This window comes from Neomonachus schauinslandi, chromosome 15 (genome assembly GCF_002201575.2).
Source record: "Neomonachus schauinslandi chromosome 15, ASM220157v2, whole genome shotgun sequence".
NCBI lineage: Eukaryota > Metazoa > Chordata > Mammalia > Carnivora > Phocidae > Neomonachus > Neomonachus schauinslandi.
In genome coordinates this window covers 24,198,211-24,314,589 of record NC_058417.1, presented here as the reverse complement: position 1 = coordinate 24,314,589, position 116,379 = coordinate 24,198,211, and the positions used below count along the sequence as shown (strand labels likewise).

Here is a 116,379-nt window from a genome sequence, read left to right as displayed (position 1 = left end):
ATCTATCTATCTATCTATCTATCTATCTATCTATCTATCTATCTATCACAGACACAGCGAAGGAGGGAACACAAGCAGGGGGAGTGGGAGAGGGAGAAGCAGGCTTCCCGCTAAGCAGGGAGCCCGATGTGGGGCTCAATCCCAGGACCCTGGGATCATGACCTGAGCTGAAGGCAGACGCTTAATGACTGAGCCACCCAGGCGCCCCTGTTTGTTTTTAAATACCTTTTGAGGGGCACCTGGGTGGTTCAGTTGGTTAAGCATTGGATTTGATCACAGCTCAGGTAAAAAATAAGAATAAAAAAAATACCTTTTGCTGTTTGTGCTCAGTATAGAATATAACCTTTATGAAAAAGCATAACACAACCTTCATAGAAAAGAATATTATGTTACTTCAGTGGCTGGCTTATCTGGTGGTGTATGTTTAACATTTTAAGAAACTGTGGGACTCTTTTCCAGAGTGGTTGTACCATTTTACATTCCCACCAACAGCGAATGAGGGTTCCATCTCCTTGTGTGAGGATGTGTGACTTATACTTTTGTATTTTCTGCACTTTGTTTTTAAGTCAAAATGAGAAAATGCTGTTGATATTACTTAAGACTCAGTATGTTGGCATTTGTAGATGAAACTAAAAACCACCTATAACCTCACCACCCCCCATGCTTTTGCTGTATTTTCCTGCAGGATTTTTTCTGATCACCCACAAGCCCAATGAAGGGTGTACCATGATTGAGTCATTCCTCTGCTATTAGATATTTGGATTGTTTCTGATTTCTTTAGTTTTTAAAATAATATTGCTATGAGCATGATGCTATATAAAGTCAATTTGGTTATTTCATTAGGAGTGGAATTAGTTCATTCTTAGAAGTAGAATTATTGGGGGCAAAGGCATGAAGATTAAGCTTCTTGGTGAACACTGTCGCAGAACCAGGAAGGTATATATGCACATATACATGTACATACGTGTGTGTGTGTATCCCGGTCAAGGTGACATATGAAATTCGCCATCACAGGAGTGAATTACTGATGCATTGCTACAGCATGCATAAAACTTGAAAACACGATGCTAAGTGAAAGAAGGCAGTAACAAAGGACCACGTATTCCATGATTCTATTTATACGAGAGGTCCAGATTAGGCAAATCTATAGACGCAGAAAGATTAGTGGTTGCCTAGGGGATGGGAGGATTTGGAGGTGATGACTAAGGGGTGCAGGGTTTCTTTTTGGTGTAATGGAAATGTTCTAAATTTGCCATGGTGGTGGTTGCACCACTCTGTGAATATAATTTAAAGCCACTGAACTGTACACTTTATTTTTTTAAATTTTTTTTTTAAGATTTTATTTATTTATTTGACAGAGAGAGACACAGCGAGAGAGGGAACACAAGCAGGGGGAGTGGGAAAGAGAGAAGCAGGCTTCCCGCCGAGCAGGGAGCCCGATGCGGGGCTCGATCCCAGGACCCTGAGATCATGACCTGAGCTGAAGGCAGTCGCCTAACAAACTGAGCCACCCAGGCGCCCCTATTTTTTTAAATTTTTAATGTAAGCTCTATGCCCAGCATGGGGCTTAAACTCACAACCCCGAGATCAAGAGTTGCATACTTTACCAACTGAGCCAGCCAGGTGCCCTGAATTGTACACTTTAAGTGGATGAATTATATAGTATGTGAGTTATATCTCAATAAAGCTGCTAAAAGGGATGCCTGGGTGGCTCAGTCGGTTAAGCATCTGCCTTCAGCTCAGGTCATGATCCCGGGGTCCTGGGATCGAGTCCCATACCCGGCTCCCTGCTCAGCGGGGAGCCTGCTTCTCCCTCTGCCTGCCGCTCCCCCTGCTTGTGCGCTGTCTCTCTCTTTCTCTGACAAATAAAATATTTAAAAAAAATAAAGTTGCTAAAAATATATCAGTCAGTCATCGTAGCCAATAGAGTGGTATGTTTGGTATTTGGTGGGTGTCAGCTCAGTGACCTTATTTTTGTCTGTGTTTAAAAATTATGAAGTGGCTTATTTTGTCTCATTTTATCATGGTCTCAGAGTAACCTTCTCTGAGGTTAGTATTGTTGATTGCTTATGCCCAACAAGAGAAGAAAATGACTTGGCTGTAAGTGTTAGACCAGTCCATAGCAACGCTGAGGTCTAACCTTGAATGTCAAATCAGTTATGAATGTCAGGGGCTGTGTTTTTTCTTCCTCAGCAGACACTGGGAACCTCAGTGGGGGCCTCAGGGACCCTTGGGAATGCAAGTTAACACACTTGGGAAAGCCACAGAAGCTCTGGTCCCAGCCTCCTGCTGGTGTGAGCTTGGGCTTGTGTGCGTGGGACCTTGGGAGGTGGGGCCACTAGGCTGGAGGAGGATGTATGCCATCTGTGTTGTAGGGACTTTTTGTACTTCTTATGTCTGCTGCTATTTCAAAGTATTTAAAGGCAAAATGTTCCTTCACTCGCTTTGCCAAGGGGGCCCCGTCATACTCCAGCGACCACCTCTAGCCTTCTGCTTTGTTCACTCTCCTAGGATTCCCTCAGTAGCCCGGGGAGGACTTGTAGGGTTGAGGTGAAGGGGAAGGGAGGGGAGCAACAGCTTTTTCAGGCCTGGCAAGAAGAGAACTTTTGCTGTCTTTGCTCTCCGTTGCTGTTGATTAAGCCTTGTTTTATGTTGGGTTTAATCCCGACAGACACCTAGGGGCACCCAGAGTCCCTGCAGACTCTTCCCGGTATCACTGCCTATCAGAGGACGCAGAGGGGAGGGTCCAGTGGAGGTTGGGGGTCCCAGTGAGCAGAAGGCAGGGGGATGGCATAGAGGGAGCACTGGGAGGGGGCTTCAAATTCCAGCTCTGGTTCACTAGGCCTGAGAGCCTAGCATGTGTGGGAGGCAATCAAATCCAGAAAACATCTGTGCTTCCTCCAGGCCCCCCACCCTTCCCCATGGTCCGCCCAGCATCATCATTTCTTCTTTGGATGCTGTTTGAGTCCTTGCCTTGGCTGTGGGGACAGCCAAGGGGTGACACATGGCCCTCAGGCCACATGTGCCCTCCTCCTGTCCCCCTAGGATTATGTTGTTGAGAGCCTAGAGTGGTTGTTTTTTAATTACTATGGTAGCCAGAGCTGTTAGGATCTGACTGAGGGGGACCTCCATTAGCATCAACTCCTTGATGGATGAAGTGGAAAGCAGAGGACAGGAAGGAGGGTGTTATGGTGAGCTGAACACCAGAAGTTGGTCTTCAGGCTTTCTCTGGGGCTTTGGTGACTGTCCCATGCCTTCTCTTGCCCCTCTGTCTTCCCATCTGCCTAATGGGTTTGCTAATATCCACTTTGTCTGCCTCTTGGGGTCATTATGATGCCCAGGGTGACATTAGTTACTATCCATTGCCATGGAGGCTACAGTATGGAGCCCATGTGTTGGGGGGTGGTGGGATTAGAACTTCTCATCTCTTAGTTGACTGTCCACTCCATCCCACACAGGTGTGTGCCTTCAACGGGCTGAGCAGTACTGCCCATCTTTCGACACTCATCCAGGGTGCACCAGCAAGCACCCTGCATAAGGAGATGGGCAGGTTCCAAGAGTCAAGCAACATTCACTATGCAGCACAATAATTTTAAGAATCCTCATTCTTGGATGGTTCAACAATCCTGAGGCCACTGCCTGCCCTTCCCCCTGGTGTGAATTCATCCCTACAGTAGTACATGGTCCCCTGGGGCTCTGCAAGCTATGTCCAGCCAGAATGCTCTCTATACCCTGGAGAGCCTCAAACTGGAGTGGTTGGTATTTGTAGGTGCCGGACCTGGGTCCTTTCATAAATCTCTGAAGAGCAGGATGTGACATTTACTTCTGCCAAATGAGTGCTGACCACATGCTCAGCTCCTCTGGAGTGCTCTCTCAAAACCCTTTTGCCTCAGCTGGTACCTCAGCTCTCTTCTAGCCTGAACTGAGGCCAGCTGATGCTAAGGAGGTATGACTGGGCCCTGGACTGCCATGAGGGTCGCCATGGGATCCTGGGTCAAGCCAGGACATATGTGGGTTTGGCCATGAGCACCGGTGCAGTCATCTGGCTGCCCCTTCTGGTGTCCTATCAGCCCTCTTCTCTGGACTAGTTTCTGGCCCAGGAGCTATATGAAGCTTCTTCCTGCTGCCCACCATTACTGCCGTCATGATTATGCTGGGCAACTGTGCCATTTACTCCTCCCGAACAAGATTCTAGACTCTAAGTTGCAGAGCCCTTCACTGGGAACATCTGGTCTCCTCTGCCTGCCTGGACATTGGGTGGGGGGGGGGCATCCACAAAAGTTGGGGGTCATCCAGAGTGGAGGGAGAAGCATCTCCACTGCAGGGAATGTGTACAGGAAGAATTCCAGGGATTGTCTCACCTCATCCTCTTCAGGTAGCAGGGCCTACTGGGTTTGGATGCAGGTGGGAAGAATCAAGTTCCTGGAAAGTGAGGCGACCCTCCCCTGGGCCCAGTCTCCCCGCACAACTCATAGGACAAGTTGGGAGAGGGCAGTGGAGATGCCCATGATGTGTGAATGCCTACTCATTCCAGAATGGAGCATAGGAATTGAGTACTGTCCACTTTCCTGTGCTGAGTGGCCCCTGGAAAACATTGGCCCTCCCTTGGCCCCCTCTGGGAAGCTCGGACCTCCAAGGCGATTCCCTTTAAACCTGCTGAGGCAGACAAGCATCCTTGTGGATTATTAGGCCAGCGTGAACAAGGCCTGGAGTCTGAGGGTTGGGAACGGTGGCTGTAGGCAGAGACTATTCTCTGTTCTCTGGCTGCCGGGCCCAGCACGCTTCAGCACTGCGGGCTGGACAGCGCCTTTCAGGGCGAGCGGGTGGCGCCCGGCAAGGACGACTGTCCTCTTAACCAGACCTTCTCACGGAAGGAACAGGACGGAGTTTCAGGGGTGGACCCTGAGCCGGGTTTGGGGTGAGGGGCAGCGTGTCCTTGTCGCAGCGCGGTGAGGCAGGTGTCACGTGACCTAGCGCCACCAATCCGCATTAGCCAATGCCTGGACTTACGGCATTATGCAAGTGCAAGGAGGAGTGGCTCCGCGGGGATGCTGGATCCCTGCCTAGGAAGCCACCCTTTCTGGCAAACGCTACAACCAGCGACTGGCCCAGAGAGGGCCTAAGAATCGTCCCAAGCCACACAGTGAGGCAGGGGAGGGCCAGCAGTAGGTAGGACCTGAAACATCGGGAAAACCTCATCCTAGCTCAAACGTATGAGAAAAATCACCGAATAAGCAGCCCTGAATTTACCCTCCTGCTATGGGCATGTGGACCCTCAGTCTGTGTCATCTCTCCACTAACCGCATTTGTCACAGCATCATGCAGCTGCGCCAGAACGTCCAAACATGCTCTCAAGGTCCTGGCAGCCTCTATACCTTTTTGGACACTGTTCTGGGGTTTGCTATTCCCAGAAAGCTAGCCACGAGGCAGCAAGACTGGTTCTCAGGCCACATAAGTGGAGAATGTGACTTGAGAGAGTGGTCATTTGTCAGCTACCAGGAGAACCAGAGTTGTTTGGATCTGCTTGGGAGGAAGAAGTGCACATATCAGCTGTCTGCAAGTGTTCCTTCACGGAGTAGCAGAGGAATCAGGTGGAGGCGGATGGGCAACACACTCCAGCCTGTTTGTGTGATGGGAAATGTCCAGAGGAGACCCTGATGCAGGAAAGGGCACTCTTTAAAAGCTATGCTAACTTTTAAACTTCTTATTTTGAAATACTTTGAAGCTTACTGGAGAAGGTGGTTCTTTGTACCAGTAAACCCATCACTCACATTTTCCCAAGTTTCTACTATTCTCTGCCTTCATTTTCTCCCTCCCTCTCTGTTTCTCAAGTACACGCACACACATGCAATTGTTATTATCACTGTTGTTTTGAATCACTTTCCAGTGAATTGTACAGGTCTTACCTACTCGTAGTCTGTGAAAGAGCCAGGTCATTGGGCCCCGCTGGGAGCCACAGCCCAGGGGGGAATCAGCCTGTGGGAGATGGGGTAGGTGGGGGTCTGAGTAGAGTGATCAATTTAGTGGGGACACTGAGGGAGCCTGGATCTCATGGTTTCCATCTCCTCAATGAGCCTGTGGGGCAGGTTGTTTGCACCCCCCCACCCCAGACTCTGTCAGGGGAGGTACCCAACCCAGGGGAGGAAGTCAGCTCTAGTTCCTACCTCAGTGAACAGGCTGGAGTTGGGGAGGGGCCGAATTATCCCCCTGCCACTTCCTGACCGCCACTGACCGTTTTCACCCATGTGATCTCTCTTCAGGGGGACCAGATTCTTGGCATGGGGCTTGGAAGTAGGAAGTGAGTCCTGTCTACACATAGCATGACACCCACACAAGCCCTATTGAGACAATCTGCTTAGTTTTTCTCCCGTCTTGGGTGCAGTTTTGTTACTTTCATTCTCTCTCCCACCTCCCTTTTCTCCGTGGCTTACTTTCCTCTTCTGTGCCTCTTGCCTCTGGCTTCTGGTTGTAATGGATTTTTTTTTTAAAGATTTTATTTATTTATTTGACAGAGAGAGAGATAGCGAGAGCAGGAACACAAGCAGGGGGAGTGGGAGAGGGAGAAGCAGGCTTCCTGCTGAGCAGGGAGCCTGATGTGGGACTCGATCCCAGGACCCTGGGATCATGACCTGAGCTGAAGGCAGACGCTTAACGACTGAGCCACCCAGGCGCCCTTCCTCTATGACATTTTATGGTAGCATTTTTACAGATTCCCCCTGAGCTTTTTGGAAGAGAAGAGTGCAATCACCCAGGGAAGGCCAGAGTGAAATGTGACTTGAAATTTTGGCTGGGGAGGAAGTAGGGATTTGGCACAGAGTTCCTTTTGAAAGGGAACCAAACCTTAGTTTTTAATAAAGAAAACTTTGCCCAATGTTACAATCTTTTATGTGGTCTACCTTCACTATACCAAAAACTCAAAGGTTTAAAAACAACCATTTGGCAGTAAGCAAATGTCATGTCAAGTTGTCTTTCCATAGGGAATTTGCCACCTTGAGTGCCTCCATATTTCTGTGGAGATGAGCCTGAAGGCTTGAATGACTAGAACATTTAAGGAGCGCTGGTCTCTAGTAAACTTCAACAGGTTCTTGCCTCGGAACCTATTCCCTTTTTTTCCAGGCCCTTTGAGAGATACACACCCTTTTCTCCTTAGTTCCTCTGACCCCTATTCATTTATTGGACTGATATTTCTTAGAAAGTATCATGCCAGAATTTCTCCCAAAAGGAGGAAATAATTCTAGAATTTGATGATAGTGATCAAAAGAGCCAACCTGGGGAATTAAATGGCCCTTTGCCATCTCTTATTTGCTCCATCTCTGATAGCACTATACCTGAGTCTGGGGACACTGATCATTTATTCCTATGGATCAGCTACCCTCCTCTTTACGGGCAAAACCCTCAACTGATATTGCAGAATCCGCAGTGCACCTCCCATCAAGATTCAAATAGATTCCTTCAAACCTTTCTCCAGAATTAATCAATACCCTATAAATAACAAAGACCTTTAAGGTATCAAGCCCGTAATAGAAGAGTAGAAGCCTCAAGGCCTCATTATCCCCAACACTAGTCCCTAGAATACCCTTATTTTACCTGTGAGAAAACCCAGTGGCTGAGGATGGAGGTTTGTTCAGAACCTCCGAGTAATAAGTAACATTACTATCTCTTGCCGCCCTGTTGTTCCCAAACCCCATGTGCTACTCACATCCATTCCCACGGAAAGCAAACCTTTTCATTGTGATTGATATATGCAGTGCATTTTTAGTATGCCAGTTGATAAGGAGAGGCAATATCTTTCTGCTTTCATTTGGGAAGAATGGAAATGCACCTGGACAGTAACGCCCCAGGGTTTCACAGAGTCCTTTTTACCTTTCACAAATCTTAAAAGCTGATTTGGATGATGGAAGGGTTTCTGCAGCTTCCCCTTGGTCACAGTGAGTAGATGATTTGCTTCTCTGTTCCCCTTCTCAATCCTCTTCAAAAGGAAGATGGCATCCACCTGTTAAAACTTTTGATCTTAAAGGGACATAAAGTCTCCAAAGAAAACTATGCAGTTTGCTCAAAGTTGTGTTCAGTACTTAGGGCATCTGATCTGGGAACGAGGATGACATTCGGACTCAGATGAAACCCTCACAACTTCTTAACAATGACAGATTACCTTTTCACCCCCATGGAAATTTGCAGAAAACTCTAACAAATGCAGATTATTCGTAGTTTACCAATGGTTCTTACTTATTTTTTTTTTAAGATTTTATTTATTTATTTGACAGAGAGAGACACAGCGAGAGAGGGAACACAAGCAGGGAAAGTGGGAGAGGGAGAAGCAGGCTTCCTGCCGAGCAGGGAGCCCGATGCGGGGCTCGATCCCTGGACCCTGGGACCATGACCTGAGCCGAAGGCAGACGCTTAACGACTGAGCCATCCAGGCGCCCCCAATGGTTCTTATTGAAAGTATGAAAATGGGGGCGCCTGGGTGGCTCAGTTGGTTAAGCGACTGCCTTCGGCTCAGGTCATGATCCTGGAGTCCCGGGATCGAGTCCCACATTGGGCTCCCTGCTCAGCGGGGGGTCTGCTTCCCCCTCTGCCCTCTTCCCTCTCGTGCTCTCTGTCTCTCATTCTCTCTCTCTTAAATAAATAAATAAAATCTTAGAAAAAAAAAAAGAAAGTATGAAAATGGTGCATTTCTTGCTGAGTCTGCTATTGTAACTCCTTTTGAAGTCACTGAGGCAGCACCTTAACCCTTCCCTTCTTCTGCCCAACAGGCCAAATTATCTGCCCTTACTCAAGCTTGTACCCTAGCTAAGGGTAAAAGCGCCAACATTTACACTGATCATTGGTATGCCTTTGGGGTAGCTCATGACTTTGGAATATTATGGCAACAACGAGATATCCTTACCTCCAATGGGAATAGAATTAAAAAATGGCTCTTATGTCCAAAAATTTATTAGATTCCATCCTTTTGCTGGCTGCTCCAGCTATTAGGAAGGTTTCTGGGCATTCCAGACGTGACTCCCTGGGAGCCAAAGTAATCTACCTTGCTGATATTTCCACCGAAAATCCTGCTTTCAAGGAAGCCAATAGCCAAACCTCAGTCATGGTTCAAAGGGATGTTCTCCCAAATGATAATTTGTAAAAGTTGACAAGAGATACCCAACAACTGTCCCAGAGAGGGAAAAATTTAATTGGAAATTTAGTAATTATTGGCTCAATAACAGATAATTCGGTTTGGACCAAATAACAATCTGGGCCTACCAGAAATTCTAAATTCCCACTACTTGCCACTGTACATGCATTGCACCATTGGTCTCCTAGCAAAATGATAGAATTCATAAATGGGTATTTGTGGGGAAAATTAATAAGGCCACAAAAAGTGCCCACTTCTCTTGTCCCAGTTGTCCAAAGTAGAACCTGGCAAAACCTGTTCACACAAATGGATTTCATACAACTTCTCCTCTCATTATGTTTCATGATATGTTGAATAAATCTGTTTTAGTCATGGTTTGTATATGTTCTCACTGGACCAAAGCTTCCTGTTGTAGACAGGCCAACGCTTTTTCTATTGGAGATTATCCCTGCCTGGGGAACCCCTCTCAAACTTTATGGTGATTAGGGAACCTATTTTACCGGTCAGGTGCTTTGACGAGTCTGTGCTATTTGGCTAGTTTTACAACATATTTTTGTCTTGTTTTGTTTTAAGTAGGCTCCACGCCCAACCTGGGGCTTGAACTCACGACCCTGAGATTAAGAGTCACACGCTCTACTGACCAGCCAGCCAGGCGTCCCTACAACATTTTCATTGTGCACACCATCCTCAGTCCTCAGGGTTAGTTGAGCACGCTAAAGGCACCACTAAGACTCAGTAGGCAAAATTTGTCAAGCCCCTCCAAAAACCTTAGCCAAAAGCCTTGCCATTGGTCCTTCTAAACCCTTAGAACAGGATATCCAATATACTTGGCCCCTGCCTCCTTTGACCCACTGTTGATCAAGGAGATAGACTTCAATATTGTAAAGTCCTAATTGCTTCTATTAAAAGTAATCATGCGGGGCGCCTGGGTGGCTCGGTCGTTAGGCGTCTGCCTTCGGCTCAGGTCATGATCCCGGGGTCCTGGGATCGAGCCCCGCATCGGGCTCCCTGCTCGGTGGGAAGCCTGCTTCTCCCTCTCCCATTCCCCCTGCTTGTGTTCCCTCTCTCGCTGTGTCTCTCTCTGTCAAATAAATAAATAAAATCTTTAAAAAAAAAAAAAAAAAAAAAAAAATAAAAGTAATCATGCTTTGGGGCACCTGGCTGGCTCAGTCGGTAGAGCATGCAACTCTTGATCTCAGGGTTGTGAGTTTGAGCCCCACATTGCGTGTAGGATTACTTTAAAAAAAGTTTCTGTTTAAAAAAATTAAAGGAAAAAAAAGACCAGAAAGACTCTTCCGCCTCGATGGAAAGGTCCTTTTCAGGAACTGCTCACCAACTCTTGTGTCACCAAAGTCCAGGAAACAGACTCATGGAGTCACATGACACGAAACTTTGGACCAGCACATCATCTGATGACCCGAAAGTAAAGATTTCCAGGAATTGGAGCCGACGACACAGCTTTGCCAAGATGTCCAGACTAGGCCTGTACACCTTTTTCTTACTGTTGCTTCTTCTGTCTCTTTTGTGGCAAGAAAATGCCCTTGTCCATGTTTCCCAAACTCTTATGAAAGGGGGTAACCTCTTCTGTGACTATGGCCTTTCGGAAACAGTCTCATCATGATCCTGTGACAAAGGAATTTTTCACTTGCTTTTTCTGAAGGGTTAGAGGGTTCCGAATTCACGAAATTCTTCTTTCATCTGAACTATTGTCTGACTCTGGATTCTTTTTCATGTTCATGGTTTCTGAATTTACATCTTTACAAACTATTACTGTATTACTCTCTGGTTCTAAACAGTTATTTTGAGATAACATTAGTGTTTTAAAACGTCTTTGAAGTTGTGCTGTTTTGCAAAAAGTTCGTTAGCTGTTGCTCTATGTTTATACCTGCCCTGAATCTTCCCAAATGCACCGGGTTCATTCTTTCAGAGCGTTCCTGCACGTTTGCTAATTACTGCTCTCCAGTTGCTTTAAGTGGAGATGGCAGGAGGCATACGGGTCGCCAGGTCTGCTCTCACAGGATGGACCTGTCCCCCTCAGTCTCAGTAAGTGCCAGTTACTTTCAGACCTAGAGTCCTGGTTCAGAACCATGATTCCATTTGGAACTGTTATGATACCTCTTTTGTTACGTATAATTGTTTTAAGTTTTGTATTTTGTTGCCGGTCACACTGTAAAAAAAAAACAAAAAACAATGCACCCAATAAGGGGATGCTGGCTCAGTGCTTCAAGATGACCTCTGACACCTATGACCTTGAGAAGATACGGAGTTTAGATGGGAAGTACCTGAGACTTCTCCCTCCTAGTCTTCCCTATTACTCAAATGTGACCTTAAGTGGTTTCCAAGTGTTAAGCGCTTTCCCTCTGATGTAGGGCGTGACGAAAGATCTTGATCAAAAGGGGAAAACGTGGAGATTAATAAAAGGAAACCTTGTTTAGAACGGAGTGGGGAGGGGCGCTTCCGTGGCTCAGTCGGTTTAGTGTCTGTATTGGACATCCTGTTCCAAGGAGTAGATCTGAGATTTAGAAGGACCAATGGCAATGCTTTTGGCCAAGGTATTTGCAGGGGCTTGAGAAATTTTGCCAACTGAATCTTAATAGTGCCTTTAGCGTGTTCAACTAACCCTGAGGACTGAGGATGGTATGCACAATGAAAATGTTGTAAGGGCGCCTGGCTGGCTCAGTCAGTAGAGCATGTGACTCTTAATCTCAGGGTCGTGAGTTCAAGTCCCAGGGTTCTGGGACCGAGCCAGGCATCAGGCTCCCTGCTCAGTGAAGAGCCTGCTTCTCCCTCTCCCTCTGCCTGCAGCTCCCCCTGCTTGTGCTCTCTCTTTGTCAAATAAATAAATAAAATCTTAAAAAAAAAAAAAAAAAAAGCAGCAGCAGCAGCTGAGATTTGGCAAGGCAGCAGAGAGCCCAACCTTATGAACCTCCCACCTCTGATAACCGGAATATGTAGCTCAGGTTGGGTGATCAGATCCCTCTGCCCACCCCATCATGGCACCGAGGAAGGTGCAAGGAAGAGGCTCAGGCCCTAGTTAGTAACCTCGCACTCCCGAGAAGTACGGTTAAACTTCCATCAGCTAATGTGGGTGGCCACCTTGCAGCTGGATCTCCACCCCTTGGGAATGCCAGGAAGCGTTGGACGATAAGCATCGGTGAGTTGGCCCTGGAGGGCCAGCTGCAGTTGGAGCCCTCTGCTGATACAGGTCTCACTTTCGTGGAGGAGACACTCCTGCCCATCCGGTCGTCGGCTTCAGCACCGCGCCCTCCACGCTCTTTCCTGCCACTTGGCGATGGTCGAGGTACCGGCCAACGCCTGGATTTACCCTCCCCTGCGCCCTGAGACAGCCTTGGCTCGGACACGGAGTGGGGTGGAGTTTACTCCTATCCCGCTCGAGCTCCGCTACACCAGGCCAATCTGGACCTGGAGCGCCCTCTGGCGGTGCTGGGCGGCGGGCCTGGACCTCCATGCGCAGTGCGAGGCTTTGGGCTTGGTCCCCGGAAGGCGCTCCCGGGTGGTGGAGCTCTGAAAATCATTCGGCCTTGATTATTACCTCACCCCACTCCAGGTCCGGCTCGGGGAGGCGCGATGCAGCCTTACACAGCTGCTCGGATGGGTTTGGACGGGGGTCAGGGAGGACCAGGGTACTGCTAAGGGTGGGTACGTCACTGTGGACATGCCGTTGCTGGGCCTGGAGTCATACGTGTTGTTTCTCTCTGAACTGGCCACTGCCAAGAAAATCTATACTGGCCTTGCTTGGCCTTTTGATGTTCCCCAACCTCATCACCACCGCTGTCCTTTCCTGGACATTGGAGCAGGAGGGGGGCAGCTGTTTTGGGACGCTGGGGGTCTCCCAGAGTAGAGGGAAGGCTGTCTTTACCAAGTATAATGTGCATGGGAGGAATTCCAGAAACTTTCTTTTCGCTGATGTCACCATCTCTGGACCCAAAGGTAGAGGAATCAACATGGTTTGGATGTGGGTGAGATGGGGTTGAGCCCTGAAAATTGTGGAGACTCTCCATGGCCTCAGCCTCCAAAGACAGCTCACGGTAAAAATCTGGAGTGGGTAGTGGTGATTCCACGGTCAGCAAATTTCTACCAGGTGCCAGAGAGGGCACAGGATTCAGACGTGGCCTGGACAAATCGCTGACCTTCTCTGGCCTTCCCAGGTAAGTGTGGACCTTCTGGGATGGTTCTGGGGTGGTCACGACTATTGAATACAGGGAATGCTGCTGATCATTGGGTCAGTGTGGACATGTCTTAGATTTCAGGTGGGTCCTGGTATACCCAGGGGTAGCTGCATGCGGGGCAGGTCGGTGTCTATGCCACCTCAGCACTAAGGACTGGACAGCACCCTCAGGACAGTTTTGCAAAGCCAAAGCAGGGACGCCTGGTGGCTTACGCCCACCGAGGGTGGCCCATAGAGGCTGCCGGCAGAACCCTTTTGGAGGGGCCTGAGCTTCGGGACCCCGGCCTTGAGGGACTTGGGGCCTGACATCTGTACTCATAGGGTTGGGATCTGAGTTCCAGGAGTTCCAGACTCTGGGTGTCAAAGAACCCTTTGTAGTGCTTCGAATTACAAACTTTTAAAAAATTCAATCCATTTCTTTACATATATATTCTACATAAGTTACAAATCCTCACTTCTGCCACTCTGCTAGAACTTTTCCAGAAAAGCCTCCATTTCTTCCTTGATCTTGTTTTCTACCAGTAATGCGAAGTTACTGTGTTTTGAAGGTTATAGTTGTTTGTAAACACCTGTTTGTTGGTGTTCCTGGCTAAGTGCTGGGCAAGGCCAGTGGAGGTTGCTATGTCAGAATTGTCTCCAAGAAGGGAGGTAGACACAGGGATGGAATCGTAGCTTTGCACATGGCCATCTCGAGGCTGTGCAGGTGTGGCGTGGCCCCCACCCACGGGAAGAGCGAGTCCATCAGCTGCATGATATGGAAATGGGTGAGCTGCTCCCACAGCCTTGTGCTGAGAGACGTCCTCGACCTTGGCAGCCTGCGGCCCCTTCATGCCACCCAGCGAGCCTGTGGCCCTCAATCATCGAGACTCTGGCTCCACTCAGATTACATACACTTTTACACATGGTCTTTTCTGTGCTTCTCAACAGCTCAGGAGAGCAGCCCTGCACATCCACACTAATAGGTGAGGGGCCTCAGGGAGGGTAGAAGTCACATAGCCAGGGAGGGGTTTGAGCCAAGACTGGAACAATTGCCTTGGTCCTTGCAGATTTATCCACAAAAACAATGACAATCGTGTGGAGCCCTTATAGTAGTGGGATCCTGAGGGCTGATGGGCTCAACACAAGGGAGGAGGGACTTGGGAGTGAGAATGACTTATGGCCCTAGGTGGGCACTGCGCATGTGGGGTGGGAGCCCTGGTTTGGCTGGGCAGTGCTTAGGGCTTTAAGGAGGCCCAGGTTGCTAATGAAACATGACTGTTCCTAAAGCCTGAGGTGCCACTCAAGGCCCATCACAGTTCATCTATCCAGACTCGTTAGGCCAGGACCCCCTCCTTTGGGCCAGAGCTCACTCATCTATTGCCTGACCAAGCCATCCCAGCCAGGGCTGGGACTAGGGTGAGTCAAGTAAGGAGCCTAGGGTGCAAGATTTGAAGAGGCATTCACTGTCAGGACCGTGCAAGTGCAGGCTAGCACCCGCAGGACCCTAAGACCGAGTCTCTTCTACCTCCCCTCTCCCTCCTGCCTTCACTCTAAGCTTTGAGCTCCTAGAGGACAGAGACTGTGCCTGCTACTCCCTTGGGGCCCCCGGTCCAGCATGTGGGCCGTGCAGTGCTGTTCTGAGAACTCAATAAACATTTGTCCGTGGTCAAGCCTCAGCTTTCGTTCCTGAAAGAAAAAGAGTTTAAGCAGGGAAGAGCATGTGTGTGTCACTCAATCTAACCGATTCTGGTTTGGCCAGGGTCTGGACTTCTCATTTGCTAAATATAAGCAAATGGAATGTCGAGGGGGAGAACCCAGTGCCCTTGCAAGATTCAGAAAGTCCAAGTCAGGGGCGCCTGGGTGGCTCAGTGGGTTAAGTGGCTGCCTTCGCCTCAGGTCATGATCCCAGGGTCCTGGGATGGAGCTCCGCATGGGGCTCCCTGCTCAGCGGGGAGCCTGCTTCTCCCTCTCCCACTCCCTCTGCCTGCCACTCCCCCTAGGGACGACAGCGAGATCTAATCCGGGAAGTCAAAGCCCCTACTGGATGTGCATCGAGTGTATCGACTTTCTACTTATCAGGACTGGAGCAATGAGCAGGATCGATCCATTGCTTCTGACTGCCAGTGAGTGCTGCGCGCCGATTGGTCCGGGTTAAGGAAACGAGGAAAAAAAGGCGTGCACGTGGGAGCCTCGGTCAGAGACTGGCACGTCGGGTGGGAACGAGGCCGGCGAGGGACCATGGCGTCGCTCAATTGCAGCGCCGTCGTCTGCGTGATTTGCTTGGAAAAACCCAAATACCGTTGCCCCGCCTGCCGCGTGCCTTAGTGAGCGCGGGGGTTGTGGGGAAGGGGACCGGGCGGGGGCGGCGGGGGACCGGGCGGGGGCCCCGGGAGGGTCCGCACGACCTTCCGGGCTGACGCGGCTCGTGGCCTCTCTTGTTACAGCTGCTCGGTGACCTGCTTCCGGAAGCACAAAGGTAAGGCCCCGGCGTGCCGCCGCTCTCCTCGTGCGGGCAGCCCCCACGTCCCGCCGCGCTCCCTCCCGGCCTTGCCTCGCCGGATCCTGTCGGAGCCCCAGGGGGAGCCTCTGCCTGTGAATGCCTCCCCGGATTTTGAAGTCGGAAACTTCTGCTCTGCCTTTTCTCCTACAGACTGTCCTTCCCCCCCCCCCCCCCCGGCGCCCCCCTTAAAAATCGGCGACTGCTTTGGCCATCGAAGTCAGCCCTAGCAGTTTCTTCATCTTAGTATTCTGACTCAGAAGCAGCGCTGGCTGTAGTTAAGACCATTTTAAGTGCCTGGCTAGAAACAACGAGGTAGATCTGTTTGCCTTAAGGAGTGATTAGTGCTGTTAAATCTATATTTTAATTACAATCGGGAGCCTCTTAGTCCTCAGAGACCGTTCCCCACGACCTCATGCCGAGTTGACTCTGGTTAAAGTCCTATTGGTTTTTTGCGTCTAGTGTGATTCTACCCGCCCCGCCCCCCGCCCAGTCTCTGGCTTAGAGGTATGTTTCAAGCTGCATTGCTCCGCCTGCTATTTTTGTTTTTTACCCTAGTATCTCTGGAGCATTTTTAAAGGAAATTTGTCAGTTCAAGATAGAGAGGAAAGAAGTAGAACTGTTTTGCTGGAAATAGGGTTGGGGAGCCAGGTAGGTTAGCTTTGCTCTGGCTGTGCAGCCCTGGGTGGCCCCTCTAAGAACCCCTAGGGCAACCCGGGGCAATCTGGAGCTCTTCACAGTGTGGCCCTGCTGCTGTCAGGGTTTCTCCTAAAATGCACATTTGAGTAATTCACTCCCTTGTTGAAAACTCCAGCCTCTCTAGCAAAGGGAGGCGGTGGTTCTTAGCCTAGGTATTGCTCTCCCTAGGGAGACACATTGTGACAATGTGTCTCAGGAGCTGAGGAGGGTTGGGGCCACTTCTGGCAATCGGTATTTGTGCAGATAAACATCCTTTGGTGTGTGAAACCATCTCACACCGGTAAAGACCCTTCCACCCTGAACATCACAGTGCCTTTGATGAGAGACACTGGTCTTGGGAAGAAAGGCCATCCTCCCGTGTGGCATTCTTCTCCTGCTTCCTCCACTTGCAACCCAGCCACCTACCAGGCCTGCCCCGTCAATCAGCCGCTAGTCACGCATCACTGTGTCCTTGCACGTGACCCTATTTTTCAGGGGTCTGGTCCAGCTGTAGACCTTTCCCTCTGCCGGGAATGCTCTTTCCACCTGGCAGCACCTCCTCTTTGTCTCCCAGTCCTCTCAGGTGACATCAATCAGACTCTTATCCCAGGCTCTAGCTGCCAGCCATAAGGCTCAACTCCTTGAGGTGGGCCTGATGACTTTCATCTGTGTCATCCCAGTGGCACGTAGTACATGCAAATTTGGTATCTGCTACTGCTGAGAAAATAATTCGCTAATTGAAGTCAGTGTGCCACTTAATCTTGGGGAGAGCCCTGTGAGGTTAGGCGGGGTGAGAAGGATGGGGACAGACCTCAGGGTGCATGAGGCCTGCTTCCTCCACCCTCTGCCAGGCTCAGGATTGCTTGTTTTCTGGGTGCTGCCCTTTGATTGGATCCCTCAGTTCCTCTGCGTCCATCTCCATCCCCACCCACATCCCTTACCACGTACATGTTTCCCACCTAGATGCTGGCTCGGTGGGGAGGTGCATCTGATTTGTGTCTCTTTCAGAACAGTGCAACCCTGAAACTCGTCCTACTGAGAAAAAAGTAAGGTCAGCTGTTACGGCAAAAACTATAAAGCCTGTGGAAAACAAAGGTGGGTTGCTTGACTTCAAAAAAACCACCTCGGAAGGGGTTTCAAATAGAAGCTGAAGGAGGAGACGTGGGTTGGGACAGGGAGTCAGGAACGAAGGCTTCATCTTAGCTCAGAGCACCAGGAGGGGGGGCACCTGTTGTGTATTTTAGAGCAGCCTGAGGGCATTGTTAAGGACAAGAAATAAGGGGGTGAGAGGCAGCTGGCTGTGGTGTGGGGGTGAGGGGTGGACCCTGCTGGCAGGAACCTTCTCCAGTCATAGCTTCAGGTCTCCCTCCCTGGGCCTGGATGGAGTGGTCCGTTCACCTGAGCTAGGCTTAGGTGGGAGGCTGCCTTTGACCTAGCTCACCTCCCTGCTGCTGGGGGCTCCTCATGGCTTATTGTGGGAGTGGGCTGTCAGCCCATCCATCTCTACAGACTTCAGTATCTCCTGGGTGTCAGGCACCATGCCAGTGTCCGAAGGCAGCCCCTCCTGGTGCCAGCAAAGAGGTATTGAACATTCACAGCATGGGATAGCCTATTTCTGCCCTTTGAGAAACTTCCTTGTTGGGTTTAGGCAGTGTCAGAAATTTTTGGCCATGCTGAAAGCACAAGGTATTCATGGTAGGAGGTTTTTACAGAGCACCTAGTTTTTTGGCCCCTGACAGGGCTGGAGCCATAGTGAGGAGAGCTGGGGGGATAAGAACTGGAAAGTCAGGCTCCTGGCCCAAAGACCACAGAGAAACAAGTAGAACAAGCATGTGAACACGGTAGGATGCATTTGTTAAACTCCCCAATTCTTAGCTTCACCCTCCTTCCCCAAAAAGAGGAATGTTGGTAAAGTTACAAATTCCAGAAAAGGTCATTTTTGTTTTGTCAGTACCTGCTTACCCCTGCTGCTGTCAGTCACTGGCGTGCACATTTATCTGTTGGAGTAGTTCGTCTGGCAGCTAGGTTTCTAGTCGTAATTAGTTGTGTTCTGTATTCCTCAGATGATGATGAGGACTCTGTAGCTGACTTTCTCAATAGTGATGAGGAAGAGGACAGAGTTTCTTTGCAGAATTTAAAGAATTTAGGTAAGTGTGCTGTGCTTGCTTATCAACCACTGATACATTTAATCCAATGTTAGAATGTGATTTTTTTTTTAAGTTACTAAATACAGGTGACCTTTGAACTGCACAGGAGTACAGCTCCCTTCCGTCCACCCTGCAGTTGAAAATTTGTGTATAACTTCGGACTCCCCCAGAACTTAACTACTAATAGCCTACTGTCGACCGGAAACCTTACTGGTAACGTAGTCGATTAACACAGTCTGTATGTTGCATGTATCATATGCTGTATTCTTATGATAAAGTAAATGAGAGAAAAGAAAACGTCAAAAAAATCATGAGAAAATACATTTACACCACTGTATTTATGGGGAAAACTCCCATGTATAAGCAGACCTGTGCAGTTCAAACCTGCGTTGTTCAAGGGTCCCTGTACTTGAGTGTGGCACGCAGAGCCCTTCAGCCACATGACCCTGTAAACACTCAGGGCTTCCACACTTCCCTGCCTTCTTACAACTCCCTAGGCCTGGAATCCTACTGGTTCTGTGAGTTGGCAAAATTCTCCTCCCTCAAGCTTGGTTCAGGTTACCCTTCCTCAGCTCAGTTTTTCTTGATCTTTTGTCTTTCTCAGAAGCAAGCACTTTTCACCTTCCCATGGCGCCTTGCAATATACTACTCATATTTTATGGTACCTTCTCTCCCCCACACCGGTCTGTAGGGCAGGGGCCTGCATTTACCCCACCTCCCCAGTGCTCTGTACGTGGTCTAGCCATTCAAGCAGACGGTAACCCCAGGAGTTGGGAGTTTTAGAGGGATGAGGATGTTCGTAACGCCCGGTGTTTCTGTAGGCCCGCGCGGTCTGGCCTTGGGGCCATTCTGTGGCCCGAGTGATGAACAGGCCAGGGTAGTTCCTACACGTGGGAGGTTTCACTTCCGTCTCACCGTCAGGCCTACCCTGCTGCGCACCCAGTCCCACAGCAGGGAGGAGACCGAGGGCAGGTGTGAACGGTTTTGTAAACTAAGGCACCACGCAGATGTTGGCGTCTGGTCATTGCTACTGAGCCTGCAGTGAGGGTCATGTGCTGGTTTCTGCAGCGTTCAGAGTTTTTGGTGTAACTCTCCTCATCAGGGAGAACCTTTAGGCCTGTGAAGAATAACGTGCCAACAACTTCATGTTGTTTGTTGTATTTGTGCTGGTATTTTTCTTAACTTGAAATGGCGTAAATTTATAGAGATGCCAAGAACAAGAATGTGTGATGGCACTTAACTGGAAATCATGCTATGCTGACCTCCTCTTGTTTATGTGGAGCACTGGTTCCATTCTTGGGTTTAAAGGTGGAGGGGATGCGGCACCCTTGATCTGTACTACATCGGACGCATTTAGCTTTTAGCTGTCTCCATCTCTTCCCACTTGAACTCACACTGGCTTTCTTGTTCATTTTAAGGAGAATCTGCAGCATTAAAAAGCCTGCTGCTCAACCCTCACCTTCGACAGCTGATGGTCAGCCTCGATCAGGGCGACAACAAGGCGAAGCTCATGAGAGCCTGCATGCAGGAGCCCTTGTTTGTGGAGTTTGCGGACTGCTGTTTAAGGATTGTGGAGCCATCCCAGGATGAGGATTCCTAAGATGGATCATTGTGCTGCTCCCTGGAACGTGTGCGTGACTCTTAGAACCTGCCCACGCCCGCCAGGGAAGAGCTAGCGTGGGGCCCTCAGCAAGGATGCTGACTTCCAGGCCGGCTGGCGTAGGGTGGGCCCTACAAAGGCTTTATCTCCAGCACTGTAGGCGTGGGTTTCAGGCAAGAGGAGGATACTCGAGGTGACAAACCCTTTATGGAGGGAGAATTGACATTCCAATGGTGGTGGTTAAATGTTTTAATTTTGGTAGCGTTTAGACATCACACATGATTTGTCAAGTTTCATACCCATTTGAGTTAAAACTTGCTCACTGTTGCTAAATAAAATCAGGATATGGTGATTCTATGGTAAATGGCATTGTTCATCCTTAGTTCATAATTGCTTGAAATTACATTAAATAAATCAACACATTAAATAGGTTTTGTTCCTTTCAAAGGAACTAAATGCAAATATCCCAGTCGAAATTTGGGGCTACTTTCAAGCTAACTCGGCCTGTTCTGTTTGCAGGGAATCGGGGGTGCCCCACTCTAGTGATGGACTACACAGCTGAGTCGGATCTCTGAAGGTAGTAAAATGGGGGAAATCCTTTGTGGCCCTGAGGTTTCTTAGCCCTGGTTTGCTAACCAACCCCTGACGTCTGTCAGGGCCTGAGATGTCCACAGAAGCCCCAGGCGAGTGCAGGGGCTGCGGCAGCCGTCGCTCGCTCACAGGAGCTTGGAGTCGTTGTGGGAGTAGTGCGGTGGCGTGTGGATTAAATGTCTTTGGCAAAGCAGCTGGCAGGAAAAGGCCTTGTAGACACAAAGGCACCAAGGGGATGCCCAGCCAGGTGAAGCTAGAAGGTGAGAAGACCTCACCTGTGGCCCAGGCTGTCTCTCTCCAGCAGAATCTGATTAAAGCCAGTAACACTGTAGGGTAAGGGTTCAGGGCAGATGTCTGCGTATGGCAGGGGAGACTTTCTGCAGTGGAACTTGATCGAGCCCTGGGTGGGGGGGAGGGGAGAGAGAGAGACCGCTGAACCCCAGCTCCCGGGGGTGCCAGCCCCCCGGGGGCCCCCCCCCCCCCCCCCGCCTTGCCGAGCCAATGCTAGAAATGCGGAGATGTGGATGAGCACTGGTAGGAGACCAACAGCAGGATTGGGTTCCTGCTCTTTGCTCATTCTAAACCAGTGGCAAATTAAAATACAACATTTCACATCCATTCGGTGTGATGGATGAGGGAGCTCTCCCCTAATAAGAGTATTACCTGCCACAGTCTTAAGACTGCTTAAAACTGGAAGAGAAAACAATCCCACTTTTGTTTATACTCTGGCTGGCCTGTGTGTTGTCACGGGAGATCTTCTCCAGGTTACATCCTATCGTAATTCCTCTGGTATGAAAACTCACTGTTTTCTTTTGACTTGTGTCACTTAATCCTGGCCGGGACCCCTTGTGGTAGGTTGAGCATTAGCCCACTATGTGTTGGCTGACTCTTTCCTCTGGCGGCCCGTAATATAAAAACAGAGCTGTTGAACCGCTGACTACCTGCTTGTCATTTGCGCAGCTGGAGCAGGGGATAAACCAAGTAATAATGTGAGGAAAATAGGATGCTAACTTCAGAATAAGCTGTCATCACAACCCAAATTTTAAAAAGTGGGACTAATTAAATGGAGGTTCAGAGAAGAAGCCAGAACACTCAGAAGCAGTTTTTAAAAAGTGAAAGGGCTCTGGAAAATTCCTACTTGTAATGATGGATACCACCCAAACCAGCCAGTTGGGAGGCTCAGGCTTCTGGCTTCCCGAGCAGGGTCAGGACGGCTCTTGTCCTAGTCTCAGTCCTGCTCCTGCCGTGGACTCATGGGCTTTAGCTCCTGCCTTCTACAAGGAGGTGTGAGGGACCCAGAGCCATGCTTACCTGAGGCAGCGCTCGGATGGATGTGACACCAGCTTGTCCTTGGGCCGTCTGGACTGTGTAGCTACTGGGGCTCCCTGTGGGGAGCTGGAGGCAGGCCCAGACCACCAGCTTCCTCTGAAAGCCGCGGACACCCACAGCTGCGTTGGCCAGGACCAGTCCCAGGGGCCACAGGCGGATTACCGCCGCCAGGAGGCTGGTCTGTGTCTGTGGCAGCAGGAGGGAACCCGTGGGAAGGGGAACTTGAGACAAGTGGTTTTCTTCCACACCATCCAGTTCTTTCAAAGCAAGGAAGGCCATTCCAATCTAAAAAAAAAGAGTGCCACTTTATAGCTTTTAATGTATTAGTTCTTAATGGAAACCAAAACTGTCTTTAACAAGGTAGCTTAACAAGGTGACCTGAAGGGCACCGGGCTGTTGAACAGCTGGATGCCTTCAACTAGATGGGCGCCATGTGGCCAAACTTCTTTATGCCCAGGGCACCTGTGCTTAGGCCTTATGTATGCTACTGTAAGAACAGCCTTGAGATCTAATTGATACACCATAAAATTCACCCCTTTAAAGTGTATAATTCCATGGTTTTTAGTATATGCCCAGAGGGGCTGATGCCGCCCTGTGTCCCAGGAACCCCACCCCAGGGCCGTCGGGTACCGGCTGGCCGCTGCCCATCCTGCCCGCGGGGTCAGATACTCACTCGCCACCTCCGCCACGCGCGCCCGATGACCGTGGCAGCTGCATGCAGCCTCCGCACGTGTTTCCGAACTAGCCAGGACCGGATGGCTGAGGGGTTTGCCCAGAAACAAGAAGTGAACTGTTCTTAGAACTATGGGTAGCCTGGCCCTGCAGCCACACCCGAGCTGCTGAAGAAGCTTGGAATCGGCGCCTCTTCAGGGGACGGCTAGCCCACGCCGCCCCAGGAGGGAGGGAACGGAAGTCGGTACTGAAGTGAACTTGGCTCTGAAAGACGCCCCTCAGACTGTCAGCCTGGGACAGACGTCGTGTGGAAGGGCCACAGGGAGCAGGCTGAAGTCGCCTACCAGCCTTACGAATTCATAAACTGGGACCCCACTGGGCACCCACGTGTTGGTAAAGGTGACACTACTGGATGGCAGACTGGCAATTTTCATTTCCTTCTGCAATTTCAGCATTTTCTGGTTCTTTTACACTCAGAACAGGGGCTATTCCATTCAATATTAATATGTTTGGATTCTAGAAAACTTTAAAAAGCTTAAAGACCGATCCAAATCCTGCTATCTCACCAATGCAGACAGTTCTTTAGTTTCCTTACTCTGTTTTTTTAGGCCCATACACAAACACACCTGAGGAAGGTGGCATCACCCTTGACGTGCAGTTTGGCATCCTGGTTTGAACATCACATTGCAAGTAGTTTTCCATTAAATTTAAAATATTCTTCTAAAACACTTCCTAGCTGCATCATAAGGATGGTCCGTAATAGCCATGACTTTACCACTGCCAGCTATGTGGGCGGTTTCTAGTATTTTCAAAGTAAGACTGCAGGGAACATGGTTCCTATAGCTCTTCCTTTGATGATCAAATCTGGTCAGTTTTTACCTTCTCAAACTCATTACAAGCCCTGGACCCAACACATAACGATTTGGCATAGAGGCAAAGGAAGGCGGCATCAGCCACTCTCTAAGGTCTGGGAAAGGGGCATTAAAGGCAGATTTTCAGCCTCTGCTGCCTCCAGAGCACCCTTATTTGTGGTGTCACCTGGTTTCCACTGAACTGGGGAGACACTGATGAGAATTCGAACCCCAGTGTACCATAGGGTCGTACCGTCAGTGTCTTGAGGCTGGGACACAGCCTTGGCATAGGGCGTCTCCAGGGAACCCGGACCACGCGGGGTGTGCCCCGAGCCCATGCACCTCGTACCTGCCTGGATGAGCACGGCTGCCCGCCTCCGCCTCCCCTGCTTGCGGTACCAGTGTCGCCTCCAGCTGCCCTGGATGCGGCGGGCACACTGCTCCAGCACCTGGGCACGTCCGTGTTCCAGAAGCTCCAGCTGGGAGAAGGGGCATCCGCTGAGGGCCTCAGCCTCTCCTTCCCCTGCCCTGAAGTGGTCCCAGACCCGGTCCTGCTGAGGAGAGCACGCGGCTGGCTTCGGGGAACTCCCCGCCTCCTCACAAACCAGCTTACCGTGGAGTCCGTCATGAACACCTTGGTCCTGCCACAGTGAACTGGGGCTGCTGAGGCCTCAGCTGGGTCACCAGGTGCGGTGGCTGCCTGAGTCAGAGCTGGAAGAGTGTGGAGGATGTCCTGGAGGAGAGGTTGCAGTGTGGCCGCCTCGGTGCATGGAGACCATTCTGTGGGATGGGAAACGGAGGTCCCATCAGCTCTTGGTCATCCACACGCTTCTGTGGACTGGAGAAACCGGTTCTGGTCTCCCCAGTACTCCACAGGCTTCTCTGCTGCTGTTCCTGCCTCTAACCACTTCCCCATCCTTTTTTGGGGGAGGCCAGAGGTGACCCCTCTAGTGTTCCTCAGGCCCTGGCTGTTCGGAGGAATACAGGAGTCCCCACTTGTGGCTGTGCCCTGGGCTGGCCTGCAGCCTCCATCCCCACCGGTCCCCTGGGCAAGCCGGCAAAGGGCGCTCGGTGCCTGCCCCCAACCTGGAAACCCAGGCTACTCAGCTGGTGTTTGTTCCAAGGCCCCAAACGTGCGGGGGACCAAGCAGGGCAGCTGGGCTGCTCCCTCTGCCCTGGACCCCTTAACTCCCTGCCACATATGAGAAAAGGGAGAACAATCCCCATCCGACAGAGGCCCAGCAGGTGCCCCTGCCTGCCCTCCCGCGGTGTGCAGGGCTGGCTCCTGTAGAGGATTTACCTGAGGGCTCTGACCACCTTTTGCTGCCCAGTGCCTCTCTGGAGAAGAGGCTGCCAAAGAGGACGCCGCAGACGAGAAACCGCAACATCGACCGGGGGCAAAGGGGGCTTTGGGCACGAGACAAAGAGCAGTAGAGCAGATCATGAAGAGGGGAAGAAAGAAGTGGGGGAAAAGAATGAAAGGCAAGTGACAAAACTGTGCCTGAGAGAGGTGGGAAAGCAGAAGTGTCCCAGGTGGGAGCCGTGGCTGCTGGGCTGGGGTCCGGCTGGGCAGGGGCCTCGCACTCAGTCCTTGGCCCCTTCTTCCTCCACCTGTGCGGGGGGGGGGGGGGGCTTACCCTACATGCTGACAACCCCAAACCGGGGCCACACGCCAGACCTTTCCCTTGATGTTAGAGCTTGCCAATGGGATGACTCCAGGGACCTGGAGCTCAGGTCAGCCCTGCGGGGCTCAGCACCTCTCCCAAACCTCTCTTCCCCACTGGCCGGGGGGGGGGGGGGGGGGGCACAGTCTGACCAGTTTCTTCCCAACATTGCCCACTGTGCCCACATCTCTAGCTTGACTCTGGCCAACGTAATAGCCTCACTCCTATGGCCTCCAGAAAGCACAAGGCTGACGTCACTCCCTTCCTCCTCCGAGGTGCCTCCATCTGCCCAGAGAATAAAGCTCGGCTTCTGTGACATGGCCTATCACCCCAGTCTCACTTCCAACTGTTCTTTGCCTGTATGGGCAAGCAACACTGGCCCGGAGTTCCTCACACACAGGGTTATCTCCTGCATGCAGCCCTCCGTTCAACTACCTGTTAGGTGGAATGCTCTTCACCTGGCCAATACCATCTGTCCTCAGACACCACTTCCTCCAGGAAGCTTTCCCTGATTCATATTCCGCAGCACTACCCACGGCACTCTGTTCCCACCTCTGCCTTTCCACTTTTCCCACTGTTTGTCGTCTTTTAGTCTGTTTTCCCGACTGAACCAAGAACCACGAGGGCAGGGCTGTGTTTTACTTTGCTCTGAATGCCCAGCCCCTAGCCCCAAGATGGCTCAGGATAGGCGCTCAGTCCACTGTGGCTGAACACATGACCAGCAAATGGGCCCCACTCACCTGAGCGCCCTTCAGCAGGAAGTGGGCTGTGGGGGCCAGGGGATGTGCGAGCACGGAGCCTTCTCAGCAATTCATATCGTTCCACGAAGTTCCAGTGAGGGATTCTGGAAGCCAAGGGCGGCGGAAGAAATGAAGTGTCTTCATCTGTGAGCCTGGAATAGCGCTTGGGGCCAACGGGAGCTCCTCTATTTAATCTACTCAGCAGCTGCCTGACTGTGCCCACAATGAATGGATGAGGTGGTGGTTCTGAAGGGACGACTACGGTCACTCACGGAAGCCCGTGGAGACCATTTTAAACTGGGTCTGCTCTTCCTGCCGTCTTGGTCTACCCAAACAAAGCTGCTCACTCTTCTTGTAGGGGATTTGCGACCTGCCTCCTTCTAAAGGGGCTTGCAGGCTTCTCCCCAGTTGGATGGCTCCTGCCGCCTACGTGGTCAGCCACATCTGTGCCTTCTGACCCCACAGCCTCCCTTGCTTCCTCCTGATTTCTCTGCTCCCCTTCACTGCAACACTTAAACAGCTGGTGACACCTTGTATCTATCTATTCCTCCTCCTCCTGAGTCTGGCTTCTGTCCCCAACACTGTTCCCGTGTGGCTCTTGCTGCAGCCATCAGCAGACACCATGCCACCAAATCCAGTGGCCAGTGCTCTGACTGGCTGACGGGAGGTGCCCGGCTGACCCCCGTGACCCCTGTGAGCCTGGCTTCCTCCTTCACCCACGACTCCTGCCAAGTTGCCGTTGTTGGTTTCTCGTCCCCTACCCTAAGTGCGAATGCTCCTCAGGGAACGGCTTCAGAGCGCTTCTTTCTCCCCACCGTGATTTCCTCCTTGCTCCTGATGTTACAACCCACTGAGGACAGATCCTCATGAGCCCTCCAGTTCCCAAAGCTCTGGGCCCCGAGCTTGTCTTACAGCCACTGCAAACCTGACGAGGTCACGTTCCTGACTCTCCTCCCATCCCACCTCCAGCCTGTGTCTTCCCCAGACATCCTATCTCAGGGAACTGTCCCCTGATGCATCCATTAGCCTCCGATGGAAGCCTGAAGTTTCCTGTGTGAGCTGGAAGCTGACTGCTCCCCTGCCCACACCCCATGGTCATCCAACCCCCAGTCCTGTCTCTATCGCAAGCCATACTCCAATTTCACCCATTTCGCTCCATTTTTCACGGCTGCCCCCCTCATCTGGGTCACCATCTTGCCTGTGTACCGGCAACAGCCTTCTCACACATCTTCCTTCTCTCCTGCCCCTACGTCCAGCCTCCACACAGCCACCACAGAACATGAATGGGAGCACAGCACTCTCTCCTCACAACGTCCAGTGGCTTCCAGGCCCTATGGACAGCTTGCCAAGCCCTCGTGGGACCCATGCGGCCCCTCTCCCCCAGGTCTCTACGCTCCCATCACTTGGGCCTCTTAGTTCCTAAGCTGGGAGCTTTGTGCTTGCTGTTTCCTCCGTTCCCAGAGGCCTGAGCTGCTTAGAGGGCCCCTCCCTGACCAGCCCCGAGATCCTCTTCCCCCATTAGTCTCCCAGCAGCATTTTTTGTTTCCTTCCTACACTGATCAACTTTATACTTCTTGTACGTGTACCCATAGGAACGTATGCCCCAAGAGGCAGAGGCTCACCTTCCTTATTCACTGATACTAGAAACTGCTTGGTACAAAACAGTACACAGAAAGTGCATGGATAAACAAACGAGTGAAGCCTCTCGAGTTGCAGGTTGACCTCCGCAGACCTGCTTCTTTCTCTTCACCTCCACCTCCTACTCTGGGCTCTTGTCACGCCTGAGTCCCAAGCTCCACCCCAGCACCGGCCCTGCCCTGTGCAGCGCTTGGCCCACTCACCGGACAGGGAAGCCAGCAGCACTGATGTGGATGGTCTCCACGAGGCCACAGGCCTCCAGCTGACTCAGGACCTGCAAGGATGGGAGACAGGCTGGGCACCTGCGGCCAGAAATACCACTCCTGCCCTCTCTCTGAGGCTTTACTGTGGCCTTGGTCCGTATGAACCTGCAGGCTGTCTAGAGGCGTGGCTGATGGGGGTCTACTCCTTGGGACCTCAAGAAAATCTCCCTGCTAAAAAGGGTCCTGGTGGCCCCAGGTCCCCTTATCTGATGCCTGGCTTCTGATGCAGCTGAGGCAGGTGCTGGTCCTGCTTTTCTCTCGCTCCTCCAGGCAGTGCAGAGGTCCTGCCTCACCATGCAGCCCAACCCCATTTGTTTCCTATTTATTTTCTATTTTGTGGGCAACAGAGTAAATCATAGCTGAGAGGGAGGAGAGGTTATATTGTAAAGATTCTTCGGGACCTGAGTGGAGAGATCCTGGCCTTAAACCCCCAGGCCAGTTGACTGTGGGATACTCTCCAGCACTGTGCAGCACTCAGACCTCATTCCCATCTCAGAGCCCCGTACCCTGAACAAAGGGCAGCTGCTGGCCACCGACTGCTTTTGTGCGAATCAGAAAACACTCGACCTCCGGTCAGAAATGGCTGCAGTGTGCAGGACTGTAAGGCGACGCAGGCTTTCAGCGAATCACAAAAGCCACCCGTCCCTTGGGGCAACTTCAGTCTCATCAGGGCACGTGATGGGCGAACAGAGTGTCTGATGCAGTGCAGCCTTCCTGGCTAGCTCACTGTGCTGTGCACAGACCACAAAACCGTATGTGACCGTGCTGCCAAAGCAGGGGACACAAGACGCCCTCGTGTGAGACTCAGCCCGAGAGACGCGCTCTGGGCACTCCATTTGGAGCCTAAGTTCTGCCTTTTGGCCCTTCAGGGCCTTGGCCAGATGGAGCTCCCCGCAAAGCAGCTCTGGCCCTGTGAATTACCTCCTCCTGGAGAAAGGTGTGCGCCTGGCCCTGGCTGTTGGGCTTGATGCAGCGAATGTAGTGGGGCGTAGTGCTATGCAGAACCTGCAGAAGCTGCTCCAGGGAGGCCTGCGGGGGGGGGAGACTGCGGGGTCAGGCAGACTGGGGCTGCCTGCATGCATCAGCTGGGCCGTGGTTAGTGACTGCCTCAAACACCTGAGGCAGTCCTCACAGCCCTGGGGCGGGGATGCTCCTGGGCCCTGGGATGATTATGGGAGGTGCTCACTGAGTCCAAGCACCCTCCTGGCCTGACCTCCCACTGCTCCTCACCCCTGCCTCCTGGGGCCTTCCTGACCTGCGATCCTGCACCTGGTTGGTCTCTGTTGCCCTCCCCCCACCCTCACTGGTGCAATCTTTCTGGAAGAGCACAATCTCGGAAGCCAAAGCCATTCATTCAGGCAACAGCTGTTCTCACTAAGCCCATCCTGTGTGCCAGGGGAGCTGTGCTGGGGCAATGACAAGGTCAGTCTGTGGCTCAGAGCCCAGGGTCTGACAGGCTACATAGACATGGGGTGGGCCCCCTCAGTGGCGTGTCTGAGGCTAGGCAGGAAAGTGCCAACAAAATCTGGGCTCCACAAGGTGCTTCCTCTAGGAGGTGATCAGGCTGAGGTTTGAAGGAGAAGGAATCAACTTAGGACAAAGGGTATAGAGGGTGGGAGTGTGGGGGGAGGGGCAGGGGCATCCCAGGAAGATGGAGCAGAATGTGCAAGGGCTCAGAGGTGGCAGAAAGCAAAAAGTGCTAGAGAAGGTGACAAATCTGCTAGCCAAGGACAGCTGGAGCAGGAAGCTGGAGAACTGGGAAGGGATGGGGGCACAGAGATTCGCGTTAACTATTGCTCTTCCATGACCGCCCTATCGGCAGTGGGTGAGAGGCCCTCACTGTGCCACCCACAAGCCCCTAGGCTTCCAATCATGTCAATTATACGTCTCTTTGTCAGTTTCCTGTCTCGGTCTTCCCCATGAGACTACCAACTCCGCGTGAACTGGGACCATGTCTACTTGACTTGTCAACACTCCCTGGCACACAGTACCAATCCTGGAAGGTGCTGGGTAAATATCTGAGATTGGTGAATGAACCAAGCACATCATATCAACACCCCCCCAACCCACCTTGAACTTGGACACCACAGTCAACACAGGGGCTCTGCTCTGGCCAGAGGGCTCCTCCTGGGCCTTCTCTTCAGGGTCAGCAGGAAACAGCACCTTGAGTAGGGGGTCCTGGGATTGCTGTAGGAGCCTGGTCAGCTCAGGTGGGACAGGGTCCTATTGGAAAAGGACAAGGGCAGCAGGTAAGGGCACGCGGAGTGCTACCCAGGGCTGTCTACAGGTGTGCCAGTCCTGCTCTCCAGGGCCCCAGAAGATGGCTTCTATGGGAGCCCCACTGTGACAGGAGTCATTTCTGGGCAGCTCATGCCTGATTATCAGGGACCTCAGGCAGGCCCAAGAGATGACTTTGGACTCTGGGAGGATGTTCAGGAGAGAGAGAGCGCATGATTGCAAACTTCCATGTATGTGCAGCAATGACTCAACCACCTCATTTCACACCGGCCCCCACAAGCCACGGCCCAGCCCTCACCTTGTTCTTCTCCACCAGACCTGCAGTGTGGTACTGCACAGGACCCGCGTAATGTACCACGATGAAGCTGGGCTCCCGGCTGAGTTTGTTGTGGCCCAGGCAGGGGCTGCCCGCCAGCGCACTCTCGATGCGTGTCTGGAGCTGGGCTGCACTGCTTGGCCGATTAAGGCGGCATTCCTGCATGGGATGGGATGGGCAGTCAGCCAAACACGAGACGGGCTCACCACAACCCTCATGGTCCCCACGCCCTATGGCCCCCCAACAGCAGAGTTGTCACACAGTGGCTCTCAGAGGGAAGGAACGTAGGGATTAGCAAGCCCATTTGGCAGATGGGAAGACAGAGGCACAGGGTGGGTACAGTATAGTCTCCAAGGCCCCAAAAAGGCCCCAGAAAGGCCCAACTCTGGTGCTCAGCATACTAGTTGACCCCACCTCATTTATGAGGGAGCAGATGCTGATGGGGCTCCCCTCGAGGAGATCCAAGCAGGGCTGGTTGTCCTGGTAGTTGACAAATGACCACTCCAGACCCTCGACTGCATATTCCTCCTAGGGGACAAAGGTGGGGGTTGGGTGGCAGGAGAAGGCAACTGTGATCTGAGGCCCAGATGGCTCATCCACGGCTGGCCTCAATACCACAGCATATTCAAGAATGACATCAAAGAAGGAACTAAAGGCTCCTGGTAAGATCCTGGAAGAAGCATTCCACCCCTCACCTGTTGAGCCCTTAGGTAGTGAGCCACAAAGTGCTGTTGCAGCTTCTCATTGGCGTAGTTGATGCACAACTGTTCCAGGCTGTTGTTGGGAAAGGACTCAAATCCGTACACATCCAGCAGGCCTGAGAGGATGGGGAAGAGCCCATGGGACCGCTGCAGGGGCGGGGGGCAGTTGGGGGGACTACAGGAGCCCGGGGCGAAACCTCACGCTTGGCAGCCTAGAGATGAAGTTAAATGAGCATGACACCCAGCAGTGGGCACAGCATACACCCCGCCTTGGGGAGGGGCCCATCTCCACTTCATGGCCCCTCAGAATTCAGAGCAGGAAAGAAGGCTGAATGAGGTTTGAGGGGCGGCCTAGAGAACATTTTCTATGTCCAATCCAGTTTGGAGGGCCTCGATCTCACCAGCCCAGCTGGTATCTAGAATTCCACTGTCTCTTGAGCAAACTTCACATCTTTGAGCTTGACTTCCTCCCCTGACTATCCCACCCCAGTTCCAACCATGTTAGCGTGTCCCCCAAGCCCCCTCTAATCTAGCTATTTTGCCTCTCCCCCGACTGCTCTCCTGAGGCCGGACCTGGGTCTCAGGAGAGAGGAGGGGCCCTCACAGACAAGGCACCATCTGAGTCTGCCTAGAGAGCTACAGACGGGTCAGACATGGGCACCGAGGGCACAGAGCTGTCTTGCCCAGACGTTGATGGATGAGGAGACGGGGGTGCAGAGAAGGGAAAAGAGAGAGCTGTGTGGAGTCGCACAGTGGACTCTACTGTTCTTTTTCTGAAGGAGTGCTCCCAGAAAGGTGAGCCCCTGCTACCTATGAAAGTGGTCCAGGAGTCAGGGTCTGCACAGATGCTGCTATTGATCACGGATACCAGCCAGTCAAACAGCCTGTTGGGGTGGGGGTGGAGGGAGAGAGGACTCTGGTGAGAGGTCAGGTGAGCCTGAGGGGTGGCAAGACTGCTCCTCTAGCTAGGGTGCCACACTCTGAAGGGCCTGTATCCCAAGCCTGACAGGCCAGAGGGTCAAACCCTCTCCTCCAGTTCTCTGGCCCATCCTGTCTTGCCCTACCACGAATGCAGTCTATGGTCATGCCTGTTCCTAGGTACACATAAACCTGGCCTGTTCTGCCAGTACGCTGAACACAGGACAATGAGACCTTGGGGCTAGACAGGGAGTGGGTCTCCATCAGTCACTTGGCCAGACACCCAGCTGGTGTCTTGACTAGAAAGGAAGGGGCTGATGGGTAGGCCTGTGTGAGGCTTGCAAAGAACCAAGTTCATTAGACTCCCCTGCAAAACTAGACCTGTGGTGCCTAGAGCTCAAGATCCTGCCACATCCCCCCAACTCGATCCTGCACAAGTGGGCCCCGAGTCACCTGAGGTCAAGTGGCATCCTGCACTCTGGACCATCCCCCACCCCACGCCCAGAAGATGAGGCGGTCACGGTCCTGGGGACATGTTCAGCACGATGTACGGTACTATTAAGGAGTCTCTTTCTTACAGTTTTTCTTAAAGTGACTGCTCTGCAGCTTACTGCAATCCAGTCACTGGTTTCTATTTTTGCCACAGGGGCTTCAAGTACCCATCTGAGGTACTAAACACAAGTGACCTGGTGATACAGTGACCCGACATTTATCCTGTATGAAATGTTCTATTTCACAAGAATGAAGTCTCTTGCTGAACTGGGGTCAGTCTGAGCCCAGCTGCCTTGGGCCATCTTCATCTTAGTGGTGCATCTCAGGCTCTTAGACTCTTCAGGAAGTTCATGAAAGCAGAGGACCCTCTCTCCCCAGTGCCCAAGTTCCCATAAGCACGTGCATACGCACATGTATGTGTTCTGTCCCATAGCTGTGCAGGATTCCGGGCCCCTTGATACCTTTACTTGGTACCCTGAAGGTTCTCAGAACCCAGGGTGAGAAATCACCCTTAACCACATGGCCAGAGTCCACGTGGAGATGCCCAAATAACCGACCAGGGAAAGGCCAGGACCCCCACCTTCACCATGTTCTGGGCTTGCACTTGCTGCACACTATGTCATGCGAGACTGTGGGCCACACTGCTGGCTCTACCGTCTATCAGTCTCCCCAGATAACATGAAAACATGAAGTGCGAGGGCACATGGAGACAGAGGAGCCGATTCACCCATAGGTCTAAACCTGGAACTGAGTGGGCCCCAGATCGCCTTGGCAGCCTGCTCTGCCAGTGAAGAGCCAGGCAGGCTTTCCTCACCCACTGCCAAGGGCAAGGCAGGCTCCTGTGCTTTAATAATGAGCTGAATCTAGCCCAGACTGTGGCAACTTCCCCACGCAGAGGACTCTGGAATTAAGGTCAAAGGCCTTGCTCAGGAAAAATCCAGGAGCTACTCCCTGCTGTCCCCGAGGGTCTGGGAAGGGTCTGGGAAGCAGGGAGAAGAATGTGTCTGCTTTATCTGGAAGCCTCCACTGTGGCCCTGGGCCTACTGCCTGATGGTGTCTGGTCCAACTCCAGACAGGGGAGAACCTGGAAGGAGGGCAGGGCCCCGAGTGCTCACCGTGCGTAAACTAGTTTGGCCACACAGTCTCTGCGGATGTCGCACTCGGCTCGGGAACAGGGCTTCCGGAACACCTGCTGCCTGCCTGCCCTGATGGTTCTGATCTGCAGTGTCTCCAGCAGTGGGTCTTCTGGAAGCTGTAGCAGCGAGGCTGATGTCCTGATAGAGCCTGAGAAGGACAAATCCCCTCCATGCAGACGGCCCTCTTCACAAGACAATGTGATGTCATCACAGTGGAACCATGGTGCCCCACGTGGACGGAATAAACCCTGGTTCAGGTGCAGGAGGCTTGCCCGAGGCAGAGGCAGGACTTGAACTCAGGCCTTCTCTGTCCCAGTCCACACTGCCCCACGTGGGACAGATCACGTCATAAACCCTCTGACTTTTTTCTCATCTGTAGAACAGGGCCGCTGCTGTCTGCCTCCCCAGAGATGGGGGTGAGCAGGAACATCATGGTTTCACCGAGGGCATCGCCTTCCACATTCCAACCTCCCCGCCCCCCCCATCCCACCCTGGTTGGCCCTTTTGCAGACAGGGCGGGCCCTGCTCCCTGGCGGTGTGACCGAAGCCTGAGCCCCAGGCCCCCGCCCTGTCCTCACACTTGGCATCGCCCATCAGCTGGCAGGGCTGAGCTTCGTCCTCAGAGTCGGCAAAGCGGATGTTGCCGAGGTGCAGCAGTCCGGCCAGGACCTGAGTGGGCAAGGGGACATGGTGTGAGCTCTTTCTCCAGGGCTGGAGCCTCGCCCGGGAAGGGCCCGTCTCCTGCTCACAGAGTCCCGGTACCAGGATCATTAAGACAAGCTCCTAACTGATGCCCCCTGACTACGAGACCCTGCCAGGCACAATTGTGTTCGAGTTACATGCATCACCTTGTTTAATCTTTTCAACGATCGCTAAGGAATGTGCTGTGATGATGCCCATGACAGACAGGGGTGACAAAGGGAGAAGTTCAGTCGTAAGTCTACAGGGCACCTGGCTGGCTCAGTGGAGTGTGTGACTCTCAATCTCAGGGTTGTGAGTTCGAGTCGCACGCCGGGTGTAGAGATTACTTAAAATAAATAAATAAAATCTTCAAATCACAAGCCTGCAGGCCACAGACTTGGTAAAAGACAAAGGCAGGATGAGAACCCAGGCAGTCTGACTTGAGATGCCTCCCAGGGCAGCCAGTGGGGCTCCCACGTCACCCGTCTGTCCCTGTGCCTTCCCTTCTCTAGAAGCAGACTATGAGACCACTCCTATTACCTGTGGGCCAGGCTCACTTCTGCGTGGCCAGTGGGGCTCTGGCCCTGGCTCCCTCTGGCCTTCTCTCAGCACTGGGGCTCTGACAGCTCAGCCTGGGGTAGAATCTGGGATTTTGGTCTCTGCACATTGGGCTCGATGTCCCAGGCCACACTGTACAGTGGATCCACATGGATGGGTCCCCATAGGCTACAGAGAAGAGACTCAAGTCCAGCAACTTGGAAACCCTCAGACCCTTATTGGGAGAGCAAGGCCTCTCCCACCATCCCCGTCTGGTCCCAGGCCGGAGGTCTCCACATGCTACCAGTGTTCAGGCCACAACCTACCTTGGGAGAAGACTGCCATACCCAATGGGCAGAGGGTCATGATACTGCAAGGCCAGAACCCTGGGGTTGTCCACTTGCCCTGGCTTTGTCCCCATGTCCTGTCCCTCTGGCCAAGCTCTGGCCTGATGTGCCTATGCTGGCCATGATCCCCTCCCTGCCTGAGTAGCCCCCATCTAGAGGTAGAGGTCACCTTCCACTGCACTGCCACCTCCCTGCAGAGGCTTCCCTGTGGCTGCTGCCAGCCTATCCTGTATCCCCGCCCCCTGCTCTGGTGGGTGTGGGGGTGATGGGGAGGGCGGCAGTCAGCTCCGTCAGCAGACACAGAAGGGAGAAGGGAGGCCACTAGTGGGATGATGGGGGCCCAGCACTCCATCTGAGAGGAGGGAAAAGTGGGAAGTTGGAATTACTACGTCTGGTACAAACTGTCACTTAGTGATGTCCGACCCGGGGAGGTCACTTTACCTCTCTAGTTTTCTCAAGCATAAAAATGGGAAAAATCTCCACACACACAGGACTGTTGAAAAAACCAAGTGGACTAAGAAGTATGAATGTGATTTTAAAGTCTGAATATACTAGATGAACCTGTGATAGCATTACTTCTCTATTCTGTACTCTGATCACTGCAGTAATAACTGACCTGGGCCCCGCGCCCCCCCCCCCCCCCCCCCAGCCCACTGTTAGGTTTTACAGCACAGCACTGCACACTCAATCACTGTCCTTTATGCCCTGTCCTCCCCGATGCCCTGTCCGGGCTCAGCGGCTCAGAGGGTAGGTGACTCCTTAGAGACTGCACAGTGGGGCTTAAAGTCCTAGATCTTCAGAGTTCAGAGAAGGGACGTATGAAAGGGGCTCCCCATCCATCACCTCTGCCAAACACAAGAGCTGTGCCTTTTCCTCTAACCTGAAAGATGTTGTTCTGAGTGGGGGTGTCGATACCCAAATGAAGCATGGCCTCTCTGGTCACCTCGAAACAATCCTCTGAAAAGGAATCCAAGTCACAGCCCAGGGTCAGGACCAGAGGTCAGCAGGGACATCGAGGGGTGAAGAAGGCAGGCCCTGCGCAGAGGGTGAATGGGTACTGACGGGCCAGCCCAGGGTGCTGGACAAGACTCCCCCTACCTTCCAAGGTCCTGTCCGGGTTGGGCAGCCAGGAGAAGGCTGCTCCCTCAGGGAGGTGCCACTGAAGCCTCTCGTCCGTGCCGGCTCCTTTACAGATCTGTGGGAAGGGGTGGGCAGGTGGCCGAGGTGAGGGTGTGAGGAAGCCCAGGCCTGCATAAGCCTGGGGTTGCCATGAGAGGAGAAATGCTTTGATATCACAAGGTTGAGAAGTCCCTGCACAGAGCCCAGGGCAGGCCCAGAGGCAAAAGCCTTAGCAACAGTTCTGAATGTCTCTAACCTGATGCAAGAAAAGCCTGCTGAGGGGGCCTGTGGTCTGATGAGGAAAGCACAACTCCTGTCTGGGGAGCCCCAGGTCCCATCCGAGCAGGCAGACATACTATCCAGGCTCTGGGGGACCCCAAGTCTGATTTATAGGAGACACATCAGACACAGCTCTAGGGAAGCCCTCACTCTGTTGGAGACAGTTGCCATTGTAAGAGTCCTCGGTCTGATGAGGGGGACCCAGTGCCAGTCCCAAGGACCTTTTGGTCTGATAGAGAAAGCAAATGCATCTCCATGTCAAAACCATCCTGGGAGCTAAGGTCCAGCATGAGGCAGAGGAGTTGCACAAAGTCTGCAGGAGTAAGTGGCCGCCTCACGGAAAGCGGTGGGCGGGGCAGGCCTGGAGCATGGGGGTGGGGCGGAGAGGAGGGTTTGGAGGCTCAGACCCATCTCCACCCTACATCTGGGCAGCTGTGGGCCCAGCTTGACACAAACCTGGTAGAAGATGTGGAAGTTCCTCTCACTGGATGCCTGACAGGCCACTCGAGTTTTCTCCAGGAGGTACGTCTGGACTGCAGCTCCGGTCATCTGCTGGGCCCTGGGCACAAGCAGGTAGCCATTTATTAAGGACTTACCATCTGCCAGAATGCAACCTAGCCACTCCCCCCAAAGCTCTTCCACTTAGTCAAAGTGGGTCTTGAGGACTAGGGACCACTCAGCAGGTCCTCGGGTGGTCTGGAACATTCCCCTGTGACCAGCTCAGGTAGACAGGGCCAAGCCCTCTATATACCACTTTGTCCCATCTCAAGGCAGGAACGGAAGCCCCAGCTTCAAGCTCAGGAGTGCAGTCCAGAGAGGTGGTAGTTTAACTAGAAGCCGCGAACCAGGGTAGAAGCCAGGAGGAACTCACAGGCCGTAACATGCACACCCCCTCAGGGTCTCTAAGGCTGGAGTAGCTAGAATTCTCCAGGTTCAAAGATCACCCCCAGGTTCATTTATTCCACAAACATTACATGCCAGGAGGAGCAGGGTTCTGCCCATAGGAGTAGCCCAGGCTGGAAACCGCCCCAGCCACATTCGGCCTCCGCATCCCCATCCTCCCATCAGCCAGAGTGGCAGTGGCTATTACCTGTTCAGCTGGAGCTGGATGAACTTCCCAAAGCGACTGCTGTTGTTATTCCTCAGGGTGCACGCATTCCCTAGAGATCACACCGAGGTTTATAACACTCCCCCATGCTGACCAGGTCCTCATGGGCCAAGGTGGGGGCACGTCTCGATCCTCAAGTCACCTAACAGCCCCTTCGTGGGTTTCCATGAAACAGGGGACAGGACTAGGGAATGGGCACTCGCGCTTTAGGAAATGTTTCCAGAGAGTTAGAACTTCTTGGCAATGAATTGGAATAAGCAAGTCTAGGTGGTCAGGGACTGTCTTCTTTGAAGGGAAAGGACCAAAACCAACAAGCTGTCACTATTGAGTTAGACAACATCTAGGTACAACAGACCTATCTCCACCCCACATCTGGGCAGCTGTGGGCCCAGCCGGACACATCTAGGCTCGAATCCCAACATGGGACACTCACTGGTGAGCATTCTTAGACAAGTCCCTTTCTTCTCTGAACCCTCAGGAAACCATATGTAAGAACAGGATTTGAACTAGGTGAGCCATGAGGTCCTCTCCAGCACACTGTTACATCTGCCTAGGCCAGAGGATGGGGTGACTCTAATGGAAGGAGCCCAAGGGCACCTGGGAGGTTGAGGGTCCAAGGCAGTGAGGCTCTCATCCTCCAACTCCCAGAGACGGGCTCAAAGCACTACCCCTCTCCCTGGGTGGTGGCAAATCCCAGAGGAAACAGAATTGAGGTACTGTGCAGAGGACACCGAGCTCACCAAAAGCTTCCATGACAGGGTTGGAGTTCAAGATTCGCTGCTCAATCCTCTCTGCAATCCTGTGGCTCTCCCAGGATGTGGGTGAGGCGGCCACCACAGCATAGAACTTCATCAGGCAGCGGGACGTCCAAGTCTGCGGCAGAAACAGCCCTGTGGGAGCTGTGTTCACATTCCCTCCCTCCGTACCTCAGGATGTGGGGCCCACCAGAGTCCTCTTCTCCACCAGGCACATTGTTGACCGAATGGGGGAATGTTGAATTCAACTGTGTCCTTTACAGTGAAATGGGGGGTTGCTCCCTTCTGCTGCTCCTAGTTCCAGAGGACACCTTTAAGAAATGAAGGAAGGAGGGATAGAGAAGGGACAACCCACCTTGACCTAGGCAGGCTACTCAGTGTCTCTGAGGGCTCACAGCTAATACTGACTACTCTGTGGCAGGCGCTGAGCTAAAAAGGATGCTTTCTGTGCATCTTCTTACTAAACCTATTGATGCACGTGCTAGGACATACCTGTTTTTAAAATGAAACTGAGGCAAATAAAGATACTTAATTTTATTGAAGATCACACATATAGTAAATGACAGAGTTCTGATTTACACCCAGGCAATCTATTAGAAAATTCCCAACTTGTTTTTAATCAGCTGAAATGAGGCACATTTTCACTTCCAACTGTTTGTTGCTAGGACATGGAAATACAATAGATTTTTATTTATTTTGTTTTTTAAAGATTTATTTATTTATTTGACAGAGAGAGACATAGTGAGAGAGGGAACACAAGCAGGGGGAGTGGGAGAGGGAGAAGCAGGCTCCCCACGGAGCAGAGAGCCCGATGCGGGACTCAATCCCAGGACCCCAGGATCATGACCTGAGCTGAAGGTAGACGCTTAACGAATGAGTCACCTAGGCGCCCCAGATTTTTATTTATTTACTTTGTAACCTGTTACTTTGCTCAACTCTCTACACACCTCACTACAACTTCTTAGTTGTAGTAAATTTCTGTAAATTCTTTTAGGTCTTTCTATGAGGTGGGAGTTGTTCCCTTCTATTTTCTGAAAGACTGTGTAGAACTGGTTAACATTACCTCCTTAAATACTTGATAGAATTCACAAGTAAAGCCATCTGGGCCTGGAGCTGTCTTTGTGGCCAGGTTTTTTTTTTTTTTAAAGATTTTTTATTTATTTATTTGAGAGAGAGAGAATGAGAGAGAGCACATGAGAGGGGGGAGGGTCAGAGGGAGAAGCAGACTCCCCGCTGAGCAGGGAGCCCGATGCGGGACTCGATCCAGGGACTCCAGGATCATGACCTGAGCCAAAGGCAGTCGCCCAACCAACTGAGCTACCCAGGCGCCCCTGTGGCCAGGTTTATTACTATGACTTCGGCATCTTTCATTGATAAAGGCCTGTATATTTCTTGTGTGAGCTCCAGCAGTTTGGGTCTTCCAAAAGATTTCTCCATTTCATCTAAATTGTAGAATTTATTGGAATAAAGTTGTTCATAATAATCTCTTACCAATCTGTAGGATCTATAGTGACATCTATTCTTTAATTCTGATACTGGTAACTTGTGAATTTTTCTCTCTTTTTAAAGTTTGACTAGAATGTTATCAATTTTATTAATCTTTTAAAAGATATGGCCTTTGACTTCATTTATTTTGATATTTTTGTTTCCTATTTTATTGATTTTTCACTTTATTTCCTTCTTTTTATTATTATTTAATTTAAACTCTAGTTAGGTGACAGTTCAATATTGATTTCAGGGGTAGAATTCAGTAGTTCATCATTTACATACAACATCCAGGGCTCATCGTAACAAGTGCCCTCTTTAATCCCCACCCACACACCTCCCTCCATCAACCCTCAATTTGTTCTCCACCTTCAAGAGTCTCTTATGGTTTGTTTCTCTTTTCTTCCCCCCTCTCATATGTTGTTTCTTAAATTCCATATATGAGTGAAATCACATGGTATTTGTCTTGCTCTGACTGACTCGTTTTGCTTAGCATAATACACTCCAGCTCCATCCATGTCATTGCAAATGGTAAGATTTCATTCTTTTTGATAGCTGAATTTTCCATCTTTTTTTTTAATTTAAATTTTAGGTAGTTAACATACAGTGCAATATTGGTTTCTTTTATTTCCTTCTTCCTTATTTTGGGTTTATTCTTTTTTCTCCTAGCTGCTTAAGGTGGAATTTCAGATCACTAATTTGAGTTCTTTATTCTTTTCTAATTAAGCATTTAATGCTACAAATTTCCCTCTAAGCACTGTTATTTTTTTTAAAGATTTTACTTTATTTATTTTTAAAGATTTTTATTTACTTATTTGAGAGAAAGAGAGAGCATGAGAGGGAAGAGGGTCAGAGGGAGAAGCAGACTCCCCACTGAGCAGGGGAGCCCGATGTGGGACTCGATCCCGGGACTCCGGGATCATGACCTGAGCCGAAGGCAGTCGCTTAACCAACTGAGCCACCCAGACGCACAGCACTGCTATTTTTTTAAAGCAGATTTTGATATGTCCTGTTTTCCTTTTCATTCAGTTCACAGTATTTTTCTAATATTCTTTGTGGTTTTATCTTTGCCCATAAGATATTTAGAAGGGTGTTAATTTCCAAATGCTTTGGGTATTTTCCAAGTATCTTTGTTACTTATTTTTAGTTCAATTCTACTCAGGACAGAGAACACAGTTTGCATGATTTTAATCTTTTCAAATTGAGATTTGTTTTAATGGCTCAGAATGTGGTCTGTTGGTGAGTGTATCATGTGTACTTGAAAAGAATGTTCAGGGGTGCCTGGGTGGCTCAGTCATTAAGTGTCTGCCTTCAGCTCAGGTCATGATCCCGGAATCCTGGGATCAAGCCCTGCATCGGGCTCCCTGCTTGGCGGAAAGCCTGCTTCTCCCTCTCCCACTCCCCCTGCTTGTGTTCCCTCTCTCGCTGTGTCTCTCTCTCTCAAAAAAATAGAATCTTAAAAAAAAAAAAAGCTCAAATCTCAAACTATAATTTTGATTTTATCAAATTCTTTCAACTCTATCCACTTTTGCTTCATGTATTTTGAAACTGTACACATTTAGTATTATCTTCTCTTTTTTAAATTTTAATTTTTTTAGGAATCTCTACACCCAATGTGGGGCTTGACCTCAACCCCAAGATCAACAGTCACATGTTCTTTCTAACTGAGCCAGGCAGCTGCCCCTAAAATGTTCTTTGTTCTGTATAACTGCTTCAGCTTTCCTTTGATTAATGTTGGAATGATGTATCTTTTTCTGTTTTTTTTACCACGAACCTACCTGTATAATTATAGTGGGTTTTTTGAAGACCTATAACTTGAGTCTTGCCTTAAAAAAAAAAAAAGAAATCCAATCTGATGTTGTCTTTTAATTGGAGTGTTTAGTCTATATTCATTTAATGTAATAATCACTATGGCTGGGTTGAAAGCTACCATCTTATTATTTCTTTGTGATTTGTTTCACATGATCTTTGTTACTTTTTTCTTCTTTTATGGTTGAATTTAGTACTTTTATGATTCCATTGTATCTCCACAGTAAATTGTTACTATCTTTGCCTTAGAGTGAATTATTTTTGAGGGTTTTTTTTTTTTTAAGATAGGGGGAGAGAGTTGGGGGGGAGGTGCAGAGAGAATCTTAAGCAGGCTCCATGCGCAGTATGGAGTCTGACATGGGGCTCAATCTCACAACCTTGAGATCATGACCTGAGCCAAAAACCAAGAGTCAGTTGCCTAACCAGCTGAGCCACCCAGAACCCCCTAGAGAGAATTATCTTGTAGCGATAAAAAATAAGATATCAGGGCGCCTGGGTGGCTCAGTTGGTTAAGCGACTGCCTTCGGCTCAGGTCATGATCCTGGAGTCCCGGGATCGAGTCCCGCATAGGGCTCCCTGCTCGGCGGAGAGCCTGCTTCTCCCTCTGACCCTCCCCCCTCTCGTGTGCTCTCTCTCTCTCTCTCATTCTCTCTGTCTCAAATAAATAAATAAAATCTTAAAAAAAAAAAAAATAAGATATCACATCCCCAATGTTCTTTACTCCTTTGTATCAATTCAAATATTCACCTGCTTTCATAGGCCTTTGGCCTAAAGAACTTCCTTTAATGTTTCTTGTATACAGGTCTGCTGGCAATGAATTCCTTTAACTTTTGTTTGAAAGTCTTATTTCACTTCCATGGTTAAAAAAATTTTTAGGGGTGGCTCAGTTGGTTAAGCAGCTGCTTTCAGCTCGGGTCATGATCCCAGGGTCCTGGGATCGAGCCCCGCATCGGGCTCCCTGCTCAGCGGGGAGCCTGCTTCTCCTTCTCCCTCTGCCTGCCTCTCGGCCTACTTGTGCTCTATCTCTCTGTCAAATAAATAAAATTTTTCTTTTTTAAAGATTTTATTTATTTATTTGAGAGAGAGAGAATGAGAGACAGAGAGCATGAGAGGGAGGAGGGTCAGAGGGAGAAGCAGACTCCCTGCCGAGCAGGGAGCCTGATGCGGGACTCGATCCTGGGACTCCAGGATCATGACCTGAGCCGAAGGCAGTCGCTTAACCAACTGAGCCACCCAGGTGCCCTAAATAAATAAAATATTAAAAAAAATGAAAGAGGCAAAGAATTAAAAAAAAAATTTTTTTTTAAAGTAATCTCCACACCCAAAGTGGGGCTTGAACTCATAACCCTGAGATCAAGATTGTATGCTCCACTGACTAGCCAGCCGGGCATCCTGTGTTCTCATTTTTTTAGATATTTTGGTATTTTTGCTGGTAATAGAATTCTAGGTTGGCAGATATTTTTTTCTTAAAAAAACAAAAAAACAAAAACAACTTTCCTTTTTATTAAGTAATATCTACACCCAATGTGGGGCTTGAACTCACAACCCTGAGATCAAGAGTTGCATGCTCTACCAACTGAGCCAGCCAGGTGCCCCAAAAGATATTTTCTTTCAGCATTTTTTTTTTCTTTTTTTTCTTTCAGCTCTTTAAAGATGTTGCTATTACCTTTGGACTTGCAGTTCTTGTTTGTGTTTGTTTTTGTTTTAAAGATTTATTTATTTTCTGGGGCGCCTGGGTGGCTCAGTCCTTAAGCGTCTGCCTTTGGCTCAGGTCATGATCCTAGGGTCCTGGGATCGAGCCCCATATTGGGCTCCCTGCTCAGCGGAAAGCCTGCTTCTCCCTCTCCCACTCCCCCTACTTGTGTTCCCTCTCTCGCTGTGTCTCTGTCAAATAAATAAATAAAATCTTAAAAAAAAAAAAAGATTTATTTATTTTTTGAGAGCAAGCGAGCAAAAGAGCTAGACAGAAAGAGCAAGCATGAGCAGGAGGGGCAGAGGGAGGGAGAGAGAACCTGAAGCAGAATCTGTGCTGAGTGCAGAGCCCGACGCAGGGCTAGATCCCATGACCCTGACATCATTACCTGTACTGAAACCAAGAGTCAGACACTGAACTGACTGCGCTACCCAGGCATTCCTGGGCTTGCAGTTTTTGAAAGATGCCCGTTGTCACTCTTATCTTTGTTTCTCTTTTTGTAATATTTGTTTTTCTGGTTCCCATAAAAGTTTTCTCCTTATGTTTGGTTTTCAGCAATTTGACTATAATGTGAAGTATATTTTCTTTGTATTCATCTGCTTATTGTTTTCTGAACTTCTTGGATCTGTTCCTGCCATCTTTTGTTCATTGTGTAAGATATCACCTCTGAGGGGCCCCTGGGTGGCTCAGTCGTTAGGCGTCTGCCTTCGGCTCAGGTCATGATCCCAGGGTCTTGGGATCGAGCCCCGCATCAGGCTCCCTGCTCCGTGGGAAGCCTGCTTCTCCCTCTCCCACTCCCCCTGCTTGTGTTCCCTCTCTCGCTGTGTCTCTCTCTGTCAAATAAAATTTAAAAAAAAAAAAAAAAGATATCACCTCTGACCCATGTGTTCTCTTTCTCCTGGCACACCAAGAACAACTATGGTAGGACCACAGGATACTGTACCATAGCTCTCAGATGTGCTTCTTTCTTTGTTTCTCAATTTGAATTATTTCTATTGATTTACTGTCAAATTCATTAATGTATTCATCTGCACGTCTGGTCTGTTGATAAGCATGAAGGAATTATTCATTATATTTTTAATTTTTATCATTTTCATTTAACTCTTTATAGTTTCCATATCTCTACTAAGGAATCTTTTCTAGAGACACTGACAAGCTCATGAGAAAAGTTATGGACATTCAGGGTCCAACAAGTTTAAAAAGTTACCTACAGTGAGGCTCCCTGGTTGACAATCCTATCCATAAAGATTCTAATCAGTTGCTGAATGAGGCATTTAATAATAATGCCTTATTCTTAAATCTGAACAGAAACTTACTGATCATCAACTATTTGATAAACCTCTTTTACATGAATGACAAATATCACAACAAATGAAGGAAAAGGAACCAGAAGGAAACAGAGTCAATGCAAGGAGAAGACAAAAATCATGAAGTATCCTCAAAAATAAGATACTGAATCTATGAAATAAGACCAGGATGGTGGGGGCTGTGGGGAATAATATTCAGAGAACAAGCGAGAACTCTTAGAATTAACCCTTTTTCAACAAAAAATTCAAAATTCAAAAAATTGGAAGGTAGAGAATATCTCCCAGAAGGTAGAACAAAATATTAAGAGACGGAAAAATAAGTGAGAAAAATAAGAATATTAGACAATTAATCAAACTTCCTTCTAATAGGAGTTCCAAAAAGAGAGAATAGAAGGAAGGAAATTATTAAATTATTAGCTATAATACAAATTTCCCTAAATAAAGAACATGAGTTTTCAGGATAAAAAGACCCACACAAAATATCCAGCACAGCAAACGAAACAAAACAAAACAACCATACCAAGACATAGCACTTGAGTTTTAATACTTATAGATAAAAATGAAGACTATAAAAGCTTCTGGAAAGAAAAACAAATCGCCATTATGGACTGGGGACTCTCTATCATAACACTCAAAAAATATAGAAGAAAAAAACCTTATAAATTTGGAAAGAAAATGGTCTCTAACCAGGAATTATAAAATCCAGCACGAGATGCAACAACTCAAAAATCTGCCCTGCATGTAACTTTTCTAGGAAGCTACTGAAGAATGTACTCCATAAAAACAAGACCCTTAAGAAGTTGAAGCCATGGGCTCCAGCAACGGGTTAGGGGTGGGGGTGTTGTCATAGGACAGAGGGCAACTTGGGGGATCCCCAGAGTGAGGCAGAGAAGCTCCCAGGTAATAACTGTGTGGCAACACCCCTTGGCAGCCACCAGTCCAGGTGGGAGCCAGAGATCTGGGCGCTCTGGGAAGAATATCACCAAGAAAAAAAAAAGGACTTGATGTACTTGCTGGTGGATAGGTGTTATCCAGCTTTGGTGAAAGGTTTGTAATAACTTAATAATAGGTATATAGAAACTAAACAAATGAAAAAACGGCAATTATTAAGTAGAGGGAAAGTAAAAATTATACAAGAAAGGATATTATACTGCTTTGCTGTGAACAATATACACATGGCTGTAATACTGCCTATTAATTAGAAATAGTGATATAATTATGTATGTATTTGGGGGCAGAGAAAATAGGGCTAAAATCCTTATCAGAGTAAGAAATGAACGGATTAGGTAAAAAACTGAAAAATTAGTAACAATATAATGATGTTATTTAGAAATACAAATGCAAACACCCAAATAAACTGCTAGGAGATGTGAAAGTAGCTGCCTCTGGAGAGAGAAATAGTCTTGATAGATATGGGGTACGGCTGCTGTTTTTCTTTGTAAGCCTTGCAGTATTGCTTGATTTTTGAACTATGTAATTATGCTACTACTTATTAAACAACCACACAGACCCAGCAAAAGACCATAGCGGCTGCTCAATGAAGGGTTACTGAGTTCCAGCGGCATGGGTTTCAGGCCAGGTCCAGCCTCAGCTCCCCAGAGCAATTCTGGAGGACAGTGGGCTTCCTCTGGGGGCTGGGTATGAGCCACTGCACTGGCTAGTTTGAAAGAGCTCTTGAAGATCCTCTCCACACCCAAGTCCCAGCTGTCATCCCTGCAGCTGTCTTTCCTCGTGGACTAAGAGCCCCCTGAAAGCCATATGTTTGTTTCAGCTCTGTTCCTCCCCCTGCTACTCTTCAGGGGCTAGCCCACGGCCTAGAAGCTGGCAGGTACTCAGCGCTTGGCCATTCTCTCCTATGTAAGTACAGGCAGAGGCAGTTTCTGGTCTAAAAAATCCCTTGTGAAGGTACAAGCATTGTGGAAAAAGTGGGGTGGCTGGGTGAGTCCTTCCCCACAGCCAGCCCAGTGCACCGTGGTTGCTAGCATGGGCAACCCTGAGGGTACAGGTGGGCTACTCCAGTAACCCCTTCCTACGAGTCACCCCAGCTACTTTTAGGAGTGCTGCTATGTGCCAAGCATACCAAGTGCCTATGTGCACTGGTCCATTTAACTCTCATAGGAGTCTCAGGACTTACATGCTGGTCCTCCTGTCCCTGTCGTGTTACAAATGGAAGAATTGAGGTTTGCAGAACCTAAATACCTTTCCGATGTGCTCTTAACCGTATTCTGGAATTCCCAATACCTAACTTTTGTTTCCAGTGGTGTTAGAGCTAAGACCTTTGAGGAGAAAATGAAGGCTGAGAGAAAAAGTATCCACCCAAGGTTACATGGAAGAGCCTAGACTAGAACCCCATCTCTTGACTTCTTGCCGAGTGCTTGCTCACCACTGCACACTGACTCCCTGCTTGAGCCAGACTATCTGGGAATGATTAGGCAGCAAAAGAACTCCACAAGGAATGACCTCCTCCCGCTCTGCCCACCCTACCAGTCACGAAAGAGGCCCTCCTACCTTTCCAGCACCACTCTCTCCGCTGACAATAATAGACTGGTTGACGGGCTCAGTCAGGCTCTTGACATTCCTGTAGGTCTGTTCACCCACAGTGAAGATGTGGGGCTTCAGTTTCTAAAACATCAAGGGGTGAAAGGTCACATGAGGGAATGCCTGTCTCCAAGGAGTGGTTGGTCCAATGATGGCTGAGATAGGGAGGCTTCCTCTAGAAAAATCTTCTGGATGTAACAGTGTTAGACCCAACTGCGGGACCCCTGTGGTGCCTATATCCGCTCATCTTTTAGTATGGAAGCAGCGCTGGCCTTGACCAGTCTATGACCTTAACACTTTATCCTCCCATTTTATTTTACCTTAATAGTCTTATTCTGCTTATTATTTTACGTTACTATACTTTGCAGCATGCAAAGAACTTTCCTACAAGTTACTGCCTAAAAAATCTATCCATTAGTTGGATAGCTAATCCTATTTTATGGACGAGAAATCTGAGGTTTGGAGGGGTTAAATAACCTTCCCAAGGCCACTCAGCAAGTAAAGGCAACTATGTGATTTGAATTCCTAGGCCACTATTCTTTTCACCCACAAATATTAATTATCCTCAATGTGCTGGGCATTAAACTGGGCACTGGGGAAACAGGAAACCATGACATGGCTTTTGCCTTTGAAGAGGCTGTCAGTGAGATATGGGCTCTCAGGGAAGACTTGGACACTTAACCATGCATGAGCTTCCGAGGGCCAGGCCATCTGCACAATGCCTGGCCGGCCTGCACTGCCCGTCCAGCAATCACCCCCTACCCAGCTTCCTGGAGAGAAGGTACTGTTGTGGATAATGTCAGAGCCATCCCTCTCTGCACCTGCCTCTGCCCCAGCCCCTTCTTCCCTGAACTGTTAAAAACCTCCAACTGTTCTCCCTGTATCTTGTTTCACCTTACTGAACTTGCCTCCCCCAACTTCCCGAGTAATTATCCCCATGGTGGGCTCCAGTCAGTCCCTCGAGCCCTGGGGAAGCAGCACTGTGCATACATTCTGCCTGCTGTGGTGCCTCAGACCCTTCGCCAGCAGCCCTGGCTTATCTCATCTATTGTCTCTCTCCCTGACAGCACCCTTCTTTTTTTTTTTTTTTAAAGATTTTATTTATTTATTTATTTGAGACAGCGAAAGAGGGAACACAAGCAGGGGGAGTGGGAGAGGGAGAAGCAGGCTTCCCGTCGAGCAGGGAGCCTGATGCGGGGCTCAATCCCAGGACCCTGGGATCATGACCTGAGCCAAAGGCAGACGCTTAACGACTGAGCCATTCAGGTGCCCCTGACAGCACCCTTCTTGCCAGCAAGTTGGCTCTTGCCTCTCTCTGAAGACATCATGCACTTAAACACCAGCTAGCCTATTCCCTGCCTGCACCACCTCCAACCCCATCAGAATTTATTCCTCTCATTCCTCCCACTGAGAGGAACAAATGCTGAATTTTCTAGGGCACTCCTTATTATACATGATTTTATTCTTTCCCCAAAAAATGGTTCATTAAATATCCAAATATACCTTTGTAAATCCTTCCCTCTTAATAAAGTCACAAACAAGAAAAAAGTCCATTATGCTATGTCCTTATTCTAGGTTCCAAACTCCGTTAAACATTTATCTCTCACTTGGCACCTACTGTCACGTGTCCAAAATTCTTCGACCGCCTGGTGGGCAGGGCTGTGGCACCAGCAGATTCTGGATGACTGCATGGCTGGTGAATAGATGGATAATGACAGGGAAGCTGCAAGGAGGCCCAGGGGGATATGGCGGAGCCCTGAGGCCCAGGAAGTGGCTGAGCCTTACCCGGGGCTGAGGCGCAGCGTGGTATTCTCTCATCAGTGCTGGTGAGTAGAGCTGAGGGACGGCCTTGAAGGGGTTCAGAGCGACCAGGGTGCAGCCAGCATTGGTGTAGAACGTGTCTGCTGCGTACCGAGCCTGCAAACACCTCAGGACTGAGGCAGAGGCACCTTTAGCAAACTCTGGCTCAAATACAGACCCAACTGCCCACATAGACAAACACTGGCCTAACAGTGTTACCTTTGCAACTAGCCAAGTGCCTTTAGATCCCAGCAGCTCCCTGATGGATAGGTACAAGATCTAATTAAGATGAGCCCCAAATCTGGAGCAAAGTCTGCCCTGGAGAGCCTGGGTGCAGCTGCCAGGCAGACGTCTGGAGCAGCCCACTGGCTCGAGGTCAGGAGTCCTGCCTGCCTTGATCTGGCCAGGGGAAGCTGTGCAAACTACCCACATCACACCCCTACCCTCTTGGAGACAGCCCTTTTTTTAAAGATTTTATTTGTAAGTAATCTCTACACCCAACGTGAGGCTCAAACCCACAGCCCCGAGATCAAGAGTTGCACACTCCACCAACGGAGCCAGCCAGCACCAAGGGGTGCCTCTTGAGGACAGGGAGGCCCATACCTGTCTCCGGTGTCACGGGATTCACCTTGGTGAGGTCATCCAGCTGGTGCAGCGGGGCTTCCCCGCTCAGGAACTCCCGCAGGTCTTCTCTGAGGGATTCCCCTCCTTGGGCACCAGAGCCTGAACTGTGGCCATGAACCTGAGAGGGCACGAGAAGAGGGCCATGAAAGCTGGGACTGAGGCCAGGTGGCAGCAATGTAGGGGTGGGGGCCTGAGTAGCAGGAGGAGAAGAGGCCTCTAGTATCATAGTCTGCTTGGATTCAAACTTCAGTTCTGCCACTTACTAAGCCTGTGAACCTGGGTAAGTTACTTAACTTCTCTGAGCCACAGCTTCTTTATTTGTAAATAAAGGAAAATAAAACCAGTTCGCAGGGCTACTGGACAGAAAAATAAGAGATACACAAAGCACTTGGTGCCTGGCACACAGTGTGTACTCAATAAATGAACAAATGCTATCCCCTCTCCTCTGAACAAGCTCCAGCTTCCAGGCTGGCCAGCTAGGGGTGGGGCCCAAGGTGGGGGGCTGCTACAGGGGATCATAACCCCCCACCCCAAAAAAAAGAACCATGGCTTGGGCTTTTGAAAGAGAAAGAGACCATTTAGCTTGTGATGAAAAACCAGCTGTGAGGTAGCCCCATGCCTTCATCACTTGGCTCTCGGGGCTTAAATTTAGTTAGTTTCCTCTGCCCTGGGTCTACTTGAGAGGGAGCCTGGCTTGGAAGTTGGATGAGGTTAAGAATAGGCACAAAGGGGAAAGGCTGTTTCTCTTTCGCCCTTGCCGATCCTTGATGCCAACACTTTCCACGTGTTTCCTCTTTCCCAATTCCTCCCATGGTCTCATTCTTCCTCTGATCTCTCTGGAGACTACAGGGAAGATGGGGTGGGGAGTAGGAGAAGACAGTAAGTAGTACCTGGCTGAAATCTGCTTTTGGAGAAAGGAGTCTGTAATAGGACTGTGTAGGCTTCCAATGAGATTAATGAACCCTAAAAGTTCAAACCCCTCAAGCCAAGGTGTCAAGTGTCATCTGAGAGGCCCAGCAATAAGTTTCTTTCCAAAGATGTTGCCTGTTCTCTGAATTTGGGCCCACCATAATCCACAAGGCAGGCTCTTAGCCTCCAGGATAAAGGCTGAGGTCAGAGCATGGCTGGATCCATGCAAATCCCTTTGCTCTGGGCGGGGGAAATCACAAGCCGAGCCATAATTTATGATTAGCTCTGATCCAACCAGAGAAGTAGCTAAGTATAATGGTCAAGAGCCTAGACCTTAAAGCTAGATTCCCTGGATTTGAATCCTGATTCTACCACTTACTAGTTGTACAATGTTATGTAAATTTCTTAATCTCTCTGTGCTTCAATTTTCCTATCTATAAAATGGGAATGCTGGTAGCACCTAGGTCAGACACTAATAAGCACATCAAGTATTTAGAGAAGGCACCTGTATATGCACCCAAAATTAGCTATTATTATTCTTTTAAAAACAGCTCTTCTTCAATTATGCAGTGATATATCAAGGCCTAAAAAGCACACATGCCTCTTTAGCCTGCAATTCTTTTAGAAAACGATCCTATGTAAAGGCCATAAGAATATTCAGTATATTTTGAGCTATTTATAATTGCAAAAAGTTGAAAACAACCCACATGTCCTAATGGTGGACAATTTACAGTATATCCTTACAATGGAATAAAGGAGGTTACAAAAAACTATGCAGCTTCAAATATTTTAAAAATACATATTTAGAGGAAAAATAAAGGATATTTTCTAAAATGTTATCTCTGGTTAGTGTAATTATGGGTAATTTTAATGTTCCTTTTGCTTATATTTTCCACATTGCTTACAGTGAATGTGACCTTGAATAAGCCACATAACCTCTCTGAGCTTTATCTCCAAAACAGGGATATAGTAGCACCGTACATATAACACTGTAACTTGCTTGAGGACTAAACAAAATTATTCATGTAAAATGCTTAGAACAGTAGCTACTACTTAGGTAGGGCTCAATACAGAGCAGCTGCTAGTATGGTTATGATGAACATTACTGCTTTTTTAATTAAAAATAATTAATAAATAAATAAAAAGTTAAACAAACAAAAAAAGCCCAGAGCAGACAATTGTCCTGCCAGCTTCTCTCCAGTCTCAAGCTCATTTCATAAGACAAAAGTCTGGAAGATGATCAAGCAGTAGTGTCTACCAGGGCTCCCTTGAGGCTGGCTGGCTTTCCTCTTGGTCATCCTGATAAGTCTCAGGCACCTACCTGCCTAGGACTCCACTAGACTGTGAGCTCCTGGAGAGCAGGTATCATCTTAAACATCTGCCGCAGCCCGGTGCCTGGCCACATTTTGTCAATAAAAATTCAGCAAATATCTACCTACTGGCATTCTCTTTGGACCAAGAGCTGCACGAGAAGGATGATATGGACAGGAGATGGGTGATTTGGAATCCTGAAGGCCTGGGGCCATAGTAGCCTTTTTAGAGGCAGAGGCCTGGAGTAAGGGCAGGTTTCATGCTGCAGTAGCAATTCCCCCACCACACGCTTCCTGATCCATTCATCAGACTCCTTTATTTCCACATAGGCATCTTCACCCACTGACCCCTCTGCTTGGACTGCTTACTTCCCTTCTCCACCTGGCTAATTCCTACATATTCTTTAAGGTTCAGCTTCAAAGAATACCTCCTCTTGGAAGGCTCAGGTTTCCACTGTACCTCAGCAGTTCAGGCTGGCAGGGACATCTCTCAGGACTCCCTCACTGGTTCAGGCTTGTGAAGTCACCAAAGTGCCCTAAGGATTCCCCTCCCCATCCCATCTTACTCATCCCAGGAAAAAGAGCTAAAGACCACAACAGGAGAGATTCAAATTAGGTATCAGGAAAAGCTTCTCAATGATAGGTGAAAGGCACTGGAGTGACTACGTGAAGAGAGAAAAGGTCTTTCTTCTTTCTTCCTTCCAGGTCAGGGTAAGTGGAATCTTCATTCAGCTAAGTGACAGATGGGAAAGTGGATTAGATGCTTCAGGGCCTAGGTTACCTAAGGGTGAGGTTTTACCTGATGGAGCATCTTGCTTCAGTGTGGTCAGCCAGGGTTCTGGGTCACAGGCACAAAGAGTGCTATCCACCTGGTCATGGGGGCACAGGTGGGAACATAGGTCCAGTAAAAGGCTCAGTTCTGGAGGAATCTGAGATGAATCACCTCAGCGCCTACGACATGACAGACAAGACAAGGGCCAAACACAGGTGAGGGCTTCTTCAGGGTGACTCACTCCAGCTCCTCCCGCCAAGCAAGAAGAATCAAAATAAGAATCAGGGCGAGCCTGGGCAGAGAGGGAAAGTCTGTCCTATCCCCTGACAATTAGGAAACAGGAAACTTTTATGAGAGCCTCCAGAGGCTCCCCGGGCTCTTCAGGGGCAGTTTTACTACAGAGGTTTGGGGTGGGGCTGCATATGTTCTGAGTCAGTGTGCTGTGGAGAATGGAGACACTGGGAGACAGAGAAGTCTCATGCCCTACCCTCTCCACTGGACAGAAATAGCCTATTTTTGTATAGCCAGTAATTGATAGACCAGGGAGGCTAGAGTCAATTCTTGATGCTCTAGGAAAGTTGTTGTGTGGGAGCAAAATTACAGCTCACTCACAGGAAAGCCGTATCACCTTCCTGGCCCACCCTGATCCTTTATCTTGAACATGGGGGTAGTAAAATCTACCTCACAAGGAGTGGTTGTGAAGGTCAATGATGTCATGGAGTACAAATCTGAATATTCAGTCATAGGGGGAATATTGTTATTAATAGTAAGGACTACCGAGGATGGATAATCCATTTGGCGACACTAATCAGGTAGAACAGCCCAGTGTCAACTTTAAAAAGGCAAGCATTTCAGAGGAGGAAAATCTGAGAGGGGGGTGTTGTGAGGCTATACCTAGACCAATCTCTGAAAAACTGTAAGTGACCCTAAGACTCAAAATATCCCAGGCCTCACACCTTCCTAGCAAGGAGGGATGAGGATGAGGGGTGTCTGTAATGGATGGACACTGGCAGAGACTTGTTTGAGGCTCTGAATACATCTAGCATGTGAAAGAATTCAGGGATAGGGACTTCATGCAAACTGAAAAAAGGACAGAGAAGAGCATCAGGAATGTGTTGGGTACATTCACCGTGGACACTGATCATATGCTGCCAAGGGACAGCCATGGAGAGGGCAACCCCAGAGTCAAGGAAAACAAAGCTCCCTCACCTGGAAGCTCATTTTAAGAGAGAGGATCAGGGGAGCATAATAGGTTGTGGAGTTAGAAATCAAAGCCCACAACTCCTCCAAGGCAGATCACCAGAGCTCTCTAAGCCTTATTCCATTTACTCGTTTGCAAAAAGGAATACTAATACTTAAACCTCAAAACACTGAGTTAAGGATCAAATGGGCTAGTACCTCAGAGAACGCCTTGCAAATGTTGGTTATTATGATGCAGCGTCCGTTCCCAGCCAAAGTCAAGTCAGATTAGAGCGGTTTTCTCCAGTTCTCCCAGCTCTTGCTCTCCCCCAGCTTCGCGGTTACCAGCCAAGACTTTCTGGAAAGGGTGTGACCACTGTGGGCAGAAGGGAGATGGTAATGAACAGATATAACACCAAGTCAAGGCAAGAGGCAACCTGATCACTAGCTCCTCCGCCTCCTCCCCAGCCTCAGGTTCGTCCTCCGCTTGGAGGACAGTGGGAGCGCAGGCGAGAAGAGCTGGGTAAGGGTCCTGGGAACCCAGCTGGATCCGCCCCCAGCTTCCCTGCGGGAACAAGGACTCCCTCTCTGGACGAAGTGCCCGCAGGGACGAGGGCTGGGACGCCGCTCCGGAAGCACCTGGCACGGGGAGAGTATGCCCTTCCCTGGAAGGTGGATGTGACCCCAGCCAAGGGCGCGGCTGCCCTGACGCTTACCCGGGCCAGCTGCCCCTTCCCCGGTCCCTAGGATTGCGAAAAGAAGGGCAGGAGACGGGACTCAGCCTCCCAGCTGAAACCCTTCCCCAACCCCGGGCCGCCTCCTGCCAGCAAGGTGGAGAGGTGGAGGGGGGACCATGAAAGGTTCTTGTTCTAGGCAAGGGCCAAGAGCTGGGCTACCCCCTGCTGAGATACGAGACGGTCAAAAAGGAAATGGGAAAGGGTAGGCAACGGCGCTTTGGAAAAAGGAGAGGAAGACGCCCTCCGTTCCTCTGCGCTCCAGGGGCAAACCGGCCTCCCTGCCCTTTCGGGGTCGCGAAGCGCTTCGGACCTGGGCTGGGGGTGACACTCACCGGTCCCACGGCCTGAGCCGCCGAGCGCGCGGCCCCCGCCAGGCCCGACTGGAAAGGCAGGCGGGCGGGCTGGGAGAGACGGCGGGAAGAGCCCGGGAAGGGAGGGAAGAGGAGAGGGCGGGAGCGAGCCGGGGAGGAGAGGAAGCCGGGACCGCCAGAGCGCACCGGCCGCCCGCCGCTATGGCCCAGTGGCCGGGAGCCAGCCGGCTCCTCCCCCGGGGCGGGGCGCGCACTGGGAGCGGGGCGCACGTGGCCCGCTCTGGACGCCTGGGTCGAAGTTGGGGCTCCAGCTAGGACAAAGTATTCTGAGAACCTGGGGTAAGATGGGGTTGAGACGCCGGCCTCCCGTATTCCGGCAGGAGACGCGCGGGAGGCAGGGCCTCCAGGGCCTCACAGGGCCTGGGGTCCTTCAGTAGAGGACGCCGTGGTCGAACACTGAGCCGGGCCCTCTGACCCCACCACTCTGAGAGACTCGTCGTGGGGTTCGAGGGGTGGCGGTGAAGCGCGTGACGCGTCTGCTCCAGGCTCCACCGACGGACCTAGACAAGAAGGCAAGAACTAGCGCGGGGAGCCTACGCGGCTGGGACACGGGCTGCAGTCCTGGGCGGGGCGCGCGCCCGGGCGCGCGCGCGGAATCAGCCGGCCCGGAAGCGCAGGCCGCCCCACGTCGGCCGGAAGCGCGGCTCGGGAGGCGGAAGCGGGTTGCTCCCGCATGGCTCTGCGGTTGCGTTGGGAGTCGTGCAGCAGGGACCATGTAGACGGCCGGCTGCGGGGGCGCCGGGACACCGAAGGCACGTGAGGTGTAAGGGCCGGCGCCGCCGTGGCGCGTGTCAGTCAGGAAAAGGACTCCTTTATTTCTAAAAGCCAGTCGATTCAGATCGGTTTGTCATCGAGAGGAATTGTTGCTGGCTCAGGCCGTCAGGCATGCGTGCATTCATTTGTTCTACATGGTTCTGGTTTGGCCAACAAACGTGTTCTTTCTGTGTGCCACTTTAAAGACATTGAAATATGAGAGAGGTGTTTTACATCCCTTTGAAACCACGAACACTAGTGTGTGCCATAGGCCCAGGCCTCCCCCGCCCCGCCCCCTTCCCCAGGATTAGCATCCATTCTACCCATCTACACTTAACCTGAAAGCATGGCTGTGACTGAGGTAAGGAGCAGCCTGGGGCTTAGGATGTCACTGGAGGGCTAGTATTTTGTCTTGGAGGCAATGGGTTCAGAGAGGCTCTTCACACAAACCAAGGTCTCCAACTCCAAGGTGTACTTAAATACCTTCTCCCTATCCTTCTCTGATTTGACTTGAAGTCATTAGTTAAGTGTGTTCAGTTTGCATTACAAAATTTTAATAACCTATCCTAATGCTTTGTAATAGGAATTCCTATCTGTGATTCCATTTTCAGGGTCTATATGCCAAATTAATTTTCTTTGTGAGTCTGCCTTATACAGAGAATAGCTTTTTAACCAATGATTTCATACTATTAGCATGACATTCTTATCCTTTTTTAAGATTTTATTTACCTGAGAGAGAGTGAGCTCGAGAGAACACAGAGGGAGAGGGAGAAGCAGACTCCCCGCCGAGCAGAGAGCCTGAGGCAGCACTGGATCCCAGGACACTGGGATCACGACCTGAGCCAAAGGCAGATGGTTACCCGACTGAGCCATCCAGGGGCCCCTCCTTTTTTTTTTTTTTTTTTTAGATTTGAGAGAGTGAGAGCACTAGCGGGAGAGGGAGAGAATTTCAAGCAGACACTGTGCTGGGCGCAGAGCCGGTGGGGGGCGCTCAATCTCAGGATCCTGAGATCAGGACCTGAACTGAAACCAAGAGTGGGATGCTTAACCCAGTGCGCTACCCAGGTGCCCTGACATTCTTATCCTGATGTGTTAGCTTTCTTCCCACAATCCTTGGGGGAGGAATCACAAATTCTATTTTCTGCCCTGATTTGAAATCATTAGGTCTTAAGTTCTGCTCTGAAATCTAGGAATATGAGTAAAATCGGGGGCACTGGGTGGGGCAGTCGGTTAAGCGTTAAGACTCTTGGTTTCAGCTCAGGTCATGATCTCAGGGTCTTGAAATCAAGCCTCACGTCAGGCTCTGAGCTCAGTGAAGAGTCTGCTAAAGTTTCTCTCTCCCTCTGCTCCACCCCGCGCACACATGCTCTAATAAATCTTAAAAAAAAGTAAAATTAAGTCATATATATGCCTATTCCACAAGAACATTGCTTTTCCAATGTATCCCTTTGCTCTTATCACAGGAAGAAGAAAAAATGTCTCAAAAGCAGATGAAGGAAGCTTTTGTCAGTAACCACAATGGAACCAGTGTGCTGGAAGTCACCCAGGGCCTGTGCTTACCTGCATTCTGTATCCTGTGCAGAGGGCTTCTGATCATTCTCTCACAGCACTTGTGTTCTTCACATACCTGGAAAACTAGATTCTTCATTGACTTTGTTTTCCTGATAGTTCCCCTGGTGGCCACTTTGACCATTTTGTCTTCATTTGTCCTCCTTGAGCACCTTGCTGTAATTATCCTTGGGGCAGGGCTATTCTATCAAATATACTGCAGGAGAACTTGCTGTGCCAGAATGCCTGTCCAGAAAATACTTGAAAAATTCATGAAAATCAGTCTGGAATCAGAATACGTTCCAGCCATCTCTTGTTTCCGTGTAATTAACAGTGCATTTACTGCTATTGCCATTTTGGCTGTGGACTTCCCACTTTTTCCCAGAAGATTTGCCAAAACTGAGCTCTATGGGACAGGAGCAATGGATTTTGGAGTAGGAGGTTTTATTTTTGGGACTGCAATGGTTTGTCCAGAAGTCAGGAGAAAATACACGGAAGGGTCCAGATTTTATTATCTTACAAAGTCCTTGTACTCTGTTTGGCCATTAGTTTTCCTAGGAGTAGGACGATTAGTCATTATAAAATCCATAGGCTATCAGGAACATTTAACTGAGTATGGAGTTCACTGGAACTTTTTCTTTACCTTAGTAGTTGTGAAACTGTTAACATCACTGCTTTTGATTATTTTTCCTCTAAATAAATCCTGGATTGTGGCCATCAGCACTATTGTGTTATACCAGCTAGCCCTCGACTTGACCCCACTGAAAAGGTTAATTTTGTATGGCACTGATGGTAGTGGCACAAGGATTGGTTTATTAAATGCCAACCGAGAAGGAATAATCTCTACCTTGGGGTATGTGGCAATTCATATGGCTGGTGTGCAAACAGGGTCATATATGCTTAAAAAAAGATCACATGTCAAAGACTGGATAAAAGGAACGTACTGTATTCTGCTGACAGCTATTAGCCTCTTCATATCTCTTTACATAGTTCAGGTAAATGTAGAAGTAGTATCTCGGAGAATGGCCAATTTAGCCTTTTGTATTTGGATAGTTGCTTCTAGCCTGATCCTTCTTAGTAGTTTATTACTGGGTGATATAATTTTGAGTTTTGCAAGATTTCTAATTAAAGGGGCTGTAGTACCATGTTCTTGGAAACCAGTCCAGTTGTCTGCCACAAATAAAAAGCATTCAGAATCTCTAGTCTCTGAAGCTGAAAGAAAGGAACCCAGTCTTTGTTTAATTACAGCTATGAACAGAAACCAGTTAATTTTTTTCTTGCTGTCAAATATAACTACTGGTCTGATCAACCTGTTGGTAGATACGTTATACAGCAGTACCTTGTGGGCCTTAATTGTGCTCAATCTCTATATGTTTACCAACTGTTTAGTTATATATGTGTTACACTTGCAAGATAAGACTATAAAATTGTGGTGATCAGCATAGGTACAAAGTACTTGTGTTACAAAAATATTATTTTAATGAGGAAGAACATTAAATGTGAAGAAAGTGGGCTTTTGGCAACCCAGTGCTAACCATATTATAGAATTAAGTTTCAATCCTCTATAATAGTAGTGATGCTTACTGTTTTAATGTATCCTAACACCATATAATTTTAAAGAAACTGCAGTCGTGACACTGAAAGATTAGAGGGTAGGGAGGAGGATTTTTACTTTCCATCTTATATCACAAACCATTCTGTATTTTTTTATTGTATGACATAATAAAATTTACATTAAAACATCTCAGCATGATCGTGAAATTGTCAACACTTCTTTATTTTTTTTTTAAAGATTTTATTTATTTGACAGAGAGGGTGAGCACAAGCAGGAGAGTTGGAGAAGCAGACCCCTCGATGAGCAGGGAGCCGGATGTGGGGCTTGATCCCAGGACCCTGGGTTCATGACCTGAGCCAAAGGCAGAAGCTCAACCAACTGAGCCACCCAGGCACCCCTGTCAACACTTCTTTACTGCTCAATTTTAACCTATTAAAAACGCCTACGTATAAGAAAGCAGGTGTTGACAACCAAACACTTACATACTATAAAGTCAGAAAACAATTAAATGCTCCAAAGAATGGACTGAATTGTGCGATGTAGTTTACATGCCTAGTAATTATGAGGTAATAGTTTTACTTCAGGACTAATTATTTTTTTTTAGCAACTCTGCTAGGGATGATAAGCAGGTTTCTTGGTATCTTGGAGCTTGTAATCCAGTGGGGAAACAGACATTGAACAACCATTACAAACTATGGTAAGTCATGAAGTATAGGTTACCAAGAGTGTCAAATCAAGAACTGATCTAGTAGAGTCAAAGTTTTCCCCACATATGGTATTTTTTTTTTAAGATTTTATTTTTAAGTAATCTCTACTGCAACGTGGGGGCTTGAACTCATAACCCTGAGATCAAGAGTCATGCTCTGCAGACTGAGCCAGCCAGGTGCCCCCAGACTTTTCTTTTTTTAAGGCAGTCTCCACACCCAGCATAGGGCTTGGGGGGTAAGGAGGTGTGGCGCAAGGTGGGGCTCAAACTCACAGACTGTGAGATCAAGACCTGATGGGGAGATCAAGAGTCTGAGGCTCAACCGACTGAGCCACCCAGGTACACACACCCCTAGATGGTATTTTTTTGAGCTAGAGCTGATTGATGGGATGAGGAATTAAAATGTGGTAAGGGAAAGGGTAAACAGCATTCTAGGTAGAATGAATCCTTCAGCAAAGGTCCTGAGTTGCGGGGGGGAAATCGCACATCTTGGAACTTAAGGTGGGAGCTCAGAAAAAGGGAAAGGGTGGGTAATAAGCTAGAGAGGCAGGCAGGGACCATACCAGGCATCCCTCATTTAATTTACCATGTTAAGGGGAAAGAGAACCAGTGAGAAAGTCAAGCACTAGGCTGATTTAATACAATGATGGCTATATTAACGTTTAATATCCTACTGGGAATTTGAGTCAGTTAAAAGTTCTAAGCAGACCTTTGAACCAGCTGTTTAGAATCTAAGATTTAAAAAAACGAAATCCTTAGTTTCCAGTTATAATGTTTCCTGTATTTTGTTTAAAGTGGGCAAAAAAAGGGGTGCCTGGGTGGCTCAGTTGGTTAAGGGTCCAACTCTTGATTTTGGCTCAGATCTTGATATCAGGGTTGTGAGTTTGGGCTGGCGTTGGGCTCCATGCTGGGCATAGTGCCTACTTAAAGAATAAAAATAAAAAGTGGACAAAAAAAATCAACTAAAATCTGCCTTTCTGTTGTGTTATATTTTCAAGGAAAAATCTGATTTTGCAGAAATAGTCAAGGGTCAGAATGCTCAAGTTAATTTTATATTTGGTAAGGAATCTGGATTATTTGTGGAGTATAGGTAGAGACTCCTCTAAAATTAAATTTGGGTTGCTGTTTTAATCAGTTGTCTCTAAATTAGTTAAAAATTTTATTCCTGAATTTGTTAAATATAGTCGTGTTATTACACTAATTAGTTTACTTCAATTTGTTACATTGATGATGGCTAATTTCGTATTTATGTGGCATTTTTGCCAACTATAATCAATGATATTTGGAGTTAATCTATTATTGAAAGGAATTTTCTCCCTAATCAGTATGTTGAGCAGCTATAAAAACAAAAATCAGATTCTATTTTCAATTAAAAAGATTTTTGAAATTTAACCAGTAAGATTATAGCATATAAATTAAGCACGACTAGGAAAGGTGATTGGTTCTCTTGCTATGTCACAGTGCTAATACCCCACGACTTACCTGTTCAAAGCGTTCAGAGCAGGGCCGAGGAGACTAAACATACTGTTCTCTCATTTAAAAAAATGTAATTTAAGTTATTTGATGACTGAACGAACATGTTGTCTAACTGGTCTGTTGGTTTTCGGTAACTGCTCCTTCATTTTTTCTAGATCTTAAATATCTCTCGACAAGTTTATGTCTCACAATTACGGATACTGAATCATAACTTAAAAGAACAAAGTGTACTCTCTGTTTTTTCTACCTCCAATTATGAAAGTCATGTAAGAGAAAGCGAATGAAATAGCGTTCATAAAAATAGAAAAATTAGTTAAAAAAAATTTCTGACTTGGCTCTAGTTTACAGAAAAGATCAAACACAGATTTATTGAGCTCCAGTGTACCAGGTATAGGTGTTGGGAAACAGAAAATAAGACAAAGTCCCTGCCTTACATTTTAACTTGCAGACATTATTTTCCCTTAAAAGAATTTTTCCCCTCTGAAAAATTTTAAGTGGGGAAAGTATGTCTCTCTTTTTTTTTAATTGTTAACAGACACAACAAAACTTCCCACTGTCAGCTCATAAAAAAGAAAACCAAATTCACAGATTCTCAGATTTGGACAACAATGGTAATTTATTTATTTATTTTTTTAAAATTTTTTAAAGATTTTATTTATTTATCTGAGAGAGAATGAGAGAGAGCACATGGGGGGGAGGGTCAGAGGGAGAAGCAGACCCCCTGCCGAGCAGGGAGCCTGATGCGGGACTCAATCCAGGGACTCCAGGAGCATGACCTGAGCTGAAGGCAGTCGCCCAACCAACTGAGCCACCCAGGCGCCCAACAATGGTAATTTAAATAACATTCTGCTATTGATTTTATTACCACATAAAACAACGTGGTTATTATAGTGAAAACAACAAAAGGTATTCTAATTGGCTAATTTCCTTTTCAACTATCAATTTTTTAAAAAAATATTTATTTGACAGAGAGAGAGACAGCAAGAGAGGGAACACAAACAGGGGGAGTGGGAGAGGGAGAAGCAGGCTTCCCGTGGAGCAGGGAGCCCGATGCGGGGCTCGATCCCAGGACCTTGACCTGAGCTGAAGGCAGACGCTTAATGACTTAGCCACCCAGGCGCCCTTCAACTATCAATTTTTTAAAAAAGATTTTAAGCAATCTCTACACCCAAAGTGGGGCTCAAACTCACAATCCTAAGATCAAGAGTCACATGCTCCACTGAGCCAGTCAGCCTACCCCTCAACTATCAATTTTTGAGGACAGAGAAGGGAGGGGGATAGAGAAGAGAAGAATATAATCTGGTCTACGACTTTATCCTATCGATAACCTCCAGGAAGTAACTCATTCCCATAACTTTTTTTTATTGTTTACTGTTTATTTTTTTTAAAGATTTTATTTATTTGACAGAGAGAGAGTGAGAGAGGAAACACAAGCAGGGGGAGTGGGAGAGGGAGAAGCAGGCTTCCCACTGAGCAGGGAGCCCAATGTGGGGCTCGATCCCAGGACCCCGAGATCATGACCTGAGCTGAAGGCAGATGCTTAATGACTGAGCCACCCAGGCGCCCCTCTCAGGACTTTAATTTTACACAATTTAAACTGGAGGTATCTACCAACATGTATCAATGTGTGTAGCTTGTGTTTAGAAGATGACGTTTTATTTTTATTGAGCATTGACGTCCAATATGATGTATAAATCATACAAAATCTTATTTTGCTCCCTAGGAGTTTATGTGTAGTGTATGAATATAGGAAATAACATAAGGAATAAATCAGTTCTCTTCATTTCTTTTAAACCTAGGTTGCTTGGAAAATAGTCCTATCTCATTTATGCTTGAGTTTTGTGGCTGGCTCTTGCACACTGGGAATCTAGTAAGAAAAAGAAAGGTATTTTGTTGATAATTTATTACCTCTCCATCACTCTGTTACTAGGTACCAGCAAAATGTCCTCTGCTGTTGATTGCGTTCTCCTGGCCTTTCAAATCCTTCAACCTTGCCTTTCACAAGGCCTACATCAAAATTTAAAAATAGGCAACATCTGGCTTTTTTATGTAGTAATAACTTATTTTGTCAGAGTTAAGCTCTCTAAAGGCAGATACTTAGTCATGAAATATTTGCTGCAGTATTGGTTTTAGCAGAAGCTAGACCAATAGTGAAAATGAGTGCCTGCTCTAAAACCAAGAATATATGTAGTTAAAACTTCTAAAAGTTGTTTTCCAGTGAAATAATTTTCTAAGCATTTCTCCTCGAATATTGATCATATTTGGAGCACCCAGGCTATCGCCTTACCCCCTTAAGAACTTACCTAGCAAATTATCCACCTTTTTAACCTTACAGTTTTCACTGAATACCTATGGTATTGTCCAAAGATACTAAGCAGCATGCTCAGTGGATTAAAAGACAAATCCAGGGGTGCCTGTTTGGCTCAGTTGGTAGAACATACAACTCTTGATCCCAGGGTTGTGAACTGGAGCCCCACATAGGGTGTAGGGATTACCTAATAAAAGAGAAATCCAAGTCAGGGAAAGTAACCTCAGATGGAGACTGTTGTGGTACCATTATGTTTTATATCTGGGTTTTAATGCTTTTTCTAACTTAAGATTTAAATCCCCCAGGGTGAAAACTCTCTTCTTTGGTAGTACCCAGTATGTACTCAATAATCAAAGTTATTTAAATTAGCACCTATATATTGAGCTTGTCATTTTCAATGTCCTTTACCAACCACAACCCAAAGAAGTCTAAAAGGTATAAAGTAGGTACGTTAATTAATATAGTCTTTATAAGAGTGCCTTTAGGTCTTAAAAGCCACAGTACTTTTTCTCCTCAGAGGAGTATTTTTACATAAAACACAAGATTCTCTCAAAAGTCCAAAGTTTGGGGAGTAGGAGACCTGGATTTCGTCTGGTCTCAGGAATTCAGCTGGATAGGGATCAAACCACTCTGAACACCTACAAACTCAACAGGAGATCAAAGAAAAGAATAGCAACAACTCTCTGAACAGAAAAGCGATACTTTCTGGAAGGTAGGACGTGCGGAGAAGTGAATCTGAGGCATTATTTGGGAGGACAGACGGCGGGGGAGGGGCCTCCGTCAGCCGCTTCTGGCAAGTGATAGAGCCGCGGAGCACAAAATCGGAACTTTTAGAAGTCGGCTCCGCTGAGGGACGTCACTCCGGTGGCTAAGCGGGGGGTGGAACCCTCCGGGACAGTGTGGTCTCAGGACCCTCGGGGTCACAGAAAGACCGGGGGTGCCTGAGTGCAGCAGAGCTCCCAGGTATCGGAGCAGGGAAGCCGGCTGCAGAGACGGAGCCCAGGCGCAGGCTCTCAGCTCGGGGTTGCCATAAACCGTGATCCGCGGCACAGTCGGGCCACTGCTCCTCCAGCAGGGACCCAACAAGCGGCAGATCCGGGGAGACTCACCTTCTTCCCCCGGGGGGAGAAGTGCGGGAGCACACCGCAGGGATCTGTGGGGTTTGGAGACTCCACACGGGGTCGCGTGCCAGATAGAAAAGCGCGGTCACAGGCCGGGTGAGCACAGAGTGCGGCCGGAGACCGGGGAGACAGGAGTGACTGACGGCTTTTCTCTGGGGCTTCACTGAGGAGCGGGGCCCCGAGTTCTCGGCTCCTCCGGGGCGGAGATTGGGAGGCTGCCATTTTCACTCTCCGCCTCCAAAGCTGTACGGAAAGCTTGCAGGGAACAAAAGCTCTGGAGAGTGGGGTGCCTGGGTGGCTCAGTCGTTAAGCATTTGCCTTCAGCTCAGGTCATGATCCCAGGGTCCTGGGATCGAGCCCCGCATCGGGCTCCCTGCTCCGCGGGAAGCCTGCTTCTCCCTCTCCCACTCCCCCTTCTTGTGTTCCTGCTCTCGCTATCTCGCTCTGTCAAATAAATAAAATCTTAAAAAAAAAAAAAGCTCCGGAGAGCAAACCCAAGCAGATTACTTAGTCCGGACCGGGCAAGGGCGGGGCAATTCCGCCTCTGGCAAAGACATTTGGGAACCACGGCAACAGGCCCCCCCACCCCAGAAGATCAGCGGGAACAGCCAGCCAAGACCAAGTTTACCGATCAATGAGAATGGCAGAACTCCAGCGCTAGGGGAATACTGCACATAGAATCCATGGCTTTTTTACCATGATTCTGTAGTCTTTCAAAGTTAATTTTTTTTTAACTTTTTTTTTTAATTTTTCTTTTTCCCTTTTTCAACCAACATCTTATCAATCCTTTTAAAAAAAATTTTTATTTTTCATTTTTAGAGTCATATTCTATCCCTTCATAGTAGTTACCCGTATTTTTGGCATATATATATAAGTTGTTCTCTCTTTAAAATTTTGAGATAGTTTCTTCTAACACATTAAAATATACCCTAAATCTCTAGTGTATGTTTTTTTTCTACTCCCCTGCCTGATCACATTCTCTCCTTTTTCTTTTTTTTTTTTAAATCCTCTTCTTTCTTTTTTCAAACAACTTCTTAGCAATTCCTTTTATAAAATTGTTTTATAATTTCCATCTTTACAGTCATATTCCATCCCTTCATCATATCAACCCTTATTTTTGTACATATATAAGTTTTTCTTTCTTTAAAATTTTGGGAGGCACTTTCTTCTAACAGACCAAAATACACCCAAAATCTAGTGTGTGGCACTGATCTATATACTAGCCTGATCATATTTGATCATATTCTGTTTTTTTTGTTTTGTTTTGTTTTTGTTTGTTTTTATCTTTATCTTTTTCTTTTTTTTTCCTTTTTTCTCTTTTTCCTTTTTTCTCTCTTTCCCTTTCTTTTCCCACTGCTTCAGGTCTTTTCTGATTTGTTTAGAGTATATTTTCTGGGGACCTTGTTACCCTGGTAGCATTTTGTTCTCTCATTAATCTATTCTCCTCTGGACAAAATGACAAGATGGAAAAAATCACCTCAACAAAAAGAACAAGAGGTAGTACCGACTGCCAGGGACCTACTCAACATGGACATTAGTACGATGTCAGATCTAGAGTTCAGAATCATCACTTTAAAGATACTAGCTGGGCTTGAAAAAAATATGGAAGTTATTAGAGAAACCCTTTCTGGAGAAGTAAAAGAACTAAAATCTAACCAAGTCGAAATCAAAAAGGCTATTAATGAGGTGCAATCAAATATGGGGGTGCTAAATGCTAGGATAAATGAGGCAGAAGAGAGAATCAGTGATATAGAAGACCAAATGATGGAAAATAAAGAAGCTGAGAAAAAGAGAGATAAACAACTACTGGATCACGAGGGCAGAATTTGAGAGATAAGAGATACCGTAAGACGAAACAACATTAGAATAATTGGGATCCCAGAAGAAGAAGAAAGAGAGAGAGGGGCAGAAGGTATAATGGAGCAAATTATAGCAGAGAACTTCCCTAATTTGGGGAAGGAAACAGGCATCAAAATCCAGGAAGCACAGAGAACCCCTCTCAAAATCAATAAAAATAGGTCAACACCCCAACATCTAATAGTAAAACTTATGAGTCTCAGAGATAAAGAGAAAATCCTGAAAGCAGCTTGGGAGAAGAGATATGTAACCTACAACGGCAGAAACATTAGATTGGCAACAGACCTATCCATAGAGACCTGGCAGGCCAGAAAGGACTGGCAGGATATATTCAGAGAACTAAATGAGAAAAATATGCAGCCAAGAGTACTATATCCAGCTAGGCTGTCATTGAAAATAGAAGGAGAGATAAAAAGCTTCCAGGACAAACAAAAACTAAAGGAATTTGCAAACACGAAACCAGCCCTACAAGAAATCTTGAAAGGGGTCCTCTAAGCAAAGAGAGAGCCTAAAAGCAACATAGACCAGAAAGGAACACAGACAATATACAGTAACAGTCACCTTACAGGCAATACAATGGCACTAAAGTCATATCTTTCAATAGTTACCCTGAATGTAAATGGGCTAAATGCCCCAATCAAAAGACACAGGCTATCAGATTGGATTAGAAAACAAGACCCATTGATATGCTTTCTGCAAGAGACTCATTTTAGACCCAAAGACACCCCCAGATTGAAAGTGAGGGGGTGGAAGACCATTTACCATGCTAATGGACACCAAAAGAAAGCTGGTGTGGCAATCCTTATATCAGACAAATGAGATTTTAAACTAAAGACTGTAATAAGAGATGAGGAAGGACACTATATCCTACTTAAAGGGTCTATCCAACAAGAAGATCTAACAATTTTAAATATCTATGCCCCTAACATGGGAGCAGCCAATTATATAAGGCAATTAATAACAAAAGCAAAGAAACACATTGACAACAATACAATAATAGTGGGGGACTTTAACACCTCCCTCACTGAAATGGACAGATCATCTAAGCAAAAGATCAATAAGGAAATAAAGGCTTTAAATGACACACTGGACCAAATGGACTTCACAGACATATTCAGAACATTCCATCCCAAAGCAACGGAATACACATTCTTCTCTAGTGCCCATGGAACATTCTCCAGAATCAATCACATCCCAGGTCATAAATCAGGTCTCAACCGGTACCAAAAGATTGGGATCATTCCCTGCCTATTTTCAGACCACAATGCTTTGAAACTAGAACTCAATCACAAGAGGAAAGTCAGAAAGAACTCAAATACATAGAGGCTAAAGAGCATCCTACTAAAGAACGAGTGGGTCAACCAGGAAATTAAAGAAGAAGTAAAAAAATTCATGGAAACCAATGAAAATGAAAACACAACTGTTCAAAATCTTTGGGATGCAGCAAAGGCAGTCCTAAGAGGAAAGTATATAGCAATACAAGCCTTTCTCAAGAAACAAGAAAGGTCTCAAGTACACAACCTAACCCTACACCTAAAGGAGCTGGAGAAAGAGCAGCAAATAAAGCCTAAACCCAGCAGGAAAAGAGAAATAATAAAGATCAGAACAGAAATCAATGAAATAGAAACTAAAAGAACAGTAGAACAGATCAACGAAACTAGGAGCTGGTTCTTTGAAAGAATTAACAAGATTGATAAACCCCTGGCCAGACTTATCAAAAAGAAAAGAGATATGACCCAAATCAACAAAATCATGAATGAAAGAGGAGAGATCACAACCAACACCAAAGAAATACAAACAATTATAAGAACATATTATGAGCAACTCTATGCCAGCAAATTAGATAACCTGGAAGAAATGGATGCATTCCTAGAGGTGTATCAACTACCAAAACTGAACCAGGAAGAAATAGAAAACCTGAACAGACCTATAACCACTAAGGAAATTGACGTAGTCATCAAAAATCTCCCAACAAACAAAAGCCCAGGGCCAGATGGCTTCCCAGGGGAATTCTACCAAACATTTCAAGAAGAATTAATACCTATTCTTCTGAAACTGTTCCAAAAAATAGAAATGGAAGGAAAACTTCCAAACTCGTTTTATGAGGCCACCATTACCTTGATCCCAAAACCAGACAAAGAGCCCATCAAAAAGGAGAATTACAGACCAATATCCCTGATGAACATGGATGCAAAAATTCTCACCAAAATACTAGCCAATAGAATCCAACAGTACATTAAAAGGATTATTCACCACGACCAAGTGGGATTTATCCCTGGGCTGCAAGGTTGGTTCAACATCCGCAAATCAATCAACGTGATAAAATACATTAACAAAAGAAAGAACAAGAACCATATGATCCTCTCAATAGATGCAGAAAAAGCATTTGACAAAGTACAGCATCCTTTCTGGATCAAAACTCTTCAGAGTATAGGCATAGAGGGTACATACCTCAATATCATAAAAGCCATCTATGAAAAACCTACAGCGAATATCATTCTCAATGGGAAAAAACTGAGAGCTTTCCCCCTAAGGTCAGGAACGCGGCAGGGATGTCCACTATCACCACTGCTATTCAACATAGTATTAAAAGTCCTAGCCACAGCAATCAGACAACAAAAAGAAATCAAAGGCATCCAAATCGGCAAAGAAGAAGTCAAACTCTCACTCTTTGCAGATGATATGATACTTTATGTGGAAAACCCAAAAGACTCCACCCCAAAACTGCTAGAACTCATACAGGAATTCAGTCAAGTGGCAGGATATAAAATCAATGCACATAGGTCAGTGGCATTCCTATACACCAACAACAAGACAGAAGAAAGAGAAATTAGGAGTCGATCCCATTTACAATTGCACCCAAAACCATGAGATACCTAGGAATAAACCTAACCAAAGAGGCAAAGGATCTGTACTCAGAAAACTATAAAATACTCATGAAAGAAATTGAGGAAGACACAAAGAAATGGAAAAACATTCCATGCTCATGGATTGGAAGAACAAATATTGTGAAGATGTCAATGCTACCTAGAGCAATCTACACATTCAATGCAATCCCCATCAAAATGCCATCCACATTTCTTTTTCAAAGAAATGGAACAAATAATCCTAAAATTTGTATGGAACCAGAAAAGACCCCGAATAGCCAGAGGAATGTTGAAAAAGAAAAGGAAAGCTGTGGCATCACAATTCTGGACTTCCAGCTCTATTACAAAGCTGTCATCATCAAGACAGTATGGTTCTGGCAGAAAAACAGACACATAGATCAATGGAACAGAATAGAGAGCCCAGAAATGGACCCTCAACTCTATGGTCAACTCATCTTTGACAAAGCAGGAAAGAATGTCCAGTGGCAAAAAAACAGTCTCTTCAACAAATGGTGTTGGGAAAACTGGACAGCCACATGCAGAAGAATGAAACTGGACCATTTCCTTACACCACACACAAAAATAGACTCCAAATGGTTGAAAGACCTCAATGTGAGACAGGAGTCCTTCAAAATCCTAAAGGAGAACACAGGCAGCAACCTCTTCGACCTCAGCCGCAGCAACTTCTTCCTAGAAACATCGCCAAAGGCAAGGGAAGCAAGGGCAAAAATGAACTATTGGGACTTCATCAAGATAAAAAGCTTTTGCATAGCAAAAGAAACAGTCAACAAAACCAAAAGACAACTGACAGAATGGGAGAAGATATTTGCAAATGACATATCAGATAAAGGGCTAGTATCCAAAATCTATAAAGAACTTATCAAACTCAACACCCAAAGAACAAAGAATCCAATCAAGAAATGGGCAGAAGACATGAACAGACATTTTTCCAAAGAAGACATCCAAATGGCCAACAGACACATGAAAAAGTGCTCAACATCCCTTGGCATCAGGGAAATCCAAATCAAAACCTCAATGAGATACCACCTCACACCAGTCAGAATGGCTAAAATTAATAAGTCAGGAAATGACAGATATTGGCAGGGATGCGGAGAAAGGGGAACCCTCCTACACTGTTGGTGGGGATGCAAGCTGGTGCAGCCACTCTGGAAAACAGTATGGAGGTTCCTCAAAAAGTTGAAAATAGAGCTACCATACGATCCAGCAATTGCACTACTGGGTATTTACCCCAAAGATACAAAAGTAGGGATCCGAAGGGGTACGTGCACCCCGATGTTTATAGCAGCGATGTCCACAATAGCCGAACTGTGGAAAGAGCCAAGATGTCCATCGACAGATGAATGGATAAAGAAGATGTGGTATATATATACAATGGAATATTATGCAGCCATCAAAAGGAATGAGATCTTGCCATTTGCAACGACGTGGATGGAACTGCAGGGTATTATGCTGAGCGAAATAAGTCAATCAGAGAAAGACATGTATCATATGACCTCACTGATATGAGGAATTCTTAATCTCAGGAAACAAACTGAGGGTTGCTGGAGTGGGGGGTGGGGTGGGAGGGATGGGCTGACTGGGTGATAGACACTGGGGAGGGTATGTGCTCTGGTAAGTGCTGTGAATTGTGGAAGACTGTTGAACCTCAGATCTGTACCTATGAAACAAATAATGCAATATATGTTAAGAAAAAAAAAGAAGATAGCGGGAGGGGAAGAATGAACGGGGGAAATCGGAGGGGTAGACAAACCATGAGAGATGATGGACTCTGAAAAACAAACTGAGGGTTCTAGAGGGGAGGGGGGTGGGAGGATGGGTTAGCCTGGTGATGGGTATTAAAGAGGGCACGTTCTGCATGGAGCACTGGGTGTTATGCACAAACAATGAATCATGGAACACTACATCTAAAACTAATGATGTAATGTATGGGGATTAACAAAAGAATAAAAAAATTAAAAAAAAAAAGTCCGAAGTTTGGCTATGTAGTCTAACCCGTCAGAAGCTGCATGCTCCTCCTATATGCCTACAGGATCTAAGCTAACAATCACGTTGTTCTGCTCGCCAAACATGGCCAAAAGACACAAATAATAAATACTGGATAATCACACCTTTGGGACTGAACAATGGTTCTTCCAGTTTATTATGTCACCCAACCTAACAGTGACAACACAATGTCATAAGTGAACATGGCTAAAGATGTACTGCGGGGTTTTTTGTTGTTGCGAGTCTCTAGGATTTCAGGTGACAAAAATACTTTTTACAGATCAGTATCACTGCTCTAGCCTAGTCTACCAGGAAATACAGATGTCATCAGGATTAGTTAGTTGTAAGAGCAACAAATGGACTTATCCTTAAAGTCATCAAGACTTTCATAGGCAAAGTACTTCCCAATAACTGGTTTTGGCTTTACAACAGGCCTCCAAAGCCTTCAAGGTAGGAAATGAGTACATGGTGGCACGCAGAGTGTAGATGAATTGCCTTTATAGCGGCTCTGCTTCTCAGGAGAGGGTCAGAGGGAAGGGCCTTTACCCGTCCCAGTACTTTGCCCTGGGGAATCCGTGTCCCGAGTCCCTAAGTTAATATTAACCCGGCCCAAGAAGTTTCTCTGGCGAGTGCGTTCAGGAGCCTCTCCTCACAGTCTTCCATCTGCCTCTAATGTAGCAACTACAACGCAAAACCGTCAACACTTAAGTTTCCCTCGGCGGGATCTTGACGCAATCGCAGTCAAGGAAGCAGTGATGCGGCTGGCTCTCGGTGAATCAGGGCGTTCAGGGAAAGCGGCGTCAACTACCTGGAAACCAAGCCCGGAGTTTCTCGCTCACCCTCCAGACGCTCGTCTCCCCTTCCCTCATCCCGCTTTCCGCTCCCACTGACTTGGAAAGCCTCAGCTCCTTCCCACTTACCGAAGTCCTCCCGGGGCCTCGACCCTCGGGTGGGCACTGAGTCAGCTCGGCTCGGCACCCTTCGGCCCTCGGGAGAGCGGTTCCCAGGCCTGAGCGGCAGGGGGACAGAGGTTCGGTCCTATTCACTCCTCCTGGCAGCCCTATTTCGGATTTATTTGGGTAGCTAGACTCGGGGGAGGGGGTCGGTCACGCGTTCGAGAAGCCCGAGGGAGCACCCCCACCCCCTGCACCAGGGTTTCGAAAGAGGCGACCCGGGAGCGGCGGTCTACAGTCTCGCGAGAGGAGGCGCCCCCCCCCCCCGCCCGGAGTTCTCGGCCCCTCCCTGCCCCACCCTCCCCACGGCCCCCGCCCTCCCTCCCCCACTCCCCGTGGCGCGAGCGGCTGACTGAGCCTGGAGAGGAAACAGCATTCGGAGCCGCGCTCCCGCCCAGGCCGGCCCTGACGCGGGCCTCGTCAGCCGGTAACGGGGAGCAGAGGTGGGGGTCAGGGAGGCGACCACGAAAACGGTGAAGGTCAGAACCGAGAGGCCTCCTCCGAGAAGGGTGAGGAAAGGGTCTGAGCCTCCTTCTACAGACTCTGCAGAGCTGAGGCGGGGTCGACCCCTCCCAGGGGCGGGGTCGCGCTGGGCAACTGCAGCCCTGGGGACTGACTGGGCGGGGCGCGCCAAGAAAAGGGAGGAAGGAGTCAGCTGGGGGTTGAGGGCTCTCCGGCGGCGGGAAGCAGGAGGTGGGCTGTGGGGCTGAGGCCGTGGGTGGGGTCCTGGAGCTGGGACTCCGGTGACGGGCTGGGGAAGCCCCGTGGCCAGCGGCTCCCTTCCGCCTCTCCTTTGGACCCTGACTGGAGGCCGGCGGGGGTGGGGGCAGGGGAGGGCGAGCGGCGCGAGGGGGCGGGTCCCGGCGCTACTCGGCGCTGATTGGCTGAGCGCGTGTGGAATCGGGTGATGGGAAACGCAGCCCGGTTCTCCCGTGCCCTCCTGCTCCTCTCCCTCCCCCCCGTGGCGAATGTGCTGCGCGGCGGCGGGTGCTTACGCTCGCGGGGTTTGGCTGTTGCAGGCAGGAGCTGGGAGGAGGCGGCAGCGGCAGCGGCAGGAGCAGCGGCGGCGGCGGCGGCAGCTGGGAGGAGGTGGTGACGGTGGCAACGGCAGCGTCGGGGACGATGGCGCGACTGGTGGCAGTGTGCAGGGACGGGGAGGAGGAGTTCCCCTTCGAGAGGAGGCAGATTCCCCTCTACATAGACGACACCCTCACGGTGAGCGGGCCGGGCCGGGCCGGGCTCGCCGCTCCCCTGGCAGCTGTTTCCCCTCCTCCCCCTCCCCCAGGCCGAGCGCTGCGCACTGGAGAAAGAGTGTGTTGCAACTCCTAGGCGAGGCCTCCTCTCCGGCAGGCCCCACAAACTCGCCTTTGCAGTGTGTCGCACGGTAACCTCTGCGGGCCCCTAGCCCAGCGCTCCGTAAGCATTTCGAGCCCCTCTCGCCAGATTTTCCTTCCTTTTTGAACCTCTTGCTTTCCCCTGCCTCTCAGCGAGACGCTGCTTTTGCCAAAGCCCGCGCCTCGGAGAGGAGTTGAAGGATCTTGGGCGTTTAGGGCCTATCCTTTACAGAATCCACCTACCCTCGGGGAAGCTTCATTATCTGGAAATGTCGCAGCTGCACTGCTACCTGTATATTTTCTCTCTCAATATTATAGCTCACTACGGAAGCTTAATTACTTAAGGCAGAGTGACATGCTCTCGCACAGTAAAGATTCCACTAAAATGATTTGGTTTCATTGCAAATAGTGTCCTATTGCCTAGTACGTTAACACTCTTTGAAATGATTGTAGTGCTAGGCCATGACTCTTCAAAATGGATTTTCTTGGCAGTAGTTATTTTTTAGTGTACAGGTAGCCTTTTCTTTCTTTTTTTAATAAAGCAAAATTATTGAATGTGTAAGGGCATTATAAAAAGCTGATTGTTCATCTCGAGTGTCAAAACCCACTTCTGGGTAGTTTTCTTTTTTAGAGTTGATGGTAGTATAGCATTACTGACCCTCTGCGCTGTGTTGCTGTACTATTTCCTTTGAAAGGAAATGGCAGAAATTTGAATTGAATCTGAACAGGAAATGAGTGCAGTTGCTTGCTACTATTTCGTAAAAAATGAAATGAACCTTTTCTGAATATCTTTTGAAATCTGCATTTTGATGATGCTGAAGCTTTGGATTATACATTTGCCTATTTTGATAGGTGTAACTCAGTCTCTTTATCATATTACCTTTGCCTTTTTGCTTTTCAGAGGCAGTTCTGTTTTGTTCTTGAATTTTTTTTTGGCAAATATCTATTGAAGTTTTTTCAAATTTTATATAAAATGCAAGTCATTGTAGAGCTGCCACTCTGTGCCTTTCTGTTTGCCAGTCTCAAGACTTGATTGAGCTGCAGTATTTTTAGATTAGAAGAGCTATTTGGTGACTTAATTTGTTAGAACTTTTTATGTGAAAGCATCTTTTTTTTCATGGAAAGAAAGTGCATTTTTTTTTTCATGGAAAAAGAATGATTTGGCCTGACATAAGGTAAATAGAGTTTGTGTTGATGCATTAGAAAGTGCCTGTATGCCTTGGTTATGATTTCTGTATTTTTTACATTAAAAGTATAATGGAATTGTATCTTAAGTTAAAAAACTAGCACTCTGATCAAATTAAATGATGCATTTCTCCATTTGAAAGCTCCTAATATGAGTTCATTTGTTACTTTCTTCTCTTCCTCTTCTTACACAAACACTTTTCTAGAGCACGTAATTTGGTATAAACTTTCTATGATTATTGTCCCACAGTGTCTTTGAAGTTTAAAAAAATCCAATGGGTTTAGACATAAGGTTACTTTTGAGTGTATAATATCAAAACATAGGGGAAATCAACATAAATTTGAATATTTACAGCATTTTAAAAGACACGTATTGACACTTCCTGACACTTCTTTATGGTCACATAACCACCTTTTGTGTTAATGGAGCATTGATACATCTGTCATATAGCACTTTAAAACAGTGGGTGTTTTTATACTCTGTTCTCTGTACAGTGATACTAGTTTCTAAAATTTTCCATAGAAAAAGATGTAACCTTGCACTGTGATACGTGATTGTACTTATTTCTCCAGAGAAGTTGGGATTGGACTGAACCTGGTGATGGAGTTTTGCTTTTATTGTATTGTGGACTTGTGACCAAGGCAAATAAAATTTAGGGTCATTTAATTTAAATATCCCAAAATAGCATTTTATTTAGGAAAAGGTGCAGTTTTTCATGTCTTTAGAAGGGTTTTTATCACTAGGAATGAGTGGGACTATTTATTGCTTTGTCTTGGAACTTGTGCATAGTCATTGAATGCTGGTTAGTGAAAATTCTTGTCAAAAATGCATTATATTTAGGGAAACAACTTTCAGAACTTTCTATCAAATACTACTCAAAAGAAGAAGGCAGAGCAAACACCTGTTGGGGAAGAGGGAGGGAAGATGCCTGTAGCAGAAGTTTATGCTCTGCACTGGTCCACTGATAGTTTGATGGCAGTGTATCCCTGAAGTTAACATTTGGTCTGGTCTTTGTTCTTAGGGTCCATAGGTAATGCATTGAAAAAAGGTTGTGTGATCTTTATTTCAAGTAGTCTTAGAATCTTGTTAGCGCCTACATGTTAAGTCTGGTTACAGCTTTCACAGTTCAGTTACAAATGTTGTATCATTTTAGTAACAAGTTGAAACCTCTAGCCTTAATTCTACCTGATTTTAGGTTGGACTTTATAAAATGAAATTGAGAAGCTTGTATGTGAGGAAGTAGTCTCCTCCTTTACATGGTATGTTAAATCCACGTTGAAGACTCATTTGGTAATTCTTAGTGGGTTTGAATACTTGAGTACAGCTGATATAGGTGTATTTGAGAAAATCCCAAAGAAGTAAGTTGGTGGAATATTTAGGAAAGTGGTATGCTGTGTGGCCAAAATGCTTTTTGGTGTTACTAGAATTGTAAAATAACAAATGGGCAGAATACGGATTTTATTTTAGAGATATTTTTGGAGAATTACAATTTTTACACATGATCTTAGCCAAAAGGCCGAGAAGCGATGGAGAATTACAATTTTTAAGTGAGTAGTTTTTTAAAAAAAATTAAGAGTCAAAATTTACACCCTTTATAAAATAATCTTGAAAAATAACGGTATAACAAAGAAAAAAAATTATCCTTAATCCTACTTCCCAGAGATACCTAAGGAGATAGCAGCATTTGCTATAATTCTAGTCATAGACACACACTTAGATGCAGAGTTGAGATGTATTGTTTACTGTAACATTTTATATCTGGCTTTTTTTTCCCCCAGTAAATGTAATACTGAGAACATTTGTTCTTGTCATTCTTAAGCAGCTTTATTGGCCATATAATTTGTTGTGTGACATTCCATAATTTAATCATTCTTCCTTTGTGGATATAGGGGTAATTCTACTTTTGACTATGAATAATATAAAAATATAAATAATACATAAATCTAGGCATTAAATTTTTTTTTCTCAGGCTTTGAAGTACACTTCTGGATCGCAGAAGAGCCTTTTGTAAAGTTCTTGATACATAGTGTCACATTGCTGTAATATTGCTGGGAAGCAGTTTACCCTCCTAATAATTCAAACAATCTAAATGGACTAGAGACTCTGATAATGGATTTTAATGGAGACATTAAAAGATAGTAAATGTTAACATATCCACTTGGGGATTAGGTGTTTAGCATTTTTAAATTTAGTATTTAATGTTTTCTTTTAACTCTTAAGTATTTAATTGATTTTACCAAAGGTGATAGATGTTAGAAATAGCTGGGAGGATGAAGTAAAAAAGTAAAGCTAAAGTGACAGTGACTTTTAATAAATACAGATTTAATATTGTTGGTTAGAGCTTGTGAGAATGTGCTAAGAACAGATTATTTGTGGTCAGGAGAAACCAGGACAGATATTTAAGAGTGAAAGTGGGTAATGGATTCAATAAACTTTATAAAGCAGTAATTGCAGGACAATGACTGGTTCTATTTTAGGCCAGTTAGGGAAAGGCAACCTCATCATGAAACAGAACACTAATGATTCCTCTGTGAAACCACACCTGAAATACTTTACATGACTGTCTTCCTTTAGGTAACCTAGAATCCGAAGATTAAGTCAAGGAAGCGGTTTTAAAGAATGGGAAAAAATAGTGCTACTCTTCTCTTTGTCTTTTCTTTTTCCTTTTTTCTTACTGTTCTCTCTGAACATTAAAGAGCATATAGTGATTTACCAGAAAACAGCAAGGTAAAAAGCCATCGTCCTAAGTGTTTGAAAGGCAAGGACAGAATAATTTAGTGTGAGTGCAGAGTTTGTAACCAGGGTGGTATAGTGTAAGTACAAGAGAAAATTTAGTATTATCCAAGCCAGTGAAACCCAGGAAAGACACAGTAGTAGACCTAATCTTGACATTTATCTCTACTAGTTAGGTGAAAATCAAATGATCTGAAATGAAGATTAAAAAAAATTTTTTTTAACCCTGTCCCTTGTACCTTTTAGAAAGGATTCCTAAAGCAGGTATTATCCATTAAATTATATATATTTTAAATGTCAGCTGTTAGATCTCAGTGTTAGATTTGTTCTTTGACCTCCGCTTTAATTATTAAAACAATAAAACATAGTTGATAAAAATAAAAATTCATTATACAGAGTCAGAATTTAGGATTTCACCTATGAACCAGACTGGAGAGACCTGGATTTGGTTAAATAAGGAGCATTCTTTGAATGTTCCTTAAATTGGTAGCTTTGATCTTAAAATAGTATAGGTAATTATCTTAATTTTTTTATGGTGGCAGTTGATACGTGGTGAAATGGTGTGCATTTGTATCAAACAAATGAGAATGCAAATTAAGGTGTTAGTTGCTTAAATGGTAGATTTGGAGTGACCTGCAGTGTCCTGTTCAGTTACATGGCTTTAAAAGTTTTCCTACACCTTTTTTCTGACTTGACAGTATAGTTTCTTTGTGTTTTAAACCATGTAGTGATGACAAAAAACATGTGAGTTAACTGTACAGTACTATTAACTATTTTTATCTTTTATCAGTTTTCAAGGACCAGGATTTCTTTTTTTTTTTTTTTTAAAGATTTTATTTGTTTGAGAGAGAGAGAATGAGAGACAGAGAGCAGGAGACGGAGGAGGGTCAGAGGGAGAAGCAGACTCCCTGCCGAGCAGGGAGCCCGATGCGGGACTCGATCCCGGGACTCCAGGATCATGACCTGAGCCGAAGGCAGTCGCTTAACCAACTGAGCCACCCAGGCGCCCAAGGACCAGGATTTCTAATATTGGGATTATTAATTTTTTTAAAAATTTGAGTAGACTGTTAAATATAAGTACAATGGATGGTATGGATCATTAGTTTTTTTTCCCATATATTTCTGTTATCCTCATGAGTTCATTTAGAGCCACCTTGTTAAAGCAGACCAGTGACTAGTTTTACTTAGTACTGTTGGTGAAGTTAACATATGAAAGTGCATAGAACAACACCCGGTATATATGACGCTACACTAGTCTTCGGAGATATTAATAAGACTGTAAGAGGGAAGATTAGAGAGAAGTCAATAAACCTGAAAATGGGGTAATTGTTCCTTGAACCTATGAGATTTGGACATAATAGTCTGTGTGTATGGAAGAAGAAACTTCCAGAACAATAAAGCTCTTGAGATGGAAGCATGTCTCTGAATATGGTATAATGAACATAGAATTGGAAGCAAGGAACACTGACTTTTCCCCCTTGGTAATGAACAGTATATATGCATTGTAATAAATTTGGGAAAGGTAGGAACACATAAAGGAAAAACTCTTAATCTTTTCACTGCCTAGAGATAGGCCACATCTAATATGCATATTTTCTTTTTCTGTAAGAAAGTATACCTGCATACAAACATTTGAATCATTTTGTACATGCAATTTTTGGTTCTGTGAAATACGGTGGTATCCTGGATTGTTGAGTTGGTGCTTGCATCATTGTCCATTCTTGGTATCCCCTTGTCTCTACTTCACATATCCTGTGTTCCCCCCTTATCAAATTAAGAAAAGATCTATTCCTTATACTTGTCTTTATTGTTCAGTCCTTAGTTTATTGTTAGAACAAGCATGTTTTAGGGCTGTTATTTCTAATGTGGAGGAAAAAGAGGGTCACGTCTATTAAAGCAGGTCTTTGTGGTGCTGGTTGGTGAAGAAGGAATCTTTTTAAGATCATGTTCAACTGGTTGGGGTATTTTTAGTGTTTTGTTTTTGCCTCAAATGGGTCTCTTTATCATGACTTCACTCTTTGGATATGTAGGAGTTTGTGGTCCTTGTCATCTGGAAATAGAAGTTTGTCCTAGCACAGTATGTTTAATACCTTTAACAATGTTTTAGTTAAGATATAAATGTGTTACTTTATTTCATTGTTTTGAAAGGCATACTTTTTTTGCTCCCACATTTTACCATCTCTGAAATTGGGATGTTTCTTTCATTTGGTGACATATCTAATAGTTATAAAGGCTCTTTCCTAGTGGTATGTAACCATGGTACTTTCTAAAATGAGTGGTGTCACAGATCAGTGACATGTGCTAATTAGTAGTTCCCCATTAACTGATACTCAGAAACATCCTTTAGCTTTATATCCCTCTTCCTCTGGTAGGGAATTTTGATAATTGAATAAATATCTCTGTATCCTTTTTGTTCCTAATTAGAACAGACATTTAGTATATGCCAGGTATTGTTCTGAGTATTTCATATATGTGTGGTCCGTATGTGTATGGCCATTTGCATAATAAAATTTAGTATATTCCATAATTAAGAGGAATAACTAAAAGTATGTGTAATGTAAAATATCAGGTTATTTTACATATTAATTATTATTATTGGCCTCTGCAACAAACACTTTTAAACATAATTTAATCTTTACAGCCTACTCTATGAGAGATATTAAACATTATTACTTAATCTCATTTTACAAATGAGGAAGCTGAAAAATCAAACAGGTTAAGTAACTTGCCCAGAGTTATGACATACTTTTAAGTGGTGGAGCTGGGATTTGAACTCTTGTTTGCCTGACTTCATTGTCCTTGCTTCTAATGACTATACCATTCCTGGCTTTAGAAACTTATGTAACTTGGGTGGTGGTGGTGGTGGTGGTCTTAACTTCTTTTGACGGAGGGGGGGGGCGGGGGGGGAGACTGGGATGTGCAAATCCTGCTTTAGGGATCTATTTCTGTCCTAGGAGTTTATAAAATAGTTTGTAGTGCGTATTCAAAGAAGATAAAATAATTGATTTTCATTCTTTTGCATATTAAGATGGTGATGGAATTCCCTGACAATGTGTTAAATCTCGATGGGCATCAAAATAATGGTGCACAACTAAAGCAGTTTATTCAGGTAATATTTTTTAAACTTAATGTTTTAAATGGTGTGTGTGTGTGTTTTGAAGAGTCATTTAAAATTCTAGCTTTAAGTATTAGTTTCATTTTACCTGGGGCTCTCTAGGTCTTAAGATTGCACTGAAATTGCTTTCTTTCACTGTTGCTATAGTGAATATATTTATGTACCTGTTATGTGAAAGAGGTTTGGTGGTGGTGTGTTATCACTGTACATGTGCCTATGGCTTTAATTTCACCAAGCCATCTTTCCCAGTTTTTGAAAGATAAGGTGTACAGCTTTTCATTGAGAACATGTTGGTTTTCTTCTGTAGTGATTGTTTTGTTCAAGGAAAAAAAAAAAACTTGTACTATGAACTTTATGATTTTTATTTAATTTTTAAGCAATAGATACCTTATAAAACCCTGTATGTAATCAAGATAATGGAAGGTAAATTGCTATTTCACTTCAAAATTCTGTTTCTCCTTTTGGAGAAAACTTTGAGTGAAAGGTTAATGGTAAATGTGAGAAAATTCTTGGGAGTATCTTACACATCTTTTTTGGTAAAGCTAGAAACACTATTTGTAGTGTAACTAACTCCATCCAGATAGAAGTTACTTACTAGAGTTTTGCCCATTTCTCTACAGCTGTGGTTCTCAGTCCTTTTTCTACCTGGTTGTCATAACCAACATAACATTCATATGCACCACCATATTACTTACTCACTGCAGGCTTCTACATAGGTAAGATAGGCCTTGTTCTCTCCCACTAATCCGTAACACACCTGTCCATACCTCCACGTTGAGAATTGTTGCTTTACATGATCACCATCCTAACTTGATTCCAGTAGCTAAACATAGTGCGTTGGTAATTGAGAGGAAGACATGGCAAAGCTGTATTCCATCTTTATTTTTTTCTTTGTTTTAAAAATTTTTTTTAAATTTTATTTATTTGAGAGAGAGAGCAGAGATAGCGACAGAGATAGCACGAGAGAGTATGAGCGGGGAGGAGAGGGAGAAGCAGGCTCCTCGCTGAGCAGGGAGCCCAGTGTGGGACTCAATCCCAGGACCCTGCCGTCATGACCTGAGCTGAAGGCAGATGCTTAACTGACTGAGCCACCCAGGAACCCTAAAATTTTTTTTTATTTCAAGTGAGCATACTAAGCTTAATAGTCACTGACCAAACTAAATTTCCAGAGGCAGGGCTTCTTTTTGCTATGCTGAGGCACATACTGCTAGCCCTGACATCCTAAGCAGAGTTTTGTTTTGTTTTAAAGATTATTTATTTATTTATTTATTAGAGAGAGAGAGAGAGTGCAAGCAGAGGGAGCGGCAGGCAGAGGGAGAGGGAGATGCCGACTCCCTGCTCAGCAGGGAGCCCCATGCGGGGCTCAATCCCAGGATCCTGGGATCATGACCTGAGCCAAAGGCAGACACTTAACCATCTGAGCTACCCAGGCGCCCCAAGTTTTTTAGACCTCAGATGCTGGAACAGAGGGCTTTGTGGAGCAAACAGTACAGCTTGGGCAAGGCCGACTTGTTTTCTGACTCAGTTGTAGATAGAGATGGCAAGTCCTGCCCATATTGTACTTACTACACAAAGACAGGAACCAGAAGTAGTAATGAAGAGAAATTTTATGTCTTTTTTAAGGACTGTTCTTCATTTTTCTTTTCCTCTTTCTCAGCGACATAGCATGCTTAAGCAGCAAGATCTAAGTATTGCCATGGTGGTGACATCACGTGAAGTATTGAGTGCACTTTCTCAGCTTGTCCCATGTGTTGGTTGTCGTCGCAGTGTGGAGCGCCTCTTTTCCCAGCTTGTAGAGTCTGGAAATCCTGCACTTGAACCCCTGACAGTAGGGCCCAAGGGAGTCCTATCTGTAACTCGAAGCTGCATGACTGATGCAAAGAAGCTTTATACCTTATTTTATGTACATGGGTAGGTATAATCAATGGGGGTTAGATGACTTTGTTAAAAATTTTTAAACTTTGTGACAGTGGTAGCTCTTTTACTAAATTTGTTAGTGGCAAAGCTTGATTTCAAAATCAGTAATTTTATTGAGTATCTTCTGTGTGTCAGTGACTATGTATATTCTCATATGGAGAGAGGCAGGCAGTAGGCAAATACATGATTTGTCCAATAAGTTATAAGTAAGGGAGATGAGAATGGTTGGGTGGAATTGATATGGAGGATGGTCAGGGAAGGCCTCTGTGATAAAATGACATTGAGTGTAGACTTGAGTAAAGTGAGTAAGTAAACCTTGTAGATATCTGGGGGAAGGCTCAGAAGGAGGAGCAAGTGTAAAGGTTCAAAGGTTGGAGTTTTCCTGGCATGTTTGAAGAACAGTAAGGAAGCCATTGTGGCTGGAGCCAGATGATTGAAGGGAACAGTAATAAAAGATGAGATCAGAAGAGTAATAAAAGGCCTACTTACGTAGTGCCATCCTGAGTTTTTTGTTCCTGTTGATTTTTTTTACTCTAAGACGGGAAGATTTGGGAGTGTTTTGAGCAGAGGAGGAACATGGTCTGACTTGAACACCTCTGTGTTGAGAATAAGTGGAAGGGTGGTGGAAGGGGAGAGAAACAAAGGCTATTTAATAATCCATGCAAGAGATAATGGTGACCAGTATGGTGGTCACAGAGGTAGTAAGAAATGGCTGGATCCTGGGTATATTTTGAGTAATGAGCCAGTAGTATTTTTGGATAGATTGGATATGGAGGACATCAAGGATGATTCTCAGATTTGGGATCTAAACAACAGGACCAGTGGTTTCCATTTACTGAGATGGGTAAGAATGGGAGGAGCAATTTTGCAGAGCTCACTTTTGGACGTGTTAGAGATACCATTTGGGCATCCAGGTAGAGTTCACAGAGGTCTGCCCTAGAGATAAAAATTGGTGTCATCAGCATATATATAGTATTTGAATTATAAATAAACTACACACACACACACACACACGGACATAATTTAAATCTGTGAGATGAGATGGTCATCAGAGACTGAATATAAATAGGAAATGAGAAGGTCTGAAGACCAAAGCCCTGGGTTTTTCTGTTTAGAGGTGATGGTAGAAAGTTAGGATTTTTTAGTGTACCTGAGAAAAGGCTTGCAGGGTTTTTGAACAGAACATAATGTGATTTTTGTTTTGAAAAGATCACTTCAGCTGCTGAGTGAAGCCTAGGATGTAAAGGCAAAGGGTGGGAAGCAAGGAGACCATTTGGGAGGTCAGCCATTGCACTTGGCTAAGCTAGAGAGGTGAGTTGGATATCGATGGTAATGGTGGAGGTGATAAAGGGTATGATTCTGGATATATTCAAAAGTTAGAGTTGACAGGCTTTGCTGATTGGTTGGATGTAGGGTGTGGATATTAACTGTACACATTACTATATTTGCATAAAATCTCTGTTGATGGTTCCTCATCAAGGATAGTTTTTATTTAGATATTTTTTGAACGGGAAGATGGCTGAGAGGTAGCAATCAGTCATAAAATATGTGAGTGTCAGACACACTGCTAGATACAATGCAGATACAGGAATGAATGAGACAGATGCAGTCTAGGGGAATGAGTACATTGAATAGAACAGGTCTCTCTCAACATATTGACAGACTGGGAATGGAATGGAGAAGACAAGTGTACAGATTCTTCCGGGTTAGAATTTGTTTGATGAGAAATTTTCAAGGTAAGTGATGTATCTATAATACTTTAAGTATACTTTGCACTAAAAGGTAGTAAATAGAGATTTTGAAAGTTCTGAAGAAAAATGAATATTAATCAAAATTTTAATGATTTATTTTTGATTAGGTCCAAACTAAATGACATGATAGATGCTATTCCAAAAAGTAAAAAGAACAAGAGATGTCAGTTGCACTCCTTAGATACACACAAACCAAAACCTTTGGGGTAAGTAGAATCGACTATCAAGATGCTTTGTAATTGTTAAGATTATAAATGTTGATTGTATTTAGTAAAAAGAAAAAAAACACTGCTAGTTTTATTAATTAGTTACACTACAACATAGGTTAAAATAAATCTGTCTTCCGATTCTATAAGGCCTTTTTGCGTTGAGACTGTGTAGGGTCTGAATATAGATTTGATTTTTCTTTTGGAGATTTTTTCCTTATATTAAATATGTTTCAGAGGAAGAAAATTGAGATCTTTATGGATATTTATTTAGCCAACACTAAGTGTTTCAAATTAGTGATATCATTATTTGATCTATATATAGTCATAATGTATAAATTATTTTTCTTGTCTTTCTTACCTCTAGGTCTCCCTAATAATTTATCAAGGATTAAAAAAAAGTCTTGGATCAGTTGTAGCAATGTGTATTTATGTAACTAATCTGCAATTTTGTTCTGGTTAGGTGGTACAAATGCCGGAGGCTGCTTTTGCCCCCATCTCCCAGCACATTGTTACATTTGCCCCCTACAAAATTGCTTGAGGTTGGGGGTGGTAAGGAAAAGCCATGGAATTTGAAGGGGGGTTCTAAGAAGTAACTGGTGTTTTGAAGAGAATGGGATGATATAAAACAATACTGGGTTGCTTTAAAAATCAGTTTTTTAATATCTCATTAATAGTGTTGACACCATTGTTGTATAGACCTTTTCCTTCCTGGTAAAAGACCTGGATGACCAGGTGGTGATATGTTAATAATTTATTAACAAGTTTGTTTGTTTTCCTATACTCAGGAACAAGATTTTTAAAAAATTTTATTATGAAAACTGCCAAACACATAGGAAAGTAGAGAGACTATTCAGGAACCTTCCTTCCTACCAAATATCTTCACCCAGATTCAGTAGTGTTATCAAGATTTGTCACATATGTTTTATTTATCCATCTTTTTCTTTGCTGAAGTATTTTAAAACAAGTCCTAGGCATCATGCTTTTTTACTCCTACATATTTTCACATCTATCTCTAAATACATGGACATTATCTTTCATAACAACAGTGCCATTATAACACTTAACAGAATTAACTATAATAATCTAATACCCAGTTTAGATTTCCACAGCTTTCTCTAAAAGTGTCTTTTTACATGGATTTGTTAGATTCAGGATCCAGACAAGAACCACAAAGTATATATCTAAATGTGAGAGTACTCTGAACCTTCAGTGAAGCTCTATACAACCTGAAGTGGTTATCAAAAGAAAATTACTTTACATACCTGATTTACCAACATCTTTAGAGAATTCCTGTCTTTCTAAATGTAAAATTCAGTCTAGTTTTCTCATTATACAGTATCTTTAACTGAATGACCTGTTGGCTAAAGCCACAGAGTAGTATCGTATTATAAAAAGCCTGCCTTGTGGTTTTTTTGTTATAAATACTCTTCATTGCAGAACCAAAGAGCAACAGATCTCAGTATCTTACACATCTGCTCATTGTTACCTTCCTTCAAAGACCAGTTCTACTTTTGCTCTGGGTTCCATTTCTTCTTGTTCTCAGTGACTTTGCTTTATCAGTTATCTATTTTTGTAAAATTGACATAAGCTATGTTTTCCTAAAAACAAAAACAAACCTCCACAGACTTCACATTCCCCTTCAGCCACAGCCCCACCACAAAGCCAAATGTTTTAGGAAGTTGTTTGCTGAATTATGAAATCAGTATGAGTTGATCTGGAGCACTGTCTCCTAAGGTAGCTTCAGTTATTCCCACACGCCATATGGATAGCAGGCCAGGGAGTACAGTGTGCTTGGGTAAGACTCCCTCTCCTCCACTTTGGATGGCCACTGCCATTGTATGATACTGTGACTCTCCATTTTACGTATTTCCACTGTTATTCCCCCCCTGTCTCTGTTTAGACTTTCTCCAGGGAAGTGTTAACAATTGATTAGGTTTCAACCTAATCAATGGCAGCAATCCAGCTCAGCCTTCCTGAGAGTTCTTGTATCCATGCAAGTAACCCCAAGTTACTGGCTGCCTGGGAGTAAGTTTGAGATCCAGAAGAAAAGTCTGGGCTACATTTGTAGGCCTGTTGCTGATAACTGAAGATTATCTTAGAGAATAGTATGTAACATCTGTCTAGAGAGAGAGTAAGAAGGAAGAATGCTGAGGAATTCATTCAGTTTATTGGTAGAAAAGAAGCTAGTAAAGAAACTTGAGAAAGAGTGGCCAGAGAGGTAGGAGGAAGCCAAGGGAAAAGAGTGTTTCATGGGGGTCTGGTCAGCTGTGTTGAATGCTGCTGAGTCATCAAGGACCCAGAAGTGTCCATTGGATATAGCAACACTGTGATAATTGGTAATCTTGATGACCAAATCTGTGGTTGAGTGGAAACAATTCAGATCAGAATGGGTAGAAAAGTGATTGCGATATAACGTTGTAGTGGATTAAGCTGTGAGAGGAAAGTACGGGAGTGGAAAGACTTCTTTTTCAGAAAGCTTGATCTTGAAAGGAAGGAATGATATAAAGACAGTCTAGAGAGGTTATAGATAAAATCTTGATTTGAACTACAGCATTTTTTTTATAAAGGATTAATGCTCTCATGTTCTGATGATATAATAATCATTCCCCAGCTCTGATTTCATGAACCTTTTCCTCAATTGTGAGAACTTGGGTTTGAGAGTTGATCAGTTTTAGGAGATTATGGATCACTCAAGCATAATTAGAAAAAGAGGAAATATGGGCGTTGAGAGTAGAAGGATAGAACATGGAAGACAGGAGTGGTAGAGGTCTTTGTTTCAAATTAGAGTGCTGAACCTTGCTTGAGCCCTTGTGACAGGGAATAGGGAGTTGAAATGTACGGATGAACTTAAAATGGTGGGCAGGGAGTTGAGAAATACCTGTTTAGCTATATAGAGTAGGTTAAGTAAAGATACAGAGGTTTTTCCATCTCAAGCATCCAAGGTAACGAATTTCTAGGGCTGCAGTGAGACCTGCAAAGGAATAGGCAGGAGCCAGTTGTTCAGAATCATGAAATAATCAAGAAGATCATTGAATGGAATAGAGACACACATTTCTCTTGGAATTTACATCTGCAACAAAGCAAAATGCATGACCAGCACTACATTGAAACCTGTGGGGGAGGGAGAGTCTGGGAAGTTTTTAGTAAGTTTTTTAAAAATTATTTATATAGGGGCGCCTGGGTGGCTCAGTTGGTTAAGCGACTGCCTTCGGCTCGGGTCATGATCCCAGGGTCCTGGGATCGAGCCCCGCGTCGGGCTCCCTGCTCGACGGGAAGCCTGCTTCTCCCTCTCCCACTCCCCTGCTTGTGTTCCCTCTCTCGCTGTCTCTCTCTCTCTCTCTCAATTAAATAAATAAAATCTTTTAAAAGTAAATAAAAATAAAAATTATATAGTATTTATTACTGATATAGGCTGTGTAAAGTGTTCATCTTAGTGTGCTCTCTTTATTTTAGTAAGTGTAAAAATTTGTTTACTATAATTAGATTAATCTGATTTTTTTTTTTCCTCAGCTTCTTATAAATGTGAAGGTAGATAAGAGTTTTGTTGCCATGGGTTAGATATAAAACCACATTAAGTAGATCAAAACTTTTTAGAATTTTCAATTTGTGGACGATTGATCCATGTTTATAGGTGAAAATGTTGTTTTTTTAGTTCTGTTGACTTTAAAGCATTCCAAGTAGATTTGCTCATAAAATGCTTAGTATTTTAATGAGTTGGTATCTTGATAAATGTAAATGTTGTTAAATTGTGTCAAATAAGCTTAATAAGTTGAGCAGAAATTTTTATGTAAAGGTATGAGCATATGTTTAAGTAGTATTTTAATATGGTTAAAATGAATATGTAATTATATACAAATTTGTAAACTTATTCTACTACTATAAATGTGTTAAAGAGTTGATGATTTTAATTTAGACTATAGAAATTACGCCTTCAGATCATCTCAGTGTCACTAAGCTTTGTACTATACTGTACTACAGTGAAGGGAGCAGTAGCAGTGTCAGTTCAGAGAAGTTAAGTACAGATAAGAGAAGTAGTGAAGACCACAGGAAGGACAGCAAGTGTAGGATCATTTTCCATTATGGACCTTTCCAGGGAACAGCCAGGTAAAATCAAGCAATCCTTTACTCTGCCTTTTTTAATGTTTTACCCTTATCTATTCCTCCTTTCACTAGTATTTGTTTCTTTCTGCAGAGGTTGTTGGATGGACGTATGGGAACTAATGTCCCAAGAATGCAGGGATGAAGTAGTTTTAATTGACTCTAGTTGTCTTTTAGAAACACTAGAAACATACCTGCGAAAACACAGGTAAGTCTAAAGGTCATCACATTATAGTTGGAAGGTGCCTCAAGTGCTCACTCAGTCATCCAGATCGACCTGTTACCTCCTTCATATAATAGCACTCCAGTCTTCCCATTAATACCTGCTGCTGGGCAGAGCTTAATGTTAGGGTAAGCAGTTCCTTTATGGGATGACTCTCAGTGTTAGCCTTCTTGTGTTGAACTGGCATCTCCTCTTTTTGTAATTTTTACCTGTTGGTTCCCGGCCAGTAAAGTGTACTTTAATTGAGTAAAGTGTGCTTAATCACTTTGGAAACTCTAGTGTTTCTTGTTTTTATGGTAGAAGCATTTCATGTTGTCATTTTCAAAATTAAAGTTTAAATTAGCAGCTTTCATTTAGTAATATTTTGAAAGATTTCTTCTGTAATTGTCAAGACCTAAAAATAGAGTTGGAATTTGTGTGGTTCGTGTACTAAAAAAGTAACTTCAGGTTTTTCTTTTTAGAATACTACTTTACAAAGGAATTTTTTTTTTTTTTTAAGATTTTATTAGAGAGAGAGAGAGTGCACAAGCGGGGAGAGGGACAGTGGGAGAGGGAGAAGCAGCCTCCCCGGTAAACAAGAAGCCCGATGCGGGGCTCCATCCCAGGACCCTGGGATCATGATCTGAGCTGAAGGCAGATGCTTAACCGACTGAGCCACCCAGGTGCCCTACAAAGGAATTTTCTCTAAGTGTCATTAACATTTGGAAATTTGTAGGGAGGGAGAGTGCAGTAGGAAAGGAAACTGGTAAGGGAGCTATCTAGAGATGGTGTTCTTGGGGGTAGCTGTACTCTTTTAATATAAATTCATCAGTTATTTGGTATGTGATTGTGTGTTCGTTGATGTGGGACGTAAATATTTACTTTGGGGATACTTCTAGAAAACATACGTGAATGATAAAAACTAGCGTTATCAAGATTCGTGTTTATATGGCAATGAGCTAATGACTTAATCTGCATACTAAGTTTATTCAATGTTTTTCTTTTTTCAGTTACAAACTTTCGTGTTTATTTGCCTTTTTGGTTGATTATACCCAGGAGAGTAGAGAATATGTCAAATATTTGTAGTTTTGTTGGAGAGGGATTATACCGACAAAAAACATTTAAATATGTAGGTCCATTATAGATTCCTTCCTCTTTCAATATGAATTGATCCTTATATTCATTATTAATTGGTCCATCCAAAAGATAACTTTTTGGGCTGATAAATTACTAGTTATAAGAGCTAATGTGGTTGTAGGTGCTTCCTGTATTTGGATGGCAGTATTTTATGCCTATAAGAAGGTGGAGTCTATTTGATAAATACCTGAAGGGTGGGGAGAAGTACGATTAAGAGAGATTGCTTTGGGGCGCCTGGGTGGCTCAGTTGGTTAAGCGACTGCCTTCGGCTCAGGTCATGATCCTGGACTCACAGGATCGAGTCCCGCATCGGGCTCCCTGCTCAGCAGGGAGTCTGCTTCTCCCTCTGACCCTCCCCCCTCTCATGTGCTCTCTCACTCTCTCTCTCAAACAAATAAATAAAATCTTTAAAAAAAAAAAAAAAGATTGCTTTGAATCTGGGTTCTACTGATTATAATTTTGTACAAGTTACTTGACTTTTCTTTGCCTCCATTTTTTTCTTAAGACAAAAATAATGATAGTACTGATTAATTGTAGGATTAAATTTGTCATGGGGATAGACGATACACAGTCAGGCTTACTTAGAACAGTATCTGGCTGGGAATGCAAGCTGGTGCAGCCACTCTGGGAAGCAGTATGGAGGTTCCTCAAAAAGTTGAAAATAGAGCTACCCTACAACCTAGCAATTGCACTACTGGTTATTTACCCCAAAGATACAAATGTGGTGATCTGAAGGGGCACCTGCACCCCCGTGTTTATAGCAGCAGTGTCTACAATAGCCAAACTATGGAATAAACCCAGATGTCCATCAACATGAATGGATAAAGATGTGGTATATATACACACTGGAATATTACGCAGCCATCAGAAAAAAAAAAGAAATCTTGCCATTTGCAACGATGTGGATGGAACTAGAGGGTATTGTGCTAAGTGAAATAAGTCAATCAGAGAAAGACAATTATGATACGCGGAATTTAAGAAACAAAGCAGAGGATCATAGGGGAAGAGAGTTAAAAATGAAACGAGATGAAACCAGAGAGGGAGACAAACTAGAGACTCAGTGTTAGGAAACACACTGAGGGTTACTGGAGGGAAAGGGGCTGGGGGGATGGGGTAGCTGGGTGATGGACATTGGGGAGGGTATGTGTTGTGGTGAGCGCTGGGTGTTGTGTAAGACTGATGAATCACAGACCTGTACTTCTGAAACAAATAATACATTATATGTTACTTAAAAATAATAATAATTAAAAACATATATAAATAAAATGTGAATATATATATAAAATTTTAAAAAAAGTATCTGGCACATAGTAAGCACAGTAGTGAATGTTTGCATGCCAGATTTGCAAGGTCTTGTTATTCCTATGTATCTAGCTCTTGTTTTAGGTCCAGTTTGAGTTTTTGAGGTCCGTATAATCAGCTGAAAATGATTTCTAAATGTCTGAATAATGGGGGCGCCTGGGTGGCTCAGTTGGTTAAGTGTCTGCCTTCAGCTCAGGTCCTGGTCCCAGGGTCCTGGGATCGAGTCCCGTATCGGGCTCCCTGCTCAGCGGGGAGTCTGTTTCTCCCTCTCCCCGTGTCTGCTGCTCCCCCTGCCTGTGCACGCGCACACTCTGTCAAATAAAATCTTTAAGAAGAATGAGTAATATACCTTTTTGGCAGTTCTGTTTTATTTAGTGGACTTTTCTGAGTACTTTATAATAAAGATTTAATGGGGAACTGGGGTGGCTCAGTCTGTTAAGTGTCCAATTCTTGATCTCAGCTCAGGTCTTGATCTCAGGGGTGTGAGTCCAGGCCCCGTGTTGGGCTCCATGCTGGGCGTAGAGCCTATGTGTAATAAAGATTTGATAACACTAGCCAGTTAGGTATTATGGTAGTACATGATTAGAAATAAAGTGTTAAGAAACTGAAACCTCTGCCTTAAAAAATGTTTTTTACATTTATGTGCAAGGTTACTTTTGAAAACATGAAAAATCAGTTTCATTCTTACTGCTTCCATATAGTATTTTTAAATTGCTGTTTACTTATGCTTATTATGATTATGTACAAAGATACATTAAACTATGAGGATTTAAAGTAGTAAAATAGGGGCGCCTGGGTGGCTCAGTCGTTAAGCATCTGCCTTCAGCTCAGGACACGATTCCAGGGTCCTGGGATCGAGCCCCGCGTCGGGCTCCCTGCTCTGCAGGAAGCCTGCTTCTCCCTCTCCCACTCCCACTCCCCCTGCTTACGTTCCTGCTCTCGCTATCTCTGTCAAATAAATAAATAAAATCTTTTTTTTAAAAATTTAGTAAAATAAGGGGAAAATATTTCAAGTTTTATTATTGTTACTGTATGACAGCTAACCATTTATTTACCTGAAAATGTAAACTTACCTTTTATAACCTGAAAACATGGAAGTATTTGTTATTTCTGCATCAAAGTCTTCTCCCCCTCAAGGGGAAGACTTTTTTTTTTTATTGTGGTAAAAAAAACATAAGTTTACTTCTTAAACAGCTTTTAAGTAAACACTACATTACTATTCACTATGCACATTGTTGTACAGTAGATCTCTAGAATTTTTCATCTCGCGTGATTGGAACTACACCCATTGAACAACAATTCCCCATTAACCCCTTGACCCACGCCCTGGCAACCAGAGTTCTGTTTTCTGTTTTTATCAATTTGATCATTTTAGATAACTCTCATATGTGGAATCATTCGGTATTGGTCTTTTTGTGATTGGCTTATTTAACTTAGCATAAATCCGTGCTGTAGCATATGATGCAGAATTTTCTTCCTTTTTTAAAGCTCCGTAATAGTCCCATTTGTGTTTATACCACATTCACCTATCAGTGGACATTTGGTTGTTGCCCCTACATCTTAGCTATTTGTAATGATACTACAATGAACATGAGTGTGCAGATATCTCTTCTTTTGGCTATATACTCAAAAATGGGATTGCTGGATCATATGATAGATGATAGTTCTGTTTTCAGTTTTTTTTAGGAAATGCCGTACTCTTTGCCATTATTGGCAGCACTATTTTACAGTTTCAGCAACAGCAGTGTCAAGGGTTCCAATTTCTCTACATCTTTGCCAACACATGTTGTTTCCTATTTTTTTAATAGTGGCTATGCTAACAGGTATAAGGTAGTATCATGTGGTTTTGATTTGCATTTCCCTGATGATTAGTGATGTTGAGCAACTTTTCACATGCTTGTTAGCCGTTTGTATATATTTGGAGAAGTGTCTATTCATATCTTTTGCCCAATTTTTAATTTTTTTCATTATTATTGAGTTGTAGGAGTTCTTTATAAATTCTGGATATTAACCACTTATGCAGTATGTGGTTGCAAATATTTTCTCTCTGTGGTTGTCTTTCACTCTCTTGTTTCCTTTGCTACACAGAATTTTTTTTTTTTTAAGATTTTATTTATTTATTTGACAGAGACACAGCAAGAGAGGGAACACAAGCAGGAGGAGTGGGAGGGGGAGAAGCAGGCTTCCCGCTGAGTAGGGAGCCCGATGCGGGGCTCGATCCCAGGACCCTGGGATCATGACCTGAGCCGAAGGCAGATGCTTAACGACTGAGCCACCCAGGCGCCCCGCTACACAGAAGTTTTTAAGTTTGATGTAGTCTTATTTGTCTATTTGCTTTTGTTCCCTGTGCTTTTGATGTCCTATCCAAAAAATCATCACCTATTCCTTGTCATGAAATTTTTCTTCCTGTATTTTCTTCTAAGAGTTTTGTAGTTTCAGGTCTTAATGTTTAGGTCTTTAATCCATTTTGTGTTAATTTTTGTATATTTCTGTGTTATTTGAAGCATTAGTGAAACTGATTTAACTTGTCAGCATTATTGCCTGTGTTTACTAAGTGGTTTTAGGGACAGTATTAACATATATTCATTTCAAGAAACATACTTAGAGGGGCGCCTGGGTGGCTCAGTCGTTAAGCGTCTGCCTTCGGCTCAGGTCATGATCCCAGGATCCTGGGATCGAGCCCCACATCGGGCTCCCTGCTCCACGGGAAGCCTGCTTCTCCCTCTCCCATTCGCCCTGCTTGTGTTCCCTCTCTCGCTGTGTCTCTCTCTGTCAAATAAATAAATAAAATCTTAAAAAAAAAAAAGAAAAGAAACATACTTAGATGTGTGCATCAAACTAATGTGTGGCAGTATAAGGGTAAATGCAGTAGGAAGTGTAAATTGCAAATACAGGAATACAGGAGAAGGCTGAATTCTAGTTACAGGAATTGCAGAATGCGTCTTTAAGATGGACATGATTAGGCAAATGGAGCAGGATCTGGAAAGGGGTGGGGAGGAAGCAGAAGAAACAAGACTTTGAAGTAGGGACACATCTGCTATGTTCACAGTAGTCCATTGTCTGTATGGTATGTGTACAGGAGCAGGGTAAATTGCCTAGGCAGGGGGAATTGGAAAGAAGACCTATAAGAGATGTAAGAAATAACTGATACCAGTTGGCTCCACGCCTAAAAGAGGATCTAAGAAGAAGTTGGGAGTTAACTGAGGTTTTCTTCCTGGGTGACTGTATGAATGGTGGTGTTCTTAACAGGTTTGTAAGGGAACATTCATGTTGCCCTTGGTTTTGGAGAGGAAGTTTAACATGTTGCCTATTGTACATCTGTGATGTCCCCTATTTTTCAGTATGGGTTTAGCCCTCAGGCAAAGGCAGAAGATTTGAACAAGAGCTGTAGAGGTGAGAAGTACACATGTTGGCTGAAGCCATTGGAATAGAAGAGGTCACCTAGAGAGATGAATTTAAACTAAAGAGATTGAAATTTCCTCATTCCACCACAGCTGATCTTCTCAGAGATGCAGTTATTAATTTTATGAGCCTAGCATTTTTATCAGACCAAGTTGTTTCTTGTTTCAGGAAATCAAAGCTAAAGAAACAAGGCTCTATTTTTTTTTTCTGATTGAATAATGTTTGGTTTCTAAAAGAAAATGTCATCATCCTCTACATTCACACTCTCTTCTACACTTTTTTTCTCTTCTACATTTGCCGCTGAAATTTAGACTACATTTCTATGTATATATTGTCAATATTATGATTGTGTATTGAGGAACATGCATTTTTTTTTAAGAAGAAAATTTTTTGGAAGTTATTAGTAAACTAAAACTACATGTACGACTTTCCTGTTCTTCTTGCCCCATTACCTAGTGAGGTGTTAAAATGTTGTAGCAAAATTTGGACTCAAGGTTTACTGATTGAAGAAAGCTATTTTCAGAGGCTAAAAGGAGAGGGATTCTTTGAGTCACTGGTTTGTGGCCTCTTGTTTTATTTCCGACTTGTACAAATAGCTCTTGAGGTGGAGATACTCTAGTCCTTGGCAACTATTTTCTGGACATATATTTTATGAATGAGCAGGTATATATCCATCTCATTCTTTTAGGTCCACATATCTCTCTCGTTTAAGAATCATTTGCAAATGGAGATCTAGCTATACTCTAATCCCTAAATTTGTATTTCTCTTACATGTGTATGTTTTAAATGTGTGTTTGGAGGATTTTTTTTAATACTCCATATGGTAGGGGAGTGTCATTGTCTAGTACACTGTTAGTTTCATGAAATAATTATGCAGCAAGTTCTTAATTTTGAAGTTTTTCTTTCAGGTTTTGCACTGATTGCAAAAATAAAGTCCTCCGAGCATACAATATCCTTATTGGTGAACTTGATTGCAGCAAAGAAAAGGGCTACTGTGCTGCACTTTATGAAGGTTTGCGGTGCTGTCCACACGAGCGGCACATACACGTTTGCTGTGAAACAGACTTCATTGCACATCTCTTGGGTCGTGCTGAGCCAGAGTTCGCAGGAGGGTATGAGTATGTAATTTGCTAGAATGGGCTATCTAGCGCTTTGCTTCATTTTATTACTGAAAGTTTATTTCCATCACCTTTTGCCTCAGTACATATGATATATGTATCAATTAAAGTGTGCCTGTAAAGATTTTGCTTTCTTTAAAGTATGCATTTCTTAATTGACTGAGTAAAAATAGGTAAGGAGAAAGTGTTGTGTTCATTTCAGTCCTCTGCTCCTTGTTGCTTGAAGTAGACAGGCTTTTTTTTGGCTTTCATTATTATAGATTATCATTTTCATTTGAAAATGATTAGAAGGGATTTTCCCCCCTCCATCCATGCATTTCCATGTTTAAATTTTGTTCATAATGATGGTTTTTGCATAGGAAGGAAGGTCTTTGCAGCAGGGGGTTAAATACTTTATTGACTGTAATTCATGAACTGTATATATTATTATTGAATTGCATAAGAACCTAAAATTTTATCTCTGGCTTTATTATGAAAATAAAATTCAGAGAAAGTTGTTCTAGAATAAATTGAACCCATTTTTCTTTGTGTTTTGTATATCAGCTCTCATTTGAGTGCCTACTTTCTGCTAGGCATTTAGAACGTGAAGACTTATCACTGAAATTCTGTGAACACTTCTACTGAAGACTAGCCTGGAGGGCTTTTGTCCATGATTGAATCACGTTGGCATTTCTCCATTCCCCCTCAAAAAAAAGAAAGAAAGAAACAAGTAGGCATTTGTTATAATAGGTGAAAGGAGCTGTCATGCCTACCTCTGAGCTGGACACATATATGACTTCTCTGTGCCCAAAAAACCATCTCTTCAGGGCCAGTTCCTGAATTATCTTATTTTTAGCAATATTAGGACTGAGTTCTGCCTGCATGTGTATTTCTTATTGGTTATATACATGTGTGCTTGTATGTTTTATGTGTATATTGAATTTGAATGTATAACTGGCTTGTTATTAGATATGCAAATTGTGTTTAAAACCTGAACTTAGAGAAGTCTTATCTTTTACTGTTACGGTAAAGGGTATTAGGAATTATGTGTGATTTATTCTCCTTTACAGGCGAAGAGAAAGGCATGCTAAGACAATAGATATAGCTCAAGAGGAAGTTCTGACCTGCTTGGGAATTCATCTTTATGAAAGACTGCATCGAATCTGGCAAAAACTACGAGCAGAGGAGCAAACATGGCAGATGCTTTTCTATCTTGGTGTTGATGCTTTACGAAAGAGTTTTGAGGTAAGAACAGTGGGCTGCTTCAGTGTCTAAGATTGCTTAGTCACATTATTAGACTGAATGTTAATATAAGCCACCAGTGTGATTTTTCCTCAGAGGCCTGTGATCCACTGATAGTGTAATGGATTTGGAGAGGTTCGGGAAGGAGAATTGGAATCTAGAAGTTGTTTGTGGGTTTTTCTTAGTTTTTTAATCCTCTTATTCTGCCAACTTTGTTTTTAGACTTTCTCAGAGTAGAAAACTGAAGTTGATGATTATTTAGCAAGATGTTGCTATCAAATATATCTAAGGAAAAGTTAAAAGCAGTCCCAAAATAAGCAATAAAATTAGAAACCTTTAATGAGTCTCAGCTTGCCTGCCGATGTCCAGTAGCCTCTATATTGCTGTATTGGGTTTAGTGCTTATGATTTGGTGACTTTTTTTTTTTTTTTTTTTTTGGTTCTACTCTCAGCACATAAAATAATTGGCTAGTGAACATTTTGTTACATTCTAGGGCATGGTCGTAACCCTTTAACTGGGTCACAGATCCCTTGTGAGAAGAGTATGAAAGCTATAAACCCTTTTTTCAGAAGCCCATCCATGAGCTTAAACATTGTTCTGGGGAGTCTGAGGAGATTTGTACTAGTTCTTGCTGAACACATTTCTGTTTCTTTTCTCTCTGTATGTTTGTGACTTCAGAAACTAGATCATCTAATCAGGTTAAATAGTCTTCTCATTGTGTGAAGAAATTAATGTTTACTCGCTGCATTAAAAATTTTGAAATTTGAAACTAGAATATTGCTGGTTTGGAATAGGAGTGTGTATAAGTCTGGCTTTCCTGTAGGGATTAGTGGTATATTCACTTGCTGTGGATTTTAAGATGTCATCATTTAAAGTATTAAAATTGAAGATTCTTTATGGGGTTGCCCTGTAGAATTGCAACATGAATTACCTGTCTGTGTGTGGTATCATTTAAAATTAGCAAGTGAGGGGGGCGGAAATTAGCAAGTGAGGGGCACCTGGGTGGCTCAGTCGGTTAAAGGTCTGACTCTTGATTTCAGCTCAGGTCTTGATCTCAGTCGGGGTCGTGAGTTCAAGCCCCGAGTTGGGCTCCATGCTGGGCATGGAGCCTACTTTAAAAAATAAAATAAAATTAGCAAATGAGAATTTCCATGGAAAATAGAGGAAGTTTTGACCAATATTCATTCTCAACTTTGTTTTTATAATAGATGACTGTGGAAAAAGTACAGGGTATTAGCCGATTAGAACAACTTTGTGAAGAATTTTCAGAGGAGGAACGAGTAAGAGAACTCAAGCAAGAAAAGAAACGCCAAAAACGGAAGAATAGACGAAAAAATAAATGTGTATGTGATATTCCTACTCCCTTACAAGCAGCAGATGAAAAGGAAGTAAGCCAAGAGAAGGTAATATTCCTTAATTTTGACTCATAATTATGTAGTATTGCTTTTTGCTAGATTTTGGCATTTTTACTATGCTTTTCCAGAATGTGAGGAGCTGCAGCTTGTGTATTGGCTTTTTTCCTACTACAAAGCCAAAATTTTTAATGTCATGTATTTGTTTTATAATGTTCAGTAGTTATCTTTTTACCTGATCTTAGCATGTTGTTAGATCAAATGTGGAAAGTTAACTCCATGCATGACCTAGAGCAGTTCTTTTTGGCCTCAGGATCCCTTTGCATTCTTGAAAATTACAGTGCCCAATGTGCTTTTTGTTTATATGGATTATACTTATTAAAATTTACTGTATTAGAAATTAAAGTGGATAAATTTAAAATTATTAGTTTTTAAAAAATAATATAAGCCATATTATACGTTACCATGAATAACATTTTTTGAAAAATGTCACACACCCCCCAAAAAAAGTGAGAAGAGTGGCATTATTTTATATTTTTGCAGATCTTTTTAATATTTGGTTTAAAAGGAATTAGATGGATTCTCCTATCTGCTTCATTTAGTCTATTTCCATATGTTGCTTGGTTGAAGCATATGAAGAAAGTCTGGCCTCACACAGAAAAGGGAGGAATATTTTAATATAAACTTTTTCAGATAGTTGTGGCTATTCTTCTTTGGCATTACAACTTAACAAGTGGTAGTTTCTTAAAGATTAGTTATGATGTGGAACCTGGCACCTGTCAATGACCTTTTCATAACTCAGTTAAATTAAAATCCATTATTCAGTCTTGCACTTTGAATAGATCTTTTACTCATGCATGATTCTGTAACATCATGCATTGGTCATTTGAAAGATACAGGTTTACTGAGTTATGCAGATCTTGCCAGATACTGACATTGCATTACATAACATCACATAATCATGTTAAAACCACTACTGATCTCATCAGAAAGGTCTTTAAGTATTGGGAAGCTTCAAGCTCATTGTGCTTGTGTATACAAGTTTTCAAAATTCTGATTGTGATTTGAAAGTTTGAATTTTATCACTGACAACAAATACTGTCCATTGTTTTCCTTGAGGTGATGGGCTGATTTCATTTTTGAGAAAATGTCTTTTAAGTGTCTGAGTCTGAATAACCATGGTTTGTCTCTCATGCTTTCAAGTAAAATTAATGTTCCAGGATAAAAAAACACCTAGTTCAGTTTATAACTCAGTTGCTCAAGTGCTCTTCCTTGAGACAACTGTTGTACTTTGGTATGCAGCAAAAGTGCTTTAAGCGTACTTCCTGTTTGTCACATAGACTATTAAAAAGGCATCTACTCGTGAGTTGATACTTAATAAAAATATTTTTATTATCTTCACCAAAGAAATTCATAAGTGGAGTATCTACTTATTGATTTCTAAGAGTGCTTGACAAGTAAAGAATATAGTGACTGTTAGTACACTTGGATTGCCACTGCTTTGACTTGTGCTAAGTACCAGCAACTTTTCCCCACCATTGCTTTTGTACTGTCAGTGTAAGTGTCAGTACAGTGAAAAAGGCGATTTGCATCTTGGTATTCTGATGAAAATAGTTTTGACCTAGGAATCAGCAGTCTGCACTTTGAGAACTACTCTCCTGGATTTTCCTGACACCGTTAACTCTTAACCTTGCTTTTAGTTGTTTCATAGTCTTGATCAGTGGGTTAGTGATTTTTTCATGAGAATAATTTTTTCAGTTGTTAACCTCTTAGCTCCTAATTAGTTGATGTTAAGGAAATTAAAATGTATCCATTATGAAGGTAAGACTTTTTACTATCCCTTAAAATTGGTCCTTAAAGGAAACAGACTTCATAGAAAACAGCTGCAAAGCCTGTGGCAGCACTGAAGATGGTAATGGTTGTGTAGAAGTCATTGTTACCAACGAAAATACGTCCTGTACCTGTCCTAGCAGCGGCAATCTCTTGGGGTCCCCTAAAATAAAGAAAGGTAACCAAATACAGTTATCTTTTTTCTTTTTTCTTTTTTTTTTTTAAGATTGATTGATTTATTTTAGAGAGAGCACGAGCGGGAGGGGCAGAGAGGGAGAGAATATCCAGCAGACTCTGCACTGAGCGTGGAGCCTGACGTGGGACTTGATCCCACGACTCTGAGATCGTGACCTGAGCTAAAACCAAGAGTCTGATGCTTAACTGACTGCGCCAGCCAGGTGCCCCTCTTTTTTCTTTTTTATGTAGGCTTCATGCTGGGTGTGGAGCTCCAACATGGGGCTTGAACTCACGACCCTGAGATCGAGTCCTGAGCTGAGATCAAGAGGGCTTGATGCTCAACCCACTGAGCCACCCAGGCACCCCCACCCCCATATTCATTCATTCTTTCTTTCTTTCTTTTTTTTTTTTTTAGATGTAAGAGGTTTTTTGGGGCGCCTGGCTGGCTCAGGCGGTAGAACGTTCAACTCTTGGTCTCAGGGTTGTGAGTTCAAGTTCCACATTGGGGATAGAGATTACTTAAAAAAAAACAAAACTTGAAAAAATTAGAAAATAAATAGAGGTTTTAGAGATCTTATAACTTAGACACTTAATATTTCCTTTTTCTTGGGGCACCTGGGTAGCTCAGTTATTAATTTGATGAAAACAAAACACTGTAAGCCCATAATCATGTTTTCATTATTTAATTTACTTTCTATTTTCAGTAAGCCATCAGTTTTGAAATTTTTCTGTAGTCTCCAGTTGGTTCACTCTTTGTGTAATATATTTATTGGTATCTTAATTGTAACTCTCAACTGATTTATTCTCAGGCTTATCACCACACTGTAATGGTAGTGATTGTGGATATTCATCTAGCATGGAAGGGAGTGAAACAGGTTCTCGGGAGGGTTCGGATGTTGCCTGCACTGAAGGCATTTGTAATCACGATGAACACGGTAGGTTCAGATTAAGCTTCCCAATTACTTCTACTACACGGCTGATTTAAGCACATAAATGAGATTATTGTTTTCTGCAGGTGATGACTCCTGTGTTCATCACTGTGAAGACAAAGAGGATGATGGTGATAGTTGTGTTGAATGTTGGGCAAATTCTGAAGAGAACAACACCAAAGGAAAAAATAAAAAGAAGAAAAAGAAAAGCAAGATGTTAAAATGTGATGAACATGTAAGTGTTATAATTCTTTTTTTTTTTTTTAAAGATTTTATTTATTTATTTGACAGAGAGAGACACAGTGAGACAGGGAACACAAGCAGGGGGAGTGGGAGAGGGAGAAGCAGGCTTCCCGCAGAGCAGGGAGCCGGATGTGGGGCTCGATCCCAGGACCCTGGGATCACGACCTGAGCCGAAGGCAGACGCTTAACGACTGAGCCACCCAGGCGCCCCAAGTGTTATAATTCTTAAACCTTTGCTGTTGAGGGGAGAGCAACCTGTTTTCCTTGGAGTAGCAGCTTAGTTGCTAGTATTTATTATTATTTGAGAATGAGTACCTTTCGAATGCAGTTCCTATTGGTTGCTTGTCTTGTGAGGTTTGTATGCATGTGTTTCTGATGTGGTCATTTGACCAGCAGTCCATGTGAGTCATAAATCCAATTCATTCTTTTCATAATACTTTTTTTTAAAGATTTTATTTATTTGAAAGAGAGCAAGAGCACGAGTGAGGGGCAGAGGGAGAAGCAGGCTCCCCACCAAGCAGGGAGCTCGATGTGGGGCCTGATCCCAGGACCCTGGGACGATGACGTGAGCTGCAGGCAGACGCTTAACCGAAAGAGCCATCCAGGCGCCCCACTTTTGTAATACTTTTAAATGAATTAGCTATGTAATCTTGAGCAGTTTGCTTGATATTAGTTGTCCCATCTTTGAGGAGAGAATAGTCCCTATCAGATTAAGTTCTGTGAAGATGAAATGAGATGATATTGATGGGTTAGCATAGCATCTGGTATGTTGTCAGCACCTGCTAAATGCCGGCACTGCTGTTACGCAACATTCCTTCTAAGAAGTTAACACACTCTTAGTTAACAGACCTTTTTTTTTCCTTTCTTTAAAGAGTAATTGCTATTATTTCCTGCCTTTTTATCTGGGACATCCTTTGCTGTGCTTTCAGATCCAAAAGCTTGGAAGCTGTATTACAGATCCAGGTAATCGAGAGACCTCAGGAAATACCGTGCACACAGTGTTTCACCGTGACAAGACCAAAGATGCACATCCTGAAAGCTGTTGCAGTTCTGAGAAGGGTGGGCAGCCACTGCCTTGGTTTGAGCACAGGAAAAACGTACCACAGTTTGCAGAATCTACAGAACCGTCATTTGGTCCTGATTCCGGAAAAGGTGCCAAGAGCTTAGTTGAACTCCTTGTAAGTGAGGATATCTTATTGTGAATAACTGATTGCTCTTGGGGTAGATGTGGGAGGGGACAATATTTGAGAATTTAAAGGTGGGACTGGGGAGGCTTTTAAGAAATGAAGGGCAGTCTTTCATTATTTTTGATGACTTCATTTCTGTTCTTCCCCTCATGGCTTATGCAACTGCTCTAGAGCACATTTCCTTGTCCTCCTTTGTCTCCAAGGTAGGAGAGAATAGTTGGGAGAGGGGGATAGAGTTAGCATTATGTCCGGGAGTCTGCCTCCTTGAAGAGGGTTATTTGTAAGCAAACTGCCTTTCTGAGTGGCACTTTATAGTGGCCAGCCTTCCAGACCAGGAAAATATGTAGAATCTGAACTAGAGTCCACTCTTCTAGGTTACTTCCTTTCAGTTCATGTAAGATAAAAGCATAAGTGAACTTGGAAAATCTTTTATATTGACTCCAAGTCTTGATACTTCAGATCAGTTATGCCTAATTCCAAGCAACCCAGTACATATTTGTGTGCAGCTTGGAGGAGGGGCAGAAAAGAGAAGGGTGGTATATCTTCTCTATAGTAGTTTGGCTCCTAATGGAACCAACTCCTTTAGAATAGTTTTTTCTTTTTAACATGGTGGTTAAGTTTCATAAGTTTTAAAAAGGTTATATTTTACTTACTTTGTAGAGATAAAAGTTTCAATATAGGACCAGCTGATTAAAAACCAGATCAGTCTGGTTATTTAAAATTTGGGAACTAGTGGTACCATCTCTAATTAGTCATTTTTTAAGGCAAAGGCATGTTGATAGTCTGTCAGGCTCATAGGTCTTCTAGGACAAATTATAGATCGAGAGTTTCAAACCGAGTTGAGTTGGATTTTATTCTTACTTAGTACTTTAATGACATGATGCTTGTTCTGTAAACAGTCCAAAGACTTATGTGACTAAATTGCAATTAAAAGGCTAGACTGCCTTAATTTTTAGCTGTCCTCCATCAGTATAGAATTTCGCATTCTTAATTTAAATCATAATCTTAACTACTGCTTTAATTTGCAGGATGAGTCTGAATGTACTTCAGATGAGGAAATCTTTATCTCACAAGATGAAATACAGTCATTTATGGCTAATAACCAGTCTTTCTACAGCAATAGAGAACAGTACCGACAGCATCTGAAGGAGAAATTTAATAAATACTGCCGCTTAAATGATCACAAGAGGCCCATTTGTAGTGGCTGGTTGACAACGGCTGGAGCAAATTAAATAAATAAAATAGCTCTGTCTTTCAATGAAACACTCAAGATGACTACTGCGCCTTCTCTTTCAAAAACTCTTAATTTAGTGACTTATGGCAAAATTTTACCTTAAATCAATGTGATTCTTTCTTGTTTTGGGAGACGGTGGAGGTAACCTCATTAGTTTGTTCTTTCTTCAGGCTTGTGTCTTTAGTTGCGTGGCTGCGCAGGCCTGCCATATGATTTAAGCCATCTCTCTTCATTAAATGTTTCTCTTCCTGTGAGACTTACTAAAGCAACTTAGTGGCAAAAAGTAATGTTGTACTTATACTTCTGTACAGAAATGACAATGAGCTGAATATATGGTTTTACAAAGTAGACATCCACTTGCGAAATGTTTGGATGTAATGTTAAAGCGCAATGTGCAAAATTTAAAATAAAGAATATTTATTAATATGCATAGTAAAAATTGGTGTACATGCTTCTACTTAATGTGTGGCAGTATTTTAATATTTGCCACTTTTGAACTCCGTACTTGGCCAGTGATGATGTCAGGATGAACTGCAAATGAGGATAGAGTTAATAGATTGTTGAGGACAAAATTCTTCCCTTCACCGGAATTGACAGCCAAGAAAAGCAGTTTCCAGTCTTTTGTTTTGAAAGAATAAATGTGCTGCAATACCTTTAAATACTGGCTAGCTAGCATCTTTCTCATGACATTGTTAATTGGTATTACTAAAAATTCCCTGATAACTAACATAAAGCACCTTAAATTCAGAGATTCATAATTGAACTAGAAGAATGAAAACAGAACTTGGCAGAATTTCCATCAAGGGTTGCCTGAGAAGGAATTACTCTAGCATGTAGACCTGGGACTAGAAGGCTGCACCCAGAGCTAACCACATTGCAGTCTGTAAGTGCATGCTCCTTACCTGGTTTCCAACAATAAAGTCACTATGGCATTACAGTTTACTGCTTCCATAAGCTGTCTGTGAGTACTGAAGGAGAGGGATTCCCCCAGGACTAGCATTTGGCTGCCATTTAAAAGGTTGAGTCAGTAGTAAACACATGTGCTTAGAGCTTTGTGTCTGCATGTTGCTAATACTTGGTGGGCAGAAGGCAAAGAGTGGGACAGTCAATACCTCTGTGCAGTGGGGATGGAGTGAATTTTATGGGCTCTCTACTATTTAATCAGATTTCAGGTGGGTGACAGCAGAAGCTTAGATTTAATTTTTATAGATGGTGGCATTTCTTTGATATACCCCCTCATTTTTCAAATCTAAGTGTTTTATAGTGATGGGGCAGAAGTAAAATGAGTCTCTCTGACCTTTGTTCACTTTCATTCTGGAATCCAGGAAAAATGACTAAGGATCCCCACAGCCTTGGGCTCTGAGCCCAAACCTCACTTGACCATCTTTGCTGTCAAGTTCTCTCTTATCTCTGAAAGTAAGGGCTGGTCTTACTTTATTTTAATCTTTATCTTTGGGCGAAACACATGAGTACTTGGTGAATGAATAAACAAGCGCATTTACTGCTTATACCATTGCTTGCAGGGGAGGGATTCCTTAGGCAGAGGTGTTTTTTCTTTGGAAGGATGGCTATATTAAGAATGCAGAGGAAAGGAAGGCAGTTTCCAGAGCTTTGATGGAACATCCTGAGAGGTCAGAGAGCAAAGTGAACTCTCCTCTGAGCAAAACCAATAACCCAAGAAGAGACAAAGGGGAGAATGGGGAGAAGGCAGTTTAGGGAGCACATCCCCTGGCCTGACTGGACAGTGTGAAGTCCAGACCATGCTTCACCCTTTTCTGTCCGGTATAGTCCTTTATACAATGAAGGCTAATAAGTAGCATCTCAAAGGGCTGTTGTGCATATTTGTTAATATATTTAAAGTGCTTAAAAGTGCCCATTATACAGTAAGGGCTCAATAAATACTAGCTATTGCTTTAATCTTGGGCATACATAGTGATACATTTGTCTCATTGGGAGTGGGAGGGTCTAGGACAGTTGGAGACAGTAGGCCAATAAACGTGTACTTGGGAATATTTCCATTTTTGAGTTCTCATTCTGGTAACACCGAGGGATCAGGTAGGGTTGAGAGTCTCTCAAGGGAACTGGGCGGTGATAGCTGAGACACAGCCTTTTCTGGGCTGAACCCTTCCCATCAGCCACTGGGGGTGCGGGAGTCACCTTAAGTGCCCGTAATTTCTCTTCCTGACCTTAGGGCTCAGGAACTGGGAAGGGAGACTGAACACGGAGCCCGGGTACGTGCAGCGTCGGGGCTGGAGCAAGCCCCCGCTAAACATCGGTTTCCCCGCCCCTATGGGAAGCAGCTCCCGGGACTCTCCCGCGTCGGCGGGCGCCGCGGGAAGCCTGTTTTCCCACCTCCCGCCAGGCTTGGGGCGGGGCCGGAAGGGGCGGGTCACGGGGCGGGACGGCCAGGCCGGGGCCGTCCTCCGGCTGGATGGGGCGGGTGGCGGGGGTGCGGAGGGTGGAGCCCCCGCCCGGGGCCCGGCAGAATGGAGGCGGGTTCAGGCGCGGCTCGGAGCGGGGCAGATCGGCAGCTGCAGCTGCTGAGCCCCTGCGACCCTGGGCGGAGCTCCGCGATCCAAATGTCCGGCTCCCGGAGCGAGGTGGGCGGGCGGCTCGGGACCACCGCCAGGGCTGGCATGGAGCGGTGGCGGGACCGGCTGGCATTGGTGACAGGAGCTTCGGGGGGCATCGGCGCGGCTGTGGCCCGGGCCCTGGTCCAGCAGGGACTGAAGGTAGTGGGTTGTGCCCGCACCGTGGGCAACATCGAGGTAAGTTCCCGCCGGGGAGAAGGTCGTTCTGGGAGGCGTCGTTTCCGCCGGGGTAGGGTCTGGGGCGGGGCGGGGCGGGGGGGGGGGAGTGGTGACCTGAGCCAGGCTGCGACCCTGTCCTCCCTTGCCCGCCACCCCAAGGCCATTTGCAACGGGATCAGAGTGGGAGGCTTGGATACCTAATAGGACAGGCCTCTCCCTTCCCTTTTATAAAGTCCCGTCTTTGAAGGAGCCCCTACCTACTCCTGACAGACTCTACTCCAGTGTACCAAATCTCTGACTCCTTGGCATCTTTCTCCCTGCCTATCTGCCTGCCCAGGTAGTCTGAGGAAAGGGGAAGCCAGGGAGAAGGAAAGAAAGCTTTCTGGCCTCAGGGGCTAAATTGGCTACTGGATTGTTTCCTCGAGTCCCCAGACCTCGCCCACAAAGCAGAGCAAAGTGGCTGGCCAGTCAGATGAACAGGGGCTAGAGGTTTTAATCATGATGATTTTTTACCCAGGACTGAGAGTGGTTTTGGGGTGGGAATGAAGTTTCTCAAAAGAGACTCGCCGTCTCCTTCCTCACCCCCAAATTTGAGGGTTAACCCTTACCCAGGGGGATATTTACAGATAGACCTTTCTCCAATTTCACTGTCCTAGGTGGGACTGAGTAGGTGAAATAGGTGCAGAATATGTGAGCCCTGAGGGGACAAAGCAGTGTGGAACTGGAACTCCTGGTTTTTCTCTTAACCTGGGGTTGGGAGCCCCGAGATATGAGCACTAAGAGCTCAGAGAAAAATGAAATGAAGTTGGCCATGTTGTAAGAGGAGAGAAGAAGACGAGAAATTTCCATCATAGGTCATCTTTGGATTTGCTCCTGGCAGGAATCACTCTTGGGGTTTGGGCCAGTGCTTAGCAACAGGGCATTATTTTCACCATTGCTCAAAGTCCCTGCATAAGGAGGCCTTGTGTGGGGACAGAGGGAGAAGGTGTACCGGAAGGAGGGCTGTCCCCTCCCCTGCTGCTGACCAAAGGTACACTTTATAGCTGCCTAGATAGTCCCAAGGTCACCCAGCTATACCACTGCCCTACTCTACCCCTCCCTTTCTCCTAATCCGAGGAGCTCTGGGCCCAGCCCCAGCCTTGGAGCCTAGATGATCAGACCAGGACTTACACCGCTGGATTCCTTAATTCTAAAGCCACTGTTGCCTTCTCTTTCCTACTCCCCCACCCCAAACTAGCCAGGAGAGGGGTCCCTGAGCTCCAAGGGGATCATCAGGTTGCTCACCCAGCCCCAGGATGACTCCTTTAATGAGATAAATGCCTGTGCTGTGAGGGGACAGACATGGTTTCGGGTCATTTCTAGGATAAATGAGGACAGGTGGGACAATGAGAAAGCAGTGACAGGGAGCAATATGTCCCCCGGCCCTGCAATCTGGCTTTCCTGCGGGCATTTGAGTCTGGAGGTGGAAGGGAGAATCCCAGGCTTCCTTAGTTTGCTCTTATTGATACTAAAGCAGAGTTTGAGTTCTGGCCTCCGACAGAGAGAAGCCCTATCTCCTGAGGTGGTTGTGAGTAGGTGAAAGGGGGTCAGCGGGGCCTTCTAAGTTCCAGAGGACCATACCTTTTGAACTCTTGGAGAGTTAAGGCAGAAAAGAATCTCTACGTCACCTGATCCAGCCCTTTATTCCCATCTCGATTTGGGGAGGAAGGGGTTCGAGGCCAGGGCAGCTGGCCAAGCTGGCCTTCCTCTAGGGCACCTCCTACCCCGCAACTCTCTCCCTCCCACACATGTACGGTCACCTTCCCGAGGCTCAGGTGCCCAGTCACTGGCCTCCAAGGCCACACAGCTTGGTTTCTTCCTGCTTCTGAATCTCCACGTCCCTCACAGCCACCTCCCAGTGGCTCTGCTTCCTCCAGTCTTTCTGTCTCAGAGCCGTCAGTGTGCTGAGGTCCCTGTTGATACACTGGGGCTGCCCAGGGTCACCTGCCACCTGACTTGCCTCATCATATCCCCAGAAATTTTGGGGTAAAGGAGGGTACACTGTGGGACAGACGGAAAGAATCTGTCCTGACTTCCTCACCTTTCCTAGAGGTAGGGCGAGGGGAGACTGGCAGTTGGGCCCAACTCAAAAGCCACCCGGCTGCACTCTGTGGAGGGACGGGGACAGTTCAGACGTAGGCCCTCTGGGAGGGACTGGAGGAGGGAACGGGAGAGGAGAGAATCCCGGAGTAACCAGCTTAGTGACTCATGGCACTGGTGGAAGAAGCATGGGGTGGGGTGAGAGGTACAGCTTACCTGTGAGCAGAGGAGGGGTTCCCGTTGGAGGAGAGGCAGAAGAAAGAGAGGTCACGCTATGCCTAGGACTGCTGGCTCCCCTCTCCCTTTTCTGAACTGAAGACTCGAGTTTATCAGGGGATTCCTCCATTGATGATCTCAACTCCCCTGGGCCCCCCTCACTCAGGGGGTGCTCTTAATCCCCTGGACTTTGACCAAAGAGGACCAGTAGTCCCAACATCTATGTGGCTGGAAGGTGGCCGCCAAAGGAGCGAGTTCTGTGAGTGGTGACAGCGGAGGAAGGTTGTCTTGGGCGGGAAGGTGTGGGCATGAGCAGCTCACCCCAGTTAGCCCCCTGTTGGGTTTCATAGGAGCTGGCTGCCGAATGTAAGAGTGCAGGCTACCCCGGGACTTTGATCCCCCACAGATGTGACCTGTCCAGCGAGGAGGATATCCTCTCCATGTTCTCGGCCGTCCGATCTCAGCATAGCGGTGTGGACATCTGCATCAACAATGCTGGCTTGGCCCGGCCTGACACCCTGCTCTCAGGCAGTACCAGCGGCTGGAAGGACATGTTCAGTGTAAGGGCTGCAGGCCTGGAGGGTGGGGCTGGGGGGAGAGTAGGGGAGCCAGGGCTTTGTGAACCAGAGGGCTGCTCGGGGTAGGACATCTAGCAAGAGGGAGCTTTGGGTTCCTACCTGGGGCACCTTGACTCTCCCCTTGCTTCTTTCCCTACCAAAGGCATAGTGAGTGGATGAATGGCCATATCTTTTGTTCTCCTTTCCTTTGAGCCCCTTAAAGGGGCAGTTTTCTAAAGTCCAGGCTGATTTCCTTCTACTGGAAGAAAGACTGGTAGGGAAGAGAACTGTTTATTGAATGCCCTGCATGTCGGCACCATGCTGAGTGCTTGGGACCATGGTCTTACAGGAAGCAAAGGAACCAAGACACAGAAGATGAGGTTCTGACCCAGCCCTGCCAGTCACCCTGTGGCTTCAGGCAGGTGGTTACCCTCTATGAGCTGCAGTCTTGTCACATTTAATTGGGGTGAACACACCTATACCAAAAATATCTAGGGCCCAGGGTCCCCTGGGGCCAGGTCAATACCTCAGTGAGTGAGGTGGGTCAGGTGGAGTGTGCAGTAAATGGGGGAGCACACGGCCAAGTACAAGGGTGGCTGCTGATGTCCCGCATCACTGCGGTAGGGCAGTGTGGGTCCAGTGTGGCCAGATATTACAGTTTCTTTGAGAGGAGTGGAGAGCCTGGGTTTTTCTATGACATCCTACCCCTCCCATTTACCAAAACCTCAGCTCCACAAGGGGAAGGATTTTTTTTTTTTTTAAAGATTTTATTTATTTATTTGAGAGAGAATGAGAGACAGAGAGCACGAGAGGGAAGAGGGTCAGAGGGAGAAGCAGACTCCCCGCCGAGCAGGGAGCCCGATGCGGGACTCGATCCCGGGACTCCAGGATCATGGCCTGAGCCGAAGGCAGTCGCTTAACCAACTGAGCCACCCAGGCGCCCGGGAAGGATTTTTTTTTTAATAAAGATTTTTTATTTATTCATTTGAGAGAGATGGAGAAAGTGAGTGAGAGGACGAGCAGAGGGGAGGGGCAGAGGGAGAGGGAGAAGCAGACTTCCTGCTGAGCAGGGAGCCTGATGCGGGGCTCGATCCCAGGACCCTGGGATCATGACCTGAGCCGAAGGCAGACGCCTAACCAACTGAGCCACCCAGGCACCCTAGGGCAAGGATTTTTGTCTGGTTTATTCTCTGTTGTATAGCCTCAGCCCATAATAGATATCCAGTAGATACTCAATAGATATTTTTTGAGTGAATGAAACCTTCCAGTACATGTTGGGAATGAATTGAAAGTGTTTTAAAATTTTGTATGGACCAAACACAGCCTTGTTTTCAACCTGTAGACTATATTATGGGGCAATATTAGGGTATAAAAGTATCCTGAGAAGTTGAAAGCAGTGTGTGCATGGGGATGCATCTTTTCCCACAATTGATTTAGCACCAAAGGTGCTTGGGCCTGCGAATGAATAATGAACGTTGAAACAGTGAGCCTGAAAATGAGGCACTACCCTGTGCTCAGAGAGCCTTCTGGGAGATCTGAGTTGTGGTCCTCACCTGCAGTAAGTGGGTCACTAAACCTGGACCGCAACTTCCACATCTGTAAAATGAGGGACTTATATCGAATCCTTAAGACCTTTTCACTAAGAGGACCAGAAACAGGGCTGAAAGCCCACGAATGCTGAGGCAGGTTCACGCTGAGAGTGTTCTATACCGATGCCTGGCTCTGACACCTGATAAAGAGAAACATCTAATGTACTGGCTGGTCTTGTTTCTTCTCCGGAGGAGAGACAGGAGGACCTGCTGAAAGCTCTGTCTCTGCTTGTCCTCATGGGGGAGGGGTGGGGCTCGGTGGTAGCTTTAGAGCTGAGATACTTCTTCAGGCCTTTGTTCCCTGGAGGGTGGGGATTTGGGGTCACCTCTGGCAGAAGCCAAGGAAGACAGAAAGCCCCCATGTGCTTGGGAGCTCCCCTGCCATCCTGTGACCAGTTACCCCACCCCCTAAAAAGTCTCTGTGCCTAGTCTTGTAGATGGAACAGAGGGTAAAGGAAGGCACGGAAGGAAGGAAGGTCAGGATTCTCTGCTTATAGTTGCTGGGGAGGGGACGGGAAGGCAGCAGAGAGTACTCGGTAGGGTGGGGAGAGGCTAGGGTCTGTGCTTGAGGAGAGAGATTTTTAAAGCCATCTTAGGAAGGATTTTAGGCTTTTTAGAGAGAGCAGGGCCAGGGACGCTGACCCAGAGAAGAGTAGGGTGTTTGGGGACGAAAAGGAGATGGTTCTCTAAGGCAGACGTTCTATTGTTTGCCGAGGAGACAGCCAAGACAGGGAGGTTCTGTGGACATGGATAGGTTTGGGGGTTTTCCGTTCCTGTTTACAGAAACTGGGGGAGGAGGGGGTTCACCCGGGGAGAGGAGCTACCTACCACTACTGTCAGCTGGGGCTGGTGGCTTTCGGGGGAGGCAAGGTGCCCTGGAGCCATTGCTGGTCTCTGATGGGACCTGGACACTGTTTTATTCCACCCGCCCTGGGCGGGGGCTGCTCTGTGGTCTGTTACCTGCTCAGATGGGCCCAAGCTGGAGACACCCCATTGCCCTCCCCGGCCTGCAGGTGAACGTGCTGGCCCTCAGCATCTGCACGCGGGAGGCCTACCGGTCCATGAAGGAACGCAAGGTGGATGACGGGCATATCATTAACATCAACAGGTGAGGCAGGTGGCCAAGGGCTAAAGCTCAGACCACCACTCACCCACCAAGCTGGGCGACCACGCTGAGTGATCTGTTGCAGCTCATTTGACCTCTTTGGAGGTCCATTTCATTGGTGGTAAAGTAGGGATTTAATACCTGGTTAGCAGCCAAATGGCCCAGTTATGGGTGAGGGAAAGAATAGGGCATATCAAGTGCCAGGCCCTAGTTGGACTTGCGGAGGGCGCAGGGCTTGCAGGAGCTGCTTGAATCACAGAAGCTACCTCAGTGGGCCCCCAGGATGGCCTCCAGAGGTCCCGTTGAGCAGGCTTCTGTGGGGCATCCGGGTGGCAGGGCTGACTGGTGCAGCAGGGGACACGGCTGCTCTCAGCAGCTTCACTCTCTTCTTTCCCCTTCTGTCCCTCCACCCAGCATGTCTGGTCACCAAGTGTCACCCCACTCCGTGATCCATTTCTATAGTGCTACCAAGTACGCTGTCACCGCACTGACAGAGGGACTGAGGCAAGAGCTTCGGGAGGCCCAGACCCACATCCGAGCCACGGTGAGGGTGTGGCCTGGTCCTGGGGCCGGGGGCGGGGGGCAGGGGGCAGGGTGGGCACAGGCCCTCCCCACCCCCCACGCACACTGGTCAGGGTGTGCTGCTGGGAGCTTGAGGGCACAGGGCCCCTGGGCTCTGCCGCTGCTTGCATGACCCTGCCCAGTCCTTGCCTGGGAGTGGGGGGGGGGGTGACAGGAAAGGGAACACAGTGGGTGAGACTGAGGGAAAGCAAGGGGTGTGGGAAAGCCTGGCTGGAAACCCGGACTCTGGGCTCTTTCCTGGAAGGCCGCAGGACCCTGGGCAGCTCACTCAGCCCCTCCAAGCCTCAGCCTTCTCACTCATAAAATGGAGACTGTGACCCCTACCTGGCTATGACGTTTTAAGGGACACTGTCGTAAAACCCTTACCTGAGAAGGGCTCTGTAGGTGGCGGGTGTCACTGCGATCATCGCAGCTTTGGGAGGACGGGGTGGTTGCTGGACATGGGGCAACCATCACCGGGAAGCAGGGGGCCCCGCCGTCTCCATCCTGCCCTCCCCAAAGCCCGGCCTCTGATTGGGGTGGAGGTGGGGCTTGGCTCGGCCCCTGAGCAGGCCCTCTCTGTTGGTCCAGTGCATCTCTCCAGAAGTGGTGGAGACACAATTCGCCTTCAAGCTCCACGACAAGGACCCTGAGAAGGCAGCTGCCACCTATGAATGCATAAAGGTGGGGCCTCCCTCTGGGACGGCTGAGCCACTCACCCCCTACGTAAAGGCAGAGGGAACCCTGGCCTTCGGACTACACCCTTCTAGCCAGCCTGTCGCCCCTCCTGGAGGGCTGGGGTGGGGACGAAGATGCTAGAGAGGACATTAGAGGTGGGAGGTCCATTCTGCCCTCACCTCACCCCATTTCCTCCGGTGCTCTCCAGTGTCTCAAGCCTGAGGATGTGGCCGAGGCTGTCATCTATGTCCTCAGCACCCCTCCACATGTCCAGGTGAGTCTGGCCTTGACTGCCCACCCCCTGGAGGAGGCCAGCCATCCTCAGAGGAGGACAGCAGGGAGGCCTTAGGGGGTGGGGAGAACGTCCTGGCCGCCTCAAGCCTTGTGCCTTCCAGCAGATTGGAGATATCCAGATGAGGCCCACGGAGCAGGTGATCTAGTTTCCTGTGGGGAGCTCGGCCTTCCCTCCCCGCCCCTCGCGGCTTGGCTCCTGCCTCTGGATTTTAGGTGTTGATTTCTGGACTCCTGGATTCCGCTTCCTCTCCCCACCCCACCAGGGGCTAAAAAATTTGTTTGAAGTTTTTATATCTTATCAAATCGTTTCTATCACAAATAGGAACAGTGGGCTGGGAAGAGGAGGTGGTGTCCCTGATTATTTTACCTGTTAACTCATTCTCGGTCCCCTTCTTGGGCTCCTTGGCCTTTGTTTGCTCTCTTCCGTCTCTTCCTTTTGACCTGGGGAAGGGACTGTGGCCAAAAGGGGGGCTCCCCCTGTCCCTCAGGAAGGAGGTGGCAGAGAGAAGCCCTCACCTTCCATCTGAATGGTAATCCAAGGCTCCAGGCTTCCTCCTCTCCCTGCCCTACTGCCCCATCGCCCCTTCACTTCCCCCATCCCAGTTCTCCAGCCCAGTCTTGGCTTCTCGGCTCCCACGGGGGTCATCACTCCACTGACTATGGCAGCTGAATACCAGGGCCTGCCTCCCAAGTGGATTTCACTTTGATAATTAAAAAAGAAAAATTGCAACAACTTCAGGAGTGTCTTTCAGTTCTTCCTCCTTTTCCGTGATCAGGGGTGGTTGTGGGTGGATTTGGGGCATCACTCCTGGAGTGTGGATGACCTTAGGTAGTAGATGTGGGTTTGGGTTGGGTCTTGAAAATGGGTCGTAGTTTGCCAGCCAGGAAAGAGGACAACAGTGGAGACGAGGGTGGGAGGCTGGCTGAGCAGGCAGTGGTGTGGGAACAGCACGGAACATAGTGCGGGGCTGTGCGGGGCTGGAAAGGAAGTTCCTGCCTGGATCACCGGAGGTCTGAGTGCTGAGCCAGGAGACTGCCCATTACCTGTGGGCCGAGGGCATCAGTTGGCTTGTCAGCAGGCGCAGGACAGGCACAGAGCTGTCACTTAGAGAATCAACCGCCACGGGATAGGAAGTTACTGCTGGGGTCCTGCTGACTGATGCCGAGGGTTTGACAAGGCAGTGGAGGTGGAGAGGAGGGGCTGGATGCAGAAGTTTCTAAGGAAAATCACCAGCACCGGGTGGTGAGCTGGATGGGGGGAGGGAGTCACCACGGTTGATCTGGTTGAACACCTGCTCTTAAAGTGGCCTTTGCTGGTGCCTGGGGTGAGTGTGGCCCTCCAGCCTCCTGGGACCTCTTGGGACCTGGAAGGGCGCAGAACGAAGTAGCTGGTAAGGGTGGCTCGGCCGGCGGCGGGTACAGAGAAGGCGGCCGTTCAGCCAGCCCTGCAGGAGGCGCTGTAGGCACGGCCCGGCGGGAAGGCATGCGCAGTGCGTCGGCGGGCAGGGGGCGGGCCGCCTGGACCCGGAAGCGGGGTAGCCCACGTGGGAGGCGGGGCGGGGCCGTTGTGGTTCGGCTCCCTGGTTCTGGGTGGTCTCTGCGGGGCAGTCCGGGCCGTTCGTCCTCTTCACCCGTGTTGGGGAGCCGGGAGCCGGCCCCGGGGGGAGAGAGCGCTCCAGATGACGCTGCAGGGGCATTGACCATGGCACTGCTCTTGGCCGTCGGGGGCGCGACCTGGCGTTGCTCGGGTCGCCTCCCCGCGCGTCATTTCTCCCGAGCGGCGCGGCGTGGGGAGCGGCCAGGCGGGGAGGAGCTGAGCCGCCTGCTGCTGGACGACCTGGCGCCGACCCCGCGCTCTGCGGGGGGACTGGAGCTTCTGTTTGGCCTGTCCCCTTGTCTCCTGGCCCTGCGGGCCGCCCGTCGCCGCGTGGCCAGGCTCCTGCTCCAGGCCGGCAGGTCCGGGTTGCAGGGGGAGAGGGCCGAGCTGCTCCGGGCGGCAGAGGCGCGGGACATCCCCATACTGCGGCCCAGACGGCAGAAACTGGACGCCCTGTGCCGCTTTCAGGTCCACCAGGGCGTCTGCATGGAGGTGAGCCCGCTGAAGCCTCGGCCTTGCACCGAGGTCGGGGAGGCGAGGCCAGGCGACGACCCCCAGCAGCTGTGGCTCGTCCTCGAGAGGCTCCAGGATCCCCGGAATCTTGGGGCCGTGCTGCGTTCTGCTCACTTTCTCGGAGTGGATAAAGTCATCACCAGCGGGAGACACAGGCACGGACGTCCCTTAGTCCCCATGTGCCCCAGTTCGGGGCGCAGCCGTTTCTAAGCACCTTGATCCTTGATCCCTCAGCCAGGCCTCCCCATCGCCAGAATTCTCACCTTAACCCTTGGGGGCCCAGGCGGAGGGCAGGGCACTGGGTTTGAGATTACCCAGCTTAATGCGGGGCATGGGGAAATTTGCAGCTGCCCACTCACTCCGGTAGTCAGCAAGGCCAGCGCGGGGGCTCTGGAGGTGATGGACGTGTTCTCCACTGATGACCTGGCCGGCTTTCTACAGGTAATAGCGCGCAGCTGCAAATTTCCCCATGCCCCGCATTAAGCTGGGTAATCTCAA

The 116,379-nt window shown here is 46.3% G+C and overlaps 6 protein-coding genes across 15 annotated transcripts in view; 5 read left to right on the top strand and 1 right to left on the bottom strand.

Annotated features, from left to right (window-relative positions):
- Positions 1-15,458: 15,458 nt before the first annotated feature.
- Positions 15,459-20,771, top strand: ZNHIT3 (zinc finger HIT-type containing 3). Of its 3 annotated transcripts, XM_021704367.1 has the most exons (6): positions 15,459-15,610; positions 15,731-15,762; positions 17,470-17,556; positions 18,525-18,608; positions 20,027-20,236; positions 20,728-20,771. In XM_021704367.1, the coding sequence occupies exons 1-5, from the start codon at positions 15,525-15,527 to the stop codon at positions 20,206-20,208; spliced, it is 471 nt and encodes a 156-aa protein (XP_021560042.1). In that variant the 5' UTR covers positions 15,459-15,524; the 3' UTR covers positions 20,209-20,236; positions 20,728-20,771. The 3 variants fall into 3 exon arrangements, with proteins under 3 accessions (XP_021560042.1, XP_021560041.1, XP_044777688.1); XM_021704366.2 differs by lacking the exon at positions 20,728-20,771 and having other exon boundaries at positions 20,027-20,711; XM_044921753.1 differs by lacking the exons at positions 20,027-20,236; positions 20,728-20,771 and having other exon boundaries at positions 18,562-18,599.
- Positions 20,630-55,355, bottom strand: MYO19 (myosin XIX). Of its 4 annotated transcripts, XM_021704361.2 has the most exons (26): positions 55,079-55,352; positions 54,229-54,385; positions 52,858-53,009; positions 49,819-49,957; positions 49,201-49,349; positions 47,386-47,499; positions 38,569-38,701; positions 37,811-37,880; positions 37,177-37,279; positions 36,421-36,517; positions 36,203-36,279; positions 34,336-34,426; positions 33,737-33,905; positions 32,022-32,095; positions 31,206-31,327; positions 30,925-31,038; positions 30,493-30,669; positions 30,027-30,179; positions 28,878-28,985; positions 27,897-27,967; positions 26,056-26,159; positions 24,265-24,431; positions 24,001-24,130; positions 22,802-22,887; positions 22,111-22,413; positions 20,630-21,199 (listed from the first exon to the last, which is right to left on the bottom strand). In XM_021704361.2, the coding sequence occupies exons 3-26, from the start codon at positions 52,867-52,869 to the stop codon at positions 21,071-21,073; spliced, it is 2,892 nt and encodes a 963-aa protein (XP_021560036.1). In that variant the 5' UTR covers positions 52,870-53,009; positions 54,229-54,385; positions 55,079-55,352; the 3' UTR covers positions 20,630-21,070. The 4 variants fall into 4 exon arrangements, with proteins under 4 accessions (XP_021560036.1, XP_021560039.1, XP_021560040.1 ...); XM_021704364.2 differs by lacking the exons at positions 49,201-49,349; positions 49,819-49,957; positions 52,858-53,009; positions 54,229-54,385; positions 55,079-55,352 and adding an exon at positions 38,774-38,894 and having other exon boundaries at positions 47,386-47,467; XM_021704362.2 differs by lacking the exons at positions 20,630-21,199; positions 22,111-22,413; positions 22,802-22,887; positions 24,001-24,130; positions 24,265-24,431 and adding an exon at positions 24,447-25,262 and having other exon boundaries at positions 55,079-55,355.
- A 377-nt stretch (positions 55,356-55,732) lies between these two features.
- PIGW (phosphatidylinositol glycan anchor biosynthesis class W) lies at positions 55,733-59,177 on the top strand. 2 transcript variants are annotated; one of them, XM_021704278.2, is made up of 2 exons: positions 55,733-55,869; positions 57,334-59,177. In XM_021704278.2, exon 2 carries the CDS (start codon positions 57,346-57,348, stop codon positions 58,852-58,854), a length of 1,509 nt encoding a protein of 502 aa, XP_021559953.1. In that variant the 5' UTR covers positions 55,733-55,869; positions 57,334-57,345; the 3' UTR covers positions 58,855-59,177. The 2 variants fall into 2 exon arrangements, with proteins under 2 accessions (XP_021559953.1, XP_021559954.1); XM_021704279.2 differs by having other exon boundaries at positions 55,733-55,880.
- Positions 59,178-72,569: 13,392 nt separating this feature from the next.
- On the top strand, positions 72,570-104,372 carry GGNBP2 (gametogenetin binding protein 2). 3 transcript variants are annotated; one of them, XM_044921528.1, is made up of 15 exons: positions 72,570-72,774; positions 73,285-73,480; positions 80,547-80,627; positions 82,291-82,544; positions 84,409-84,507; positions 88,489-88,614; positions 88,703-88,816; positions 95,560-95,769; positions 96,819-96,993; positions 98,199-98,393; positions 100,203-100,350; positions 101,159-101,284; positions 101,365-101,513; positions 102,451-102,699; positions 103,737-104,372. In XM_044921528.1, the coding sequence occupies exons 2-15, from the start codon at positions 73,388-73,390 to the stop codon at positions 103,938-103,940; spliced, it is 2,223 nt and encodes a 740-aa protein (XP_044777463.1). In that variant the 5' UTR covers positions 72,570-72,774; positions 73,285-73,387; the 3' UTR covers positions 103,941-104,372. The 3 variants fall into 3 exon arrangements, with proteins under 3 accessions (XP_044777463.1, XP_021559717.1, XP_021559716.1); XM_021704042.2 differs by lacking the exon at positions 88,489-88,614 and having other exon boundaries at positions 72,591-72,774; positions 95,560-95,763; XM_021704041.2 differs by lacking the exon at positions 88,489-88,614 and having other exon boundaries at positions 72,591-72,774.
- Positions 104,373-106,424: 2,052 nt separating this feature from the next.
- DHRS11 (dehydrogenase/reductase 11) lies at positions 106,425-114,505 on the top strand. 2 transcript variants are annotated; one of them, XM_021704179.1, is made up of 7 exons: positions 106,425-106,710; positions 109,338-109,547; positions 112,147-112,241; positions 112,701-112,782; positions 113,391-113,483; positions 113,686-113,751; positions 113,876-114,505. In XM_021704179.1, the coding sequence occupies exons 1-7, from the start codon at positions 106,429-106,431 to the stop codon at positions 113,915-113,917; spliced, it is 870 nt and encodes a 289-aa protein (XP_021559854.1). In that variant the 5' UTR covers positions 106,425-106,428; the 3' UTR covers positions 113,918-114,505. The 2 variants fall into 2 exon arrangements, with proteins under 2 accessions (XP_021559854.1, XP_021559853.1); XM_021704178.1 differs by having other exon boundaries at positions 112,653-112,782.
- An 824-nt stretch (positions 114,506-115,329) lies between these two features.
- Positions 115,330-116,379, top strand: part of MRM1 (mitochondrial rRNA methyltransferase 1) — a 4,370-nt gene continuing 3,320 nt past the window's right edge. The window contains exons 1-2 of the mRNA XM_044921673.1: positions 115,330-116,036; positions 116,229-116,322. Of these exons, the coding sequence (XP_044777608.1) occupies positions 115,474-116,036; positions 116,229-116,322 (657 nt within the window). The 5' untranslated portion in view covers positions 115,330-115,473. The remainder of the gene's footprint in view (positions 116,037-116,228; positions 116,323-116,379) is intronic.

Excerpts from the sequence above, each read along its gene's own strand:
- ZNHIT3 (XM_021704367.1), top strand. The coding sequence starts at position 15,525 with ATGGCGTCGCTCAATTGCAGCGCCGTCGTCTGCGTGATTTGCTTGGAA. Across the intron at positions 15,611-15,730 it reads CCCGCCTGCCGCGTGCCTTA|CTGCTCGGTGACCTGCTTCC; the intron begins GTGAGCGCGGGG and ends CTCTTGTTACAG. Across the intron at positions 15,763-17,469 it reads CTGCTTCCGGAAGCACAAAG|AACAGTGCAACCCTGAAACT; the intron begins GTAAGGCCCCGG and ends TGTCTCTTTCAG.
- MYO19 (XM_021704361.2), bottom strand. Across the intron at positions 49,350-49,818 it reads TCCCGTGACACCGGAGACAG|TCCTGAGGTGTTTGCAGGCT; the intron begins GTATGGGCCTCC and ends CCTCTGCCTCAG. Across the intron at positions 36,280-36,420 it reads CCCGGACAGGACCTTGGAAG|AGGATTGTTTCGAGGTGACC; the intron begins GTAGGGGGAGTC and ends ATTCCTTTTCAG.
- PIGW (XM_021704278.2), top strand. The coding sequence starts at position 57,346 with ATGTCTCAAAAGCAGATGAAGGAAGCTTTTGTCAGTAACCACAATGGA.
- GGNBP2 (XM_044921528.1), top strand. The coding sequence starts at position 73,388 with ATGGCGCGACTGGTGGCAGTGTGCAGGGACGGGGAGGAGGAGTTCCCC. Across the intron at positions 101,514-102,450 it reads TGTTAAAATGTGATGAACAT|ATCCAAAAGCTTGGAAGCTG; the intron begins GTAAGTGTTATA and ends CTGTGCTTTCAG. Across the intron at positions 102,700-103,736 it reads AGAGCTTAGTTGAACTCCTT|GATGAGTCTGAATGTACTTC; the intron begins GTAAGTGAGGAT and ends TTTAATTTGCAG.
- DHRS11 (XM_021704178.1), top strand. The coding sequence starts at position 106,429 with ATGGAGGCGGGTTCAGGCGCGGCTCGGAGCGGGGCAGATCGGCAGCTG. Across the intron at positions 112,242-112,652 it reads CATATCATTAACATCAACAG|CATGTCTGGTCACCAAGTGT; the intron begins GTGAGGCAGGTG and ends CCCTCCACCCAG. Across the intron at positions 113,484-113,685 it reads CCACCTATGAATGCATAAAG|TGTCTCAAGCCTGAGGATGT; the intron begins GTGGGGCCTCCC and ends GGTGCTCTCCAG.